The following is a 144,179-nucleotide window of genomic DNA, read 5'->3' on the forward strand; positions in this document are numbered from 1 at the left end:
GCTCGGGTCATAGAATCTGTCTGGAACTCCTGAAAAGAAATATGATTATCGTGAACACAACGCTTCGAAATAATTATGCATAGACGTGATAAACCGTACTATGTCCCAACGGAACTACGATTCTTAGTAAAAAAAGAGTCGCGCACCTTTCAAGAACAGAGCTTGCAAAGTGTGTTTCAAATAAACATCATTATCTCTGACTGCAAACAAGACGCGTGCTTTTTTGAGTAGACCAGATATCAGATCTCAGATACGCGTATAAAAATATTTGTGTTAACAAAGGATTGCATGAAAGGACGCTGGAAAATTCTGGCAGCCGGTGATATGACAACACGGGTACTCGCGAACCGCCAGATGCTTTAACGAAGATTGCGAAGGCGCTGCAAATTTGGTCACATGTCACTAGTACCATTTTCTTTCTAAATTAATCGGCATGGTAATTATCGAATCTTCAGCCACACTTTTCTTATACAGTCCGTGTCAATATACACAAGAAACATAAAATTTAGCATGACACATAATTGTGCACTGATAAAAACATTGTCACGTGGTAGTGACTGTTAAGGGCACAGTTGCAAGACTGTGTTTGTCGGAATTATTTCTTGGGCCAACCTGTGCCCTCAAAAACAGGCTATACTCAAAGAACAATGATAGGGGAGAACACATCCGGCGATCGTCAAAAAGCTGATTAGCGAGTCTGGCGCGTCGACTTTTATACATGAGTCCACGAATGTTCCAGAGTAATCGCTGGCAGCTGCGTGTCGTCCAGAAAGTGCTACAGAATTCACGTCGAGCATACAAGCACGACGTTTGGTGACAAGAGACAGCCAGGGGCGTAGCCAGCGGGGGAGCTTATGGGGCTTCAGCCGCCCCTCCCCCCCCAAAATTTTTTCGTGCTGTCCATGCACCGCCGACCAAAGCAACCACCGGCGCAGGAAATCATTCTGGATTTTCTCTAGAACGTCTTTTTATGCTCTAAAAGTCATTTCACCGCGAAAATTGCGAACTCGGGCTGGATTTCGAGGCAACGCCCATGCCCAGGGAGTCACATAACGCAAGCAGCCCCATCCGAGCACAAAGTCGCAAGGACGTTTTGATGGCGAACGGGCTCGCCGCGGCATCTCGCGGAGGCCGCGGAATCTACCCTCTATCATGGAATCTGCGGAGCGCGTGGATGTCAATTCCGAAACTTTATGGGTATAAAGCTCTCATAAACTTTTGATGTGAAACGTTCATTGGAATTTCCAAACGTGTGCTTCATATTTTCAATTGTGGAACTTTGTAAGCTTAATGTTCCCATAAATATTGGACGCCAAAGGTGCATTAACTTTTCCAAAGTCGTACATCGAACCATACAACGAGACAAGCCTAATCAGCAGACTATCAGGCAAGTTGACAAAGCCCGCAGCGAGGCCCGATGAGACGAAGAGTTGTGATGTTCATTCGTGCCGTCGTGTCAAATAAAAAAAATATCAACATTTTTTTTTCACCTGCGCCAAAGCATCCAGCGAAAACACTAAAGCGAGCCAAGGTAACTACGTTCTTATTTATTTTTTCTACTTTGACTTTTAATCGCGAGGAGACATTAAGCCTCTTCATTTTTTTTTGTTGTCGCTCCTCTACCGGGGTGCTGCCAGAGCCAGCCAGAGCGCACGCGGTTCTCTTGTGTTGCCCCGACCACCGCGCGGCGCAACTTCGATGCGCGCTCGGTTTTCTCTGGCCGAGTGCATTTTCGCCTGGCAGAATTTTGGACGCTTTCTGGCTAGCAGAAGAGAAAAAGAAACGATGGTCGCTCGCCGCCATCACTGTGGGGACTCGACGGATTCCACCGCGTTCGCTTGAGCGCAACATCTCCAGAAAGTCTTGTCTCGCCGGTGTAGGATATCGAGCAATATGCGCAGTGTTCTTGGTGGACCAAGCGTCTCGTGTTTTCTTCGATATTCCTTTGTTAGCCACATTAGTTGCCCAAAGTAGGCATTCGATTGTGACCAACATACTTTCCTTTGCGTTTTTTTTTTCATTACGGTGCCCCCGCCCCACAAAAGGAAAAAAAAAACGTTGCGGCGCAGCGAATTGTCGCATGGTGAAAGTTCCATCTTGTTACTTCTTTTGGGGAAAGTAATGGGCCATGGGACGCTTCAGCTGCCGGATACTCTTATTATATTATTGGGATAGCAATTATATACGGAGACTCTAGGCGCATTCCTGCCGTCACGCTCCTGTTCCGCATAAAGTCCAAGGGTGATACGATCGTGACCGCGCGCCGCATGCTGTATGTGCGAGTGAAAGCGTATTGGGGGTGGCGGGGAATGGGTGAGCCAACGATGGTGGCTCAGTCTTGTGTGCGCAAAGGAGAAAAGCGGGGAGCAAGCGCGCCGCCTTCCGTCGCGTGCGATGCTTCGGGGGGAGCGGGTGCAATGGGAGCCGGGATCTAGGATTCTGTGAATCTGTGATTGCGCAACAAGTTTATTTGCCTTGTTTGACCCATTATATACCGTGACTTTTTCTTAGATACGTAGACTTTTTGGAGACATACGCATGTTTAGATATCTTGTTGCGAGGTTTTGTGGATACGTGCGGTGAACTTTGTTTCCAGTGGCAATTTTTTGCCCTTTATCAAGCTGTATCTTCGCATTTGTACATTCCATTGTATCTTCGCATTTCTAATGTACGAGGAGGAGTCAAATGAAAGTGAGCCTACCCACGCCGCGCACTTATGGTTCTGCTCATTATCTGCAAGGCCAGCGCGTAGCACACAGGGATCTTTCATTTACAAAAGTGGCATGCAGGTGTGGAGTTATGTGTTCTTTAATGTTCTCATACGCTGGGTTTAACATGGTTGCGCTACATAATGGACGTTCCAAAGTTGAATAGTGTGGTGTCGTGATGTTTTTGACAGCTGGAGGTGTTTCCTAAATCGAAATAAGTCGCCGTATGGCTGCCGTTTACGTTGAACATTGCACTTCATTGGCCACTGTGAAGCATTGGAGGAGACTTTTCAAAAAAGGACGTGAAAGTTTCAAAGACGATCCAATACTGCGCCAAAGCCACCGTGAAATCACCCCCAACGCAATTGCAAGGGTTGATGAGCTGATTAGACAAGAACGGAGGATGAGCATCGATGAACTGGCAGAGCGTGTGAACATCAGGCACGGTTCGGTTCACACCATAATTCACTAACATCTCGGTTATCGGTTCTTGTGTGCGCAAAGATGCCCAAGATATTGAACCACCGCCAGAAAACGCAGAAGCTCGGCTCTGCCTTGACTCATCTGATCCGGTATCACAAAAAGGTTGACGATTTCTTGTCTGCAATTGTGATCGGGGTCGAACCACGGTGCCACTGCTACGAGCCTGAAACACGACAGCAAAGCTTACAATGGACACATTCGAATTCACCCTCACCCCCCTCCCCCAAAAGAAAGCAAAGGCCAGCATTTCCGCCGGGAAGATGTTGTTGACTTTTATTTTTCGTTCGTCAGGGGCCATTATTGATAGAATTTGCTAAATCTTGAGAGGTTATCAATTGTTTCCGATATTGTGAAAAGCCGGATCAGCTGCGCGTCGCAATCAAGAACAAACTACGTGAAAAATTGAGGAATGATGTCATCTTGTTCCACGACAATGCCCGTTTCCACGTCGCTGATGCGGTTAATATAAAACTGGCGAAGTTCAAGTGGGAAACGCTGCAATATCCGCCATACAGCTCAGATCTGTTGCCTTGCGACTTCCACATTTTGGGGCAGCCGTAAAAACAGCTCAAGGGAACCAGATTCATCTCGGACGATATGAATGACGTGACAATCAGTTGCAGACGTTTTGAAGCAGCAACCCAAGGAGCTTTATGAGACGGGAATTACGCAACTCGTTAGTCAATGGGACAAATGTCCTAAGTGCTCATGGAGGCTACCTTTAAATAATGTACCCCGTTTGTCATATATTCGCATTGGCGCACTTTCATTTGACTCGCCCTCGTAAATTCTCCACAACTCCTGCTTTTTATACGTGCTCTCTGCTGCGACTATAATTTCGGTGCAACTACTCCCGACAAACGACCGGTGACAGCTGCTCCTGCGTAATACATTGGAACAAAGGACAGCGTCATTGAGGTTTTTCACTGGCCGTTGCATATGTATACAAGAATGTAAACAAGGATTTTGAATGACAAAGTCTCATTAACATATTTGTCTTGAACTTGTTCATTTCATGGCCTTTACATTTTTCACATCAGCGGCATGCCCTGCTTTGCTGGTTTCGAACTGATGCAGTTCCAAAGTTCTTGTGCTATTTTCTTTATTTATTAAATAGACAAAAACATTGACATCATTGACATCAGTAATGTTGGGCACAATTTTGGCATATACGAGTATAATATTTTATGTCAAATTACATATTTTACTTCTATTCACTGTGCGTAGCGTTCAAGAATTCGTTTGCAGCATCTTTGGCAATGGCAATGCAGTTATTATTCATGTATTTGATCCATAGGCAAATTGTTTAAGAGGAAGCTTTAGCTCGGGCCCATCTCCAACGCGGCCTATTCAGATGCATGTAAAACGCAGAAACGCTTTTCTGAGATAACTCCTGAATCGCCTTTAATAAAATTTGTTGCATTTGAGAGAGTAAGTTAAATTCTAGTGTCTGTTGGAAGCGGAATATCGATTTAGGGGCGGAACTTTGTTTAAAATATTTTGAAAAATCGGAAACTTTGAAAAAAAAAATAGAAGGACGAAGTTAACAAATAAATAGCTTTGCATCAAGAACAGATATCGCGGTTCTGTAAACGGCATCCATTACACCATTCAAAGCGGACAAATTCGATATGTCTATTTGCGCCGTACGTGAATTTGTTATGTTATGTACAAGGGTTCTGCAAGAGCCGTATTTACATAATACTTACTTTTTTGAGACTCATGTGTAAGATATCAATTTTGTCCCCTGTAGATTTACTACTATGTGCAATTCACAGTATTGTGATATCCATTTTCATTGCTGATTTACAGAGTTGTAAACTTCATTGTTTCGTTTTCTGAAAATTTTCGATTATTGCCACTTTTTAATAAAATATTGACGGCCTCAATCGAAAATTCGAAACAAACAGTCCCTATAATTCAGAGTTTCCTTTAAATGCAACAAACCTCATCAAATTTGGTGCAGTGGTTGCCGAGAAAACGAATTCTCCTTCTACATGTATTTAGGTAGGAGCATCCGACCTAATGTTTTCTCTTAGGTGGAGGCCGAGCTCAGAATAAATGTTTTTTTATTCTCTCTCTATCGCGTGTAATGAGAGAGCTAGATTTTTGTAAAGTGTATTTATCAAGCTTCATTTCAAACAGCAATATTACGTGCAAAACTGCGGCTATGTATCTTGCGCATCGCTCTAGAACGCGTTTCCTTCGACGCGCGCGCCAGTTCTGCCGAGCAAAGAAAAAAAAAAAGTCCGCCTATGAGGTTTGGTCGAGATGCGCAAAGAGCAGGGCCATATGGTGGAAAAACAAAAAAAACTAAAATGCCACGTGACTTACCTGAACTCTGATTGGCGGACACGCCGCGTGCGGCGTCTTTTTTTTTTCTACTCCGAGCAGCAGCACGCGGCGGCGCGAATTCGTGATGGACTATGCTGAGCAAGCATCAGGGTGACGCGCGCGTCCCACCGTCCGTACGACAATCACGCCTGAAATCGCGCCATGTGGTTCCCACTAAAGACGGTGAAAAGCGACCAGCCGAGAAAGACAAAGAAGAACAAGTGCCCATACGTCCCCCTCAAAAAAGCATGGTCCCGATGCTACAAATACGAAAGTGAAAACAAAACAATGCATAATACAGAATATGCAACAACAAAGCAACAAAAAAGTCGCTAAGTATGTCAGCGGATGTAGAAATTTGTTGCAACGATTGTTTGATTTGGGCGAGTTGGTTCATCTTGACAGTTTAAAAAAAAACCCTCAAGAGGAAGAAGGAACACATATAGCGGCAGTCCTGTCGTATCTGCTTGTTCGTGTTCGTCTTTAGCACTTTTTTAAGAAAGCTTAAAGAAACTGTAGAAAGGCTTAAGACGTACCACGTGCGCCCCTTCAGGTCGTGCGCGGCGTCGCTGTGTTTGCGAAATGCCGTCTAACACGAACTCATAGTCCAGTGCGCCAACGCGTGGCTGATCTTATAGGGTCCCAAATAGCGGCCTAAAAGCTCCTCGCTAAGTCCTCGTAGGCCGATTGGGTCCCAACACAAACATGGTCGACAGGCTTGTATTCCAGGTAGCGTCGTCTAAGAATGTAGCGCGGCTTGTCGGTCTTCTGCTTGTTCTTGATACGATAATGAATACCTTCTTCCGCAAGCGGGATAGCCGAAAGCGGACGTGGAGGAGCCCGAACGGCGAGACTAGCAATGAAATAGACTTCATACTCCGCGCTAACCCTGGCATCATACAAGATGTGGACGTGCTCATCAAGGTGCACTGCAGCGACCATAGGATGGTAAGAACTCCAATTAGCATAGACCTGAGGAGGGAACGGAAGAAACTGGTACATAAGAAGACGATCAATGAGTTAACAGTAAGAGGGAAAATAAAGGAATTCCAGATCAAGCTACAGAACAGGTATTCGGCTTTTACTCAGGAAGAGGACCTTAGTGTTGAAGCAATGAACGACAATCTTGCGGGCATCATTAAGGAGTGTGCAATAGAAGTCGGTGGTAACTCCGTTAGGAAGATACCAGTAAGCTATCGCAGGACACGAAAGATCTGATCAAGAAACGCCAATGTGTGAAAGCCTCCAACCCTACAGCTAGAATAGAACTGGCAGAACTTTCTAAGGTAATCAACAAGCGTATGACAGCTAACATAAGGAAGTTATAATATGGATAGAATTGAACGTGCTCTCAGGAACGGAGGAAGCGTAAAAGCAGTAAAGAAGAAACTAGGAATTTGCAAGAATCAGATGTATGCGTTATGCGTTAAGAGACAAAGCCGGCAATATCATTACTAATATGGATGAGATAGTTCGACTGGCTGAGGAGTTCTATAGAGATTAATACAGTACCAGTGGCACCCACGACGATAATGGAAGAGAGAACAGTCTAGAGGAATTCGAAATACCACAGGTAACGCCGGAAGAAGTAAAGAAAGCCTTGGGAGCTATGCAAAGGGGGAAGGCAGTTCGGGAGGATCTGGTAACAGCAGATTTGTTGAATGATGGTGGGCAGATTGTGCTAGAGAAACTGGCCACCCTGTATACGCAAGGCCTCATGACCTCGAGCGTACCGGAATCTTGGCAGAACGATAATATAATCCCAATCCATAAGAAAGGGGAAGCCAAAGACTTGAAAAATTATAGACCGATCAGCTTACTGTCACTTGCCTACAAACTATTTGCTAAGGTAATCGCAAATAGAATCAGGAACACCTTAGACTTCTGTCAAGCAAAGGACCAGGCAGCATTCCGTAAAGGCTACTTTACGATAGACCATATTCAGACTATCAATCTGGTGATAGAGAAATGTGCGGAATATAACCAACCCTTACATATATCTTTCATTGATTGCGAGAAAGCGTTTGATTCTTTCTAAACCTCAGCAGTCATGGAGGTATTACGGAATCAGGGTGTAGACGAGCCGTATGTAAGAATACTAAGAGATATCTATAGCGGCTCCACAGCCACCGTAGTCCTCCATAAAGAAAGCAACAAAATCCCTATAAAGAAAGGCGTAAGACAGGGAGATACGATCTCTCCAATGATATTCGCAGCGTGTTTACAAGAAGTATTCAGAGATCTGGATTGGGAAGAATTGGGGATTAAAGTTAATGGGGAATACCTCAGTAACTTGCGATAAGCTGATGATATTTCCTTGCTTAGCAACTCAGGGGACCAATTGCAATGCATGCTCACTGACCTGGAGAGGCAGAGCAGAAGAGTGGGTCTAAAAATTAATCTGCAGAGAACTAATGTTTAACAGTCTCGGAAGAGAACTGCAATTTACAATCGTCAGCGAGGCACTGGAAGTCGTAAGGGAATACACCTACTTAGGGCAGGTAGTGACGGCGGATCCGGATCATGAGACGGAAATAATCAGAAGAATAAGAATGGGCTGGGGTGCGTTTGGCAAGCATTCTCAGATCATGAACAGCAGGTTGCCATTATCCCTCAAGAGAAAAGTATATAATAGCTGTGTCTCACCAGTACTCACCTACGGGGCAGAAACCTGGAGGCTTACGAAAAAGTTCTACTCAAATTGAGGACGACGCAACGAGCTATGGAAAGAAGAATGACAGGTGTAACGTTAAGGGATAAGAAAAGAGCAGATTGGGTGAGGGAAGAAACGCGAGTTAATGACATCTTAGTTGAAATCAAGAAAAAGAAATGGGCATGGGCAGGACTTGTAATGAGGAGGGAAGATAACCGATGGTCATTGAGGGTTACGGACTGGATCCCAAGGGAAGGGAAGCGTAGCAGGGGGCGGCAGAAAGTTAGGTGGGCTAATGAGATTAAGAAGTTTGCTGGGACGACATGGACACAATTAGTACATGACCGAGGTTGTTGGAGAAGTATGGGAGAGGCCTTTGCCCTGCAGAGGGCGTAACCAGGCTGATGGTGATGATGATGCGCAGGCGGGAGAGCTTGTCGGGCTTTTTCTGCGCGCTTCAGAGAGATGGCGACTTCAAGATGCTCTTCCTCGGTGAAGTGCGTCAGCATAGCGTCGAGAGTCGTCGTCGGGGTTTCTTCATAAACCTGCTTGGAACGGCGCGATCTGCGTTGTTTTTTTGCGCCACCATGTTATAACGAAGGTTATGCACGGAAGGACGGCATCCCAGGTCTTGTGTTTGACGTCGACGTACATTGCCAGCATGTTGGCGAGGGTCTAGATCAGCGGCTTCGTAAAACTATTCGTCTACTGGTGGCGGGCAGTGGTCCTCCTGTGGCTTGTCCGGCTGTATTGCAAGATCGCTTGGGTGAGCTCTGCAGTGAAGGCCGTTCCTCTGTCGGTAATGATTTCTGGGGCACCCTGTCGAATCAGGATGTTCTCCATGAAGAATTTAGCAAGTTAGCGCACACTGCCTTTTGGCAGAACTTTCGTTTCGGCGTATCGGGAAAGGTAGTCGGTAGCCATGAGAATTCGTTTATTTTCGGTTGTTGACGTCTGCAGGGGTCCCAACAAATCTACTGGAAATCCATATTGAATCTAGTCCAATAGTTACCTTGATAATAATGCGGAGAAAAGGGGAGTAAACATTTCAGTTCTGCATATGTCGTTGTATTGCGATTTTCATGCGTTTCAAGGTCAGTACAACAGCCCACACATGGGAGACTGGTCCTTGACATGCACGCATTAACCAGGCAGATTTTGTATGATGTGCCTTGCAGGAAAGTTGGCTAATTTATTTTGAAGGTGGAGAAATAATTGTGATGCGAAATTATGGCAAGATTTTCATCCACATCTGGGGCGCTATAACGTAAACTATTCCAAACTTTTCTATTCCAATTCTGCCATCAGCCCTCCACCGTTGGTCAAAATTTTTTTGACCCCCCCCCCCCTTCGATTATCTGTCATGCGACGTCACGAAAACCATGATAGGTCCCCCATCTGATATGACCCATACGCACTGATTATGCCTGATTGGACTGAACAAAAGAAAAATAACCATTTCTGATTCGATGCCTTTCCGCCATTAGCCTTCGGCTATCGGCCAATAGTTTTCGGGCTCCAACCATTTCACTTGCCTGTCACGCGACGTCAGAAAACCGCAAAAACTCACCGCGTCAAAGTAACGTGTACGCGTTTAAGATGCATTAATATGCCGAACAAAACTGAATTTTTGTTCTGAATAGCCGCAAACTGCCCCGTTCCGAAAGGAATAAAAGAAAGCTTCGCCGATTACTCTGGCACTGGCTACTCGCACCTCCCGGAGAGCATGGGTTTATTTGCTTACAATAAAGCTTTTTGCGTGGCTGTGTAACAGTATTGCGCAATTTCGGTACGTTTACGACCTCGCTCTGCTAACTCTTTCTTGCTGAGAATCCGTTTCAGCGGCAGTCTTAACCTTTCGTTGCATGCTGCCGCGATTTCGGACCAGCCACCGCAAGCTAAGTAAGGGAAACCGGACCAATCGCAGACGCCGCTACCAACCTCTTGATGCGGTTATCGATTTTCAGTAGCATGGCTCGGCCCCATTGATTCCCTCTCCACTTGAGAGTGCTCCTCGCCCTTTGTCAGCCAAGTAGATAAGACCAGCTGCTCAGTGTAGACAATGATATTCATTTTCAAAGTAAGCAAAAGTGACCTATAAACGAAGAGGGGGCTTGATTGGTCTGTTGAGACAACCCTGCGGGTCACCGCCCTTTGCAGTTACGCAAATTCGACGTCAGGAGATTGCAATAAAAACATATTCGAATAGTTTTACGTTATAGGGCCCCTGCTTAAATGCACTCTAAAACAAAGAGAGTTCCGGGCACTCTCTTTCAGGGAGTATCTGCTTGTCCCATATTTCACTTTCTTTTTGAGAGTAGATCGACCCTCTTTGAAAGAGAGTAGGACAAGTCCTCGTGACAAGGTTTTCGTACTCCACCGAAAGTCAGTGCAAGCACTCTTCCGCAGAATGCTAATACTCTCCCCATAGGTGTAATAGTACTCCCCCAGGCCGACTACTTCTACTCCTCCAAACCGAGTAATTCTACTCGGTTTGTGCGAGTGTTCCTACCTCCCCAAACAGAGTGCTAGTACTCTTCCCAATAGATCCACGGTCACGTTAGAAAGGAATCGCAATACTTACTTGTGAAGAATATTTGATTCCTGCATAAGCAGCTCCTGCACTTATGCTTGGTGAATGGGATGTAATCTGTAGTCACCGAGTTGCTCAAACGAAACGTTTTCTCTTTTAGACGGTCAAAATCTTTATTGATCAGTCACAAGACAAATTGAATCATAATTTGAGAAACAAAGTGACAAAGAAATAAAAGCAGCTTAATATGATGCCTGTGAACTTTAGAACACAACATTTCATAAAATATAAGTATTTGATGTAATGTTGCATAAGTATTACACTGTATAAATATCTTTTTTTTTCATTTGGCTCCTTCTTTTAAATATAAATTATATAATGGAAAGGTAAACATAGAGCAAACGTGAGCAAACTCACAAAGTATTGACACTATGATCGAAGAGAAATATGCACCACATTACTGGCCAGAAAACGCATTTCTGGCACAAAACGTGTGCACTTATATGGCAGAGGTTGCCAGATGGGCTGCTCAGCATGGGACTGGTAATGTAGATAAATTGTGGAAGACACTTTTGTGATCCATATCCTAAGACATCAGATTATTCGATAATGTCCTGTACAGCGTATGGGTGTTCCTGACCGAGAGTACAGTGCAATTACAAATGTGTTGTATATTCTCATGTGAGGCCACAGGTCTAGCTAGCTTTGCTTAAATTTCACACAAAGTTATTCATGTATGGGCTCCGCCCCATTGTTTCTAAGTGTGGCTTCTTGTGGTTCTGCAGCAATATGCTGCCCGGTCTCAAACCGGTACAGAGGCGAATCATATTTCCTATTCGGCTGGTCCGCTCACGAAAGTAGTTTCCTGGTGCTGTTGGGGTTGATCCGTTACACTTCCTCACAAATGAATAAAATGAAATTTACAATATTATATAGTGTGTAGCACATCAGTATAAAACTGCAAGGAGCATTGGCATTAAAACCTTGCGCATCAAATTTCTTGTCATATATGGAATCTTTTCGTTCCCATTACGGTAAGAGTGATATACTTCTGAGGAGCAGCACGCATAATTACGTGATCAAAAATGGTTACTTGTTGAATATGCAATCTAACTAAAGTATAGCATGGCTTCAGATGTGAACCGAAAATCAGATGTGATGAATATGATGCATCAAAGGTGATATAAGCATATGCACAGGCAGGGAAGTGCCCGAAAAAGACAAACAAAAAGCAAAGCCTAAACTGAGAATGGCACCACGGTGTTTCTCAGCATCGTGCTCCACGTAGATTTTCGAGGCGGCTATGCATATACTTGCACAATGAAACATCTACTTGAAACCAGAGCTTTTTTCCTACGGAAATAGTTAAGATCCGCTAAAGAAAAATTATCGCACTTCACAGAATCATCGTCTCAAAACAACTACATATGTGCCTGAGAATATTAATACAACGCCTAGCTCTGCACTCCAGAAACTTACCATGTATAAAAATGTTTTAATTTTATTTTGTCTTATAAAAATTATGTCTACAGAAGCCGTGAAACTAAGGGGCTTTTGCTTAACCCTATATGTCCACATCTGCCAATTGATGAACAAGCGTTCTTCTAAGATATGCTCTCAGTTCTTTGAATTAAACGCATTTCTACCTTCACTAGCATACTTAGTTGGCAAGGAGATTCAGTCCCCCTAATCAAAATATCAAATATCTGCCTGAAGCAATTTGGCAGCAGGGATAGCAGCAGGAGCCGATACTTACGTTTCATCTATTCTGCAGATTTCTGCAGACGCTCAACAACCTTCAAGAAGACGGTGGGCGGTTGCATCGTAACCTTGAGTGCAACTGCACCCAGCGGCTGCATCGCTGCCTGCCTGGACTGCCTGGATCGCCTACAACTGATTGTGGGAGCCACGTGCATCTACGTCACATCGGTTGCTCTGCAAGCCCTTTATAAGGAGCATTGCTAGCCCTTCGCCGTCATTTGGCAGCAGGGACAGCAGCAGGAGCCGACACTTACGTTTCATCTATTCTCCAGGTTGGAAATCATTTTTTTGTATTGCTTATAGTCTGCTTTTCTGCTCTGCTGCCCTGCTGCCAACTTTTGTCTGAGGTGCGCGCACTTTTTGCTTGTTTGCCGTGTGTTTCTGCTCTTGCCCAAAATGGGAAATGACGAACTTAAACGGGAAATTGCGGATCTCAAACGTGAGTTTCGTAAGGAACTTCGAGAGCTCAGGCAAAGTGTAGAATTTACTAGTGGACAGTATGAGTCTCTGAACCTAGAATATGAAGCACTTAGAAAGGAAAATGTCAACCTAAAAGCAGCACAAGAGCCTCTTCTGCAAGAAGTTGAGAAGCTGAGAAAGCAAGTGTGTCAGAACTCACTAAAGATAGTAACACAGGATCAATATTCGAGAAATAGGAACATTGAGGTGAAAGGTGTTCCTTGCTTGCAGAATGAGAACCTTGGGAACGTTCTGCAGAAGGTCGGGGAAGTGCTTGGCGTGCCGATATCTGAGCAAGATATTGATGTTTGCCATCGCGTTCCTGTGCTAAATTTTGATACTGATAAGAACATAGTAGTGTCTTTCAATCGTCATTCGAAACGTGATGCTGTGATCAAAAAAGCGCGAAAAGCAAGGATCAGCGCAGAAGACATAGGTTTTTCTTCCAAGCAGTCTGTCTTCGTGAACGAGCATTTGTGCCCTCAACTAAAGCAACTGCTTGGCATGACTGTGGCAAAGAAAAAGGAAATGAAATGGCGCTTTGTATGGGTGAGGGACGGAAAAGTATTCGCGCGAAAAAACGGAAGAGTCTACTGTTGTTGAAGTTACATGCGAGGCAGACCTAGCTAAAATCTGCTAGTGGCGATTGGCAACGAACACTTTTTGTACCTTATTTTGCTATGATCGTGCCACGCAAGCTTTTTCGTCCTGGTTACGCCGACTCTCTTACCTTTTTGCATATTAATGTTCAGTCTGCCCGTAATAAACACGATCAGATAGAAGTATTTCTTAACGAATTCACGTTCAGGTTTGACATAATAATAAGTGAGACATGGCACAACTCGGAAGATGATGTCATTTCCTTGCCCGCGGATACCAAAGCTTCTTTCTGAATAGACCAAACCGCCGAGGCGGAGGTGTGATGCAGATGGTGTCAGAAAGGCTTTCATGCGACTTCATTGCAGGTCTCTCAAGAACCACACCAGACTACGAAGCGCTTACGGTACAATGTGGATCCTATATCTTCGCTGTTTTGTATCGACCACCTGATGGTAATAGTGAAAGATTTCTTGTCTTTTTAGAACGATTACTGTGTTATGCTCACTAGAATAGACTGTGCATAAACATAGGCGGTGACTGTAACAAACTTACTGCAATCGAATACAGTTTCCTGCAATCTGATCTTACTCCTTCATTCTTTTGCTTGTGCGAACGTGATAAAAACACCCACTCGAGTCACGTGCCTGTCTGAATCCCTTATCGACTTATTTATAACGAACAGCCCAATGCTAGATATCAATGCTGGTAGCATTGCCGCCGATTTAGGTGTTCACTTGCCGATATACATGTTTTCTAAACGAAATAGCACACTTAAAGCGAGCCAAAACCAATGTAAATCTTTCGTCATGCAGGAAATGAATCCAGGAACAATGACTGACTTTCGAAACTAACTTCGAAGTGCAAACTGGGCATCAGTATTCGAGTGTAACGATGCTGATACGGCCTATGATACGCTCATGCATATCATTAAAAATGCGTACACTAGTTGTTTTAAATTAAAAAAGATAAAAACATCTAGGAAGATACGGAAACCTTGGTTAACAAATGAGTGTTTAAAGCCAATTCGTAAAAAAAACCAATTGTACTCTTACTTTGTACAGTCTAGAAGCCCTGATGATCTTTTTGCATTTAAGAAATACAGAAACTACGTAACTAAGTTTCTTCGAGATACAAAAAGAGAGTATCTGGAAAAGCTATTTAGTTATGCTGATACCAAAGGCGACCTAGTTTGGCGTGCGCTTAATACGCTCCTAAATCGCGACAGAAGTCGCTATGAAGAGCTCGAGATTGCAGAGAATGGGAAGCAGCTAAAGGGTATAGAATTAGCAAATCGCCTCAATGAACACTTTACAAATTTAGTTATTAGCGCTTACAATACAGATGCTCTCAATTACTTGGGTGCGCCTAGTGTAAATACAGCGTTTTTTGAGCCTACGACACCGGACGAGGTTTACTCTGCTTTTATATCCTTAAAGAACAGCAAGGCACGTGACATCGATGGTCTCCAGATTAAACCAATTAAATTTGCAATAGACTTGTTAGTGCCCGCTTTCACCCACGTATTCAATGTTTGCTTGTCTACTGGTGTTTTCCCTAGAAAAATGCAACAGGCAAAGGTTACTGCTTTGTTCAAATCAGGGGACAGAAATTAGATGTCAAATTATCGGCCGGTGTCAGTGCTCCCTGTTATATCAAAAGGCTTAGAGAAGGTTATCTGTAAAAGGGTTTTGTCGTTTTGTGAAAAATATCAGTTATTATCTCCGCATCAATATGGGTTTCGTAAGGGCGGATCGACTGAATTAGCTCTGTTAACACCGAAGGATTTAATCTTGAACGTCTATGAAGAAAAAAAATTAACATTAGGCGTATTTATCGATTTTTCCAAAGCCTTTGACAGGATCAATCATATTACTCTAATAAAAAAACTCGAACAAAACGGATTCCGTAGATTACCCCTGGACATTCTAAAGTCATACTTAACCCATAGGAAACAATGCGTTTACATCTCAGAAGAATACTCAGACCCCTTGAATTTAGAAGCTGGTGTTCCCCAAGGGAGCATATTAGGACCTATATTGTTTAACATATATGTAAATGATTTAACAAACATCAGTAGCCTACCACACTATATAATATACGCAGATGACACCAGTCTTTTCTTCCAATCATGCAATGCTGATAACTTATCACAACTAGCAAACACCGTCCTTGATAAACTATATTGGTGGAGCAAGGCAAATTCTTTACAGATTAACTCTAAAGAAACCAAAGCTGTTCTTTTTGCACCCGCTCAGAAAAATGTAAATCGTAATCTAAACATATTTTATCGATCAGAACGAATTGACGTCACCGCGGACGTGAAAACACTGGGAGTGATTTTTGATCAGCATTTAAGTTGGGACAAACACGTAGAACGCGTGGCAACAAGTATGGCAAAAGCGTGCGGTGCGCTTTGTAGGCTTCGAGATGTTCTTCCGTTAAAACTACGGCTATTGCTGTATAACACCATATTTATTTCTCATGCAAACTATTGTATTCTTGTATGGGGGACAACGTCACAAAAAATATTCAGACATAATCTCTTTTACAAAAAAAGCATTACGCCACGTTGCTTGTATTTATTACGGCAGTCATTCAAGTACATTCTTTTCTAAGTTTCATGTTCTTCCATTTCATTACAATTATCAGTTTAATCTTGCTATGAAATATAAAGAAAGCGTAAAACGAGGCCACACGGGATTTACTGGTCTTTGCAATCTAAGCAAACCTCATCCCCTCAACTACGACATTCGGGAGCGAGAAACTTGGGCCGTGCCTTTTTCACGAACTAATCATGGTAAGGCCAGACTACCGTACCGCATATCAGTATTACTGAACAGTCTTGAAAAAGAAAACATGGATCTTGGGACTGTTTCACGTCGAATTTTGAAGGAATATTTCATTAGCCGTGCGACTGCATGTGATTAGAGTATGTTGTACTTGCATTTCCTCTTCTTGGTTGTAACTTAAGTATAGAATTGTTGCAGTTATCTTGATAAGTCATGTTACGTTGACGTCAACGACCAAACGTCTTCTTTTTACATGGGACCTAGCGGCGTTCCTCAAGGATCGGTATTAGGACCACTCCTTTTTACCTCCTCCTTCCTCCCTCCTGATGAATCCACTTCCTGGGGGCGGAAACTTTTTATGATTATTTTAATAAACATTTTAACAACCTTTTTGTAATCTTTATCAACCACGTCCTTTCCGCTACTCGGAATTCTTCGTTCCTAATATATACCGATGACATCAAGATTTTTGAGGAAATTCATACTGCTGATGATTGTCGCATCCTGCAGTCTTACCTGTTTCTTATCTGTTTCTTGTTTCTGATTGGTGCAAAGATAATACCTAATAATAATACCTAATATAATGCTGATAATACCAAAGTCATACATTTCACAAGCAGAACAGCATGCACTTCTGTTTGTTATTCTGTTTATTCTGCACCATTGTGCAAGGCCTGCGAGTTCAGTGATCTCGGTCTAATGAGTTTGATAAAATATTGCACTTTTGTGCTCATACTAAACGCGTTGCTATGCGGGGCACGCGTTCTCTTGGCTCTGCTTGCGGACTATCGAGGGAAAGTCACACCCGCGGCGGTTACTCAGTGGCTATAGTGTTAGGCTGCTGAGCACGAGGTCGTGGGATCGAATCCCGGCCACGGCGGCGGCATTTCGATGCGGGCGAAATGCGAAAACACCCGTGTACTTAGATTTAGGTGCACGTTAAAGAACCCCAGGTGGTCTAAATTTCCGGAGTCCTCCACTACGGCGTGCCTCATAATCAGAAAATGGTTTCGGCACATAAAACCCCATAATTTTAGTTAAAGTCACTTACACCGTTCCGCAAATTGTACACAACTATTTGTCCTCCTCAATTCGGATATGCGTCGGTCGTCTGGAATATCCTTTCTAGATCCCATAGTGTTATTATAGATCGGGCCCAGAAAATGTTTTTCGGCATATATCGTCGCCGCTTTGCTAACACGGACACTGGACCTTCTTCTAGCATTCTTATATTATTAAGGCAAAAGCCTTAAGTGGCTCGTTGCAGTTTCTCATACCTAAAAAATGCGTTGTCTAGTCGTGTGGTGAAACAATATGATCATCCGCAATGGCTCATTCCCCCGCAATCAAACAAAAAATTCAATGGCTCATGCACCCTTAAGGCAGAAGCTACAAGCGCTAGCAAACTGAACAGTGGATACATTCATTGATATCATCCATACGACATACAGAACAGCATACGTTTCTATAAAGAACAAGCTCAAAACAAGCATCCGAACCACCAATAAGGCATTACATACCCGCCTCGGAAGCAGGTTACGGCCTCAGATGCTCGCCAAGCGAGAAACGAGGTGCGACGTGTGAAGCGGCGAGAGCAAGGCACTCGACCGCGAGTGCTTGTTTTCATGTGCTGAGACGATGCAACGCAAATCCAAAAAGAAACGTTGTTTCAACGAGTCTGACCGCGATATATGAGCCGAAGCTCGCAGACAATGGCTTAAGACACGTTTACTTCACACTGTGGCTCGTTATGTCTTGCAAGAAGTCTGACCCATCCGATCGTATAACTTAATGCGTTACCATGTGTGCAGCAGGATTTCGCCTGCACCTGTTACCGGAGTGTAACATGCCGCCGAACTTTTGCCATTGCCCTTGGCTGCCGACGTAATCGCGCTGACCTGTTTCTGTGCGCAGTATCCGCACCTGCTTCTAACTCCTCAATTGTATTCTGTTTCGTACGCCACGCAAGATCACCAGAGAGAATAGACCTTTCCTCGTTCCTGCCTGTCATCACTAACACTCCACCGCCGACAGAATACCGAGTCTTTATAAAGCTGATTTTCATTATCTGCATATTTTTCAAACTCGCTGTCATTCTTTCTTTCGAAGTCTTGCGTTCTCGTGTCAGAGTTTCACACATTGTTCAACTACGCTTCTTTTTCTTTTTCATTCACCTGGCGCCTTGCTTTATGTACAGTCTAATTTTCAAGGTTGTTCTTTCTATTCACTGTTTTACACTTTTATTTCGCTGCTGCTTCAACACGAAAGTGTTTTAAGCCGGAGTCCATCAACTTTTTCTAACGCAAGCATGAACGGATGTGACGTCAGCGCGAACGTGCAAATTAAGCTCTCTCCTGACAGGAGTGGTAACGCCATCTACAAGCGCTAAAGCAAACTACTACACCATGACACTAAGTAGCGCCGACAGGGAGCGCTTCGGTAGCGTCAACCCGGCGGACGCTGCAACGCTGTGTAGCCTGATGTAGGTGTTTTCCGGAGATGGATGGCAGATGGTTTGCCCATAGAGAAAGAAACACAAGAGACGAGAGCGGACACTCCCATAGAGCCCAGCAGCATGACTGCAGCGCACCAAGCCGTCGGCGTAATTACCTGAACCACACTTCCGATTTCGCTTTTGTGCGCGCGCCTTTGGAATACTAGCTGCCATGCATCACGCCGGTTCCGCTTTTCTGTTTTTTTCTTCTATAGCTCAACCGCAAGCGGTTGTCGCGCGAAATCGTTTTAATTATAAGGAAAATTCATTGCAAACGATCTTCACAAGCCTCCATCGAATACGTGCCACGTACAATTTCATAAAGACGCAAGACGCATTGTGAAACGAGGAAATGTTTATTTTGTTCTTTATAAATGCTCGTTGCGGGCTTTTTGTGCATTCATCCAACATTTTGCCACCAGGTTAGCAGCAGTTTCCGTAGGAAGCTCCACCAGACGACGTCAATTGAAAAAATTAAATTACAATTAACATGTAAGAATAATGCGTGTAGAGGCGAAGTAGCGAAAGGGGTGAATGGGCGGCATTACAAACAAAAGCAGTGCGTATTTACACACACGGCGAAGAATATACTCCACTCATCCGAAACAATACCGTGCATACCACAAAAACATTCCAATTCCAAACATTCCCCTCTTCTCGGGCCTTATTTCCTGCACTTTAGAATGTACGTACGGGCTACGGCGCGTTTCGCGAACTTGGCTACAACAGACGCGATAGTACGCTACGAATATACAGAAGTGGCCACAACACACGCTCTCAACCAGACCATGCTGGGCGCTCGCACAGTTCCTACAACTCGCACTCAAGACAAATGCGTGGGTGCCGTTCAGAAGACCGAATTTTCGAGTCACTATTTCCTGGCGTTTGAGTTCCATGGCGTTATCTCTTGAGCGTTCGGCCGGCGCAAGCAACACACTCCCCCGTTATCACTCTTGACGATTGCTCATCGCGTTTTCGAAAAGCGGGAGTACCGAAAGAAGGCTTAAATTGTTGCGGGGAACATAAAAATTGCCACAATCTTGTCGCAGTAAGGTTCAGTACGCGCTAAACTAACTTTGTGACCATGGCCGAGTTGCTTTTCGCTGCGTCACGACAGGCGCGGTGAGCGTGCCTCATAAGTAACAAAAAAAAAGTACTGAAAATAATTTTTAACAATGTTGGGCGTCAGAGAAAGCGCCATGAACATGTCAGTGCATTAATGCGCGAAACTGCGCACCATGGCCGAGCTGCTTTTCGTTAACCACGTCACAGCGCTAGGTGTGCTCACTACGTTTGAAAAGTGCCCCAAAAACTAACGAAATTAGTTACAATAATGTTGGGGGCCATAGAAAGCGCCAGAACTTGTTGCAAAATGATTCAGTACACGCGAGACTGCGTCACAGCACCCTGTGCGACTAGCCTGCCCAAAAACTACCGAGAGAGAGAGAGAAAATGATAAATGAAAGGTAGGGAGGTTAACCAGGACTGAGCCCGGTTGGCTACCCTACACTGGGGAAAGGGAAAGGAGAACGGAAAGATTAAAAGAAGAGAAAGTCCACTGGAGATATCAGTTTGTCACTCAGTCCGGATCACAGACGCTGACTCAATGCGGTCGCTTTCAAATATCGCAGCAGCGCTTTTGTGGCCTTTTGTAGCTGCGATATGCGAGGCCATGGTCCCAAGATCTTCTTCAAGTTGAACGGCTTTCCATGTAGCTTATTTACAGCTGTGCAGAGGTCTTGCCTTTCATTTTCAAAAGATGGGCAGTAGCACAGTGGGTGTTCTATGGTTTCCTCGACACTGCAGGCACTGCACTCGGCGCTATCAGCCATTCTAATCAGAAATGCATAAGCATTGTTGAATGCGACGCCCAAACGTAAGCGGCACAGCACTGTTTCCTCAATTCGCGGAAGATCTGGTAACAGCCGCAGTTGCATTGAGGGATCGAGGGAATGCACGCGATGTTGAGTGAATTCAGGTGTGTGCCACTTCTCCAATGTCAAAGAGTGCGCTAGCTTGCCTAAGTGTTGGGCTGCATCGGTCCAAGATAAAGGTATTGAAACAAGGGTTGCTCCTTCATGTGCTTTTCTAGCAGCTTCGTCAGCGAGGTCATTGCCGGAGATACCGCACTGACCAGGCAGCCACTGAAACACGACGTCGTGTCCTTTCGCGATCATGTGATGGTGCATCTCTCGTATCTCCGACACGAGTTGTTCACATTAACCGCGACGAAGAGATGACAGAACACATTGTAAGGCCGCCTTCGAATCACAGAATTTAGCCCACCCATTAGCCGGCTGGTTGTTAATATAATCAACGGCACCTCGAAGGGCAACAAGCTCCGAACCGGTCGATGTGGTCAAGTGAGAAGTCTTGTATTGGATGTTTAGTGATCGTGATGGTATAACCACTACGCTGGTGGAGCTGGTCTGAGTGGAGGAGCCATCCGTATATATGTGGACTCGATCAAAGTAGGAAGTGTGCAAACAATCCAGAGCTGCTTGCTTCAAGGCCAAGGTAGGTAGGTCGGTATTCTTTCTTATCCCTGGAACCGTGATACGCACTTGAGGTTGTTCTAAACACCACAAAGCTGAGGTTGAACGTGCTGAGGGTGTGAAGCCCGATGGTAAACAGGCAAGATGGATGGTGACCTCGTTGGAGAAGGACCCCTGTGGTCGTCGTTCTGGCAGGCGGGCAAGAGAGCTTGATTGCATGCGCGAAACATGACGAACATGGGCCCTAAGCGTGTCGGTGCTAATGTAAGTCGTGATCGGATGGTCTCGAGCCATTATAATGGTTCCTGCTGTTGAGGTGCTCCGCGGGAGTCCTAGGCAAACACGTAGTGCCTGTGCTTGAACGCTCTGAAGTTCTCGAAGATTTGACTTGAATGTTTTAGCAAGCACGGGAGAGCTATAGCGTAGGAATCTGATGAACAGTGCTCGATATAACTGTAGCATGGAGCCCACTGATGATCCCCATGTTTTGCCGGCGATGAACTTGAAGACGTGAATAATAGATGCGAGCTTCTTCTTTAAGCGGGCAACATAAGGCTCCAAGTGAGGTCCCGGTCTACAATGACGCCCGAAAACAGGCGATTTCTCTTGTAGGAGATAGGCTGTCCATTGATGCATACTGGATAAGGAATCATCGCTTTTCGCGTAAAAGCGACTTATGCACATTTTTCTCTTGAGATGGTAAGGCCTTGTGAGTGAAGGTAGTAAGATGCCTGTGTTGCTGCTTTCTGTAGCCGTGCGCGAACCTGCAGGCAAGTGACCGCTGATGTCCAGATGCAGATGTCGTCGGCGTAGATTGAAACACTCACGGTTTCCGGTAGGGATTCGGCCAGCCCAAGAAGCCCGAGGTTTAAAAGAATAGGGCTTAAAACACCACCTTGGGGAACGCCTCGGCATGTGTAGTGGTCGGTAGTCGGACCATCTTCCGTACGTACGAACAAGGACCTTTGTGTCAAGTAGTTACTGACCCATCGATATACTCGCCCTCCTAGTTCGACTGTCGAAAGTGCGTCTAGAATGGCTTGATGGGAAACGTTGTCGTAAGCGCCTTTCACGTCAAGAAAGAGTGCTACTGAAAATCGCTTCCGAGATTTTTGTTGTTCCACAGATGATACTAGATCGATGACACTGTCAACCGATGAACGACCACGTCGAAATCCCGCCATAGAGTCAGGGTAAATGTTGTGGTGTTCAAGGTACCATTCGAGACGCATGAGGATCATACGTTCCATGAGCTTCCCGACGCAGCTGGCAAGAGCTATAGGCCGATGCGATGCCAGTTCGAGCGGTGACTTTCCTGCTTTTAGAAGCGGTACCAGGCGGCTGCGTTTCCATTCTTGTGGGACGACACCATCTTGCCATGAACTATTAAAAAGGCTGAGGAGTTCTCTTCGTGCTTCTCTGCCTAGGTGGCGCAAAGCAGTATATGTTATGCCATCGGGCCCTGGTGAAGACGAAGACCTGCATAGCGCCATAGCAGCTTCTAACTCTTCCATAGAGAATGGAGTGTCCATACTTGCATCTCGTGGGCCAGGGATGTTGCCTAAAGCCATGTCAGGGACTAAAACTGTGCCACCGGCGACTTTCGCACAAAATTCCTCTGCGACGTCTATCTCACGGCGGTTTTGATAGAGAGCAAGGGCGTTGAATGGGTGTCGTTGCTGGGGACTTGAGCAAAGACCCCGTAGGGTACGCCACACACGGGACAATGGCTTGCGAGGGTCTAATGATTCGCAAAAACATTTCCATCTTTGATCCGCTAGCTTATCAATTCGGCGCTTGATCTTCTTTTGCATGCGCCAAGCTTCTCTGAGGTCAAGGATTGACTTTGTACGCCTGTACCTCCTTTCAGCTCGGCGACGTAGTGCACGAAGCCTTTCCAATTCAATGTCATTCTATGTAGGCTTTGATGGATGTGTGGAGCAGCGTGTACAATCTTGCATAGCGTCTGTAATTATGTCTTCTAATCTGCGTGCAATATGTGTCTTCTACACAATCGGGCTTCAGTCATTTAGAAGACACAGGTTGTGGCCTGATGCGAAGGACATTAGTGACCTGCCCCTCGAATTTATGCTGGAGCTTCCCCATATATTGTGGTGAGCGTTGAAGTCCCCTGTTATAATCCAAGGGCCGGGAGTAGCAGCCATGATATCTTCCAGTCTTTTTCTATCAAGCTGACTTGTTGGGGAAAGGTAGACGCCAATAAGAGTAAAAGACAGCTTCTTCTTTTCCACAGTGACACAGACTTATTGGTTACCGTCGTGTGGCGCTACGTTTTGGGAAAAATACGTAAGGTCCTTGCGAATGTAAACCAGAACCTTACTACTACGGACACACGTGTTTGAAACAAAAGATTCATATCCTGATAGTCTTATGGAGGCTGACAAGTTCGGTTCACATATGACCAGTATAGGAAAATGGTTTTCAAATACGAACTGTCGAAAATTCGAAATACGGGACCTCAGGCCTCTCGCATTCCATTGGAATATGGAGGCACTTCTCACATCATCCCGGAACGATCGCTGTTGTTGTCGATGAGCCATGGTTCTGCTGTAGAAGTTCTCAAGCACTGGACTTCTGAAGGCTCGCCAGAACCGGACTGATGGCATCCAGCACTTGCAATGCACTTCGAGCTGTTGGTGTCTGTAGCTTGTCCAGAAGAACACGAATAGCACTCACCAGAGAACTGATCATAACAACAATTTGTTGATCTTGGTCTACCAATTTATCAGGAACAGACGAAGTGTCCCCTGCTGTAGAAGTATCATTTCGCTCAGTAGGAGCATCTACTTCGGGAGTGCAGGCCACGCGTCAGCAGCCGTGCTGTTTGATGCACCTTCGTCCTTTGAGCTGACTGCGTTTGGCCTGGGCGGAAGAGTGGGTGGTAATATACGTGTAGGGCGTTCTGCAAAGGCTTTGGAGGCTCTTGATCGACGTCGGCGACGTGATCGTTGCGCTTAATAGATGTTGCTGCTTCTCGGTCAGACGAGTGGTCTCTAACCATTTTCTTCACTATTTGTATTTCCTTTCGAATCAAAGGACATTCCTTCGAAGATGCATCGTGAGGGCCGCTGCAGTTTGTGCACTTCAGCAGCACTGGCCTCGCACGTGTTTGTGGTGTGGGGTCCAGTGCAGCAAGAACAGACGGTAGTGTTATTGCACACACTACTCACATGGCCAAGCTTCATGCACTTCCAGCACTGCAGTGGTTTTGGTATAAAGGGGCGAACTGCGTGTCGGAAGTGGCCCATTTTTACATGCGACGGAAGGGATTCGCCCTTAAATATGATCTTCACACACCGTGACGTGCGAGACGAAACGTGTTTGTGATGATGGTGTTTTCCGTAGCTGGCTTGATTAAGATTGACAGATCGGAGTCGACAATGGCCTCGTAAACATCGTAAATTACGCCAGTATGGACTTGTTTGCCCAGCGGAATATAAGGACGGACTTTCATCCCGCCAAGTTCCGTGACCTTGCGCAAAGAATCCAACGCAGCCGCGTGTTCTACGTCAATCGCTAACACGTTCTTACGGGTGTTCACTCTGATGTCTTTGATTTCGTTTGGAACCAGCGCCTCTACAAGTGGAGACACGGCTTGCCTGTTGAGGCGTCTCAGGTTGTCAGTGGCGAGAACTAGCGAGAACAGGATGGTGAGCTCCTCGGTATCCCGCGAAGATATCACTCGAATTCGATGATGCGCTGAGAAATCTTCGCTTTGCTTTACGACTCTGCACCAGCTCGAAGGTGTCGTCACAAGAATCTTCACTGCTGACATAGTACTGCATGGTGTCGTCGCTGTCAGTGTCGCTCTCGGTGCCCTTGCGCTTCCTAGAGTTAGCCGCCGCGGGCACTGCCGAGTCCGGCGGATGTGCGTGAAACTCCATCGCAGTTAAGGAGGAAATAGCAGTTCACTGGCAAAGTTTAAGAAATTCACAAAATGAGTAGAGCTCGAAGACCCGGCGTTCTGCCTGAGAGACACTTCAAAACTACGGAAATAAGTTAAAGTAGTATTGGGGCTCATAGAAAGCGTCGCAAACATCTCCGAATACGCTTCATAAATTCAAGTTAACTGCGCCACGTCGGCTGCGCTGCTTTTCGTTAACTGCGTCACAAGTTTTGTTTATAGGTGTCGTGCCGTAATTTAAGCTTAATTGCTTAAAATGCGTCGCAGACGGTCGCACAGGGTTTCTCACCTTGCCATAGTCCAATAGTGCAGCGGTGCCATGTGGAAGTTCAGAAGGAACGCAAGAATTCGCTGGAAGCCCACCAAACCAGGTTAAAAAAATAAAAAAACAGGCAGACGGGTGAACCAACAGGCCAACGCTCAGATGCGCGGCCGGTCTCCCTCGCTTCGGCGCTGTGTCTGACGAATGACGTAAGCATATGGATCGTCCCTGGTAGCAAAGCTTCCATAGGAGCCCATTCGCAACTTTCACCGCCTATAGGTGGCGCTACTCGAAATTCAATATGGCTGTCGTTAAGGGGATCGTGTAGACGCCACCGGCTAGTGTACACGCGGCATCGGATCGCATAGTGTTTCCGGGCGCAGCGTGGTATCGTCATGTCGTCTTTTCAAGGACCATTGACTCTTGGCTGCATTATGACCCACATCGGCGGTTCAGAGACGCGTATTCGGTGTCTGGTTCAAGGTGAAGAAGTGTTGAATGCAGGACACATCGTTTGCTGCGGCTTGAAAGAATGCTCAGCCTCATCATACACTGTTCAAGGATTGTGCCTGCAAACGTCTCAAGTGCGGCAGAAGCCACACGAGCTGTGGTTCGAATTTAGGAACGAAGGTGGGTACAGGTGCTATTTACTGGCTTTTTTTTTCTTTGGCTTCAGTGGCCGCACTACGAGAAATTAAAACAGCTCTTTGTGTTTACCGCAGAGACGTGAGCGGGCCCCAACGCTTCGTGGGAATGATGCTGTAATTAGTTCTGCGTTGGACGGCAGTATTATTAGCAAATGTCATGAAAAGTAGAATGGTGTGCCAGTTTTGCTGCTGGTGCGTGTGGCATGGTGTGCGTGTACTACATATTCGGTCGTCCACTCTTAGTTTGAGCACGCGAGCACATGGCTGCGCTCTTCAGCCTGCAAGTGCGTCCGACACATGTGCGTTTCCAGGCAAACTGGTTTATGCGTAAAGGGACCACGAGTTGCTGCTTTACGTCGTCTGCATTTTTGCTACGATGCGCGGCTTTGAGCACGGCTACGCGCTAAGAGGGGACCGGTGTACTGCCGCGGCTTCGGTGTCCGAACCCTTGCCTCGCGTTGCCTGGCAAACTATGCTGCCTTTATGCGCTAGTAGTAAACAAGGGGTATTCGCTCGCATTCATTTGCTAAAGCAATATTCTATGCAGTCGTACAGCACATGGCAAGCGTTTAATGATGACACAAAGCTGATTTCATCGCCGTAGGAGCATTACATTGATTTGGTCATTCTCCGATGAACCGTAGAACTCGATTCGCATGCTTACCTCAAAAGTGCTTCTTCCAGTACTTCTTTGGCATTTTTTTTGTGTGTGGAGCCAAGACGCGAAAAGCCGCTTAGAAATTACTGCATGAAGGCAGCGCGAAAGGAAAAAAAGATACGCAATGAAACGGGAGAAAGAGCAATACATCACGTTTATTCACATAACATGTCCTGCATTGAAGTAACAATTTTTTTTTTCTTACAGGGCCACTGCTCTTGCAAAGCAGGCAACTCGAAATGCTGCAAGCACATGGTTGCGATGTTGCTTTTTACACACAGGTAAGCATGTACAAAGACAATTCGTAAGCTAACAGTGATCTCTTTTGCATATGTGTACCTAAGTTGCAGTCAAGTTTCAACGTACAGTGAAACACAAATTGATGAACAGTTAGTTGTATCTGTATGAATGTGCTGGCCTTTTGTCACAGGATTCTTGGGTTGTACTTGCAAATCATTTATTTACCTGTAATACATTGTGTTCACTGCTGCAGAACTGGTGTCCAGAACCTGGACCTGCTGACTTGCACCGATGTAAAACAAGCATGGGGCAAGTTGAAAGCAAAGAACATCTACAAGCCCAGAAAAATTAAGGACTTGTGCCACGTGCAGCATACTTCAAGGACCCGGTTGGATCAACAGAAACTCAATGCAATCCGACAGCGGCTTATTGCTGCTGCTCCACAAAGCGCCCTAGCAAGACATGTGATGGGCCGCTGCCTTCAAAGCGAAGATGTTGAAGTTAGTGCCATGAATGTGCACTGTGAAAACACAGGCTGTGAGCCGGACCAGATTGTGCAGCACATGCTCACCAGCCAGCATGCACAAAAGTTTGAGCAACTTCTGTTCCATGAAATTGCGTTCAGAGACTGGGATAAGCTTAGAATTTACAGAGCTGATATAAAGAATTTGAGTGCTCGGGTAGCAAAATTTTATAAGGACATGGTTGCTGTGAGCTCACCACAAGCAGTTAGAATTTGTGCTGAGACTGCTGGGCAAAACAGTACACAGTGGCAAAGAGAGCGAATGCTCAGAATAACAGGAAGCAAGTGCCATACATTGTACAGATTTGTGCCATCGCCAACAAACAGCTGGCAAAACTAAATTGAAAAACTGTTGACGCAGAACTTTCAAGGAAACGACGCCACGAGATATGGCAAGGCGTGCGAGAAGCCAGCTCTCGAAGAGTATGCACTTAACACTGGCAATGCAGTGTCGACAGTGGGCCTTGTTGTGAACCCTATAGTCCCGGCTTTAGCCCAGATGGGATTGTTTTCAGGCACGGAAAGCCGGCCATGTTGCTGGAAATTAAGAGTCCAACACGTGGCAAAACGGAAAGCATTGCAGAACTTTTGAAGCAAAAGAAACTGCCATACATTGTGTCCCAAGGCGAAAATTATACCTTGAGGTCTACACATTCCTACTACACACAAGTGCAATTGGGGATGTTTCTTTTGCATTTGACGCAAGTAGACCTCATTGTGTACAGTGAAGTGGAATCTTTAGTTATCCATGTGAAAAAATGCGTATCATTTATTGACAGCTTGATTCAGCGGCTGCAGTATGTGTATTTTACGCACTATTTGCCAGCACTTTTTAAGTATGTGCAGTAAGAAACCATCAAAAATAAACATGGAAGAATGCGTGCATTTTCGTGGTCAATCACATAAGACTCAGAACAAACAATCCAGCTGTATTGTTAAGCAAGAGAAGCATGCAAGTGGGAAGCTGCACTGACATAAGTTTATTTTCAATCAAAAAAGATGGAGCCGGCTGCAGCTAAAAGCTGCCTTAGCAAATGGCAGCTTGACAGGGGCCCGCAGCCCCCTCTACAAGACGGCAGTGAAAAAAGGTTGCAGGAACAAAACCAATTTCGAAAGAATACATAGGCACCAAAATGGTGCCAAAACAGTAAAAAAGAAGATGGCAAAATAAAGCTAAAACGACTATTACATTTCGAGGTAGGATAATGAAGATTGGTTCATGCGCTCAATCTTCAGCTCACTTCAAACATATTACAATAAATGCTCCGTTTGTAATTATCCTCTCTCTGAAAGGCTATGCTACTCACAGTTTTCATGTAACATATGTTTATAGTTCCCTAGCATGCTAACATATCTTTTTTAGGGCACTTCTGTTAAGACAAATGTTTTGGTCCTTTCAGGTTTGTTTTAAAGGGAGTCTACTGTAATAGGCACAGTACTTGTGCTCACTTACACTTATATTTGTAGAAAATTCCACATATTTATGGTTCTGAGGTGAGCAACTGGCTGGAATCGTTGAGCCATAGCCTCACATACACATGACTGCCTGTACGCTCACGTGAATCTTTTGTCTGCAAGCACAGGTGCAGACAGATTAACGATTCCAGCTATTATTATCATTATGTCATCAACGACAGCCAGTGTCTCCCAGGGCAATGGGCCCTTCAGTATTCTAAAGAGCTTCAACCGCTGAATTGCTCTTTCAACATGGACACGTGCTCGTGCAACCTGCAGTGTTTTGGCAGCATCCTCAGGGGAAAACTGTGTTTGCTTACGCAGAAATGGAGGCTGCACAACACCGATCCCCATAGCAGCACATCTACTGTCAATATTAAAGCCCTTGTCTACCATGATGTCATCCTTAAAAGGCTCTAGTCTGCCCAAGATATCTGAATTATCCACACACGCTTTATCAGAGGCACGACCTCCAAAACAATCACTCAAAAATGTGATGAGTGCACCTGGAGATACGCCAATCAAAACTAACTGTGTGTACCCCTTTGTAGTGGGAATAAGTCAGAATGCGGCAAGATGCACAGTGAGATTTTTCAACCTCTACTTCTGTGCAGTCAAGCACAATTCTGACATCCCTGTACGCTACAAAGCACTGAGGCTGATTCTGTTGCACTTCTGCCTTGCTCGGCCATCGGATAGCTGCTTCCAGGACAGCTGCCAAGGGGCGTATTGTGCCATAAAAATACCGGTGTACTGTAGCCTCAGATACTGAAAATAATGTCCCTAAGCACCTAAAAGACAGAAATGTCTTAAGGCGAACAAGCACCATTGTTACTCGCTCTAATACACTTCTTTCTGCATTCAATTCATCAAATTCGGCCACAGCATCAGCAATAGTCCTGAGAAGATTCATATCTTCTACACCTGTGAAGGCTTTAACACAAGCGTCACTGTGAAACAGATCAATTAGAGTTCTGCTAGCAGGGGGTGCTGTATCTGTATTAACCTGCACCGCCTTGTGAGAAGCAGCAGTCTGGCTCTCGTTGAACTGCAGGAGGGTCTCGACAGCAGCGCTTTCCAGGTTTTCAAACTCTCTTGCGTGGGCAGTAAGGAGGACAAGAGCCTCAGCGGCATCATCTTTCCTTGTATGTTCAGTGACGTTTCCGCTGCTTTCATGTTCCGATGGTTCCTGATAATACAGACAGATAGTGGAATGACAAGTTGCACGGAAAAAGGCAATAGAAACAACTTTTCTTTTTGGCTGCACGCAACAAATAATACATATCTCGAATAGAAAATTACACACTACAAATGTTTCTGAATCTTGTATTACAGCATATTGAAAAAGTTTGCACGGAGACACGAGGACAAGCCGAGAAAAAAGGTTGAGCGCTAACTCACAACTAAAGTTTATTCAAAGGCATGCATGAGTAAATAGGAAAATCAAAACAAAACAAGGCTGTCATCATAAACATCACGTGTTAGCCCGTGTGAGTTGGCCAAGAACCGAAACTCTATCACAGAAGCAGACAGAAGCCTTTCATAAAAGTATCGGCAGAGATGTGTGCGTCAGTCAGACTTCGGTCCGCTTCTCTAACAGGGAATTTCGCTTCTTGGCCAACTCACACAGGGTAACACGTGATGTTCACAATGGCTGCCTTGTTTTGTTTTGGTTTTCCTATTTATTTATGCATGTGTTTGAATAAACATCGGTTGCGAGTTACCGCTCGTCCTTGTTTTCCTTGGCTTGCTCTCGTGTCTCTGCACAATCTTTTTCAATATGCATTTCAACCAACTAGCCAAACTCTCTGCTCCCTGTAAACAGCTCATGCTAAAGTGAGTTATGCATTTCAGAATGCAATAGTGTTTTAGCTACTCTTGACTTCGTTTGGGTATCGAAATGGTTTGCCTTATGTGCTCAGTTGTGAAGCACGCCATATGAAGCTTTGCAAACTTTGCTACATGAAGTTGAGCTCAAACTTACACAGGCTGGGCTTCCACTTTCTGAATTACCCTGCGGTGATGAGCAAGGAATCCTTGGTGCGACATTATGCGGGTTGAGAGTAGGGAGTCCTGAAAAAGAGCATGAAAATGTCACACTCATTAGGTGTAGGTTCTTTGCCTGCAAATAAAAAGAATGGCTATAGCTTGTTTAATTCACATCACGAGTGAAATTAGTGGCAAACAACTGATTCACCAATAAGAAAAGAGTGTTGCCCACTTTGCAGAAAATGAGAATGTACAAAACCAAGAACCTCCAGGAAACAAAATTTAGAAGGATGTTTTCATGAACTTAGTGTATAAGAAGCATCATATTCCATGGGTGCTAAGAATAAAATTTGAGTAAAAACCACTCTAACATAGCAGGCCAGGCAAGAAAGTGCGTTGCACACAAAAATTTGGGAACACTACCGTTATTTTCACACACCATAATAGATTCAAGCGCAAGTTAAAGGGAGCCTTTAAATAGCATAACAAGTGACACGTGCACTAGCACTCCCTCAGTAAACCTAACATGCGATGAAATTGATTTTCTTGATGCCACTTGATTTTGCCTTGTCTTTTGTTTGGTGCTAATGTGCAAAGCTTTGCTTTAGGCTGTTGTACGTGTGTGTGTTCACATGCCCGATTAGGATGTCTGATGAAGCTGCATCATTTCCTTTTTGGCTGTTTTCTTTGTATTTTGAGCTCTTTTCATGTATAATTGCAGTTTTTCAAATAAACGTACAGTTGCGAGTGAGCGCTTGTGTTGTGCTGTTACCTTCTTCTATGTCTTCGTCTTTAAGCGCTCGTCTATATGAACATGTACCAACAGCCCAATTCCTCACGTTAAAACAAGTTACCATTTCACTTCATAACCATTTCAAGACAATTTGTCAATTGATATTTTATAAAATGTGGCCTACTTGCTGCTCTTGCTGATGCCCGGAAGGCTCTCTCAGCCGATGCCTGGCTCCTGGCTGGATCATTGCTTTCAAGGCTCCGCACAGGTAGACACCGTGACGGTGCTGCTGTTTTCTTCAATTGTCGCCGGGCTGGTCGCCACATTTCTGGTGCTTTGAAATATGAGATCACAGTCTAAGTAACATATTTCCCACGGTGTCATTTGGAGGCACACATTCTGTATGCAACTAAGATGGGCAGATAACTACAACCACTACTGAAATCAAGGGCAGAAAATAGTAAAAGCTTATAAAAGGGAAAGTAAGAAAATGAATAAAAAGATTTTTTCAATTTCAAATGTACCATAAATCTGTACTCAGTTCGAATGAGTGTATGGGTAGACTTTTAATACCTTTTAAGGACTACTACTGAAAAGTTACAATTGTATCATAGAAAGTTCCCATGAAAGCACACAAAACGACACTTTTTGATCTTCACAGCTCTATTTCAAAAATGATAGCAATGGCCAAATGAATCCTGCCATCACTAAGTGCATATTGGGCTCAGCAAAGACTGGATAACAGTCACAGTTGTGCAACTAGGTAGCCAATACTTATCTGCTTATTTTCATCCTCCCTAATTATTTTCAATGGTTTTAACCTTTATGAAATATATTATCCTCTATTATTTTTAACTTTGATAACAGTGTGCGAGTATAATAATCCATCTTACAGAACCTGTTTAGGTCTCAAAACATTCACATGCACCCAGTTCTGGTGCATGCTGAACAACGCAGCAGAAAGAGTGACAAAATATCAGGGAATTGATTGAAAAATATTCAAGAAGCATTGCACATAGAAAAGTTTTGCAGACTGGATTAGTTTCGAATCAATAGTTTTCAAGATTGTGATTGCAATGTGCGGCATAAGTGAATAATTATAACAATAATTAACAAAATAACTCGCACTATGAATTCTGCACAAAGCTGTAAGAATGACAAATCATACAGGGAAATGTGTATGTATTAATACCAGCACATCAACCGAACTAAATATTTTCACCACTACACGCATTTCAACTGCAATATATTGATACATATATATAGATATTTTTTTCAATTTCACTTGAAAGCATCAGCTCAGCCTGCGAGCGCCTCCACAACCATCGAGTAGCGGCCTCTAGAAATTCTGATTTGATCTAATAACTCTACAAGGGAGTGCTGCAATAAAAGCATTTCCTCCCGGCTCCATAGCTTAGATGATCAAACGCAAAGCACAAGTTAGCTCACAGCTGCTGCACTTCGATACAACGGAATGGCAGAAAACGCTGGCGCCTAGCATAAATGGTTTAGTGCGTGTTAAAAAAAATGAAGTAATCAAAATTTATCTACCAAGGCATGTTTGGAGGCATTATGTTTTTCTGGCAGGTAAAAGCCCAGTAATCCAAGCAATTTCAACGCGTGCATACTAACGGCGACTGTGAGGCGGTCTGGCGGTTCGTCACAGCTGACAGCTAGCAGTGATGTTGATCAGACATTAAAGAGCGCTATCGAACACGACATAATGTGCCCCACGAAAGAAAACGTTCTCCAGCTAAAACACCGCTCAACACAAAAGTGGTCATGGTGTGCGCCCCTCGTTAAGACACAACATAATACAAGTAGAAAATGTTCACTCACCAGTTGTACCCCAGAAGAAATCTTCGGGAACAAAGTGAGCGCTGCACACCTTCATAGTTTTCGTTACAGGCTTGCCAATTCGCAGTTTGGCTGTCCACTCCTTTTTCATTCGTTCGTCGCAAGGAAACGAGTGAAGGCTTACCTCGCCTTTGACTGCACGGTGTGTGCACTGAGGCACACAGCACATTTTGTTGCTCTTGTACGTCTTGCCCATTTCAGGAAAAACGTTACCCGTGAAAACAGCGTCACTGCGAAAGGGAACCTGTGCCTCAGCTGTCTAGATAACTGCAGACCTTGAAATACCGCTGTAAAAAGCGACCGAACGCAAATACAAAACAAAGGCTCCAGCGCAGCACGCTAACTGAACACGGGCGACGCGGGTGCGAAACGCGGGTATCCCCTCGTTGAGGGTTACGACGGCTGCCGCATGGCGTCGCCACCATCTGTGAAAGTTGCGAATACGTTCAAAACATGACGGTCCGTCGGCGGTTCATGGGGCTTAGCGCCATCTGTATGTGGTGGGAACACTTCCGGCGGAAGAAAAAATAATGTGACGCCATGTCCGTTAAAAGAAGAAGTGACGTCATTTTGTTTTCGAAGGAGCGAAATTTGGTTTGTTGTCCTTCCTTTCGAGCTATATATTCAAATGCCCCGCCATTGTACTTGATGGACGTTTCGAGCTTTCAGCGTGGAAAGCGATGCATGAAAAGGCCAGCCGTACGGTTGTCGAAATCGCATCCCTGCTCAGAACATACTTTCTTTGGAGGCCAACGATAGAGTGCTGATCCTATTGTCGGATGCCAAGCCCGTCGGCCAGCGCAGTCTCACGAAAACAACTACACAATTATCTGGCAGTCGTAACCCACTCCTTTTAACTGAACAGATTAAGAAGTGATGAAGCTACCCGCGTCACCAAATTCAGACAAACTTCGACAAACAAGAAAGCACAAACTTTGAGGGGGGCGTATTTCAACAGGTGAACTTTACGAGTGCGCCTTTCTGCCCATTTCAAGACGTGCATTGCATTGCGAGTGATGGTGGCGTCAACGCCCCCTGTAGCGATGGCCGCTGAAAAAAAATGCATTTATGAATAATAATCAAATTAAACTTGTATTTTCTTAACTCGTCACGAATATATGAAATTGCCTAGGAATTTTATTTTCGTTGAATGAATCTAACTGTGTCTCGTTTGAATTAAAAAACGCGTTTTTCTTTCCCAATATTTGTTCCCTCCGAACATAGTCGCGCTTCAATCGCTGCTCCCATAACCCCCCATGCTGATGTCAGTGACAATCTGTACTGAACCGCTTTTCACCCGAAGCTTCGCGACCTATTTGAATCGACCTTGGATCGTCATTCACCGATTCGCCTGTCGCTAGGCAACGGAAGTAAGCCGAAAAGTTTAATTTAATTTATACGCAGATATTTTCACTTTTCCGGGAAAGAATAAAAAATAAAATAAAACAATTTCTGTTATTCTCATTTCACATTATTTCCCTGTCGATGCTCGCGGCAGCAAATGGTGGGCGTTAATCCTATATCGTGACGTATTTCCTGTTTCCACGTTTTGCCGACGGTCCGGTCTTCCTTTCTCTATGGGCGTCTTGCGCTGGAGTTTGAGGTACAGTAGCGGCGCCTGGTGGCGGCGCGCGAAACGTTGACCTGGGTAGTACCGGCGTGGATAGTATTGAGCCCTAGCTGTGGCGAAGCGCATTTCTCGCCCGAGTTTTGCATCGACTCGCACTTTTTTCTGCCCCGTTACGAGCACGGAAAGGCTCGTCACTTCTCACAGATAACGCCGACCATGCTGAGAGCTAGCCGCAGCCTATAGTCTAACGAAAACGGACTTTCCGTGAGACGTAATGCTGGAAGCAGAACGAATCGGCGACGCCGATCCGGAGAGACCTAGCTCAGCCTCGAGAAAGCGTCACCGTCGTTACTTCTGCGTCGCGGGCTGCCATGGACAAGAAGGCCTGAATCCCAACATCAGATTCTACCGTTTTTCTTCAAGGCCTCACGAAACAGAGCGTCGGGTGCGCTGGATAGCTGCAGTTCGTCGCGCTGGGTAAGCGAAACTTCGCGCCATGTTGACTGCTTCGCCTGTCTTGAAGCTTGCTTAATTATCTGCGTTATAAAATTTGGTCTTTGTGAAGTGAAGTGAAGTTTATTTCCAACACCGAGTCGGAGGTTCTTGGGCGAAAAGATGTCGCAGACATCTTGAGAGTGCCCAAGGACCTATTAAACAGCAGCAGACAGATTGCAAAAATAATTATCTGAAGTGCTGTACAGAAATATAGGCATGAAATATAATAGACGCAACGCAACACTTTTAGTGCACAACATAATTGCATATAATACAGATGTCACAAAATCCCTATAAGCACATGTGCAAAGGCAAAAAATAATTTTATACATCAAAATGAAGTATATATCAAAATAGCAAAATAAAGATGTTGTTCGAATGGTCCTTACATGTTTAAAAGCATATTTCGCACATGTTTCTTGAATTCATATTCTGGTAGTTCGAGTTTGGTACAAGTTAAGAATTTGTTCAGTATTGCTGGTATCTGGTATTGAAGAAGACATTCTCCTTAGCTTGTACGGGAAAAAGGAACTGGTAAGGGTTGATTACGGAGAGAGTATCGGGGGGAGCTATCAAATGAGTGCTCATAAAGCTTCTTCTTTTTTTGTATAAAGTAGTAGTTTATATGCATAAAGATCACTTGCTCTAGTGATATCGTGCTTTATGAACAGCTGATGAGTACGCCTACAGTCCACCTACAGTCCCGACGGCAGACCGACATAGCAGCAGGCATGGCTGGTGATTCACGATTCGTTAATAATTCTACTGGTGCGAAGTTGTGAAGTGACCAGGTGTGTGCAAATGACCACGCGTTGTTATTAAAAAGCTACATCAAGCGAGCAGCGCACGAGCTCGCGCGGCAGCGCGATTCGCACCTACGTTACTGCGAGCTCATATGCAATGCATCAGTTATTTATCAGTTGCTAAAGGGACAGATGGCCGCTTCTGCAGTCCAGGCATAACTACTTGTCGAGCGGCATGCAATCAACGAAGATTGCAGGAGGCGCGCGGTTTCGCGGCATGTCGAAAGACCGCTGCCGTCGCGGCGCGTACCGTCGTGCCCTCGAGCTGTTCTGTACACCTGATGTCTGCTTATCGCTGCTGCGAATTCATTTATAGCAAGCATTTCCTCGCGTTTGTGCGCCTGAATCTAGCAGCGTGCAACGCTTACGTTTAAGTTCAGCTTCGTACACAACTCGTTTCGCTTGCGATTGACACCGCGCTAAATCTTCGCCGCTTATGTCTTAAACGGCGTACACGCGCCATGCCCTGAAAAAAATCTTTGGTGCCCGATAGTCGCTGCAAGCCATAGTACAACAAAACCGAAAGTGGCGGGTCCATATTGTAAACGTGCTTTCCAAAGCAGACGACCGAGCTTGGTACTACCCAGTTCAGGACAGAGGGCGCTTTTTAGCACCATTTTCGCAGCGCCCCCTGGGCAATGCAAGAGCCCCATGGTTTGTCTTTCACGCCGGATTAGCCCGTGACGCACTCGTTGCCTACGCAGTGCAGCTTAAACTTGTATCAACAGTGCTTACTCGCCGCCTACTGCTTCGCTTGCGATGGCACCAACTACGAAAACTGCTGTGCTAAGCGGCGCAGAAAGGCAACAACGTCGACGGGCGACTCTCGCTTTGGCCCGGCGACAGATGGCCAGCGTGAAGCAGAACGCCTTCACGCGTTCGCCGCGCACGCTGCGAACTCTACCACGGCGGGCAGCCACCTTACTAAGGCAGCGCAGTGATCCGGATGCTTATTTCACAGACGTGAGTTCGTATAACAGGAATACAGGCACCAGGCACGTACCAGGGGAGGGGGGGGGGTGCCCCCTCCCCTCGAAATTAAGCGGCATAACCCACCCCCCCATCCGCCCACGCCACCACTCTCACACATATTCCTAAAGTGCCGACAAATCAATCGACTCGGCGCTCAACATTTTGCTGCCTTATACAGCGAAAGCAGTGTGTGACTAACTTCCGTAGTTTTTTTTTTCGGCGTCCGTTAACAGAAAAAAATCATAATGTGGGCCGATCCTGGTGATAGTGCAAGAAGGGTCCAAGATCAATGGTACATACCCCTGTGGACTCGGAAACCTATAAGGCGCCCTTCGAAATCTTCGGGATGGGCCCACGTATGGGGAGCGCGCTTAACGCCTGCTTCACCTCCGCCGCAGGGGGGCCCGGTAATGCAATATTTTCGGCATCGGCCTACGTATGGGGTGTTGTTAATACCTGCTTCACCTCCACCGCAGGTCGGCCTGGCATTGCACTACCTTCGGGATGGACCCACGTATGGCGAGCGCTTAACACCTGCTTCACCCCCGGCGCGGATGGACCCTGTATTGCAATATCTTCGTGATCGGCCTACGTATGCAGCGCGGGTGGGCCGGGTATTGCAATATTTTCGTGATCGGCCTACGTTCGGGGAGTTCTCAATGCCTGCTTCACTTTTGCCAGGGGTCCGGCCCGGTGTTTCACTATCTTAGGGAGCGACCCACGTTTGGGGAGGGCTTAACGCCTGCTTCACCTTTGCCACGGGTCGGCCCGATATTGCACTATCTTCACGCCGACCCGCAGTGGATGTGAAACACTTTGCTTTTCGTTTGAGAGCTGTGTTTGTCAGCCTTCGCTGCCATTCCATCTTCACAGAGTAGAATAGTTGCCCATCCAATCCAATCCAATCCAATGTCAATTTTGAAGCGAAAAGCTTCCCTACGCTAGTCAGCAGCCGGCGTATGTCTGAATTGGCTCCGTAAACGTGTTCGGAGTCGGCGCAGGTGGCCGCGCGCTATGCGTCATCGTTTGACGTTCGTCGCAAGCGCGTGTTTATCGCGGAGGCCGACTATCTAACCGCTTTCCAGAGAATAGGCGTGCGCGTTCAACATGGAAGGAGAAGAGAGTGATGCTACCGATACAGAGAGCTGTGTTTATGGCTCTACAGAAATCGCAAGACAATGTGCCCAACAATGATGAATAAAGAAGTTTAATAATCCTGCATAACTGATGGTATATATCATTGATAAGCAATTTGCATAACTACACAAGGTACACGCATAGCATAACCATAAGCTAACCAAAGCATATCCATAAGTGAAACCATAAGCATAACCATAGGCTAAATCATAAAGCATAACCATAAGCTAAACCGTAAGCATATCCATAGGATAAATCATAAAGCATAACTATAAGCTAAACCATAAGCATCACTGAAACTTTTCGCTTCGAGATATCCAGGCTTAATCTTAGCTAAGCCCCAGCCAATATTTTTTCACTCCTCCTGGATAGCGGTAGTTATCGCCATCTTCTGGGGTGTGGAGGCCAGTTTCCTCATCGATTCGGTGCCCGCGCGATTAACTCAAGATCGATTCAGTTGTCACCATCTATTGCAGCAGGAAGGGCGTAGTTTATTGTTTTAATTATAGTATTTTACTTATAATGCCCAACACAATTTTTATTTCACCATCGATTCAACGATCACGCACAACGCTGTTGCTTCGTTAGGTCAACCTTCTTTGTTTAGACTAATCCAGGGGCCAGGAAAGGGACTCGGTTCATAGCCAGCTGGTCTGTATGCTTGTGGAACGAGTTGTGGCCGGAGAAAACGGAAATTGCGTTTAACTTTTCCTTTTGCTTCTTTATTTCCTCAAGTCACGGCTCGCCGCGACGCTGACAGATCCTCGGAACCATACATCCGCGATATGCGTTAGATAAGGTGGAAAATAAAATATCGCGAAACAGCGTCCAACTTCAGACATTGCAATAACCATTCAAACCATAAGCAATCTGACTGTCACCTGTTACCTCGTCTGGTTTTTCCCTAACTGTACAGCACTTTTCGAGCAAAACTGGAAACTGGGAACAAGAGTCGCAAGGAGATGAGAAATTAAGCTATCTACTAAGGGAGGAAGCCAAGGTGACAGCCAAAAAGGGAGGAAAAGCGAAAACTGTTTGTAAAAATATTCATTAATCAACAGCTTTTTATTTAAAAAGGAAGTAGAAAAAACGACGCCGAATATGGAGAATAATTCCGTGTGTTTTGAATGACGCTTCCACAGTTACCAATCGAGCCGCCTGGCGTTACCACTTCCCTGTTGTGCTAATGTGGTGTTTTTCTAACCTTCCGTGGTGGGCGCAGTACGTCTAGAACCGCAGCGTCCTGCTTTCTACGCGGTTTTACGGGACTCGTGACCACGCATCGTTACGTAACTTCCCAAATAACAACACGAGTCGCTTTTGGCACTTGGTAGAGCAGTAAATGAGGGATCCAAAGAACTGTGATTGTTGCAAAAATATGAATTTCTCTGTAATTCTTCCAGAGCTAATTCAAAAAACGCTACTAGAAATCTTTATTTTCCACTTTCGCTTGGTAACTTGTTTTTGGCAAGGTTCTTCCTGCCCATCTTTCATGCGCTGTAGTATTTGGAGACGATGCCACCGCTGTCAACCAGATGTTGGATCTGGAGGACGATCCCAATTGCTGTTTCCCACATCTTTGGACCTTGCCGTTGAGTGCATGAGTTGGCCGAAGTTGAGGAGGACGTCTTGATGAGAACTGGAGGTTTATTTACATTATTTACAGTGAGAGGACCAAGACATTAACAGTCATAGAGTCATCATGGGGCGGCAGCAACTCGGACGCAGCGGCCCGTGCCAAGAAGCTCGAAAGAGATGAATGAAGGACTGCTCTGTTGCTGCTCCCGGTCTCTGGCTTTTAAGCCCTTCGGTGTCGCGAAGTCACGTCACGCTCAGCCAATCGGCGAGCCCGCTTAGGTGACGCCATTTTCGGCCAATCGGCGAGCCCGCTCAGGTGTCGTCATTTTCAGCCAATGGTAGGCGCCAGTGCGACTGTGTCACACCCGGTGTAGAGAGTCGCTCCTTGGGCCCCAATTGTCCGAGGGCTTACTTCGCTCTGCGGTATTGCCTTCGCGGCTTGCAACTGCCCTCACAAAGGCGGATGGGGGGATAGCTGCCAGGCCTTCATGGTGCATTACAGCCGTCTTGCTTCGGGACCCACGATACTTGGAACAGTGCCAGGCTCTCGCTACACTTTCGGGAAGAGTCAAGCAGTGAATAGCTCCAGATGCGGCACACGAGGTGGGGGACGCCAACTTGTTTGCACGTGCCACGCATCGGGAACGTGGTATACGTGCTTCTGCGCTCCTTAATTAGGCATGACGCGATTCGATGTGGTCTGGTGAACTCGAAGGAGGCTCAGGAAAAGCTCCCGTATCTAACAGCGCGAGTCCATTTGATGTGGTTCGCTGCTTGCCAAGTAAAAAGAGGTGTATCTCACCGGCGTACCTGTGAGATACACGTTATTTCAGTTCTCTTTTGCGGGCTTATTGGTATTTATGGCGAATGGTTTGCGGGTTAATGGTATGTATGGCGAATTATTCATATTTGTATTGGTAAAAGTACCCTCCCCCTCATTTGCATTGAAAAGTTACCGTGAGTTGCCCCCCCCCCCCCCCGAAAAAATCCTGCGTATTGAGGGTGCCTGACAGGCACCCTCAATACATTTGCAGCAGTCGTGACTAGCCAAGGACGAACAACCGCAGCAGCATCTATACACACGAAATCGGCAGCAACGGACGAAGCTGGGGCCATAGCCCTGGCCATACGCGCCGGGAAAGCTAAGGGCCACTCGGCCTACGTGCTGACAGACTCGCAGGACGCCTGCCGCCTCTTCTTGGGGGGGGGGGGGGGGAGGTAGTTACCCGGCTGCGTCTTCCGCATCCTAGGAACGGAAATCATCGTGGATCATTGCGTGACCTGGTGTCCGGCGCATACGGGGATAGCGGGGAACAAACGGGCGGACCACTTGGCTCGAGGCATGACAGGCCGAGCCGTGCGTCACACCGCCCGAGAGAACACCTCGACGCCTGGTGCGCCAAGAGAAATCCTCGAATTAGAAAGGCTAAGCAGGCGAACCAAAGCCCTTCCTCACCCATACCTAGACAGGAGGCAAGCACGGGACTGGCGCCGCCTGCAAAGAAACACTTTCCCCCATTTATACAGGCTACACAAAATGTACCACAGCAACACAGTAAATGTAAATACAGCAACAAATGCCCGCCGTGAGAAGGAACACCGACATTAGAACACATAACATTACAGTGCGCGTTACGTCCGGCGGCTGCCACCTCGCCGCTGCTAGACAACATTCTCCCTAATTGGTTGTGGGAGGCGCGACTCGCGGAAGTGGAATTGGGAAGCCAACTGGTGACCCTTGACCAGGCCCAGCGAGCCGCTGTAGCCAGCGGGGCCCTGGAGGAGGGGCTCCACGCACCATAACCACACAACCTATACAACAATAAACGTTTACTCTCGCGTTCCTGAGGCTGAGTGCGTCGTCACTTGAAGGGACCCTGAAATGATTTTGACGATTTTCGACAAACGTAGTGAGTCGTTAAGTAGGTCCTTTTGACCATTAATTGACGCATCTAAGAGCCCCGCGCAAAGCGTGTTACTTATTATAAGGATTTAAAAATGTACATTGCTGCCGATCACAGCACACTGCACACTGCGGAATTTTCAGCCGCGCCTACACATATGACGTAAATCATACAATTGACGTCAGTAGGACGAACTATGCGATTGGCGGCCCAGGGCGCGTCATCGATAATCTTTCCACCTTTATGGTGAACAAATGATGTTCCTAATAGTTGGAATGTTATCAGAAGCGCAAATGTGAATGGTCTGCACGGTGCAGCCACCTAGTGACACAGAGCTCAACCGCACACAGTAGCAGTGACGAAATGTATTCTTCTTTGCTGTTGGTGTAAATTTTTCGCAGGAGCGTAATCCTTAACATGCTGTTTTCGCAAATGATTAAAATGTTTTACTCTTGGTTAGAGCAATATTAGCGCTTTGTTTGGTTGGTCAAGATCTGCGCCAACAAGTGGCTGGACCGTGCAGACCGATCAGGCCGTTCACGTTCGTCTATGCTAAAGTTCCTTCATCAGCTTGAGTTGATGCCTCCAGCCATCCGCGGAAACGCCCAGCTCAGCTGTGATTACCGGAATACCGACAGCTTCGGCGAAGCGACAGAATGCTGGCAACGCACGCTGCCTCGGTAGCTCTCGCTTGGGGTCGACTGCCAAGCAGCTGGCGATGAGTCTTGAGAGGCTTCGTGCTCGCTCCTAGAGAACCGGAAGTCGACGACACGACGTGTCATTATGACGCAGAGCCAGTGAAGGCGGAGCTTAGCCCCGATCACTCGGCGAACGAGTTGAGAAAATGTATGACTATGGAGTACGGTAACTTGTGATTGTCCGTAGCTTTCGCACTATGAGACGTTTTACACAAATTGTGGTGCGAATGTGTAAGTTTAGCTGTACCCTAAGCGTCTACAAAATTTGTCCAAACTGTTTCAGGAGCCCTTTAACTGGCTGCAAAAGGCAGTACGGAGCCGGACCGAAATTCTCGTACCACTGCCGAAGCGACTCGGTGGCAGGACGCCGCTCGCCAACAGAACGCAGCGCGAAGCATAGCTCCAACACGGTCGCCAACCCACCTGCCATGGTTGCTTAGTGGTTTTGTGTTGCGCTTCTAAACAAGAGGTCGCGGGATGTAATCCCGGCCACTGCCACCGCGTTTTGATGCGGACGAAATGCAAGAACACACCATGTACCTGTGTCTAGGTGCACGTTAAGAACCCCAGATGGTCAAAATTAACCCGGAGTCCCCCACTGCGTCGTTTCTCATAATAAGGTCGTGAGGCGCTATTACGTAAAGCTATTCCAAACTTTTCTATTCAAAGGGCGCTATAATGTAAATATATTCCAAACTTACCTATTCCAATTCTGCAATCAGCCCTCCGCGATTGGTCAAAAACATTTTCTGGACTACACCCACTTTACTTGTCTGACACGCGACGTCACGAAGACTGTGATAGCTCCCCATCTGATATGACGTGCTCAAGCTGATTGTGCATGGTTCGACAGAAGAAAAGAAAAATAGTTATTTCTGATTTGATGCCTTTTTGGCGATTAGCCCTAGGCTATTGGTCAAAAGTTTTTCAGGCTACACCTACTTCGCCTGCCTGTCACGGACATCACAAAACCGCGAAATCTCACCACGCCAAAGTGACGTGAACGCGTAAAGATGCATTCATATGCTGAACAGAACTTTATTTTTTTCTGAATAGCCGCAGGCTGCCCGGTTCCGAAAGGAATAAAAGATGGCTGCCGCCGATCGCTCAGGCATTGGCTACTCGCACGTGCCGGAGAGCATGGGTTTATTTGCGTACAATAAAACTTTTTACGTGGGCGTGTGATGTTTTCGAGCACTTTCAGCACGTTTACGACCTAGTTCTGCCAACTCTTCCTTGCTGAGCATAACTTTTAGCGGCAATCTTAACCTTCCCTTGCATACCGCCGCGATTTTCGACCAGCCACCGCAAGCTCAGTAACGGAAAGCGGACCAATCACAGACGCGTGCACCAGCCACAGACGCCGGCACCAGCCTCTTCATCCGGTTATTGATATTGTTACGTAAGAAGACGCAAATGAAAAGCTATATACAAGTATATTTACAACGTAATACGCCGCACTTGGCCAAGAGGCAACAGCCCGCGCTAGCCTCCAATCGTTGTCGTCGTCTTCGTACTGCTCGCCTCTTCGTCATCGGTAATACTATTCCGTAGCACTACCCCCGGCGGCAAAAGCGCCGTCCCGGAGCGACTAAAGGCCGGACTTGGAAACAGTGTAGTAGGCCTTGAGCCTACTGACGTGCACAACATCACTAGGTGCCACAGTAGATGACGAGGTTGAGCTCACAGGGGCAATTTCGTACGTCACAGGCGTCACCTGGCGCAGCACGTGGTAGGGCCCTGTGTATCGCGAAAGGAGCTTCTCTGAAAGTCCGACGTGACGGGAGGGCGACCAGAGGAGCACGAGCGCACCAGGCGAAAACTGTACGTCACGGTGGCGGGCGTTGTACTGACGCTGCTGAGTGATTTGCGAGTCCGTCAGTCGAGCACGGGCAAGCTGGCGTGCATGGTCGGCGAGAGCGATGGCGTCGCGCGCATACTCGCTTGTTGAGATCGAAGCAGGAGGAAGTGCCGTGTCAAGGGGCAAGGTCGGTTCGCGACCGTAGAGCAGATAAAAGGGAGAAAATCCGGCGGTGTCGTGCCGGGAAGAATTATAAGCGAATGTGACGTAAGGAAGGGCAATGTCCCAGTCGCGGTGGTCCTTGGAAACGTACTTTGACAGCATATCGGTAAGAGTACGGTTTAACCGCTCTGTCAGGCCATTGGTTTGAGAATGGTATGAGGTAGTCAGCTTGTGTTGAGTGGAGCAGGAACGTACAATGTCGGCGATAACTTTCGAGAGGAAGTTACGACCACGGTCAGTGAGCAGCTGTCGCGGGGCGCCATGAAGTAAGATAATGTCACGCAAGAGAAAGTCCGCGACGTCAGTGGCGCAACTGGTAGGGAGAGCCCGCGTGATAGCGTATTGGGTGGCGTAATCAGTTGCGACTGCTACCCATTTGTTCCCAGATGATGACGTGGGAAAGGGACCGAGGAGGTCTAATCCAACACGAAAGAACGGTTCCACAGGGACAGTGATCGGCTGGAGATGACCGGCAGGTAGCACCTGAGGTGTTTTCCGACGCTGGCAGGTATCGCAGGCAGCAACATACTGTCGGACGGAGCGAGCGAGGCCAGGCCAATAGAAGCGGCGGCGGACGCGGTCGTACGTGCGGGTTACGCCAAGATGTCCTGCAGTAGGTGCGTCATGCATCTCAAAGAGCACAGTCTGTCGTAGATGTTTTGGCACGACAAGAAGAAGATCAGATCCGTCAGGAAGGAAGTTCCTTCGGTACAGAATGCCGCCCTGGAGGACATATTGGCGAACGGATGCGTCGGTAGGTGTAGAGCGCAGACGCTCGATGAGTACTCGCAGCGATAGGTCTCGGTACTGCTCATCGGCGATGTTAGCGAAGGCAGACACAGAGAAAATGCCGTCGGCGGTACTAGTGTCGGCGTCGTCAGGCTCGTCTACCGGGTAGCGAGACAGACAGTCAGCGTCCTTGTGTAGTCGGCCAGATTTGTAGGTGACAGAGAACCAATATTCTTGGAGGCGTAAGGCCCAGCGACCAAGTCTTCCTGAAGGGTCTTTCAATGAGCATAACCAACAAAGCGCGTGATGGTCTGTGATAACGGAAAAGGGTCGGCCATATAAGTATGGGCGGAACTTCGCAACCGCCCAAACTAGGGCCAGACACTCACGCTCTGTGATGGAATAGTTGCGCTCCGCGGGTGAGAGGAGCCTGCTGGCGTAAGCGATAACACGGTCTTTGCCGCGCTGGCGTTGTGCCAGTACTGCGCCAATTCCGTGACCGCTGGCATCAGTACGAACTTCGGTAGGCGCAGAAGGATCGAAATGGGCCAGAACGGGAGGCGTTGTGAGAACGTCGATTAGATGCGAGAATGCAGAGGCCTCGTTATCGACCCTCTGGAAAGGAGCGTCTTTTTTCAAAAGCTCGGTTAGTGGTCGTGCGATGGCCGCGAAATTTTTCATGAAACGGCGGAAGTAGGAACAAAGGCCGATGAAGCTGCGCACATCCTTGACACACTTCGGAACAGGAAAGTGCGTAACAGCATGGATCTTGCCTGGGTCCGGTTGCACTCCGTTCGCGTCAACGAGATGCCCAAGGACGGTAATCTGGCGACGGCCGAATTGGCACTTCGATGCGTTCAGTTGCAGACCGGCGCGACGAAAAACGTCCAGGACTGCCGAGAGGCGCTCGAGGTGCGTAGCGAACGTTGGGGAGAATACTATGACGTCGTCCAAGTAGCACAGGCATGTGGACCATTTGAAACCGTGAAGAAGGGAGTCCATCATGCGTTCAAAAGTGGCAGGAGCGTTACATAGACCAAACGGCATCACTTTGAATTGATAAAGACCGTCCGGAGTTACAAAAGCAGTCTTCTCGCGGTCGAGATCGTCCACAGCAATCTGCCAGTAGCCGGAGCGGAGGTCAATAGAAGAGAAGTAGCGAGCACCATGGAGGCAGTCAAGGGCGTCATCGATCCGAGGTAGGGGATACACGTCCTTTTTGGTAACCCTGTTAAGGTGCCGATAATCCACGCAAAAGCGCCATGAGCCATCCTTCTTTTTTACCAGTACAACCGGTGACGCCCATGGACTACATGACGGTTCTATGATGTTATTGGCAAGCATTTTGCGAACTTCAGCGTGAATAACTTGACGCTCAACCGGTGACACTCGATACGGGCGGCGATGAATAGGAGGGGCATCGCCGGTATTAATGCGATGTTTAACAGTTGTAGTTTGGGCCAAAGGACGATCGTGAAAGTCAAAAATATCGTTGTAGGAAAACAGAACGCGGTAGAGCTCACGAGCGTGCTCGGACGGCATGTCGGGCGCAATCATTTTCTGTAAGTCGGCGATGGTGCAAGTTGTCGACTGAGATGGTAGAGGAGGATCGGCTGAATGGCTGTCTACCTCAATAGATGCTATTGAGTGATCTTCGAATGAGCAAAGCTGGGCCAGAGACATCCCGCGTGGCAGCACTTGTGTCGTCAAGCCAAAATTGACCACGGGCAGGCAGACGCAATTAGCCGTAATAGATAAAACGGTATGAGGCACCGTGATCCCGTGTGTAAGGAGGACGTCTTGTATAGGAGCCGCGATATAGTGACCGTCGGGCACTGGTGGGGATGACACTAGGTCAACGTAAGTCAGTGCCGTAGGTGGCAAGCGAACAAAGTCGACGGAACTGAGGCGACTGGGGTGTGGTTCAGCGGGATCCAGAACAGGCAGGTCAAGGCGGAGAGTACTGGCGGAACAATCAATTAGAGCAGAATGTGCGGAGAGGAAGTCTAAGCCGAGGATGATGTCATGGGGACAGTGGGCGATGACCGTGAATAGCACGACTGTTGAGCGATCGGCGAAGGAGACGCGGGCGGCACACATACCAATTACGGGGGCTGTTCCGCCATCGGCGACACGGACAACAAGCGTCGTGGCGGGCGTGATTATTTTTTTCAGGCGGGTACGAAAGTCCGCGCTCATTACCGACAAATGCGCCCCAGTGTCTATAAGAGCAGATACAGGAACACCGTCGACTTGCACGTCAAGAAGGTTCAGATGAGTGGGCAACGTCAGTGGAGGATTTGGCGGCGTAGGGAGCAATGCAGCGTCACCTCGAGGCGCTGCATCATTCAGTTTTCCGGCTGGGAGCGGCGTCCGAAGGGAGTCGGCGAAAAGGAGCGACGGGGCTGGGGAGAGCGAGATTGTCGTCCTTGGGGCGAAGGTGAACGAGAATAGGGGCGGTTCGGCGCAGGAGAGTCAGTGGCGGCATTATCGGAGCGTGCGGCATAAGGACGAGAAGGGCCACCCGAGGGGCGAGAATAGGCAGTATAAGCAGACCGGGTCGGGGAAGTCCAGCGACTTCGACAGTGCCGACAAATGTGCCCGATGCGACGGCAGTGAAAACAAATGGGCTTGTCGTCAGCAGTGCGCCATTCAGCTGGGTTGCGGAAACGTGGTGGGTAAGACGATGCGGGACGGGGCGGAATCGAAGAAGCCGGATGGGTATCAGGGTGATGGGCCGAGCAGATGGTGTGAAGGCCCATGTTTTCGAACTCCTGGCGGACAACTGCCTGGATCAGGGAAACCGTGACTGCCGGTGCGTTGGTGGGGCTGGAGTCGAAGGCAGCCGGATAGGCGGCCTCAATCTCACGCCGAACGATCTTGGTAATATCGCCGGTGTTGTTGGGACGAGGAGCGTCGGCACAGGAAGAAGTCGCTGGGGTGTTGGGCAAACGGGCACACTGCTGATCGATACGTCTGCTTTTAGCGAGTTCCAGGCGGCGGCACTCTTTGATAACAGCATCCACTGTCGCGACGTTGTTGAACACGAGCAAGTTGAAGGCGTCATCGGCAATGCCTTTGAGGCTGTGGGATACCTTGTCTGACTCAGGCATGCGTGCATCAACTTTGCGGCACAGAGCCAGGACGTCCTGAATGTACGTGACATAGGGCTCTGTTGACGTCTGCACACGGCCGGAAAGCGCCTTCGGCGCGGCAAGTTTGTGACCGTAGGGGTTGCCGAACAAGTCTCGGAGCTTTTGCTTGAACGAATCCCAACTGGTGAGCTCCTCTTCGTGCGTCCGAAACCAAGCTCGAGGTGTGCCACCGAGGTAAAAGACTACGTTGGCGAGCATGATAGTAGGGTCCCACCGGTTATTGCGGCTGACGTGTTCGTACAGGCTGATCCAGTCGTCGACGTCGTCCCCATCTTTGCCAGCGAATACGCCAGGATCACGAGGAGCAGGGAGAGAGATGTAGGTCGTCGAAGTGGCAGGAGGGGTCGGAGGCGGCTGGGTCGAATTGTCATCGCCGGGAGCCATGAAGCTAGGCTCGACGTACCGTCCACTGCGAAGCTCTGTGACGAGGTACAGGGAACGTCCACCTCCACCAGATATTTTACGTAAGAAGACGCAAATGAAAAGCTATATACAAGTATATTTACAACGTAATACGCCGCACTTGGCCAAGAGGCAACAGCCCGCGCTAGCCTCCAATCGTTGTCGTCGTCTTCGTACTGCTCGCCTCTTCGTCATCGGTAATACTATTCCGTAGCAATATTGTCGCGGCCTAGTAGAAGACGGGAAAGCCAGCGTAGAGGACGTATGGAAGCACTTTATCAGAGCAGTCAACGCGACGTCGTTGTCGTCTCCGTTTTTCCCACTCGCGCGCTACTTCAGCGTCGTTCTCATCGCCTGGCACATACCCGCAGTGACCATATATAGGATGTGGTATTTGCCCCACTTTGAAAAAAAAGGGCATCGTCCCGATGCACCAACGTCCGGAGGCTGTGCACAGACGGTGCAAAGTCGAGGTCATGAGGAAATGTATGGCTTCATACGAAGCAGCTGCACAACCTCGGGCAGATGCCGCCGGCGTTTGGAGCAGTTATGGCTGTCGAGGACAACTTCATAATTAACAACGCTGATGCGGCGCAGAACTGTGTACGGGCCGAGGTATCTTCGCAGGAGCTTTTCAGACAGCCCCCGCCGACGAATCGGAGTCCAGACCCACACCTGGTCACCTACGTTGTACGTGACGGGTCTGTGTCGAAGATTGTAGTGTCGGGCATCGTATTCCTGTTGTGCTTTGATTCGCAAACGCGCAAGCTGCCTGGCTTCCTCTGCGCGTTGCGTAAACTCCTCGGCACCAGTCTCGTCGTCACCGCACTCGTGCGGCAGCATTGCGTCCAACATGGTTGTCACTTCGCGTCCGTAAACGAGGTTGAAAGGCGTCACGCGTGTTGTCTCTTGGCGAGCCGTGTTATATGCAAATGTAACATATGGTAAAATCTCGTCCCAGTTCTTGTGGTCGACGTCGATGTACATACTCATCATGTCTGCCAGAGTCTTATTCAGACGTTCTGTCAGCCCACTAGTTTGGGGATGGTAAGCCGTGGTCTTTCGGTGAGTGGTACCACTTAGTCGCAACACGGTATCCAGAAGCGCAGCCGTGAACGCAGATCCTCTGTCTGTGATGACCACTGCGGGAGCGCCATGCCTTAGGACGACGGCTTCGACAAAAAAATGGCGCTGCTTCGGCTGCTGTTCCACGTTGGATAGCACCTGTTTCGGCGTATCGCGTAAGATAATCCGTGACGACTATTATCCATCTATTTCCGGCAATAGACAGTGGAAACGGACCTAAAAGGTCCATGCCAATTTGTTCGAACGGCGCTTGCGGTATCTGAACAGGATGCAGCAGTCCAGCTGGCTTGCCGGGTAGGGCTTTGCGGCGCTGGCAATCCAGGCATGTCTGTGTGTAACGTTTCACGATCGACGCAAGTCTCGGCCAATAGTACTTTAGCCTAATTCTTGCTAATGTCCGAGTGTAGCCCAAGTGACCAGCGGTCGGCTCGTTGTGACAGGTGTGTAGGACTTCGTCGCGAAGAGATGCGGGAATGACGAGTAGGTAGCTGCTGCCACTAGGTGAAAAGTTCTGTTTATACAGAACGTTGTGGCGCAAGCAGAATGAACGCAGCCCTCTGGCGAATAACCTCGGCACGCTGCCTGTTCTTCCCTCAAAGTAATCAAAAAGAGGAACCAGTTCTACGTCCTCGCGTTCGTGGCGTGAAACGGCGACAGTATCTAGCGCGCCTAAAAAGGCCGTGTCATCATCGTCGTGCACTGCAGTCTGAACAGGAGACCGAGAAAGGCAGTCGGCATCGGTGTGTCGTTTCCCTGATTTGTAGACAACCGTGAAGTCGAACTCCTGGAGACGAAGACTCCAGCGCGCTAGCCGACCAGCTGGATCTTTTAAATTAGTCAGCCAGCAAAGTGCATGATGATCACTAACAACGGTGAAACACCGACCATACAAATATGGCCGAAATTTCACGACGGCCCACACCAGTGCGAGACATTCTTTTTCTGTCGTGGAGTAGTTTGCCTCCGCTCTTGATAGCGTCCTGCTGGCGTAAGCAATCACTCTTTCGGCGCCGTCCTGCCGCTGTACAAGCACTGCGCCGAGGCCGACATTACTAGCGTCGGTATGAAGAATCGTAGGAGCGTCGTCATCAAAATGTGCGAGCACGGGAGGCGTCTGCAGGCGTTGCCGTAGGTCGTGAAATGCCCGTTGCTGGTCTTCACCCCATACGAAGGGGACATCTTCTCTGGTTAGATGCGTTAATGGCCATGAGATGCGCGAAAAGTCCGCGAGAAAGCGTCAGTAGTAGGCGCAAAGGCCTAGGAAACGTCGCACGGCCTTTTTATCTGATGGCGTTGGGAAATTAGCAACGGCAGAGGTTTTATCAGGGTCAGGTCGGACAGCTTCACGACTGACAACGTGACCGAGAAATTGAAGTTCTTCAAAGCCAAAATGGCACTTTTCAGGTTTCAAAGTTAGACCAGCTGAGCGTATTGCTGCAAAGACCGTCTTTAGTCTCCGTAAGTGTTCCTCGAACGTGGCGGAGAAAACAATCACGTCGTCGAGGTACCGCAAACAGGTTTGCCATTTGAGACCTGAGAGTACCGTGTCCATTAGTCGCTGAAACGTTGCTGGCGCAGAACACAAACCGAAGGGGAGCACCTGAAATTCATAAAGTCCGTCGGGCGTCACAAAAGCGGTCTTCTCACGGTCTCTCTCATCAACTTCTATTTGCCAGTAGCCGCTTTTCAAGTCCATCGACGAAAAGTAACGTGCGTTTCGTAGCCTGTCCAGTGAATCGTCGATACGCGGCAGCGGATAAACGTCTTTCTTTGCGATCTGGTTGAGTTTTCCATAGTCGACGCAGAAGCGCAGGCTACCGTCCTTTTTCACCAACACGACCGGCGATGCCCAAGGGATGCCCAAGGATGCCCGGGGTAGGATTGCCTCATGCTCGGCACCCCTTCGCGGAGCCATACCTCGAAAACGGAATCACCTTCGTTCGTCGAAACTTCTGTTCACCGGTACAGTCGCCGCCTGCTAGGCCTGACGCCCGAGTTCAACCCTTTGCAGGACCCTGCTGGAACGCGTCTACCTAATTCCGCCATGGCTACTGCAACTCCATCGCAAGTGACGCTGCACAATCCTAAGATACCAGAAAGCTTCCATGGCGACGCTTTTGAAGATGTCCAAGATTGGCTTGACCAATTTGAGCGTGTCGCCACTGGGGCTCCCAGCAAAAGCTGTCTAATGTCTACTTCGCGCTTCAAGACAGCGCGCGGACGTGGTTTGTGAACCGGGAGCGAAGTTTGACCACATGAGATGCCTTCCGCACCCAGCTGCTAGACACGTTCACTAGTACCGACAGAAGAGACACTGCGCAGTGCCTACTCGAATCCCGTATTCAAAAACTGAATGAGAGCGTTGCCATGTTGGCAGAAGATATGGCCCGCCTTTTCCGCAGAGCAGACCCTGAGATGGCCGAAGAAAAGAAGTTACGCTATCTCTTGCGCGGAGTGAAGGAGGAACTGTTTGCCGGACTCGTGAGGAACCCACCGACGACAGTGATCGAATTCACCAAGGAGGCTACCGCTATAGAACGGGCACTAAAGCTACGGTACCGCCAATATGATCGCGCGAACTCACCGGTGAATGCTTCAGTTCTACCTGAGAGCTACGGCACGTCTCTGCGTGAAGTCATCAGGGAGATTGTGCGAGAGGAGATCCGGCAGCTCGGGATTTCTCCTATGGCACCAGCGGTGGCTTCTGTCGCTGATATCGTTCGGGAGGAAGTTCGAGAGGCCTTTTCGTCCTCCGACCGGCAGGCGGTGCCGCCACAGCTAACCTACGCGGAAGCTGTCTGTCGTCCACCTCCCGTGACTTCGATGCTGCTGACACCGTTGACCACTACGACGCAGCCAGCACCGCCACCCCCGACGCCATATTTTCGCCAGTCACAGCCGCCACCAGCTATGCCGTATCGCCGCCAGCCGATCGCTGCGCCTCGGTCTTACGGCGAATCCCCTGTGAGCTACCCGCTTCGAAAGACCGATTTGTGGCGCACCGCTGACCGCCGGCCGCTGTGCTTTCATTGCGGCGAAGCTGGACGTGTTTATCGCGCGTGCCACTACCGCGCAGCCGGGTATCCAAGGTTTCCCAACTGCAATTACCCTGTGGTTGATGCTGCACGTACCTGCGACGATAATTCTACAAACTTTCGGCCAGAAGGTTCAGCGACGCCTCGATCACGTTCCCCTTCTCCGGCTCGTTATACCCCGCACCTCCACCAGTGTCGCAGCCTAGTAGAAGACAGGAAAGCCGGCGTAGAGGACGTATGGGAGCACTTTATCAGAGCAGTCAACGCGACGTCGTTGTCGTCTCCGTTTTTCCCACTCGCGCGCTACTTCAGCGTCGTTCTCATCGCCTGGCACATACCCGCAGTGACCATATAGGATGTGGCAATATTCAGTGCACTGGATCGGCCCCCTCAAATCCCTGTACACTTGAGCGTGCTCCTGGCCTCTTCTCAGCCAAAAAGATAAGACAAGCCGCTCAATGTACATTCTAAAATCAAAGAGAGTTCCGGGCACACTCTTTGAGGGAGCACCAACTTGTATCATATTCCGCACTCTTTTCGAAAGTAGATCGACCCTCCTTGAGAGACAGCAGGTCAACTCTTCCTGACAGAGTTTTGTTACTCCACCGCAAGGGAGGGCTAGCACTGTTCCGCAGAGTGCTAATACTCTCCCCACAGGGGTAAGAGTACTGCCCCAGACCGAGTACTTCTACTCCTCCAAGCCGGGTATTTCTACTCCCCCAGAGTGCTTGTGCTCCTTGAGAACAGAGTGCTAGTACTATTCTCAATAGTGTGAAAGCATGATGTAGATCCACGGTCACGTTAGAAGAGATTCACAATACTTACACGTGGGGAATATTTGATTCCTTCATAGCAGCTCCTGCACTTATGCTTGGTGAATGGGATGTAATCTGCAGTCGCTGAGTTACTGAAATGAAACATTTTCTCTCTTGAAAGGTCAAATTTTTATTGATCAGTCACAAGCCAAAGTGAATAATAATTTGAGAAGCATACTGACAAACACATAAAATCAGCCTACAATGATGCCCATGAACTTTCGAGCACATCTTGTTAAAAGAAATAGGTAAATTCTCTGAAGTTTCATCAGTATTACAGCGTAGAAATATCCTTGAATTTCAATTGGCTTCTTCTTTCAAAAATGAAGTATACATTGGAACGTTAAACATAGAACAAACGTGTGCAAACTCACAGAGTATTGACACTATGATCTAAGAGAAATATGCGTTACAGTACTGGCCAGCAAATGCATGCTGGCCAGCAAATGCCAGCAACTCCTGCCCTTATGCTTGGTGAATGAGATGTAATCTGTAGTCGCCGAGTTGCTCAAACGAAACATTTTCCCTTTCAAAAGGTCAAAATCTTTATTGATCAGTCACAAGACAAATTGAATAATAATTTGAGAAACAATGTGACAAACAAATAAAAACAGATTAAAATGATGCCTGTGAACTTTAGAACATAACTTTTCATAAAATATAGGTACTTTATGTAAAATTGCACCAGTATTACGCTGTATAAATATCTTTTAATTTCAATTGGCTCCTTCTTTTAAATATAAATTATACAATGGAAAGTTAAACATAGAGCAAACGTGTGCAATCTCACAAAGTATTGACACTATGATCGAAGAGAAATATGCACCACATTACTGGCCAGAAAACGCATTTCTGGCACGAAACGCGTGCACTTATATGGCAGAGGTTACCACATGAGCTGGTAAGCATGGGGCTGGCATTGTAGATAACCTGTGCAAGAAACTTTTGTGTGTGTCATATTTTAAGGCAGCAGCTTATTTGACAATGTCTTGTGCAGCGTATGGATGTTCCTGACTGACAGTACTGTGCATTTAGAAATGTGTTGTATACTCTGATGAGGCCGCAGGTCTAGCTGGTAAGCTTATATTTCACATAAGGTTATTCATGTATAGGCTGGACCTCATTGTTTCTAAGTGTCTTGTCATGGTTCTGCGGCAATATCCTGCCCGGTCTCAAGCCGGTACAGAGGCGTGTTATATTTTCTATTCGGTAGGCCTCCTCACGAAAGTAGTTTCCTGGTGCTGTTGGGATTCATTCGTTACACTTTCTCAGAAACAAATAAAATTAAATTTGCATAATTATCTAGTGTTTAGCATATGATTATAAAACTGTAAGGAGCATTGGCATTAAAATCTTGCCCACCAAATTTCTTGTCATATATGACAACCTTTAATTTCCATTACAGTAAGAATGCTGTACTTCTGGGGAGCAGCTTGCACAATTACATTATCAATTATTGTGACTCGTTGAATATGCAATCTAACTAAAGTATAGCATGGTTCCAGATCTGAACCAAACATCAGATGTGATGAATATGATGCATCAAAGGCGACATACGCTTAAGTACAGGCAGGCAAGTGCAAGAAAAAGACAAGCAAAGAAGCAAAACATAAATTGATGATGGCACCATCCTGTTTCACATATCTCTTCCAAGCGCGTGGATTTTGCATGCGACTATGCATATACTTGCACAATGAACCAAGTACCTGAAACCAAAGCTTTTTTCCTACTCAAGCGGTGAAGATGCGCGAAAGTAAGAATAATTATCGCACTTCACAGAATCTTCGTCTCAAAACAAGTACATTTGTTTCCAGAAATTTACCATGTGCAAAAATGCTTCAATTTTATTTTGCCTTATAAAAATTATGTTGGCAGAAGCCATAAAACTGAGGGGCTTTTGCTTAACACTATATGTTCACATCCGCCAATTGATGAACAAGTGTTCTTCTGCTCAGATGCTCTCAGTTCCTTGCATTGAGTGCATCTCCAGCTCTACTAGCATACTTGGATGGGAAGTAGATTGAGCCACCCTAATAAAAATATCAAATACCTGCCAGAAGCTATCATATGACTATTTCACAGAAGGAGAAACCACAATTTAACATTATAAAAATAACGTTCAATTCCAAGTCACTCTCCGGCTTCTAAGACGTAAGGTGTGCACCCCGGTGGTACACAGTTAACGGCCTTTATTGCTCTTTGCTTTCGCTTCGGGAGGCACGAGCGGTTCCAATGAACTGGTTTCATGAGCATGCACGTAAACGATAATGACTTCTTAAACATGGGATTATCTTCCCCCAATGCTTCCTCTTTCCGGAACGCAGAAGGAAGCCATAATTCTAAAATTAGGCGTAAAAATAGATAAAAGGAAAGAGATGAAAATAGGGCCTGCTTCATGTCAGCATTTAAAATACAGAATCACAGTGGTTTGTATTTGCACCCTTGCATTCATGCGCTGTTAAATCTAAGCTATTAAAGCTATTAAATGTTAAATGTATGTAAGCACCTAACCAAGCATGAGATGTTGCTTTTTACAGTGAGCACGGGCACTATGTTCATTGCAAGTATGTATCATGTCACTAAGCAAATATACGATTCCATTGTACCACTATTATTTTATAACATGGATATATCTCTTTAGAGGCAAGACAAAAAGCAGTCACTTCTCACAATCAGCTTTTTTAAAAAAATACATTTCTAACTTTTCAATCACACTTGCTCCTATGCGTTTGCCTCCGGAGAGCATACTTGATTTCACTTTCCCATCAGAGACATTACACAAGTATGCCATGTTAAGATGACTGCCTAGAGCACATGAGAATTTTCATCTTGGTGCGACGTATTGTATTTTGATTTTGTTCACATTTAGGCGAATTGTACACCCAATATACCCAAAATTCCAGTTTTCTTGTCCACATTGCATGACAATGTATTTTGATTCTTTGGCGGGCGCTCCTCTGCACTACGTGAAGTCGCACTGGGCTGGCTCTTTAACATCCTTGTGTCCTGGCAGCTGCCCTCTTACGTTAAAAATATCGTGTGCAAAAGTCAACGCGAGGACAAGGTGTAAAACTACATCAAGACAGTCAAGGTCATGACAGTAAAAGAAAGTCTTAGGTCTCTGTCTTCCTAATGAAATACATGCGAAACATCTAAATGACTGCAACAGTCAACTGCTAAACTAACCTCAATTTTTAGATTTAAACAAAAAATAAATAAGCCGCAGTTCATCTTCGTTCAGCACCAATGGTAAAATACTCCTGCTAGTAAATAGAATATTGATCATTGTCAGATGTCATAGGTCTGTCATTAGTCTGGTGTGCCGCAATTAAACACCTCTTGGGATACATCCTAAGCCCGTGCCCAGTGTGCCCCCCGCACAATCTCTTATTGTGCCACTGCTCAAGCCATAATTTGAGAGGATCATATATGCAAACGTGATGCTCAGTAGGCATGAAAACATGGTCCTCCAGTACAATGGGTATGACTGGATGTGCCTAGAAGAAAGTGCAACACGGCTTGTTATGGCAAGCTTACCCACATTTGAACACGTTTACTAAAAGCCATGAAGTTATTTACATTTATGAGGTGCGCAATGAAGTTTTTCTTTCTTTATTGATTTATTTAAGACAATATTCAGGTTGTCATAGGGTATACGGTTAAACGCATGCGTTTGCCTGACTTGGCCGTGCCACCCATACAGTGGCAGCAATACGACTGCCACTACAAAGTTGTGGGTGAGTATAGAACGATAAAAAATCCAACAAACGGTGGTCACGTGGCTTTGTATGCATACGGTGCGTGGGCCATACGAGGCAGCACTAGCTTTTGGTGTACTTTCGCACTTTAAAACAAAACAAATATTTCTGGGGTTCCACTCGCAAGAAACAATCAGATTAAAAGGCACGCCGGAGTGGGAGAGCCCGAATTTATTTTTGTAACCTGGGATTCTTTTAATTGCACATAACGTGAGTAAACGAGCGTTTGTGCATTTTGCCGGGATCGAAACGGAGTCGCCTAGACTCCGTTTTGATGGCGGCCAAGATCCAACCTACGATTTCGAGCTGAGCTGTGCCAAGCGATAGCCACTACGTTACAGCTTGGCAGCTTCCTCTTCCTGGCGTTTACAGCTGCTACTGTGATGGCGTGCATAGTTTTTCTTCTAATTTCGCCGTGAGCAAGCCGGGAAACGGAGAAGGCCATCAGTAGTGAATGGCCTTATTCGAAAAGGAAGTAGAATATCTTTCTCCTGCGTGCCTCTGACAGGAAGAACAGTTAGATACGCCGTGGCGATTAATTCTGTTATTTTTTTCTAGGCTTCTTGCTTTTTTTCGCATCGCTAATGATATTGCTGCACGCGTTAAATAAAATTCCACTGTCGGTCAGCATTGCCGTTTTCTTTCTTTCGTCCCAGTGTAAGGTTCCGTTGGCTCAACGAATGAATGGCAGTTACGCGATAGGGTTCCACTTCCTTACCATGAAAGCGTTTCGCGCAAGCCACTTTCATGTCCTTATGATTTCGATGTATGCAGTCGAACGGCTTTATAATTAAGTGCTCGGGACGTTAGAAACCATTCGCTACCCTTTGTTGCAAATGTCACGCACCGTACTGCTCACACTAAAAAAGGCTATGTACGTTCAACAAACGAAGACCTTTATTTACCATAAATTCAACAGAGACTTAGGAAAAGGAACCTCTGATTAGCTTGTGGACACTTTGTATGACAGATTGTGGGATCGCAGCCAACTTGATTGCACCGAGGTTCTCAGCACGCATTAATTCAGCGTCAGTAATTTAGTGTCTCCAGAGCCTCGCACCTCCGGAATCAACAACTCAACTTGAACGGCGAGTCAAAAAGTAAAGGAACCGCTGACGCATACTTAGGGCGCTGGACTTTCTGGGTTTCAGTTTTTAAATAAAAAAAAGGCACTCTGTGCTATAAGTGTTTAAGTTCGTCACTGGGGAAAAAAGCGCGGAGCTTGGCACGATATTGTCTAAGAAAAAAAGCAAACGTGCAAGAAAGATCGAACGGAGCCTCATTATATCATGCTGTAACGCGCCGACTGGGAGAAGAAGATAGAATTTTATTGCTGTTCAAATGGAGAGAAACGCAATGAGAAGGCAATGAGGCGAGACGAGAGGTTTAGGTAAACGGGAAAAGATAAAGCCTCAATAAATTATCACTTTACGGATCCGTAGCAGGCCCTTTACTTGTCCTCTTGTGTACACTTACTTCGTGTCGTACCGTGTATATAACCTTAGTGTATGACACTAATGTCGCACCAACGCCCGGCGCATGATTTATGAGCGTCACGTGGTCTTCACTTTCATATCGCATGTACTTAGTAGATTGCATTGAACCTGAACGACATCAGAACCCTTCAGATAGGGCGGTCGATGTGTCTAGCCATGGATATATCTCAGTGACTTTGAAAAGTATCGAAATATTCACAACGCCAGACACATTTGCGCCCACTGGGATTTCTTTTATCTCGATATCACGATTCGGCAGTGCGTGCAACAATTCTTTATGGCAATAAAACCAACTTGAACCTGCGTATTAAGTCTGTACATACAACAAGTACACTTGTACTAAATCACAACGAAGCGCTTCTAAGCTGTTGTGGGTGTATGGGGTTGTTGTGCGTATAAGGTGGCTTCACCTTTTTCGTTCAGGCAGGAATTCGTGGGCGTAGCTTGGAAGGATCCCTAAGTTTCGGGCACCTTAATAAATGAATCTTTAACTAATAATTTAAATGTCATTCTCTTTATGTGTCATTCAGAACAACTTCCATTTGCATCCAATAGCTCTTGCTTAATAGCTAACTGGCTAGCTAGCCACACATTGCATTTTGAGTAAAAAGAATTTTGGTTTCTTCAGATGCATCAACTTCCAAATACTACTTTGAGAGTGTTAGTTCTATCAGTAAGTACATTTTATTTGCATAGTAGAAGTCGTTTTTCAAATGCTTGGATAGCTACTTGGTAGATAAGTAGAAGTTGATGGTACCTGCTGCAATTTAGTAGCCAATTTTTTATTTGAACCTTTTATGAATTGGTTTACGTGAGCCTGGAGCCCGTTTTTGCGAGCTTTACGTTACAGCATTAAAGTTTCCGCAAGGTAAATGTGGGCGATCCATGAAAAGAAACCTAGGAATGCTTGTATAATGTGGCACATTAGGCATAAAATGTTCAACTTTCATTTCTTTTTTCTGAAGGAGAGTGAGTGGCTCCTTAATGTTTCCTCTCACTTTACCAAGCTAAATGAGCTTCTTGCTCAAGTGCTACAGCCATTAAGATGAAACAGCCACTTCTTGGTAATAGGTCTCTTCACCACACAGACGAATCCTGCGGATCTCAAAGCAGTTAAAAGTGACGAAGCTGTCTAGGACGTGACTTTGTTTAGGCAGTAAGGAACAGCGGAATGGCACGAAACATGACTTCGTCAATAGAATTCTTGGATGTTCTTCAACAAGACACTTCACTTGTGACGCTGCTGTCGCGTGTCTGCGAAGGGTCCACAGTGATCACCTAAGTAATCGCAGTACTTCCACCAGCCACCCTAAATGCCCTACTTGTGACAAAACTAAGCTTTGTGTTTCATGCGTTGTACAATGGATACAAAAGCAACACGCCACCAGTAATGCCGTAAGTCTGAAGCCCGACATAGCTGATGCACCTAGGCATACGCCCAACGGCGTCTACCTTAACTAAGATGCCGGTTGTGAAATTCGCTTTAACTTTTATTTTATGAATTAATTTGTTTATTTATTTGTTTATTTATTTTACTCACAAGGCATGCAATGAATTACAGAGCGGAGGAGCTATGATCACATATATAAGGAAAAAAAATAAAACAGAACACAATGAGCACATATGTACTAAGCATGTCATAAAATAAGCTCGTACAAAGGATATGGTGATTTTTGACCTACGAAGGAAGAAAAAGAAACAATATAATGCGCAAACTGAACAGATATGAGCAGAAAAATATTTAGGTTATACTGGCGAGTGATATGCGAAAGAATTGGTGTCTGTAATGCTAATGAAGCAGGACGGTGGTTCCAGTCTTCATGTTTTAGCGACGAAGGACTGGGAATAAGCGACAGCGTTATGACTCGGGATGCTAACTTTGTGCATGTGATCTATGCGGGTAAGTGAAGCTTGCTGGCCTGATCCAATGTGCGTTGAATACGTGGTTGTTGTAATACATTTTATGAAAAGGACCGAGGTGCGTCAGTTTTCGTCGAGTAGCGACCAAAAAGAAAGTTTAGACTGGATTTAGGGCTGGTTACAGAATTTATCGAAACACCGTTAAGGGACATTAAAAAAGCAATGCATTCCTGCGTAGTTTTATCCCACCCCTAGGAATGTGCTCAGTCACCTACTCGCTTAGCTTGCTGTGTTAAAATTCACCTTAATGTGTTAGCAGCGTCTAAACACAAGCCAAAGTGACATTTTACCCGAAGTCAGGCGTTTTTTTCGAGCTTGTGCGTGGCGTATGGGTTAAAATAAAATTTTAGTAGATAGTACGTTTTACGGAAAGTTCTATGAAAAATCAATTCCAGGTGTTTGTGAAACATATCCTCAAAACTCTTCAATTTGTGCGAATTTACTTCGGTGTTAAGGGCTAAAAGACCTAAAAGCATTTTGTGATACTGTTTTATAATGAAAGCTCAATGTTTGGGCAACGGGAAAACATAGAGTTAAATATATTGCGCGAAAATGCTGATTTTTTTTTTGCAAATTTTTTGAATATGTCTCACGTAATCCTTTTTGCCGGGTTGCAAAAAAAACCCCCGAAATATGGAAAAAGCCACGTGACGGAGCGCTTGCGCAGTGCTATTGTGCTGCTCCCAAGCGTGCGTTCGGTGAACAAGGTCGGTTCTCGTCGGATGACGGAGAAAATGCGTGCTGCTGGGCGAGCGCTTCTGATGAGATAAAGAACGCCCTGCCGCTTCCTCGTCGCCCGTCAGGATGCAGCCGACCTTGTTCACCGACAAGATACAACAAACAACAACGATGGGGCCAAGGGCCGGCAAGGTATGCCGCATGTCTTTAGCGTAATGACTATTTAGAAAGGAAGCCTGGTGTCATCTCGCGGAACGAAAAGCATGCGATGACCATGCTCAAAGATGTGCGCAGCTGCGACCTTGCCTGTTTGCCACAATTGGGGACGCAAGAATTGCTATCAATGGAACCATCGCAAAAAAAAAAAAAATGTCGCAATAGTACTAACCTAACGAAGCATCTCATGTGGACACGTGGCCTCTTTTATATTTTCCGTAGAAATTCAGTACGCTCGGTTTGTCCACTCGGCCCCACCACAGCATTCCTAGCCCTTTAAAAGAGCACTGGTGCAAAATTTTTACGTTCAGTAAACTACAGCTTGTAAATTGTGAACGCATACTTCATAGTTGCCGTGAAATGTTGACACTATAGCACCAATAGCATACCCTTGTTCAAGATATTGTAATTATCAGCATCGTCAAACAGCTCAAAATGGCAAACCTCAGATTATTAAAAAAAAAAACCCCGCAAACTTATGAAATGGCAAGGACACGTGGTGGCGCTGGCATGTCACATTCGAAGCGATCATTGAATCTATGTATATTGCTTCGTGCAGAAAATATTTTGTTTAAAAATCAATAACCGAAGGAAGTCTAAGAAAGCAATCATCCTCTGTCGCCATCTCTTGAGGCACTCGGTTGCCATAGCACCTAAATCCCGGCGGTGCATTAAATTCTCCCCGTAGAAATTTCTGAGATGTTAGTCTATCATTCACAAAACCAATGACGAAGCCGATGCCAGAATCAACCGTGTCATTGGCATACGAGCCGCCGAATGACCGCTGCCCTCATAGGCTGACAACGAATACAGTGCGAACGATAATCATGAGTCATGGCAATGCAACAGCCTTTCGCGCCGACGATGTTAATATGCGAAGTCGTTAAGCTGGATATTCAAAAACTAGCCGCAGAAGGAGCGCTTTGCTCAGACCAACAGCATCTTTAGGAATCCTTGCGCTTCTATTGTTTTTTCTTGCAACTGGACCAAAACCGGATTCCGGAGATAGGACTGCTGCGCTTGCGAGATGTCCATACCAAGCTTCACACGATGTCCGTGTGATGCCAGTCTCATTTCACCGGAGTACCAGGCATAACGGAACAGTCGAATTCGCCAACACGCTACCGCTGCATGCTCTGCTCGTTGGAATAATACCGAAGGAAAACAAAAGACGTTTCGAGATCTTAGTGGCTGGCCTCCCCGGCAATATTTGGTGCCCCTATTGACAGAGTTTGCCTTTTAGTGCGCTGTCCTGAGCTATGTTTTTATCGGGCCTACAAAACACTGCGATGGGAATAGTGCGCATTGAACTTGTTAACAGTGTTCCAGAGTGAAGGGAAAGCCCGTTGTGGGTAGAACAATAAAAAAATCAGAGAAACTCTAGTCACATGGAGTAACGTGCATACAATGTGTAGGTTATGCAAAACAGCACTAGCTTTTGCTCTAGTTCCGCAGTTTCAAAAAAAAAATTCTGAGGTTTTACTAGCAACAAGACCATCGGATTAAAATGCACGCCACAGTGGGAGAGTCTGTACGCATTTTGCACACCTGGATGTCTTTAACGGGCATGGGAGTATAAGTACACGAGCATTATCGCATTTAGCCACCGTCAAAATAGACCTCCCGCGGCCGCTATCCAACGTAGGATCTCGAGGTCAGCAGCGCCACGCCATAACCAATGAGCTACAGTTTGGCAGCTTCCTCTTCCAGGCGTCTGCAGCTGCTACTGTGATGGCGGGCATGCTTTTTCGTTTAACTTCGCCGTGAGCAAGCCGGGAAATGAGGAAGGCCATCAGCAGTGAATGGTATTATTCGAAAACGAAGTAGAATATAGTTCTCCAGCGTGCCTCGGATACGAAGATCATTTAGATACGTTGTCGCGATTCATTCTTTTCTATTTTCAAGACCTCTTCTTTTCTTCTTGCATCGCTAGTAATATTGCCGCGTCTGTGAGATAAAATTCCGTTGTTGGGCAGCGGTGTTGTTTTCTTTTCCTTCTTTTTTTTTGTGCCAGCGTAACGTTCTGTTGCCTCAACCAATGAATGGCAGTTACGTGCTAGGACGCGTCCTGGCCCGCTTTCTTACCATGAAAGCGTTTCACGTATGCCATTTTTTATGCCATCGTGCTTTTGACGTATGCAATCAGATGCCTTTATAATCAAGCGCTGGGAACGTTTAAAATCCTTCATTGTGCAGGTCCCTTGGTCGCAAAGGTCCCGCACCGTACCGCTCATATCAAAGAGGCTGTTCAACAAAAGAAAACATTTATGTAATGAATTCACAAATGACCCCAAGAAATATGACGCTCATGTATAAACTTTTTGGGACAGATTACGGGATCGCAACCACCTTTATTGCACCGAGGCTCACAGCATGCTCTACGGCGAAACGCAAACGTTGCGCAAAGCAAAGCTGGGTATCGTTGAATTGCCGCTATCTGCCGGGCCCCCTTCCGTCAAAATTATGGTTTCCTTTGCAGGAACTGAACAACTGTTTCCTTCGTTGATACTCCCGTTCTTTCTACTTTATAACGGCTTTGAAGACGCGGTTGGTCGTCATTTACATTTACAGAGCGTCGTCATCAACTGCGACATATTCGGCAGCCGCCGCACCCGCTATTGCGTTGCGGCAAGCTGCGTATGGGTGGAACGATTCCTGGAGCACTGCGGCAGAACTACTTCCGAGATCGGCACCTTCCTCAATTACGTCGCTGCATGTAACCGAGGTGCGCTCTGTTCACCTTGGTGACGCAGGAGTCATGAATAGAGTGATCATGGCTATGACCAGAAAATTTTGGCGACATCGAACAATGTTTATATAGGTGCGCTATGGTATAGAAAATATCTTGGGATCAAGTTCAGCGTGAGTAAGTTAACTTAGTGTCTCCAGAGTCTTGCAGCTCCACAAACAATTATGTTTTTGCAGCGAAGCTGCTAGTCTCTCGTTATTCGGCATTTTTCGTGTACTCATCCGCGGGTAAAACGTAGGCCGATTTCGGGCGTAGTGCAATACCGGACCGACCCGCGACAGAGGTGAGTCAGGCTTCAGCTTCAACCACTCAGCAAAGTCAGGCGAAAAGTTCATACATCATGTGGAATAACGCATACGACATACATAACAGCATTTGTTTCAATAAAGAACAAGCATGAAACAAGCATGAGAGCGACATATTTAATGAATAGCCCGCGAGAAATCCATATGGGCGTTCCATGCCGTTTCTCGATGCCTGTAGCGTAATGGTTTCAATATGGGGCTCACGTACGAGAGGTCTTATGCTCGAATCCTGACGTTGGAGAGCTTTGATATTGTTTTTTTTATATACGCAGTACATTGTTTAATATGAAGAGCTTGCAAACTCGCGAAGCCACTCGAAGCCGGAAACACTAAGTTTGGGCAAATCCATGCACTTCCCTTAATATACATGCTGCCTGAACCACCCCGCTTCCAGCTCGGGTAGACGACCCCGTTGCAGCAGTGCTATGAGAAGATCACGCAGATTTAGGGCTCCCGAGGAACGGCGTGAATAGGAGGAATGTCGAAGGCAACAGAAACGTCAATATCAAAAACGGCGTCGCGCACGCGCCACAGAAGAAGATCGTGCCGAAAAGCCGAGCGCCAGCCACCAGCCCGCCAAGGCGACGATGAGCTCCGGCAACCTGAGAATGCTGTGAAACGATAGAGGTACCAGGTAGCTAGACTATCACCTTCATTACTCTTCCTATGCCCATCAGTATTCATAAGCCCATCAGCAGGTGCAGCGGCTTTTCAACAACCTCGCTGGACATCCACCTTCACAGGGCGGGGATGGCAAGGGAAGTATTTTTTTTAAGTTGAGGGTCAAAATGAAAAAAAGAGAAACAGCTTAAGCACCCTGTAGTATAAGGTTTCATGTTCTTCAGTGGAAAATAAGCCCAGAAATCGACACGGGCTAGTCTAAAGAAAGAACTAAACGCGCAAGAAGGATCGAATGGTGCCTCATTATTTCGCGCCGTAGTTCACCGCCGAGTGGGAGAAGATAAACCTTTATTGTTTCTAGGCCTGAGAGAAATAAGGCTGAGAAGGCAACGAGGCGTGGCAAGATGATTAGATAGGCTCGAAAGGATGGAGTCTCGTTGAATCATCACTTAAATGATCCATTGAAGACTCTTTACTTGACATCTCGTGTACATTTCTCCGTGTCGTCCCATGCGTATAACATTAGTGCATGACCCTAATGTTGTTCTAGCACCCGGCACATAATTTGTGAGCCACACTTGGCCTGAACTTTCATATCACATGTACTTTGTAGATTGCGAGTGAAGGTGAGCGACATCAGAACCCCTCAGAAAGGCTGATCAAAATGTCTAGCCGTGGCATTCGAAAGTATCAGAATATCCACAACTCGAAACAAATTTGTGCCCATCTGGACTTTTATCTCAGTGTCATGGTCGGGAAGTTCGCGGAAAATTCTTTACCGTAGATAAAAACAACTTACACACGCTTTTTAACCCAGTTGATATCGCCAAGTACAAGTATACTAAATGAGAAAATAGATTTAGGCTGTCGTAGGTGTACGGGTTGTAGCGCATATAAGTAAGGTGGCCTGACCGTCCTCGTTCAGGCAGGAGTCGGTTGGCGTGGCTTGACGAAGAAGGCGTAATTTACCGGGGATAATAGTTTAAAAATGATTTTCTGTACATGTCATTCATAGCCATTTCCATTTGGAGCCCTTAGCTCTTGCTTAAAAACTGACTGATTAGCTAAGTACTGAATACATTCTGAGTGAGAATAATTTTTTCTTCAGATGTATGAACTCGAAAATACTACTTTGAGGTTTGTAGGCCAATCGGTAAGTACATTTTGATTATGCGGAGTTGAAGTTGTTCTTCAGATACTGAAATAGCTCCTTAGTAGCAATGTAGAAGTTCAAGGCAGCTTCTGCAAACTATTAGCCTTTCACAAAATCCGTGCATTTTTGTTATTGATGCTCTATTTGACAATACGTTCCCCCTTTTGTATTTGAACTGTTTGTGAATTGGTTTGTGTGAATTTTGAGCCCGTGTATATGAACCTTACGTTACAGCTATAAAGTGTTCTGTAGGGTAACTGTAGGCCACCCGGAAAAAAGAAAATAGCAAATGGGCGTCTAGTTAATGTTTCATCGCACTTCACTAAGCTAAACGTACTTCTTGCACGAGTGCTACAGCCAACAAAACGAAACATCGCCACTTCTTGGTAATAGGTCTGTTCACCACACAGACGAATCCTGCGGATCTCAAACTAGTTAAACGTGACGAAGATGTCTAGGATGTGACTTTGTTTAGGTTGAAAGAGACAGCGGGATGGCACGAAACATGACTTTGTCAACGGAATTCTTGGATGTTATTCAACAAGACTCTTCACTTGTGACGCTGCTGTCGCGTGTCTGCGAAGGGTCCACAGTGATCACCTAAGTAATCGCAGTACTTCCACCAGCCACCCTAAATGCCCTACCGGTGACGAAACTAGGCTTTGTGTTTCATGCGTTATCCAATGAATAGAAAAGGAACACGCCACCAGCAATGCCGTGAGTCTGAAGCCCGACATAGCTGATGCACCCAGGCATACCCAAAACGGTGTCTACCTTAACTAAGATGCCGGTTGTGACATTCGCTTTCGAGTCTAATAAATAAATAAGTAAATAAATAAATAAATAAATAAGTAAAGAAATAGATGAATAAATAAATAAATATTTTTTCTTTATTGTAGCCCCAGGGAATGCAATGCAATCGAGAGGGGAGGGGCTATCATCATATATATAAGAAAAAAACTAAATGAAACAGAACACATTGAGCATGTGGACTAATCATGTCATAAAATAAGTTCGCGCAAAGGATGTGGTGATTTTAGACCTACAAAAGAACCAATAGAATGCGTAAGCGAAACAGATATGAGCAGAAAAATATTTAGGTCATAGTGGTGAGTGATCTGCGGAAAAGATTGGTGTCTGTAGTGCTAAGAAAGCAGGAAGGTGTTGCAGTCATGACGTGTTTTTGGAATGACGAACTGGGAATTAGTGACAGTGTTATGAGTCCAGCTGCTAAGTTTGAGCATCTGGTCTAGACGCGGTGAAGGAAGGTAGTCTGATCCAATGTGTGCTGAATATGTGAGCATTGTGCTGCATTTTATGAAAGGGACAGAGGCGCGACAGCTTTGGTCGGTTGGTGGCTAAAAGAAGGTTTAGACTAGATTTTATGCTCGGAACGTTGGCACTGCGGTGATAGACAGAATCAAGCGAGTTGACCGATTATGCACTGCTTCAAGCCTATGGATTTGTGCAGCGCGACCGGGGTCCCATACTGACGAGGAGGATTCCAGGTTAGGGTGAGCATAAGTGAACTGAAACTGTTTAAGTGAAACTGTCTTTTGAGCGCCTGTAGCACAAAGTGAAAAATTTCGTTTTAAGAAACCAAGTATGTGATTTACATTATATAGCATAGAGTCGGCATGCAGTTTCGAGGAAATATTGGTAGCGATGTGAACACCGAGGTATTATACAGTAGTTACAGAATTTAGTGAAATACCGAAAAAGGGATAAATAAAAGCACGAAATTCCTGCGTAATTGCAGCATGTCCAACAATCTTTGGGATCATTAAGCTTTGCAATCTAGAAGCGATTCTTGTAAGCAATGGTTATGGGGTAGATTCAGCTCAATGTTTGCCATGTTTTTTCCGAGGTACAGGGCTCAGTTCGGTAACGCAAGAAACTCTGAATTCAAAAATTTCAGCCAGTTTCTTTTGACATCATCTCCAAAAAGAAGCTTCCAATCGGGAGACAATTGCCACTATTGCCTGGTAAAAAACACAGAGGACGCGTAAGCTTCCCCTTTAAGAGTTGAAGGAGATGGCAATCAAAGATCCCTGACTGCTTCTCGCGCTGGCCGGCAACTGAAACTTCTGTAACCGGAATGTCTTCCTGGAAATGTTGGCAGCGAACGACGCTATGTACAAAGTCGAGCTTTCTGGGCGCGCCGCTTCTACTAAAAGAGACCTAAAAGAGCAGCTGGAAAGGGTTTGTATTTGACTTTCCGCGTGTCGGGAGCTTGTGCGCAAGTCGTACTTCACGAATTTTGTGACGCATTTTACGGATGGCTTGCGTGGATCGGGACGCGCGGAGCGGGATGATTTTTTTCATACGGACAACGCCACCGTCGCCGGCACCAACGCCGCGCTTTCTGCAACACGGGGCACGTAGCGTTGCCGCGCTAATATGTGACTATAGGCGTATATTTAGGAATACAATCATTACTACATTGCAATCGGCAAGCCAGCAGCCGTGACTTGGCGAGTGAATGCTGGTGACCCAATTGCCTAGTGCAGCCAGATGGATGGCCTGTTATTCTTCTTTGTGCGTCACATAAAAAGAATTCCCTCACTGACAGAAGACTCTCAGGTAGTTACAGTGCCGTCATGTTTTTTTCATTTCGTATGTGTACGTGTATACGGATTTTAATAGAGCTAAAGTAAATTGACAAGATCCATATTTCTCCCCAGTCTGTAGCTGGATAATTATAAAAATCATTTGCTGTATTTTTTCTGAATATAAAATAGAGAAAACCTCGTTGCGATACCTAGTTCATTTGTGCATGTCTATGCATATTTGGATTAATTTCATATGGTGACAGCATTTTAATTCAGTTATACGCCATGTCATTTCAAAGTACAATTCAAAAGCACAGTTGCTTCTCAACTACACAGCTTTGCGGATGTGTTGGCCAATTAATTGCAGTATTAAGAGGCTCTATTGGTTTAATCTTTTTCTTTAAGATGAAGCCGCTACTGGGTGTTACCGTGGTGAATGGCGAAGTCGTCTTTGATGGCTTGGCTTGGTACATCGTTCAGACTCTGCAGGAGTTCCTGCGGTTCAAGTAAGTTATTATAAATATTGAAATATTCAATTTCAAGAGTATGAATCTGTAAAATACAAATACTGCCTGTTCGAAACATGATTACGTAGGAAGAACATAAATAAAATTACGAAAAGAATTATGAGTGAAGTCGCCGTTTCATGTGCGATTGGAGTGCAAGACATGTGGTTCGTCTGATAGCGTTTGTTCAGTGCACTCAGTCCATGGGTGTAGGAGAGCAATCCTCGCACACTGCGCGAGCTACAGATGGCACGTTGCACAGATATCTCCGGCAACCCTGTACCGAGTGTATGTCTATGGAACGTTATGTACAAGCATGCCTCCAAGCCTTTGGTGCACATATTGAGCAACTCCCGTAGAGGTGGCAGCAAAGCCGCAAGTGAAACTTACAATTTTTAGACCACCATTTTCACTGCGCGCTTACTTTTCGGACAGCCAGTACTCGGAGTAATCAGAAGTTCCGCAGTAAGAACTATCAGGGTCACCCCTTAACGAATTAAGATTCCATAGTAAGATATCCGCAAACCAGTTGATGCTTTCGAGATAATAATGAATTTATAGACAGCATGCCACACTTTGAGAAAATAACTGTCAAAAAATACAAAAGAAAAATTTCAGCGGTAGATAAGTATATTTCTAGAGATATGTATAGCAGTCAGCAGATAATGACAGTTTGCGGAATAATATGTGCATGCGCATGTGCTCCGGCATGGGCCCAAGAAAAACCAATAGCTGTTGCTTGAGTATTTAGGCGAAGGCCAAATTGTGGAGTTCGATCGAAGAATGAGTTAGGCTTACATACCCTGCGATCCGGTCTGGTTCGACCCGTCTTCGCAGGCAGGTTGTGTGAGCATGCAGGCGCATAAATTGGCAATTTTATATAGGCTGCAATGCCTATTTTCTCTCATCCACACTTAGTACTGGAAGAACTCACGCGCTTTGTAAGCGACTGTGCAGTGGAGAAAAAATTAAAACCTTGGGGCAGGATTCTAGCCACCAGCGTGCTTCTGCCCGCAAATTATTAGGACTTTATGCACAATGTTATATGCAATCTGATGCGATTCAATAGCAAGGTGGGATGTTAGGCTATTCAAATTCGTGCATGCGTATTGAGCAGATAAAATAAAGCCTGAAATTTTATCATGGCTTCATCAGTCGTCAGGTGTATTTCACAACGCGGTGATAAGTTTTGGACGCAGTACGAATGAGTGACAGGAACATGGGTGAATTGATTGCTTCGCTCCACTGACGACACTGCAGCATGGAGCTCCACACTACGGACGAGCAGATCTGGTCCGGTCGACGTCCTACCGGAGAATGGGGTGGTCCACTGGGTATGCTTGAGCGAAATGTGAGTCCTCATAGTGTGCTTTTTCAAGCATGCGCAAAGCTCTCGCGGCAACATCGACGCTAGGCGCCCTCTAAACTCATATTTACATGCTATCTTGAATGCTGTTTTGACATTAAGCAACGCTAATCCATGCTTGACAGTCTTTGATAAAGAAGAGTTAAGTGCAAGTTACATATATCGAAACCACGTACCCCAACTGCAAAATAAAAGATGTTTTAGAAGAGCGGATTTTGTAAGCGTAGAAATTTGCATGTAAAGTAGCCTGAAAGCACTGGATGCCTTGAACAGAATAATAAATTCTTAGACAGCATGCTACTAAGTATCAAAAACTGCCAGGGAAAAATTTCAACGGGAGACAAAAAAGATAGAAGTGTATTCTGTATAAAATATGTTTCAATTGAAAGCATGAAATTGGCCGTTTTAGGCTTTCAGTTAGAGCAAATGCCAGCAAACGCTTGTCATAACTTCACAATTTGCTTCAGATTCGAGAAACATTCTCTCTTAGTCTCTGTGCGTACTGTCGACCTAGATTTATGGAAAAGCAACACAGCAGGGACAGGTTCTGGCAGTGCTGCTAAAATTATCATGTGGCACGCCGAACACAAGTAGACCCCAACAATCATCATCATCATCAGCCTGGTTACGCCCACTGCAGGGCAAAGGTCTCTTCCATACTTCTCCAACTACCCCGGTCATGTACTAATTGTGGCCATGTTGTTCCTGCAAACTTCTTAATCTTCTCCACCTACCTAACTTTCTGTCTCCCCCTGCTACGCTTCCTTTCCCTTGGATTCCAGTCCGTAACCCTTCATGACCATCGGTTATCTTCCCTTCTCATTACATGTCCTGGCCATGCCCATTTTTTTTCTTGATTTCAACTAAGATGTCATTACCTCGCGTTTGTTCCCTCACCTAATCAGCTCTTTTCTTGTCCCTTAACGTTACACCTATCATTCTTCTTTCCATAGCTCGTTACGTCGTCCTCAATTTAAGTAAAACCCTTTTCGTAAGCGTCCAGGTTTCTGGCCCGTAGGTGAGTACTGGTAAGACACAGCTGTTGTACACTTTTCTCTTGAGGGATAATGGCAACATGCTGCTCATGATCTGAGAATGCCTGCCAAACGCACCCCAGCCGATTCTTATTCTTCTGATTATTTAAACGTCTCATGATTCGGATCCGCCTTGACTACCTGCCCTAAGTAGATGCATTCCCTTACCACTTCCAGTGCCTCGCTACCTATTGTAAATTGCTGTTCTCTTCCGAGACTGTTAAACATTACTTTAGTTTTCTGCAGATCAATTTTTAGACTCACTATTCTGCTTTGTCTCTCCAGGTGAGTGAGCATGAATTGCAATCGGTCCCCTGAGTTACTAAGCAAGGTAATATCATCAGCGAATCACAAGTTACTAAGGTATTCTGCATTAACTTTTATCCCCAATTCTTCACAATCCAGGTCTCTGATTACCTCCTGTACAAACGCTGTGAACAGCATTGGAGAGATCGCATCTCCCTGCCTGACGCCTTTCTTTATTGGGATTTTGTTGCTTTCTTTATGGAGGACTACGGTGGCTGTGGAGCCGCTAGATATCTTCAGTATTTTTACATACGGCTCGTCTACTCCCCGATTCTGTAATGTCTCATGACTGCTGAGGTTTCGACAGAATCAAACGCTTTCTCGTAATCAATGAAAGCTATATATAAGGGTTGGCTATATTCCCCACATTTCTCTATCACCTGATTGTTAGTGTGAATATGGTCTATTGTTGAGTAGCCTTTACGGAATCCTGCCTGATCCTTTGGTTGACAGAAGTCTAAGGGGTTTCTTATTTCATTTTACGATTACCTCAGTAGATACTTTGTAGGCAGTGGACAGTCCACTGATCGGTCCATAATTTTTCAAGTTAGTCCATAGTTTTCAAGTGAGGCTGCGCGCATACTGCGCAAGGCCGAAAACATCGGACGCAAAAGCGCTGTGGTGATCAAGTGGTTTCCGGCCCATATGGGCAGTGACGTGTCGGAACGCGGGAACGTGAACCACAACGAGACGGCCAACTCGGCTGCGCGAGGACTAACCAATCGCGCAGCTGCAAGCACGGCCGACTCGGAGTGTTGGTCGCGGTGCAGTGCCAAGGACAAGATGACCACCTTCAACGAAATAGTGAAGTGGTACAGACTTCACAGAGAGACGATGCTGCCAACTCACCCGGGGCTTACCCGGAAGGAGGCAGTGTTATACAGGCAATTACAGACGGGGTTTCTGGTCACCCTGGTGCTAGCTAAGCACGTGTGTCCGAGCGTGTACGTGAGTGACGTGTGTAGACTGTGCGCTAAGGAGAGAGCCACCGCTGCTCACATCCTTTGGGACTGTAGTATAAGTCCCCGAGAAGCCAGCGAGAAGACGGCGATCCCGCCGCAGCTAGAGGCTGCAACGAGAAGCTATGACGAAGATACACAACTCACGGCCGTCCAGCAGGTCTCGGCAGCTCTAGAGAGGCAGCGACCTCGCGGAACCGAGGAGAAGGAGGGCAGCACCCCCAGGAAGGGGGCGGCGGCCCTCTCGGATCCGTAGTAGTAGCGAGGAACCAAGACCTCGAGGAGCACAATGCACGAGACTGACGTAGTGGCCGCGTCGCGGTTAAAGCTTGTCCTCCCTGCGTGGAGGGAGCCTAACCAACTCTGCAGGCATTTTCACTAAAGTTGTTCTCTCTCTCTCTTGGCGTCTCCTTTCTTATGGATTAGGATTATGTTATCGTTCTTTCAAGGTTCCGGTACGCTCGAGGTCATTAGGCATTGTGTATATAGGGTGGCCAGTTTTTCTGCTGTGCCTACCATCCTTCATCAAATCTGCTGTTATCTGATCCTCCCCAGCTGCCGTCCCCCTTTGCATAGCTCCCAAGGCGTTCTTTACTTCTTCCGGCGTTTCTTGTGGGATTTCTAATTCCTCTAGACTATTCTCTCCCGCAGTATTGTCGTGGGTGCCACTGGTACTGTATAAATCTCTATAGAATTCCTCAGCCACTTGAAATATCTCATCCATATTAGTAATGATATTGCCGGCTTTGTCTCTTAAAGCATACATCTGACTCTTGCGTATTACTAGTTTCTTCTTCACTGCTTTTAGGCTTTTCCCGTTTCGGAGAGCATGTTCAATTCTATCCATATTATATTTCCTTATGTCAGCTGTCTTACGCTTGTTGATTAACTTAGAAAGTTCTGCGAGTTCTATTCAAGCTGTAGGGTTAGAGGCTTTCATACATTGGCGTTTCTTGATCAGACCTTTCGTCTCCTGCGATAGCTTACCGGTATCGTGTCTAACAGAGTTACCACCGACTTCTATTGCACAATCCTTAATGATGCCCATAACATTGTCGTTCATTGCTTGAACACTAAGGTCCTCTTCCTGAGTAAAAGCCGAATACCTGTTCTGTGGCTTCATCCGGAATTCCTCTAGTTTCCCGCTTACCGCTAACTAATTGATTGGCTTCTTATGTACCAGTTTCTTCCTTTACCTCCTCAAGTCTAGGCTAATTCGAGTTCTTACCATCCTATGGTCACTGCCGCGCACCTTGTCGAGCATGTCCACATCTTGTACGATGCCAGGGTTGCGCAGAGTATGAAGTCTATTTCATTGCTAGTCTCGCCATTCGGGCTCCTCCACGTCCACTTTCGGCTATCCCGCTTGTGGAAGAAGGTATTCATTATCCGCATATTATTCTGTTCTGCAAACTCTACTAATAACTCTCCCCTGCTATTCCTAGAGCCTATGCGATATTCCCCCACTGACTTGTCTCCAGCCTGCTTCTTGCCTACCCTGGCATTGAAGCCGCCCATCAGACTAGTGTATCTTGTTTTGACTTTACCCATCGCCTATCGCACGTCTTCATAGAAGCTTTGGACTTCCTGGTCATCATCACTGGATGTAGGGGGGCAGACCTGTACGACCTTCAATTTCTACCTCCTATTAAGTTTCGCAACAAGACCTGCCAACCTCTCGTTAATGCTATAGAATTCCTGTATGTTACCAGCTGTATCCTTATTAATCAGGAATCCGACTCCTTGTTTTCCTCTTTCCGCTAAATTCCGGTAGCACAGGACGTGCCCGCTTTTTCGCACTGTATATGCTTCTTTTGTCATCCTAACCTCACTGAGCCCTATTATGTCCCATTTACTACCCTATAATTCCTCCAATACCACTGCTAGACTCGCCTCACTAGATAACGTTCTTACGTTAAATGTTGCCAGGTTCAGATTCGAATGACGGCCTGTCCGGAACCAGGGATTCTTAGCACCCTCTGCTGCGTCACAGGTCTGACCGCCGCCGTGGTGAGTTGCTTCGCGGCTAATGGGGATTGACTGCCGGGGTTTGACTGTTGTATTCATATAGGAGGCTGTGGCCAAGTACTGCACCAGGATGGCCAATCCTGCTCTGGTGAGATAGTGCGTTACCGGTTCTGGTCAACGGGATCAGGCCACACTCCAGGCCTGTTTAAGCAATTTTACCAACACGCGGATTTTTTTGATTCGGTGAAAAATTGCGCGGCACCAGGATTCAAACCACGGTCCTTTTGCACGCGAGGCGGATACTCTACCTCTTGGCCACCGCAGGAGTTCCACAATAATTTCTCGACTTGAATTGTTAACGCGAGAAGCGAACTTACAACTCAATTCTCTAAATGACGTCACAGCATTTGCACGCAATTACGGATCATTTCACTATAAGTATTCTTGGGAGGATCAATTTGATGTATTTATTGTAGTATGGAAGAATGCTGAAGTTGGCCGCTTTTTGACAACATAAAACTGATGTGCGAATAAAAGAATGATGCGAGATGAAATCCTCACAGGATTTCTGCAGTTTGCCACAATATGCAATATTCATTTGCATGTTATGTACAAACGCATTAAAAAACGAAATGTTCTTCACGGGCATTCCCTTGAAATGTATTTGCAGGATGACACCAGTTTCGAGATAATACGAGGTCTGTTAGAAAAGTATCCGACCTTTGTCCGAAGAAAAAAAGAAAATTGGCATAACTGGAGCGTTGGAAACTTAATCACCCTCAAAGTAGTTACCTTCGGACTCCACACTTCTCAGCGGTACTGCCATTGTTGGAAGCATTCCGAGAAGGCCTCTTTCGGAGTGGAGTTTAGCTCAGCTATCGTTGCAGACATAATGTCCTCTTTTGTCTGATATCGCGCTCCTTTAAATGGCGTCTTGATTTTAGGAAACAGCCTGAAGTCACAGGGGGCCATATCAGGAGAGTAAGGAGCCTGTTGAACTACAGGAGTCTGGTTTTCCGCCAAAAAGATCTGAATCAAGTGCGAGGAATGTGCAGGAGCATTGTCGTGATGGATGCACCAATTTCCTGTTGACCACAACTCTGGTCTCTTGCGCCGCACAGCATCACGTAGGTAACAGAGGACATCCCTGGTAGCACTCTTTGGTGATTGTTTGACCCTGTGGTGCGTACTCGTGGTCTACCACACCACGGGAGTCCAAGAAAGCAGTCAGCATCACTTTGACGTTGCTGCGCATTTGGCGGGTCTTCTTTGGTCTTGGCGACGTGGAATGCTTCCACTGTGTCGACTGGCATTTGGTTTCCGGGTCGTATCCGTACACTCTAGGCTCGTCACCTGGGATTATAATGTTCATGAAGTTGGGGTCACTGTGTGTGGAATCCAGCATCTCCTGTGAGACTTCAACGAATTTGGCCGCAACTTTCTTCATGGCCAAATCTTCGGTCATAATGGAATGTGATGAAAAATGCTGGTGCCCACCTCTCCCGCAATTTCTCGGATAGTCACGCGACGGTCCCGCATCACCACAGCGTTCACTTCGGCAATGACCTGATCATTTCGGCATGTTGATGGCCGACCGGAGCGTTGCTCGTTTTCCACCGATGTGCGGCCGTCTTCAAACCGGTTGTACCACTCCTTAATCTCTGTGCTGCTCATAGCATCGTCAGCGAAAGCCATCCAAATTTTCCGAATGGTTTCCACTAGGCAGTCGCCCAGTTTCTCCCAAAATTTGATGCAGCAGCACTGCTCCAGTCGCTCCGACATTTTCCTTGCAATAAAAAACTGGCGACAGCAGTGCGCACTAACTCATTCAAACGCTGCATCCCAGCGACTGACGCTATCAACAGGCTGGAAAAAATTCGGACAAGCGCACGAAGGTTCAAGGTCGGCTGATGCAAGCGCACTTGTTTCATATCCATGAGGTGTTCGAAAAAAAATAAGGTCGGATACTTTTCGAACAAACCTCGTATTTCCCAAAGAGTGGGGCGAAAAAAGACGTGCGTTCCACGCAATTTTGTGCTTCAACGCATAAAAGAGCGTTTTTTTAAAGGTAAGCCAAACAGTGCATTTTTATGGCGACTTTGATTGCTCATATCTCCAAACTAGCGTCATTCTTTAAATTCATTTGAAGTGAATGGGCCTTGCAAACTCACCGGCTACAGTTCGTAAATTGCAATATGTGCCGCCCGCATGAGCGTCTTGTCTGGAAGCGTTTGGTGAGTTGCGACACCATGTACCCTAGCACAAGGAGGTTGGATCCCGACCCGCGGTTAACCATGCACGGCTGAGCTGCCTCTGGGGAAAAGGTAATTCAGGGTGTAGAGTCGATGCCGAGTATTGATACCTGTATGGCCCCTCGGCGGAGGGAGACACATCTCTTTGCCTCGGCTGCAAGTAGACGACACCCCCGGAATGACCCAAAAGGCAGAAATCGGTAATTGATTTGCATGCACTCTTCTACAATTATTGTCTTTCTTTCTCATTTCAGTCTTTCATAGCATCTCTGTATTTTCTTTTACTTCCGGTTTTCCGGACCACAAGGGTTAATCTTGTGTAGCTGCCAACCTTGGCCATGCCATATTAGGTCATAGTAGCGGCGTACGCTCTCAGGACGTGCCTTTTCCAGGGCCTGCAGAGTCCCCGTGTTGGGCTCTATGGTTGGCGGCTGGCGTTGCTGCGGAAAAATTTGCCTATACTTGTGGCAAGGTATTGCCCCCCCCCCCCCCTCCACACACACACTCCTTGGTCGCTCTCAGAAACGAAGGCGCACCGAAGAAATCGTCAAAAGTTTCCACAGTTTTATGTGACACAATCTTCGAAAATAAAGAAGGCCGCGAGAATGATCACCTTTCCTGGTTGCGAACTCACTAACTGACGCTTTTGGCCCAAGATATAAAGTCTCCAAGTTGGCAAACGGGGATCTCTTTCTGGAACACCACGATAAAAAGGAACATGGCAAGCTACCTAACCTTGTGTCTATTGAGTACTTTCTAGTGAGTGTGACCCAGCACCGTACCACAAACACAAATCGTGCTGTCATTTCCGATTGTGGTCGGATGGAGCTAACTGATTGCTGGAGTGACCAGAACGTCATCGATCTGAAACGATTAAGAGGAGGCTGGACGGAAAAGAGATTCATACTAAATATCTAACTCTATCAAGTGTACTACCAGATATTGTTGAGACATGCTACGTAAAGATCCAGGTCAGCCCATGTATCCTTAATTCCCTCCGATGTTTTAAATGTCAGAGATTTGTTGGAGCAGTTGTGAAGCGTTACCTTGGCACACCACTGCTGTTTGTCTGCGTAGTATGTAGAATACACATAGAGAGGCCTTCGCCTGAAATGTCCTTGTGCGCCATATTTAATAACCTCTGAGAGGGTTGAGCATTGTCATTGCCTCACATGTAACATGGCATCGTGGCATAAGTATATAACTATGGAGCTGTACGGCCCAAAACGACAAGCGGATAATGAGGCACACCGATGTGACGAACTCCGGAATAATGTTTACACCGTTGTTTGCTTTAACATGCCCCTAAATCTGAGTACATGAACGTTCGTGTTCCTTCCCGGTCGAAATGCGGCTGCCTCCAGTAATGCTATAGCCGCAAAGCCACGGGGAGCACATAAGTGAGTTGACATGCGACTGCTTCCGTACTGTCACCTAGACCTTGCGGTGCGCTTTAATTAATGTGGTTCTGCTTCTGCATGCCCTGCGAAAATTGTCCACGTTACACATTTGCATGGTGTTTATTTTTCAAAAATAAACGTACCGCATTCTGTCTTGAACTTCAGTTTATCCAGGTTCCCCGCAACCTCTGTCCTGTCTATAGTAGCAAGGTTTCCTTGCTTTCTCGCGTCCCTTTTTTTTCTAAACCCCCCGTATTGTAACTGCGAGAGGGGCAATGCTGTTATTCATTCGTTTCGAGATTGCGTCGCTTCTATCCCCTTTCCCATTCTATCTAGTTTCCCTCTGGACTTCCATGTTAGTAGAAAGGAAAACGCTGCCGTTGCTGCGGCGGTTTTGCTGGGGATCAGCCATAATTACAGCTGTCAACAGACTAATGTGGCGACGCCTAGGAAGCTCCAGACGGCATTGTGCTCATGTGACGTGATGGAAAGGGGTCCAAACGAGTTTCTCACGTCTTCTTTCCTCTCTGCCGCACTCCATCCGTGTGCACACACGCTCTGAACTACCCCCGACGCAGCTAGAAAAGCAGCCACAGCAGCAGCAGTGGTGGCAGAGTAGAAGGAAGAGGCAAATAAAGTTCTTTAATATATCGTACAAGGAAGTACGAAAGCGGATACCATACCTGTCTAAGAACAGCTTTCCCAAAGTTGCGCGTAAAGGGGCAGCACTACGGCAGCCCTCGGCGGCTACAGCTGGCGCTGCTTCACTGTAACGGTAGAAGGCGCCATTGACCTCCGAATTGCTGGCCTCGAGGGACTCGTCTCCCGAAACGAAGCCTTTACGTCAAACACACCACTCACAGACACACTGCTAGCTAGATGGCGTGTGCAGCGCCTCGCAACAGGCGTCGGACACGCGCTCTTGGAGCGGCACGATTCTATCGAGCGCTCACAAAAAAAAAGAGTCCCGCATTCGCCCGAAAGGCGAAGCACCGATTGCCGATAGCAGTTTAGTAGATATCTACACTAAGTAAGGATTGTGGTTTTATCGGCCATATCAAGCTGTAAACATTCGCTTACTAACCAAGTTAACAATGATGTGCAAGTGCGATTGAAGAACGACGTAGAAACAAACAAACAGAAGGAGTGAGAGAGAGACAGAAGCAACTTTATTTGCCACTGCAGGGTTGAAAGTTAGGGCAGGTAGGCCTAGTGAGACGGTGTTTTCCCCCCTCTTCGTTCGGTGGTGCTTGCACATTGTATAATGGATTCAAACCAGCAAGCCCGTCAACGTGTTTTAAAAAAAAGTCAGCAAGCACAATGTTACGCGGGCACAGGCAAACATGAACACATTTCGCTCGGTTAGCGCGGAAATTTGTTGTTAAAATGCTGGAGTGAGGACTCGTGGCAGCTTCAGCGATCGAGTTCACCCTCGTGCGTCTCTCACTTCAATGCGAATGAAACGTCGAACGCACATTGCGCACCAAGCTACCGGCACTACGCACATTCTGCAAACATCGCAGATCCCTTTCAAGATGAGGCATGCGCGGGCGCGCTCTTTGGCAACGTTGCAGATCGCTTTCAATATACGGCACCCGCGCGGCTGCGCCGTAAGCAGCAGCCATCGGAGAACGCTACTACTCCTTCGCCTCACCCTCGTGCCTCGTGTGCGACAGTAGAGGGTGCGCTTCTGGCCCGCCTTGCTTGCTCCAAGACGCGAGACTGAGTCGCGTTCGCCCGCTCATCCTCGCACGCTTTCGCTCACGCATACAGCATATGGCACGCAGCGACGATTTTATCAACCTTGGACTTTACACAGAACGTCGCGGCGACACCGACGGCAGAAATGTGCCTGGACTGTCGACATAGTCGTTATCGCAATAAAAGAAAGAAGCTCGAGCCATGGTATCCGGTAAGGGCCCCGTGACCTAACTTCTTTTTCTTAACCACAGAGCTCCAACATCATTGTTAATTTCGTTACACAAATTTTACAATGCAATTTCAGAGGATTTCTCCTCAACTTCGACGATATATCAGACAACTTCCACATAAATTTAACCCAAAGATGGTTCGTGTTGAAAAAAAAAAGAGATTTAAAACCTACATGCCATTTTTTGCATACATCGTGATGATCGCCATACAGTAGCATAGCAGTAGCCGTCAAGTACGTAGCTTGTAAGCATTTAATCTTTCTGACGGCCCTCGAAGCAGTATCGGTCCGAGTAATTCTATTCAATAAATTGGTGACTGTGTGCTCGATATACATTCCACCGGATTACCACCTCAGCAAGACAGAATTCTATAGCCTATAGGAAGGAGGAAGACGAAGTGATTCTTTGATAGAACGCTTGTGCTTTTGTCTCCGCTTTTTCGCTTTGTTTCCCTGCATTTCTGGGAGCTGCCGCTCCCTCCTTGCGGTAATGGATGAAGAAATCTCCGCGGACTTTCCTGGTGTGCAGCCGTCAGGTCGGCTAACGTCCAGGAAACGTGGAAGTGCGTCAAGCGATACCGACAGCGAGGCCACTGAGATATGTTCGGACAGCTACGACTCGTCGGACGATGACTTCCAGGTCGTGATGAGTAGATCAGCGAACAGAAGACTACTGCAGGCATCTTCGTCGCCAAGTGCTTCTACCGTGAAGAGTGCACCGCTGCGCTGGCCGCACACTGTGCTCTTTATGCCCGTGGACCCGGCGACCAATTTGCGGCTCCTCAACAGGCAGGTCCTCTCTTCCTTACTCGAGAGAATCGCACCAAATGAGATTAAAGACGTGCGAATAAACCCGCGGGAAAATGTCCTGGCAGTTGATGTGCAACATCGTAGTGCCCTACAACACCTACGAAATATAACTGATATCGACAACGTAAAGGTGCGATCAATGATCCCTACAGGCGGCGATGGTACTGCGGGCGTCATTTATGACGTCGACGTTGCCATTCCTAATGACGACTTGCCAACGCTGATAAAGCCAACGACAGAAGGCAATTCCATTACAAGAATTTCCAGATTGGGAAACACACGCTGTGTGAAAATTATGTTTGAAGGAGACAGCCTTCCTTCCCACGTCAAAGTAGGACATGTCCGCCATCCAGTACGACCATTCGTACCGAAGCCCCTCCAGTGTTTCAAATGTTGCAAGATTGGCCACGTGAAGGGTGTCTGCGTGAACAGTGTAGTGTGCCCGCGGTGCTCTGAGTCCCATTCAGAAGACGCCTGCAGCACACATGTTCTAAAGTGCCCGAACTGCAGTGGTCCTCACAAGGCCTCATCAAAGGATTGCCCGCGGATGCGGAAGGAATTCTCAATTCTAAAACGCATGGTACGCGACAATTCGACGCATCGAGAGGCTGCTACCGCTGTTCGGCGACGTCGGCATCGACACCGAAAACGTTCAAGAAATTCCGCAACTGAAGATAGGTACACGCCAGCTACAGTCAGAAGGGCTGCCGCATCTCCGCACTGCGCCACCAAGACAGATACAAGGAAAGCGAACAAAGAAGAGAGCCTCGCCCGTCCTGAAGAATGGCCTGAGCTACCGAGGGCACACCTCCCTGCTAAGATACCTCAAAACGCACCGGCTTCAACGGCTTCTGCCACTGTTGAAGCGACGCTGGCTGATGATCTCCAGGTCATCAACATTCTGCGGTCGCTCATGAGTGCCATTCGCGGTATACTTACCAACATGAAGTCTTCGTCTGCGCAAAGCGCACTACAGGTGCTGGACACTTTGAGTCCAGTACTTGCAGCTCTTGGTTAAAATCATGGCTCTCCAGAAGCCGTCGTTTCGTGACGAAGTCCGAAACGCGTCGATATTTCAGTGGAACGCCAGAGGACTGAAGTCACGCATGTCGGACTTTCGACAGTTTGTGTTCACGAATAAGTTCCCAGTCATCGTCATCTGCGAGCCCCTATCAGATAACATCAGACTGTCCGGGTATGAATGTTTCATGTCCGCCACCCACGGAGAATGCAGCAAGATCATCATATTCATGCGACGTGATCTTACGTATGTCCATCACCCAGTGTCGCCTGACCAAGAAAACCAATACGTCTGTCTGACAGTGAAGAAAGGCAAGCTCACTTTCACATTAATTGGAGCCTACATATCGCCCTCAAGTCGGTTGGACTGCGAGAGATTACGGCGAATCACCACAGCGACTCCGCAGCCTTTGGTGATGACTGGAGATTTTAATGCCCACCACCATCTCTGGGGAAGTTCTAAGATAAACTCGAGAGGCAGAAGATTAGTGTCATTTGCCTCCGAACAAGAACTATGCTTGTTAAATGATGGAAGCCCCACCTTTCTACGTGGAACTGCCTACTGTAGCTGCCTGGACCTGACCTTTGTTTCACGCTCCTTCACTAGAAAGGTCAGGTGGTTTCCGGATATTGAAACGCGGGGAAGTGACCACCTACCCACTTACCTTAGGGTTGAAGGGTTGACGGACTCCAGGTTAGCCGCCATCACACAATGCATCGACTGGCCAATGTTCAAGTCAATTGTCGAAGACGGCTGTCATGATGACTTGGCCACTAGCCTAGAGGACATCATAAAAGGTGCCCTAGAGGCTGCGAAACATTCACTTCCGAGAACGTCCACACGCACCGAATACGACATTGAGCTAGAGAAGCTTCGTGCAATTCGTCGTCGTGCAGAGCGAAGATGCAGGCGCACGAAGTCTGTAAATGACTTCAGGTTGGCCAGAAGAACTCAAAAGAAAATTCAGCGTCGTATGGACAAACTTGCATCACAAAGATGGAAATCATTCTGCGAATCTTTGGATCCACGAAAACCATTGTCTCACATATGGAGAACTGTTCGTGGTCTCCGTGGAACCCCTCAGCAGCGCCACCCTTTCAAATCTTTGGCCCTTCACCAACAATGCAGCGAGATTGATGTAGCGGAAGCTTTCTGCAGGAGGATTGCTGGCGAAACTAGTTGCGCTGGAACATCGACGCTCCGCCACTCACCGATTTCACGCGACTCCCGCATGGATAGTCCTTTCTCCATGGACGAGCTCGAAGCTGCACTGGCCTTGTGCAAGCGTTCATCTTCACCAGGCCCCGACGGTATAACCTACCGTGCCCTGTGTAATCTGGGTGATGAGGCTCGAAAAGTGCTCCTGCTCCTATTCAACAGCTCCTGGCGGACAGGTACGGTTCCCCAAGAATGGAAGACCAGTCGCATAATTCCACTGCTCAAGCCTGGTAAGTCGCCTGTAGACATTGCATCATACCGACCAATTGCGCTTGCCAGTTGCATCGGAAAACTAATGGAGAGGATGGTTCTAGCACGGCTAGAATGGTACCTCGAACATTACCAGGTATACCCAGATGCAGTGGCCGGTTTCAGGCGGGGCCGTTCTTCCATAGACAACGTTATCGACTTGGTGACGTACGTCGAGCACCAGAAGTCCTGCAAAAGATTATCTGCTGCCCTGTTTCTGGATGTTAAAGGAGCGTACGATAACGTAACGCACGAAGCGATTTTGAACGCGTTAGAGGCAGTAGGACTTGGCGGCAAAGTATATATTTGGATACGTAGCTATCTACATACGAGATCCTTTTTCGTACTTACCGAGGATGGCCCGACCTCCCAGCATTACAGTAACCGTGGGGTGCCTCAGGGCGGAGTACTCAGCCCAACGCTCTTCAGTCTAACACTCATTGGACTCACCGACATCCTGCCAGGCATTGTTAGGCTCTCCATCTATGCCGACGACATTTGCATTTGGACGTCGGCTGTGACGCGACTGCAGCTTCGCGCGCGGCTTCAAAAGTCAGCTACTTTGACATCATCCTACCTTCGAGAACAAGGACTTCATATATCATACGAGAAGTGCGCAGCGGTGGCATTTACCAGGAAATCAATGTCGCCATACGTGATATCCGTCGACAGACACATGATCTCGTACAGCACGAGTCACAGATTTTTAGGGGTGGTCCTTGACAAAAATCTCTCCTGGACCCCTCATGTGAATTATGTGAAAAAACGCCTGACAGGAATTTGCCATATGTTTAAGTTCCTTGCAGGAAAGACCTGGGGAGTGCCAATACACTCTATGCTGCAACTGTACAGGGTCCTCTTTATTGGATTCCTGCGATACAGCCTACCTGTCATGTCCAACACCTGCAGAACTAACCTGAACATAATCCAAAGCATCCAAGCCCAAGCACTCAAGATATGTCTCGGTCTACCGCGGAGTGCGTCAACGACTGAAGTTATTGCAGTGGCTCAGGATTTCACTATTAGAACTCACATTAGCATTGAAACAATGCGTGTGCACCTAAGACACTTCGCCCGGAACCCTACCCACCATCTAGCAAGTCTCCCAGTGGATAGGCCCCACACGACATTCAGTGCGACTGTCTTCGCGCACCGTGACTCTTTCAGGTCAGGTTACACACCTGCGGCAAGGCCTTCTATTCCTCCATGGTGTATGCGCCGTACTCAAGTGAACCTTACAGTCCCAGGACTTCAGAAAAAGTCGGACTTGCCATCATCAGCGCTCAAGCAACTAACTTTATTTCTCTTGTACGAGAAATACAGTGACTGCACACACGTCTACACTGATGGATCAACTACATCAACCAGTTCCAGCGGCGCTGTAGTTATACCAGCAATGAGAATAACCAAGCGGTTCAAGACTTCCCATGTCACTACGTCTACAGCTGCAGAGCTCGCGGCTCTCCGCGACGCGCTTCAAGTGATAAATACTGAAAGTCCTAGAAAATGGGCAGTCTTCTGCGATTCCAGGCCGGCCTTGCAATGTGTGCATTCATTTCTCCGACATGGAACTCGCGATCAGCTCACGTGCGAAATCGCGGAACTTGTCCATCACTTAGGAGAAAAAGGCCATGATATCTCTTTTCAGTGGATACCAGGTCATTGCGGTATCATTGGTAATAAAGACGCCGATAAAGCAGCTCGGACGTCAAACCAAGAAGACCGCTGCGTCCCCATTCCGCTCTCAAGGACCGACGCCGCGAGACAACTTGGCATTCTGGCACGCACGATCTCCTTAGCAGAGTGGAATAATGTACATACAAGACGCACAAGACTGCACCGACTAAACCCATCACTTCAACTCAGACCTCCAGCCGGTGTGCACCGGCGTGAAGCGTCTCTTCTGTGTCGGTTATGGCTTGGAGTGGCCTTCACGAATGCCTACTCAGCACTAATTGGAATGGCTGATAGTCCTGCATGTGATGTTTGCGCATGCGAGGAGAACATTGACCACATATTGTGCCATTGTCCTCAATTTCAAGCCCAAAGACAGTATTTGTCCGACACATTGCGGAAACTAGACGATCGTCCTCTGAGTGAACAGACAATATTAGAGCACCGTCCCGACCGATCATCGGCTCAGAAGGCAGTGAAGGCACTTTTGTGCTTTCTCAGAACTTCTGGTTTGCTCGAGCGACTTTAACTGAAGTGCTGTCCGTACGCGTACCTACACCTTCTCTCTCCCTTCTTTCTCTTCCCCTTCTCCCTTCCCCCAGTGTAGGGTAGCCAACCAGACTATTGACTGGTTAACATCCCTGCCTTCCTGTATTCTTCTCTCTCTCTATAGCCTTGTTGATTACCGCCCTTAAACTTACGTTGGCGCTGGTGACTTCAACGCCTGTTACAGCCTGTGGTTAGACTCGGTGTGTCTCGAGGGATCGACGAATAGATAACTTTGTAGTGACTTCCATTGCTTGCCTGTTCAATCAGAAAGAACCACCCTATTACCACATTCATCGCAATTCCTATTATTCGGTAGATTTAACGATTGACTCAGCGGCTCTTTTTGTCCACTTGGAGTGGAGCGCCATAAAAAAATCCTGTTGTAAGTGACTTCTTCCATGTCTAGCTAAACTTATGTATTTAGATGAAAACTACTATCGGCTAATTGGGAGTGCTTCAAAAGATTAACATACTTGACACGAGATTTTACCAAGGATTTTAGCATAGAGTGCTCACTAGTGCATTTTACTTCTTTTGTTATAGACTCTGCAAAGAAATGCTTTCTTCAAGCAAAGGGTAACTCATCGAACAGACGGGTTCCCTGGTGGAATAATGACTGCTAGCAGGTGCGAAAGAGTAAAATAAAGCATGGAGCGTATTGTACAGATTTCCAACTGCTGAAAATATCCTTGAGGGTAAACATGTAAATTCACAGGCAGGTGGACGCGAATACAAGGAGGGCAAGCTGGAGTATGTTTCTTTCATACACAAGCTCTTACACATACGAGTCGAAAGTACGGAATTGTGTAAAAAGGCTTAATGAACACTCAGTCCAGTCATTACACATGATTGATGACCAAGGGAACACATTGAGAGACCAGGTTGACGTTGTTGACGAACTCTTCGAGGGCGTATATAGAGTTGACTTTTGTTTGTTTGGTTGGTTTTGTTTTAAGTAGCGAAGTGGTTGGCGATATAAAACACCGTGACGGGTTGGTTGACTGTGGAAAGGGTGTAGTGTATCGCATTCACCTGTCTTGCGGGAAATGGTGTATCGGTGAAACTGGATGGTGTTTCAATAATGTTTCAATAACCGATTAATGGACCACAGAGCTACTTTGAAAGGGTAGCCGTCGTCTAATCTATGCCTACATTGTAAAGCATGTAAGTGCAATGCATTGCTCAAAAACTAAGGAGCTGTGAAGACGCAAAGATAGGATAGTGAGGGAGATTGCTGAATCATTCTTTATTCTTAAGTCCGGTGACACGTGCATGGCGAGGCAGTCAGTGAGTCTGCGATAACTAAAAATTGATTATTTAATAACTAATCTTTAAGGTGGCCCGCGGGTTCGTTCGAGGGTTCATATTTGGCGTGTTTTTTAAGAATAAACCACTGTCGCTAGTCAGCGCTTGTACGTGATTTCCAACTTGTCCCTGTTAGTTCGCGCCATTCTTCTTCGAGTTAGTTTTAAGGTTTCTTCAAGATGTAGGGATATTGCGAGTTATCAGCTGCCTAGACTCGTGGCGTATCATCAATCCAGGCTGCTGCTGTGATAGTATTTTCAGAGAGCACGTGCCCAGCCCTAGCATTCAAGGACCCTGTTGAGGCACCAGTAGTACTTTCAACTACACATTTTATTATATCTTCCCTTCCTAGCAACGCATTTATAGTCATACTCACATCTCTAGTTATTGTGATTAGGTTAATATTGATATGTTTTACGGAAGTTACAGTGACTGATTTTAGGTCTATTTACAGCCATGCCAAATAAATACTTTTCGTCACATTCTGAGGCTTTTGCTCTACGATCACGCCGACAAGGCAGCTAGCCTTAACGGATACAGCCAGCTCTCCGCGAGGCGGTGCAGGCAGCGAAGCGGTGCAGGCAGGCCTGCCTGTACAGGCAGTCCCACGCTTGCGTTTTCCCGTCTCTGCGCGGGACTGCAGCGACGACACGTGCGTTCATCGAAAGCGAAGCCATACCCCAAGTCGCAACTGTGGAAGGTATGGACTTAACCCAGGAATATCTCAACGGTGCTGGCTGGATCACCGCCCTCAGCAACCGTAAAAAGCCGGAGACGAAGAGGCCACCATTACGAGATGGCAAACGTGGCACTTTTAACAAGCCGGCTGGCTACCGCACTGCCAAGGGACCGGCTAAAAGTCTGTTGTCGCAAGTAACGGCAGCTTCGCGACTTCCAAAGCTCCCCAAGGAACAGATCAAGATTATCGTGCGCCCCAAGGGAGGCCTCGACGTATCAAAAGCCGACGTAGTATTGCGCGCTCAAGCCCTGGCCATGGCGGCGGCCCTGCCTGAGCATCAAGCGAAGGAAGATAACGTGTGCCCAAACAAGGTACAGAATATTCTAATCATGTCTACTCCGCACGCCTCTAATGCGGGGGCCTATGCGAGACTAAATAAAATCCATACTAAGTACGGCACCTACGAAGCATCGGCGTACGTCGCCGCCCCCGAAGATACGTGCAAAGGCGTAAAAAAGGCACATCGACCCCGGTTACGACGAAGGCACGCTTAGAAACATGATTGTGAACGAAAGAAATACCATGGCACTAGAAGCCAGACGAATCAAGAAGTCGCACGTAGTCGTGATTTTATTCAGAGGCATGCGTGTGCCCAACCACTTGATCTGCGGCATGGCCTTGCTTTCATGTTCTCTATACCGACGCCAAGTCGACGTTTGCCATGCTTGCGGCCACGTAGCCCGCCAGCCGACGTTTGCATCAGCAGCAACGAAAAGAAAAGTAAATGTCATGGTTGCGGAAAAGCAAAAGCGGACGACGAGGATCATCAATGCGCCCCAATGTGCGAGGCGTGCGGCGGGCCCCACGTCCCCGGGGACCGAACGTGCAAAATACGCTATGAAATCCCACGCATCGTACGACGCCGACGCCGAAGACGCCGACAAAGAGCAAGGAAGGCACAACTGGACGAAGAGTCTGACGTCACCGACGCAATTGGCGACATCTCGTTGGCTGCACCAGCTGCGCGGAGCGGCTCCATCCTCAGTACCCGATCTCAATCCGGAGGGCGCTCAAGCTCGAGAAGGAGAGAATCCAAACCGAGGCAAGGAGAACGCTCCTCCAGATCGAGATCCCAGTCTCGCTCCCAGTCCGTCAAGCGGGCCATGTAAGCCGACGTCAAGGGAGCGACGCAGCCGTCTGCGAAGATGAACGCATAAAGCAAAAAACCGACAGGTGAGGCCCAGCCAGAGCATAGGGTCGATCCCCGTATCCAAGCGCTCGCGGAAAATAGGGAATTTAGACGCGAGCTCGCAGTGCTTAAGGAATCCTTTAAGAGCATGAAAAGAAAACTCATCAACCGGCACGAGGTTAGCAACAGTAACCCAGGTCCGTTAGCCAGACAGTCGAAACGCAAGACACTCAACCGGGAACCTGTTAGCGACACGGAGCAGGAAGAAGAGGGTGATGTAACCGAGGTCAACGAGACCCCGTCCGCCGCTTCGGCTTCCCCAGTCAAAAACGAGGGTAAATTGGAAAAGACCCTGAGTAGGAATATAGACATGCTCTCCGCAATAGAGTTGAGAGTAACGCTACTAGAAAGACCTAGGGCTCAGCCCAAAAGTAGACAAACAGCACATACTGAACCGCTCCCGACCGGATCAAATCATGACGCGGGCGCCAGAGGTTTCCAGAATTTCAGAGTAAACAAGATGGCGATCAGAAATAATAATACCGTTAAAATTTGGCAGTGGAACTGCGCTAGCTTCCAGAGGCGCAAGGCTCCGTTAGGTCAGCTCGTCAGATCGGTGACAGACAAGGCACAAGTCATTTTATTGCAGGAGACGCTCGCGGAGAAGGAAGACGCTCTGTTGGGGTATCGCGCAGTAGCGTACAAAGGCGAGACGGGGAGAGGCATCGCCGCCTTAGTTAAGAGTGTCTGCTTTGTGGAGCACACCATTCCAAAATATCGTAGTGGACTAGAAGCACAACTGATCGAGCTCGTGCCCAGTAGATCGAGTAACGCGAATGTCTTTATTCTTAATGTCTACAGTTCGCCTGCAGATAGGAACAGAGACTTTAATGCACCATTCCTTTCCGCATACAGGGCAGCCAGAAACGCGCCCCTCTTAATTGCGGGGGAGTTCAACGCTCCGAACACGGAATGGGGATACGGCTTCAACCGCAAGAAGGGCACAAACTGAGCCGGATGTGCAGCCGATTTTAACCTCACGCTTGTTACAGATATTCACATACTATAACTAGGACGCAAAACCACTGAAAGCAGCAAATACGCTGCCACACCAACCCTACCGAGCCCACGACAAAGCATTTCCTATTAAGGCCTATGAACAACAGTGTGAACGCAGATAATGTTGAAGCCATCTATGTCTACTGAGTCGATCATAGAACAATCGTGAATGCTGTGCAATAAATTAAAGTCGGTAACATGAAGCAATTGCAATGAAAAATTAAGGAAGCGTCACAAGCCTGTAAAACGTTAAGGCAAAAGCGTGATCGCACACTTGGCACATTTTTGTCATGGTTAAGATACGTTTCTGAAGAACTGTGGCAACTGTCCATCCTCATCAAGATCACTGAAGCTCACCGAAATCGCTGCACCTACTGGTAGTCGGCCAGCGCCGTCAGCGCCTTCCCAGGGTGAGGGGCTGTGTAGAAACGCTGGCATGATAAGCGGCGTCAGAGCCAGCAGTGGAACACGACGACGGCGACGAAAGCGCAAGTTGAGGCACAGGCGCCTCTCTGTGGCAAAGGGACGTGTGCAATCAGGCACCTCCAAGACACCTAAGGCTTTGCCTTAGAATGCTCGTAGGGAGAGCGATATTTCGCTACCGCGAAAGCAGTAATTGTCCGGCCGCATCAAGGACGTTTGTTTGTGTACTATTTATGCTTTCGATAACACAAAGTTTGCATTTGTGTAAACGAAAAGAATCAGAAGTGCTTTTACAAAAAGTTCAATAAAACATTACAACTGTTTTTTTTTTTGCTAAGGTAAGTAAACTTGAGTTTTGCACAGAATGCCTTACTGCCACCGAGCGTGAGCCACGCATGATAACGGGCTCCGTCGGAGCAGCTACAGCGGCCATGCTTGGTCGCGTAAACAGGGCTATTGGATCGGACAACGAGTACCGGGTCGTAATGCCTACTTTGCCTACAGGTTGTTTGGATTTAAAGACCATTTTCCTGCACGGGGACATCAGCGCCCGCCCATACCAGGTGGAAAATTTTCGTGACGCGCTGGCTCCGCTTTCGCTTATGCCGGAAGTGATCGCCTCAGGGGCGTACCGCATGAATCATGTGTGGGCGGTTACATTCAAGGATGCCGGCGCCGTGAAGAAGATTGTTAACATCGGTGAGCTGAAAGGGGAAAATGCGAGATGTCTCGTGATCTACCCTGCAGACCCGGATGTCCGAATGAAACTGCACTGGCTCCTTCATAGCATACCGGACGAGGACGTGCGTCTTGCCTTATCCTCATTTTGGAAGGGGACGGACGTCTCAAGAGAGCTGCGGCCCGCAGGGCGTGTCTGATAAGGGGTCAGTTACGAGGCTGGTGACCCTGAAGTTGAACGCTGTCGTGAAGCTCGACGACCTGCCGCACCAAGTGAACGTAGCTGGAGAGCTGGCGCTTGTGGTCGTGTTGGGCAGGCCACCCCCGTGCCTTCGCTGCCGTGGCGCAGGTCATATTCGGTGCGACTGTCTAAATTCCACGGCGTGGTTCGTGCCGTCGCCACAACCCTACCTGTTCCCGCGGCACCAACCAGCGAATATGCACTTGACGCCATTGCCCACTGTGCCTACGCAAGGAAAATTGCCCGTGACCGCCTTCTGAAATCCCAAGAGAGTCAAAGGCGTTTGTACGACCAGCGACACAGAGATGTGCACTTCCCGCCTGGTTTTTCGGTGCTTCTATGGTCTCCGTCGCGTCAGGTCGGCCTGTCAGAAAAACTCCTGTCTCGTTAGACAGGCCCATACCGAGGGCTTCGTGCCGTGACTCCCGTTATCTACGATATCGCCCCTGACGCCCCATCTGCTTCCCAGTCCAGTGATATCGTGCACGTTACACGACTGAAGCAGTATCACCCTCCAAGTGACGACATTTAGACGCTCCGGCGCGTCGCTTCTGCCACCGAAGGATTATGCTACACGCGTGTGGTATTTGATTGTTCGAACGAAGCGTGTGGGCGCCATCACTCGAGAAAAGAGGAGGAAGAATGAACTGGACTCGCGCTGTGAATCTAACCGGTGAGCGCTTCAAGCGCTGTTGTAAATATAACCTGTAAATAGTTGCTCGTCTTAATGACTCGCCCTTCGCGTAAAAATATTAATAAGGAAGTGAGTAGGGGGGGGGAGGGTATTCACCGACGCCATCGACGTCGCTGTATTGTCGTACAGAGAGCACGGTAAAAAGCTGCGCGTTATGTAGATTCGCTTTTTTCGAGCAGCTCAGTGAAAGCTGGTAATAGGACTACAATATGGCACACGTGACCTCATGTGAAAACTGCCGATAGTTGCAGCGACTTAGCTACGCTGTAGTGAGGAGGCCCCCCACTATAGTCACGACACTATTGTGACGGGGAAGCAGCAGCCTGCCGGAACCTTTGCAATTTCGAATAGTGGCGGCGCTATAAAGCGTTGCTCTCGTAACTGCGAGTTCATCTGTTCGAGTAGAGTGTTGGATAGACTTTTAACGCGAAGTTTTCTTCGCCTTTTCCTTCCACTTTTCCATTGCTGCTGCTGCTGCTGCTGCTGCTGCGGCTGCTGTGGCCGGGGGTGAAACGAAAAACGCTCATGCACTTTGATATAGGGACACGTTAAAGAACACCACGGTGCCAAAATTAATGTGGAGGGCGCCACTACGGCCTGCCTCATAATCTGATTGTGGTTTTCGCACGTACAGCCCCACAATGCGATTCAAGTATAATGCTGCTGACACGATGCGATGTGCCATGTGAGGCAGTGACAATCCTCAACCCTCTTAGAAGTTATGAAATATGTCGCAGAACAATGCCTCAAGCAAACATCTCACCTTTTGTGTTTTGTGCGCTACGCAGACAAACAGCCGTGGTGCACGCAAGCTAACGTTTAACAACCACTCACGACTCTTGTGCCGGACAAAACGTTGAAGAAATTATATATTCGCCGTCAACATCAGCGCTAATTATCGTCAATAAAAGCAACCAGCATAGAAAGCTTCGCTTACACCGACTGCCACAGTGCCTAGGATCTGCATTTCTTTTTTGGAATATTGTTGCAATCTGAAAATTTCGCCTATCTTTGCAACTTTCAGATTGAATGCACCGCCATTCAGTTTTCGAATGAATGCGTAAATGACGCTGAACCTGAAACTGGTATTAGTGACGCTGGCCAAACGTTGAGAGCGCCGACATCCGACCGCGAAGCGTATATATATTAAGGTACTGTGCGCTGCAGTGACAGCGGCGCACATTAGTACAACTAGGGCAACTCTGAGCACATAACATCTGGTGGAATGAAAAGGGCGCTATCACTTTACACTCTAAGAAAAAAAGGACTAAAAGGGGTAGGGCGGTTAGTCCTTTTGAGGACCAACTGATTTGCCACAACCATTAGTCCTTTTGGGGACGAACTGACATGGGATGAACTGTTACTCGCCATGCGCTTACTCCGGGTACTAACAGTTCCCCCTGCCCGATGGTCCTCAAGGGAGTAACTGTAATTCGTTCCGATGCTCCGCAAAGGTGGAATTAATTAAATTAGGCATTTATACCCTAATAAAAGAATTAATGAGCTAAAAAAACGCACCCGAGAGCAGAATTCGAACTCACGTCCTCTCGATTACAAGTCAGGTACTCTAACCACTTCACCACGCCGCTTTTGGTTTTATTACCGGCTTGGCAAAAAAAAAAAATACAATGTGACTATTACATGGCCATAAAAACCACCTAGTCAATGCCGGATCAGTGTGGTGTGATAAGAACGATGTAGGCTAGTCACTTTGTCCAAAGCACTTAGCCAATCAGGAGGATCCCTCTGTGCACAGAAAAATTCGCGTATATATAACACACTTTCAATGAAGTATTCATGTGCTGGGGCCTGAACAATGCGCTCATGTCCAATATCCATACGCGTTCGCCACACACTGTGCATGCACAGAAGCATTAGCATATTGACAGGCACTCCCTCTGGTTCTGCGCATGGCAGGAAGCGTATCGCTTGATCAAGACGGGATATTTAGAAAAGGTTAAGCATGGGAACGCAAGTGCGGCAATATGCAACCTCTGCAGTGAGATTCTAACGTTGAGTGTACTTGCAACCATACGCGACTGCGAAAAGAAATCAGCCCGAGTATTTTTAGGGTGATTTAAACTGAGGCACTACGCCATGTATACGTGTAGCGAGCTCAAACGGGGCACCGAAGACGACAGAGAAGGGCAATTTCTCTGTCGCTTAGCGTGTGCCGTTTGACCTACACATCGCTTCAGTTCGCAACCTCCTTGGAACGGAAAGCACTTAGGTACTATTGACCAAGAAAATCTAGCCGTCTATCAATGACTTGGACGTTTAATGTGTATCGCTCGCTCACTTATGGGGTACGCACGAAGGTTCATGCCTCTTCACATTCCAGTTTTAAGTGTCACGTAATTTTCTCACGAAGAGGCAAGGTGCTGCTTTGCATGTAGCTCAATAGAGAATGCACGAACTTCGAACCATTCACGATTTATAGACAATACCGTTTTCGCCGCATCGCTCCATGACACGGACGAAAACAGCGAAGTGCCTGGGGAGTAACTGTTATCGTTCGTCCTCCCATTGCTCTCTTTTCGAGCAGGGACTAAGCACTTACTCTCCGAAATTTGCACACGGCACGCACATTCATGCAGTTAGTCCTTTGAGGGACGAAAGCACCATTTTTAGGACTAACGGCGCCGTTACTCCCGTTTTCCCCGGGATTTTTCTTAGAGATTATTCATAGCGTACATTGCTATAGCAATGTACGCTATTATGAAGGGGACCCTCCCCAAAGTGAGTGCCTACTTATGAACTTTTATTTGTTAACCTTTCTTTTTTCAGTGCGTCCTCCTTGCGAGGCACCACAAGGCGACCAGCCGAGACATGACGCCACGAGTAGAGAGCCTAACGGAACCATCGCACGCGCGCCTGCGTGATTGATCGTGTGTGGTTACGATGGTCGCCGACGTGAACCGCAATGTTGCGATGGATCCATCCATCCGCCTGTAGCCTGACAAACAGGCGCAAGGCGTAATACGTATAGTGAAAAAGGGCGCGGTTGGGCATTGATTGTCTAGCTTTGTTTCTTGGCTTCTTACGATTCTGTACGCTTGCTACCTAGCGGCCGCCTTATGTATATTGAATGCCTATGAAGGCTCTGAATTACCGTGTTGCTTTTCTCCAAATTACAGGATAACGAACGTTGTGCCAAAGTATGCTATTTCCGTCTCGTACATTAGAACAATCGCTATATAGCACAGTAGCACCTCCAGAAAACCGTGGTCGCGCATCAATAATTGAGACAATAACATTTTGGGCCACGTCATTATGCCTTTTCGCGTATCTGGAGAATTGAGCGCCTTCGCATAAGCCTCCGAATAGTACACAAGAGGATTGGTTGTATTCTGCAGACGTCTCATTACGCGACTTTAGGACCTAAATGTGCTACATTCTTGAATATCCCTTTGTAAAGTTAATGTATTTTCTAAGTCTGTTGAAGTCTAGTGTTCCCCGTGCTTCTATTCGAAATCACCCCATTTTAGAATTCCCCAATTAAGCTTAGGGAGTATAGTTCATCAATCCCGTTGTCCCTTTGTTATGAATTATAATTATGTCAACATTATTTCAACTCTAAGGTGCGTTTTAGAGAAAAGAAGCATTGCCAACTGTTTATGAGGCATACTTTTACCTTCAGTTTTTCCTCTCTCAAGTGTTTACGGCGAGAACGGGAACGTGATGAACTTGCTTTCACGGTCTTCTGATGCTCTATACCATAAACGTGTTACGTTTGAAGTACGCCTCATGCCACGGCTCTAGGATGGTTGTTGCCCTTGCCTGTGCCATCTGTTGCAGGAGTCAGACATATCGGTGCACCCGGTGATACCGACAGCCGACCCCCTTACGGTAGGCACCCCACTACCAGCCTATGCTTTCTCCAATCCACGCTTCTTTGCCGGCACGCCAAATGCGTACTTGACCAGCGTGTTTGGATACTTGATGAGCTTTGAACTCGAGGTGAGAACACCAGTGGTTATGTAGGTTAGATGAACTCTCAGACTTCTCAGCTAAGCATACAACTATTTGTGTGTGCTCGGAAGCATTAATTTCTCATCTTAATAATGCGAATTTCTCACCAGATCTGCTTCTGTGCGTGTCATAGCTGACGAAGGTCCTGCACAGTTTTAAGCAATCGGTTTATATGCAGGTTTGGTTGGGCCTGCTGGTCTGTTGGCCCTTGGTCAGCTTCTTTATCTCCATCATCGAAGTGGTGCGGTGTCGAGCTCGCTTCAATGACATCATCGTCGATAACCTCTTCGACATCCTTGGGATTATGATGTTTGAAGGCGAGCTATATTTTATTAAGCACTGATCATTAACGCAGTGATCATTATTAAGCACTGACCAATAAGGCTGCAATGTTATATTTCACCCATGACGCATTCAAGCGGGAAACCAGCTCATTTCTTCTGATGGAAAAACTCCCAACAAACTGCAAGCCACTAGATATGAAAACGAAAACCACAACGCATTTGAAATTAACCTAAATTTCATGTTATCCTGTTATTATGTGGCTTTTTCTTGCGGCCCTACACGCGAACGCGCTTTCATCGTCGCTTACACAGAGCACATAAGTCCCGTTCTGTCTGCGCTGGCGCCTTATACGTGTTTCGGGCCAGTAAATCCCCAAGCACACGAGTGTTTTTACACTCGGCCCCCATGGCTATGCGGCTGACATCCCAGGACTTGAGTCCGCGATCTCGTGTTCAGCACCGCAATGGAATAGTCACTGATCTTCTGTGGCAAGTTTAGCTTTAACGTAAGGGGCGTTTGTAAATAAGGAATGAGTACTGCATAATGAAAATGTGCAGCGTGTTTCATGTAACTTGTGCCAAGGATTTAAAAAAAGTGGTTAGCTGCAACTGAATGAAACCAACAGCATATGGTGTGCCGTCATGAGGCACTCCGTAGAGCATTTTTTACGTTCCGTTTATTTAGTTAAGTACGATGAATTGTGCAAAATCTTTAATATTCACTGTGGGGCGAAGTGCATTTGGGTGCGTTGTGGAGGTGGTTTAGAAACGACCGATCCAATTTTTTGTGGCATCGTACATGCTGCGTGGATTTTTTTTTCACTGGTTAAAGAAAGCCCGCAATATATGAAATAAAAGTACGTGACTGCGCATTTGAATAATTTTGCATATTTCATTCAAATTAGCTAATTAGGCAGAATATAAAAGATACTCCAAGGAACGCTACATGACGGTAAACCATATGCCGTTGGTTTCATTCAGCTGCGGCTAACCCCTTGTTTTTAAATCCTTGTCACAGGTTACGTGAAACACCCCGTATATACAATAACTTTTGTTTTACGCACCTACACACACGAAACTCTGAAAGCTTCTATGAAGATGGGGAATCGGCGATGGGTAAAGTCAAAGCAAAATATGGTATGCTGATGGGCGACTTCAATGCCAAGGTAGGCAAGAAGCAGACTGGAGACAAGTCAGTGGAGGAATATGGCATAGGCTCTAGGAATAGCCGGGGAGAGTTATTAGTAGAGTAACACTGTTATGGGCATCATTAAGAAGTCTGCAATAGAAGTCGGTGGTAACTCCGTTAGACAGGATGCCGGTAAGCTATCCCAGGAGATGGAAGATCTGGTCAAGAAACGCCAATGTCTGAAAGCCTCTAACCCTACAGCTAGAATAGAACTGGCAGAACTTTCCAAGTTAATCAACAAGCGTAAGACAGCTGACATAAGGAAGTATAATATGCATAGAATTTAACATGCTCTCAGGAACAGAGGAAGCCTAAAAGCAGAGAAGAAGAAACTAGGAACAGGCAAGAATCAGATGTATGCGTACACAGCCGGCAATATCATTACTAATATGGATGAGATAGTTCAAGTGGCTGAGTAGTTCTATGGACATTTATACAGTATCAGTGGCACCCACGACGATAATGGAAGAGAGAATAGTCTAGAAGAACTTGAAATCCCACAAGTAATGCCGGATTAAGTAAAGAAAACCTTGGGAGCTATGCAAAGGGGGAAGGTAGCTGGGGAGGATGAGGTAACAGCAGATTTGTTGAAGGATGGTGGGCAGATTGTTCAAGAAAAGCTGGCCACCCTGTATACACAATGCCTCATGACCTCGAGTGTACCGGAATCTTGGAAGAACGCTAACATAATCGTAATTCATAAGAAATGGGACGCCAAAGACTTGAAAAGTTATAGACCGATCAGTTTATTGTCCGTTGCCTACAAAGTCGAATAGAATCATCGAAAATAGAATCAGGAACATCTTAGACTTCTGTCAAGCAAAGGACAAGGCAGGATGCGGTAAAGGCTACTCAACGATAGACCATATTCACACTATCAATCAGGTGATAGAGAAATGTGCGGAATATAACCAACCCTTAAATATAGCTTTCATTGATTACGAGACAGCGTTTGATTCTGTCGAAACCTCAGCAGTCATTGAGGCATTACGGAATCAGGGAGTAGACGAGCCATATGTAAAAATACTGAAAGATATCTATAGCGGCTCCACAGCCACCGTAGTCCTCCATAAAGAAAGCAACAAAATCCCAATGAGGGAAGGCGTCAGGTAGGGAGATGCGATCTCTTCAATGCTGTTCACAGCGTGTTTACAGGAGGTATTCAGAGACCTGGATTAGGAAGAATTGGGGATAAAAGGTAATGGAGAATACCTTAGTAACTTGCGATTCACTGATGATATTGCCTGCTTAGTAACTCAGGGGACCAACTGCAATGCATGCTCACTGACATGGAGAGGCAAAGCAGAAGAGTGGGTCTAAAAATTAATCTGCAGAAAACTAAAGTAATGTTTAACAGTTTCGGAAGAGAACAGCAATTTACAATAGGTAGCGGGTCACTGGAAGTGGTAAGGGAATGCATCTACTTAGGGCAAGTAGTGACGGCGGATCCGGATCATGAGACGGAAATAATCAGAAGAATAAGAATGGGCTGGGGTGCGTTTGGCAGGCATTCTCAGATTATGAACAGCAGGTTGCATTTAACCCTGAAGAGAAAAGTGTATAATAGCTGTGTCTTACCAGTACTCACCTACGGGCAGAAACCTGGAGGCTTATGAAAAGGGTTCTACTTAAATTGAGGACGACGCAACGAGCTATGGAAAGAATGATGGGTGTAACGTTAAGGGATAAGAAAAAAGCAGAGTGGGTGAGGGAACAAACGTGAGTTAATGACATCTTAGTTGAAATCAAGAAAAAGAAATGGGCATGGGCAGGACATGTAATGAGGAGGGAAGATACCCGATGGTCATTAAGGGTTACGGACTGGATTCCAAGTGAAGGGACGCGTAGCAGGGGACGGCAATAAGTTAGGCGGGCGGATGAGATTAACAAGTTTCCAGGGACGACATGGCCACAATTAGTACATGACCGGGGTTCTTGGAGAAGTATGGGAGAGGCCTTTGCCCTGCAGTGGGCGTAACCAGGCTGATGATGGTGATGATGATGATGACGATGATGATGAAGCTGAGCGAGTTGGCACGTATTGCAATATTACAATAGGACGAAAAAAGACCACATGACACAACAGCTGACTAACAACTGAGTGTTTATTTTGGAAGAGAACCTTAAATGAAGAATCACGCACTCATTGCGCACTCGTACATTGCGCAGAAGTTTTGCAGTGGCAGGGCATATGAGTATTACAAAAGCTTAAGATAATTATAGCTGTTTATCCAGGAACAAACTTTCAATAGATAACAATGGAGCGGCAGGTATTACTTGTTATCAACTAGAAAGCTCACATCTTTGTGATGTATTAATGCGCAAGGCTTGATCACACACGTCGTCCAATTTGTTTCTTGTGCTCGCGTCCTGTTTCTCTTAAATAAGTAAATTTAGCTATGTCTATAAGACTAAGCGTTCGTATTTTTTTCGGCGGCCGCCAAAAGAAAAAAATCACGCGGGCTGATCCTGGTGATGGCGCAGAAAGGGTCCAAACTCAAAGGGCACCTACCCCTGTGGGCTTAGGAACCTGTAACGCGCCCATCGGAATCTTCGGGATGGGCCCACCTAAGGGGAGTGCTTAATGTGTGCTTCAACTCCGCCGCGGGTCGGCCCGGTGTTGCACCACCCTCGCGATCGACCCACGTGTGGGGAGTGCTTATCACCAGCTTCACCTCCGCCGGGGGTCGGCCCGGTGGCGTATATACAACTGCTCGTAGGTCGAGCGGGGCGTGGAACATGCGGAGACGACGGACATTTGCGTGCATGCGCGAGAGAGAGCGGGTGCGAGAGAGGAAATGTGGGGAGTTTCACTCCTTGAAAATACGACTCTGCCTAGGTACTACGGAGGAGTTTCCTGGCGCGCGTTGCAAGCGCTTGTCCCTAGGCTAGCCGACAGAAGTCGCGGGGCACGGTAGTGCTGAACTTAGCACCGCAAATTGGCGGCTCGACGCAATTATACTTATTCGATCATATTTTGACTAATGGAAACAACGGGTCATTATTTCGCATTATTGGCGGCGCCTCCAGGACATCAAAGCGGCAATGGGGACATCAAAGCTAGAAGCCGGACTGGTCCGGCCTGGTCCTGGCACGCTTCGGGGTCTGCGGCGCCTACCCACGGGCCGCCCTGCTTCCAGCTTCCATCCCCCCGCTACCGCTAGGGTGCCCCGGAGATTCTGCGCCGCCTGCTTTAATATAACCTCAGGTGCTCTCTTGAGGCCTCCGTTTGCCGGTTACATGTGCCCTCCTGGTGCAGTGCTCGTAAAAAATCCGATCTATGTTCGTGACAAAAAAAGAAAACGACTCGCCACTTATACAGCACCAGTCGGAACATTGCCCCTTCAGACCCAGCGATCACCAACCGGCGTCCACGCCCACTGTCTCACCGCGCGGGCAGCCAGCGGTGGAGCGTATAAACTAACTCGACCGCACTCCGCAATGCCTGCATGTCTAGGGGACAAACGAATACAACGCGCTCAAAGAAACCTCCTCCGTAGGGCCTAGGCTGAGTCATATATTCGAGGAGCAAAAGCCCCCAGATTTTCTCTCTCGCGTCCGCTCTTACTCGCGCCTGCGCAGAAACGTCGAGCGGCATCAAAAGCGCCACGCCCAGTTGTGCCCACTAGCAATTGTAAAAAACGTGACCCGGTGTTGTACTATCTTCGAGCCGACCCGCAGTGGAGGTGAATCATGTTGTTTTTCGTTTGAGAGCTTTGACTGTCGTAGCTTTCGCTGCCATTCCATCTTCACAGAGTGGAATGGTTGTATATTTCTTGCGCTGTTTTTGAGCATGAAATTTCTTAGGCAAGTCTAAAAGCTGTGTCGATTTTGTGTAGCAGTACGAGCGCGCCAACATAGTGTTGCAGTGGCGGTGATTTCTTGTCCTCACGAGAACTTGATTTACCTGAGTGATAATTTTTAATGGATGCAAGCACTTTATACAGACTTTTCGGACACATAGAAAGTGTGACCGTGTGCGTCGCCAGCACGGAAAGGCCAGACTGAGCAGTACCAGACAGACAGTTTATTCCGCATTCGTCGTCGTCGTCGTCATCGTCATCATCATCATTATCATCATCATCATCATGATCATCATATTTTATGTCCACTGCAGGACGAAGGCCTCTCCCTGCGACCTCGAAATACCCCTTTCCTGCGCCGACCGATTCCCACTCAGCACTAAAAAAATTCCTAATTTCGTCGCACCACCTAGTCTTCTGCCTTCCTCTACTGCGCTTCCCTTCTTTTCGTATCTTGGTACCCATTCCTTCACCCTAATGGTCCAACGGTTATCTAATCTGTGCATTACATAACCTGCCCAGCGCCATTTTTTTCTCCTGAAGTCAATTACAATATCTTCTATACCCATTTGCTCTCTGATCGAAACCGCTCTCTTTCTGTCTCTTAAAGTTATGCCTAGCATTATTCCTTCCATCGCTCTTTGCGCGATCCGTAACTTGAGCTCAAGCTTCTTCGTCGGTCTCTTACAAAGAAGCTCTTACAAAGAAGACAAAATGCCAGGACTGGAGCAAAAATCTGCTTGCAAGCAGCATGGGAAACAGTCAATTATACGCTCATTAGGACTTGCCGTATTGCTCAAATGTCAGAAATGCCAAATTAGCTGCCACGGGGCTCGTAGAGCGCCCCCCCATACTGGGGACTACATTAGCATGATAACTATATATTTAAGCCGCTCCGAACATCTAATTATATGTTTGCATGCGTGATTTTCGGTGAAACAATGACAGACACTTAAATATATATCTATATTGATGGGCACTGCACAAAACATTGCAGGCACCGAAGAGACCAGAAAATAATAAGGCGAGAAATCTTTAGAAAGCAACTATGACAAAAAAAACGTGCAAAATAAATTGTAATATAAGTGCGCTGTCCTGGCGAAAAATCTCGTTGTTTAGGAACTGTTTGTAGGAAAGTCAGGCTTAATTTCAAGCCTCTGTTTGTTATGACTGATTCACCTGGACATTCTGCCCCAGCTCCCAAACACCATCTTTCTTTTGTTTGCATCACTACCATACAATGTTTATGTCAGGCCGTACATCCTATCCACTGTTACCGCACGTATTTAACACCACAAACCAACAAGTGCAAGTTTCTCTTTTAGGAGTGACTTTTTTTGTTTCGTGTGCACTCGGGCTGTACTGGACCGTGGGCGAAAAATGCGGGGTGACTGCAAATCCACTGTCTCATGAGGCTACGATAGTTTTTGGTGTACTGCTTACAACTTACGCGAAATTGCTTTTTCTTGGTGAGCACGCTCAGTTTTGTGGTTGGTCGCACTTGACGATCGAACGTCGCTGCTTGAATCCTAGGTAATTAGCGGTCGTGGTTTGCGGTGTGGTTAAAAAGCGAGCAGGTTTCTTTTAGATATCTCTTATTCGTAGGTATGACAATTCGCGCCCTAATACAAAATGATTGTATGACCCACCCGTTTCTCTTCATTACAGTGCTGCCTTTTCATTGAACGCTTATATATCACAAATACCCAGCTTCTAGGTGTTCTTGACATCGTCTAGCTGGAAATGTCTGAATGAATATATGATTATATCAATACACATGGCCAGTAATGTCATGTTGCAGGTAATTCAGCGCATGATTTATGCAACACATACCAAAACGATACGCTTCCGCGCCTTCCATTTGTGCATATGTATGAAAACACCAGTGGAGCAACTCTTCAGCGTTCAGTATTTTCGGCGCTTTCGTTTGGTAATGACTGCGCCAATGAGAGTCCATCTCCTGTGTGCGTCCGCAGATGACTCGGTAAATCCCGTGATGTCGCCTGTCGACTTGCGCTCGCAAACCTGAAAATCAAAAGATCGCAGGATTGTATGGGTGATCGAAATGAGCAAACTGATCAAAAACGACAAGGAAATAGCACAAATAGTACATAAGCAGTGGCTTTATTCGAAGCTCTTGAGAAAATATTATGTACATTAGTGGCCTCGTTAGATGGGCTAGCTACAAAACATATTCTTGCAGAGGCCATCTCAGTATTGCTGTCGACGTTAACACCTTGCTGACGGATTGGGCCTACAGGCAGCATACCAGAAAATATTTTTTTTCTGAGTGAGCTTCGGTACCTAGTATGAAGTTCCTAGCTAATTGTCTTCGGCCAACACTGAATGACAAGCGGAAAGTGCGATTTGTTGGTTTATAGCAGCAACACAGTACGAAGACGTTTGGCAAGGGACATGGCCTTCCGGTCTCGACGGGGGAGCTGCCCGCTTAGTGGTTAATTAGCACTACTTGCAGGACCAAATAAAGTTTTCCATCCATCCATTCATCCATCCCTTTCTTTTAAATGCCCGCTCAAAGGAGATGGACCTATGCAACATATCTGGCTGCAGTGGCTTCACGCCCGCGATGTAAACCAGAATAAATGTGCACCACGCATATAAAGAGAGTGGTCCATAAAAATTGCGAACGCAGCCTAAAGTGGGTTTTGGTGAAGTCCACCGCCAGTTTCTCGACTGAGGTCCCCCCCCCCCTCACTCCTACTGCTGAAAAAGCAACCGAAAGCTTTTATTTAGTTATATATAATGCAAGCCGCAGTCGGGCCCAAGCAGGAGTGAAGAACAAGAAAAGACGTAATACATGAGTGACATGTTAAGCGTGTCAAAAGTACGATGTCACAGGGAAAAAATTAAACTGCCAAATGTATACATGACCAGAAACACGATGTGTAGCTACATTGCTCGTTTGCTGATTGTATTACCATCGATCAGTTCAGTTCAGTTCAGTTTTATTCCTTAAAGGCCCCCATTTCAGGGGGTGTTACATAAGGGGTGGGATTACATTTGTAGTGAGAAAAACAAACAGCGATGGTGATTTAACATTGAAGGTGATCTGTTACGCGTTCTTGAAAAGCAGGTGTTGAAGCGATGGCGACGATGTCATGGGGTAGGCCGTTCCAGTCCGTGGCTGCTCGAAGAAATAATGAAGCTGAAAACGTAGTAGTACGTGATAGTGGGCGGGCAACTTGAAGGGGATGACTGGTGCGGTGAGATATGCGTGATGCGGCGGCGATATACGGTTCTTGATTGAGAGGAGAATAAAAGAATTTGTGATAAAGGGTGAGGCTAGCAATGCGACGACGAAAAGAGAGGGGTGGCAGTCCGGATGTAGCTTTCAAGGATGAAACACTGACCTCATATGAGTATGAGGAATGAATGAATCGGGCAGCACGATTCTGCACAGCTTTCAATGCGGTGATTAGATATGCTTGATGTGGGCTCCAGATGGGGGATGCATATTCTAATGTGGGTCTTATAAGTGATTTATACGCGAGCAATTTAACATGTGGTGGGGCAAGACGAAGGTGGCGTTTTAGAAAACCGAGTGTTTTGTTTGATGCTGAAATGATGTTACCGACGTGAACCTGCCATGATAGATTAGAAGAGAGGGTGACTCCTAGATATTTATATGATTGTACTTGCTCAATCTGTGTGTTAGAAATTAAATATTGAAAGAGATATGGATTGGGACGACGAGTGAAGGACATGAGTTTACATTTACTCGGATTGAGGGACATTAGCCAGTTATTACACCAATTTAGTACGCTGTTAAGCTCTGTCTGAAGAGTGTATTGATCGTGACAGTTATTAATGGTGCGGTAAATAACACAATCATCTGCGAAAATTCGAATACTACAGGAAACATGCAGGGGCATGTCGTTAATATATATTAGGAATAGGAGGGGACCGAGGACAGAACCTTGTGGGACGCCTGAAGTAACCGGGAGAGATGTAGAGAGATGGCCGTTAAGATAGACAGACTGAGAACGGTTAGTTAGGAATTCTTCAATCCATTTGAGAATATTAGGGGGTAGGTTCAGCTTTGAGAGTTTTAGTAATAGCCGGCGGTGGGGAACCTTGTCAAAAGCTTTAGCGAAATCAAGAAATATGGTGTCGGTCTGCATATTACGGTCTAGATTAGTGTGCAAGTCGTGAAGGAAAAGCGCTAGTTGGGTTTCGCAAGAGAGGCCCTTACGAAACCCATGTTGTGAAGGGTGAAAAAAATGGTTTCGGTCCAAGAAGTTTATGATTTGTGAGTAAATGACATGTTCCATGATTTTACAGGGCACACTAGTCAACGAAATGGGGCGGTAATTCAACGGCGAGTCTCTGTTACCTGATTTGTAGACTGGAACGACCTTCCCCGTTTTCCAATCAAGAGGCAAAATTCCTGAGGAGAGTGACTGTGAGAAAATGAGACATAAATATGATGCGCAAATTGATTCCACATTTTTCAATAGTTTTGAATTAATCAGGTCCATACCAGCTGATGAGGAAAGTTTCATATTATGAATTATGGATGAAATGCCTTCTTCGACGAACGTGACTGCCGGCATGGGGGTATCTATGTTAAAGGGTGGTAATTGTGAAGGTGCGTCGAGTTCGGTAGTGAACACAGATGCGAATGCATGGTTAAATATTTCTGCGCAGTCGTGGTCAGTCACCGCTTCATGTGAATAATTCGTTAGTTTAATATCGGGAGGATGTGTTGGGGTTAAAACTTGCCAGAATTGCTTGGGGTTTGTTATAAGTAAGTTAGGTAAGTCATTATGATAAAATGAGTACTTGGCGTTACGAACAGAAAGTAGGTATGATTTTTCGGCCTCGAAGTATTTTCCCCATGCGGCAGGCGTGTCGTTTCGTTTGGCGGTACGAAACAATCGTTTCTTTTTGTTTTCGAGTCGTTTTAAGTGCTGGGTAAACCATGGTTTATTGCGATTAGTATGAAAGGTAATCCTTGGTACGAACATATTAGTGAGATGATTTAATTTGTTCTTGAATATCAGCCAGTTTTCATGAATTGAGCGAGTTTGAAATGCGGATACGTATTCAGGAAAAAAGGTGTTAAGTTCTTCAGTTATTGCATTATAGTTACCCTTATCGTAGAGTTGTATCGTTTTATCGGATGTCTGTTTTTGAGTCGAGGTAAATGAGAATAAAGCATGCATGACTTTATGATCGCTGATTTCAGGAAGGTAACTGATGGATGATACATTCTCGGGGCTGCTTGTTAGTATCAGGTCAAGCGTGTTTGCTGATTCTCGTGAGACACGGGTTGGTTGGGAAATTAATTGAGTGAGGTTAAAATTTAAACAGACATCGATGAAGTTCTTCTCCTCTGCATGACACGTTATTGTGGAACTGGCTATGTTCTGCCAATCAATATCCGGGTAATTAAAATCACCAAAAAGAAGAATACGGGCATTTGGATATGTGCGGACAAGTTTATGAAGGATGTTGTTCAGATGACGTGGGAAGTCTGGATTAGTCTGGGGGGGCCTGTAGCAAACGCCAAGCAGAACTGTTACGGGGGGAGCGCAGCAGATGAGCCATATGGCTTCAATGTCGGATGCGACGTCAACAACAGAGCATGATATGCCTCGATGAATGGCAATGAGAACACCGCCCCCCCCCCCCCCGTTTGCCTTTTCGATCGTTTCGATACACGTCGAAATTGGGTAAATCGGCCAAAATTTCCGTATCCGTTACGTCACTATTTAGCCAAGTTTCTGTTAGTATTAGTATGTTGCTCCCGGATGAAGACATGATGTTTGATATGAGTTCGCGCTTTGGAAGAAGACTACGGATGTTAGTGAACATTATCGAAAACGAGAGAACATTGTGCGGTGGAGCGGGTCGACGATTTGTCAAAGTTTTGTGACGGGGCAATTGCTATGCTATTTCCTTAACGGTTTGGGATGATGCGTCAAATACATAGCGTTTTGGGCCGATGTGCAGGGTTTTGAAGCGCAAGGAGTACTTGTAAGAATTGGCTTTGGCAAACACTAACAACTGTTTACGCGCATGGCGAACGGTGCGGGAGAAGTCCTCTCCAATACTGTAGCTTGTGTTTTTCAATTTGCGGCCATTTGATAGCAGTGCGTCTTTCGCTTTATGAGATAGGAATTTTACGATTACGATCGATACTCATAGCGAGGTGAGTTCTGCCGCAATTTTTTCGTTCGTAGAATTTGCTTACCCATGATGTGATTTGCTCGTTTAGATAAGGAACAAACACGTTTTCTGGTTACTGTACATGCCGTCATTGTAGGTTAATGCGATTAGTGCTGAAACAACTTAGGGACACAGCGTACTGCCCCTCCCCCCCCCCCCCCGAAACTCTTATGAATGCAGCGAGTATGGGTAGTACGGCTCTTCTCTCGCGCTGCCCTCTGGGCACGCTGTGCCATCTACCAGCGCCGCCTTGAAGCACGTGTGTGGCGCGTGTCTTGATATATAAGACGTGGCTTCAGTTCCACCTAGTCCAGAAGAAATCTTAAAGATTTTTTTTTGTCATAAAAGAGCGGCACATACCTTGTGGCACATATTCACTAACCAAAACTGCCGTCGAAGAGGTTTATGACGAGTTCCACAAATACAGCGTCACATGCCCATACCTACGATTCCCTTGATATGTCCGGGAGACTTAGGAATTCTGGACAATCCTCCTGATTGTACGCACATGGCCATAAATCACCGTAGAACTGCACGATCGCGAAACCAAATTCCCTCATGTCACACACTCGCATCGTAATTGCCATTGTGCCCTAGTAATCTACCGGAAGTCAGATTTAAATGCAAGCAATTTCTGTTTAGGTAGTGTAGAGCTAACTCAGTTCGCTTTCGATCGCGACATGCCTTGAGGAGTGCGCGTGTGGTAGCGTTCAAAATTGCGTTGCAAAATGGCCGCTTAATTTGCAGTCAGCTTAGCCGCAATACTAATTTGTTACGCGGTGAAGCATAATGGGATTGTAAAGGCGCCTTGGACACGGGACATGGTACTTGTTCCTCAGTTATAAACGCTTGTATAAGCCATATCCGCTCACAGTGCGAGCCCCGAGGCGTATATTTAACCCTACTGGCAGCCATTGAGAACTGTTCCTGATGGTGCTGTAATTCAAGAAGAAAACGGGAATTTTTTTTTAATTGTTGCATGATATTTTTCTTGTTTTCCGCGTTTTCGTTCCATTGCTTCGATCGGTATGTTGTTGCGAAGGTTGTTTCGGTATGCACTTGTTCCACGCGCGCTTGTGCAGGCACAATACGTCCTGTGCGTGACGCTATTGGCCGTGTGGTCTTCGCCGTGTGGTGGCTGGCTGTACTCGTACTGATGAACTCTTTCCAAGGAACCATGAAGGCCAGCATGAGCGTCAAGACGCCCACCGAGCGACTGGAGACTTTCCGCGATATCGCAGAGAGACCTCACCTCAAGCCAATCCTCATACGAGGAACGACGTTCGAACATCAGTTCAAGGTGACCCTAGCCTTCGCCACAAATTTTTTTCCGCAGTGTAGAAATATTTATATTAAAGTGTAATCTGTTCTTCAAAATAAAAAAAAAGCTGTCCCTCGATTACAATACTCTCTTATGCAAAATTTGAGCGCCGCTCGATACGTGTTTTCATTTCGCAATATATTCATGCAAAGTATTTCATACTGAAATGACCGCCCCGACTGGCAGTGGGCCAGTGCCGTCAGCGCCTTCGCTTAGGGAGGGGCAGCCTGGGAACGCTGACATGGTGAGCGCCATTAGAGGCAGCTGTGGTAGAAGACCACTACAAATACACGTTTCTGGCACGAGGGCCTTGCTCGTTTACGCCGAGGGACGCCGACGATCAACCAAGGAACAGGCGACTAAGAGCTGCGCTCTGAAATATTGTAGTGCTTTAAGACGTGTGACTCGATGGGAATCTCTGTATTTTTCTAGGGTGCTGAACTTATGACAGGAGAGCCTAATCTTCGACTGCTCTGTGGCTCAGACTGAAAATGTGGGATCCTCTCACTTCTAGTTGTACAAATCATGATGCAGCTTCAAACATACCGAGACACGAGATGAGATGAACCAGCTAATTGCCAAAAGTGTCGCAGATTTTAACATCATATGGTTGCCGGAGTGTGGGCAAGGAGCGGCGTACCAGGATTCCTAGGGAACTTTGGTCCTTGTGCTTCTCCCATAATTCAACTGAGCAATAATCTGCATAGGGAAAGGCACGACTAACATGCATTAAAGTAAAACTTAAAATTATGGGGTTTTACGTGCCAAAACCACTTTCTGATTATGAGGCACGCCGTAGTGGAGGCTTCCGGAAATTTCGACCACCTGGGGTTCTTTAACGTGCACCTAAATCTAAGTACACAGGTGTTTTCGCATTTCGCCCGCATCGAAATGCGGCCGCCGTGGCCGGGATTCGATCTCGCGGCCTCATGCTCAGCAGCCTAATTAAAGTAAAACTTAAGTGAAATGAACACTCGGTTAGAGGTGGCCTTAAACGTGGGCATGGTTAAGCCTTGGTATCGCATTATTACAGATTAAATGTTGGAGTATTCTCTTCTGATTTGAGCTTACGTAAAGGCTGAGGCCCAACCTGCAGTATGGCTTGAAGTCTCAACAGTATTTGCGTTTAGAAATACATATCTTTATATATATTTTGGTGTTCTCGACGTATAGTTCTTACAGGGAGTTGTTTTAGGCCCCCGATAACCTGTTTTGACCCTGCTTTCCTTGCGTCAACATAGCCGTATTTGTAGCTATATAAGGGGTAGTCAGGGATCGCTAGGAGAGGCTTGCGTGCTGCAATGGACGGAAAGATAGGTTGATCACGAAGTATGCAACATTTGAAAAAAAGAAATGTGTATTCCGTGTGCTTTACGGTTTGCGCAGGTGTCTCCTGAACCAGAGTTACAGAAGATACTTTCCATGGCACGGCGACGACAATCAATCTTGCCAGCTTCAATCGTCTTCACGCGTCAGATTTTCGACGAGATGATTGCTGAGCGCTCCATCATTTTCATGGAGGACAACGTCATGCAGAACTACATCGCCGCTCTGTATCCGCAGAAGCCAGGGGAGGGCCTGATCTACCCTTCGAAGCAGCACACCATATCTGCCCAGTTCTGCATGCTGATGCGCAACACTCTTCAGCCCAGAGTCAAGAAACTATTTCACACAAGGTGAAGCTTACTAGCCATTCATCTTGAGAGGCCCGCCGCAACGCCGAATAGCGCCAGCATACACGTTCGGACAGTTGAGAAACATTAGCTCTAGTGTGTTTCTTACTGCGCGAGTGTTGTGTGTGTTTAGGCTTTGGAGAGCAGCTGCATTTATTTGTGTTAAGCCTGTGACCATATGACACAATCACAACAAAATTATCATGGCCATGAAATCGCATGCAAAGCACATTTTTTTGACGACCTCCAGTTAGCGTGCCGTGCGCCACCAAGGAGAAGTGAAGAGCCTTGGCCTGAAAGCTCAGGATGCACCAAAAACATGAATGTACAAGGACAACTTTAGATAAGCCGCATGGCAAGCCGAAGTGAGAAAACTAGTTAAAGCTCGGACCCTAAGCGCGCATAGGTGGCCCCGGAAGTCAATTATCTGTGGACAACTGCCATCTGCAAAGCTGAGATTATGCCTGAAAGGAGAGAATCATCGTGGTAACTTTGAGGGGCAGGAGTTCTTTGTAACATGGGAGCCCTTTTTTGGATTATACTTCCATGTTTCTTCTGTCCTGTACTAAAAAGAATTCATAATACCGCACAAGTAATCTCGGACGTCCATAGCTTTGTCTTCCAAGTAAATGCCGTCACAATAGTTGCGTCGAATCTCCATGTGGGGCCACAGTGGTCAACTCCTACCCAGTAAATCTTGCCTGGCTCACAACGCAAGAAATTGCCTCTTCTACCATCAAAGGACCTACCCCGCTGCAAACAAAGTTTCCGAATTGAATCGAATACGAATATTCGATAGAAACTACCTTCACACATCGAAAAGAATATTGAAGTTTTCTTATTTCTGAACGAAGGAAATTATAAAGGATATTTTGAGTTCTTTTCAGCAAGAAGAGGCCAGTTACGTCATATAATACATGTAACGACGTTGCGAACCGAACATATTACAATGTAGTACATTGCCTAGAATTTATCGCGACTGTAAATTGGCTGACGGTGGAGTGAGACTCCAAAGCTGTAGTCATCTAGCGCGTTCATCGGATTCACTCGGCGCATATAGCACATGCCCTGTTTTCGCTGATGAGGGTCCCATTTCCGTACTTATTGCTGGCGTTGCAGCGGCGGCGGGAAATCGTCTACGTTGGCCTGGTGGTACGGAAACTCACATTTTAATGCGAAAACATTAAATGCCCCATTACGGGAAAACGCGGCGTTGTGGGCTTCGCCAAGGAGCGATAGCAGCAAAAATCGCCGACAGTGCGAAGAGTAATAACACGTCAAGAAGACCTGGATTGACGTCAAATTTTTCAGGGATGATCCTGTAAACCAAAGAAACCCGGGCCTCCGGCGTGCGACAAGAGCACGCTTTCTCGACGCGGGGGAGGCTGCACGGATCTGGTTGAGTGAAGGTGTGCTTGGTGGGTGCGTCATTGGGCACCTGATGGCACAGCCAAAGAAGAGAGGTGGCGCCACGCCATGTGTGCACAAAATCAAAAGCATTCATGTCCACTTAAACGCCACTGGGCAGTCGCTCGCGGGTAAGCGAGTGCGCGAAAGAAGAAAAACATTTCACCAAAGGGACTATAACGCTTTTGCATTCCCACACTTGAGCAGCCTCAAGCGAATCTGCCGAATACCTTTTCTTCCTGGTGATACGCCCTATCGTCACAACCTGAGACAGATCTACAAAAAAACAAGAGAGAACGTAAAGAGCAATAAACCATTGCCACCACACGTATGCTAAGCTTATGTTCGGGAATGACAGCTCTTTTTGTGACACTGCTGTACTGATGCAGCGCTCACACATTTCTCTTGCTTGTTTCTGATAGCTATAGGCTATAACAATTTCTGGCGGTTGCCAGGTGTAGTTCTTGACGCAGCACACGCATGGCAGTGAAGGCTGGAGTGCAAAGGCAACGGCGACACTAATCTGCCAATTGTCCCTCCCCCTCCCGCCCGCTCACCCGCTACTTGCGCCTCAATTACTGCGCGGTGCTCCCGCAGCCTGTAATAGAGACACAGCCAGGTTTGACCAATGTAGTAGTTGCCGCAAGAAAGCGGTATCTCGCATGCAACATTTTTTCTGCAAGGCACAATGCACGCACCGTGCTTCGTTCTGGTTCACTTCCCCTCTCCTTCTCCCACAGAAAAAAAGAGAAGACAAACCATGATGCGGATTTTTAAAGGTTTCTTCGTAAATGACTGCAACTGCTTTTGCTGCTCTCGCAGACTTTCTTCTGCAATAACTATAACCTTCAACGTAATAAATGCAAAGCAATAATAGCAGCAGTGTACATGAAACAGACCTGCTCTTTCGCTCACAGATGTCGCTGGATGCACGAGTCTGGACTAACGGAGCGTAAGCGGCTGCAGCTGCAGTCTCGTTCCTGGTACCTCATGCGCCCACCGTCATCGCAAGTGCACTCGCTCTCCTCCGAAGATACCGCAGCTCTTTTCTACATGGTGATGCTGGGCCAAGCCGTAACGCTTTTTGTTTTCGTCGGGGAATTGCTGTTTCACCACTTCATTTTCCGGACGCGGTAATCCCGTACACAATAATTTAGGACATAGAGCGTAGCCATGCAATCGCCGATTCGTTCGGTTTCCTTTTCACATGCCTGAATCTGCAACATTCATACACCTTCGCCTCATTGACAGCGCGCGTTCAAGGAGTGCGAAGCCTAGACATGTGTATTCGTTCACTGTTTATGCATGCTAATGTTAAATGCTTCCGGTTGTCTCCAATTGCACTGGAACTCGTTGATTGGCTAACACTTGGAAGCACGTATGAAGAGCTTCAGATATAATGACTGTGTTCCGCGATTCTAATGTTGACGGATCTCTATTTGCTACCCGGTAAGAGCATTCGCCCGTTAAAGGTACTTCGTAAACAAGAGTGTCTCAGCTTTGCGTGTAGTGCTTTTTATTATTTACTTGACGTCCAATAAAGGTACTTCGTAAACAAGAGTGTCTCAGCTTTGCGCGTAGTGCTTTTTATTATTTACTTGACGTCCTCCTCAGCTCATGGCGACTGACTCTTCACTTTTCATCCCGCGAATAAAAAAAAATGCAGCTCTAAGTGGAAGCCTTAAGCGTGCGCCACGATATATTAATGCCTTGTTCATCTGTTTCTTGTGAACAGTTTATTTTTAAGAAAGCTGATGCTGCTTTGTCGGATGCCAATATATCAACATGCACTGTCTGCTTGGCCTGTCTGTCGTTTCTCTACGTGCTTTCTTTCACCGGCTAATAGCATGGGTGTGAGCTGTCATCCAGGACAGATAATCAATACAATGATCTACGATGTGGTCACCTTACCCATGTTTATAGTGAGACAGAACTGTTTTTACCTGAACGAACTTTAAAGATGGTAATTTTTCCATGTAGAAAGTGATTTTGTAAGGCGCGTGTGTCGAAATCGACCCTTCAGCTACCATTGCCTCTTAGTAACAGAAACATATATCGATGGCTATGCCGGCTGCACACGCTAGAGCCGATAACGGAACCAGAAAGACGTCATAGCACGCCATATTACAGGCATCAGACGTAAGTTTTTTGGGTTAATGCGATACAGCTTGCCGAGTAGAGTTCTCCATGAAAACGGATCTAATGCCGCTACACGCTTCTCAGGTCTGAGGAGGTTATGCAGACTTCGCGAAGCTCGCGTTAGTGAGCCATATTTGTGCTGAGAGTTTTTATGCTCAAGTGCTTGAACTGAGCGATGTGCTCTTCCGACATTCGATATTCCCTGAAGTGAGGAGCCTTTTATTTGGGTATCTGATTACTCATTATTGGCGTTTCTTAACAAATGGCAGTTCAAGTAGGCGTCAGCGTGTGCTCTGTTCCATATTTTTTATTTTCGTAGGCAAAAAAAAGTACATCACAATCGAATCGTCTAGCTATGAACTCTGTTGGTGACAATTTCTATTGCGCATAGCTCTGTCGAATGCTTTATTGCTCCGTTTTCAAGCCCTGCGCTAGTCACAGCTCTAATGGCGATGCGTGTAAGGAAGGCAAGAGCGCCTAGGGGGGTACTGGTGCGATGCTGTTGCACCTCGTAACGCTCCAGGAATTTTCGGGCTTCTGCATCCGCCCAGTAGTTATGACAAAAATTATTTAAACAACTTTGAACTTAGAGAATGCGAGGAAGCCGGTATTTTTCACGGACACCTTCTACGAGTGGCATGCGAGGGGAGTGCACGTTGGTTGTCGAAGCATGAATGCCGCGCTACTGACCATGACTGTGCAATTCGTTCGGGATTATAACGTCAACAGCTGCCCGAAACACTGATACGCAATCGTAAGGAAAAGTAAACACCACTCGTATGCTGCTCCGACGATTGGGGTTAATTATGGACATTTTTCATATTAGGACGTGACTGAAGTTGTCAGTAACTCCAACGCCAAACTCGCCTTGTGCGCTGACTGTGCGCTTTGCGCTACCATTACTTATGTTGACTACCAAGGTAGGCATAATATTTCTCTTGCTCTGTTTTGCTAGGGGATTCCAACATGACCAATCTGAATTACTTTAAGAAAGCAGCGTACAAGGGTTTCACCAGCAGAGAAGAGCTTTTCAGTTTACTTCCCATCACAGGAAAAAATGAAATGAAAACCGTCAATGAATTCATGTATCGTGAATTATACTCCTGGGCTCTATGACAGCATCCGTTGTTGTTCAATTTATTTCTCCATGGGGACGTTCGACCGGTCTATCGCTTCAGCGCAAGAGCGGCTAGAAGACAGCGCACACAAAGCTATGACCGTGTGCGGACCCTGTTCGTATACAGCGCGCGCGACCACGCGCAGCCTTGCAATGTACACACTTGTTACTGCCCTCTGAGTAACGGGAATTAACCAGTCTCGATGGAAATCGTTTCGCGACCTTCATACGACGGAAGCAATAAGTGTGGCGAACCAATATGTGGCGCACGCGATTGAGAGACGATCGTCAGTTCCCCTTGCCGCCGGTCGAGAAATGCGCTGTCGCTGCCAGAGCGCGACGCCGCCCCCTTCCCTCCTCATCCCGCCCCACGGCCTTTCGCGCGATGGAACACAGCGCGTTTGCTCTCCGCTTTACTCCTTCGCGCGCTCAATTGAGCCGCGATCGCCGGCTTTCATCGCGCTCTTTCACTCGCACGTGCAGCATACGACGCGCGGTCGCGGTGTTATCGGCCTTGGACTTTATAGGGAACGTCACGGCGACGGCAAAAATATGCCTTGACTGTCCACATGATTGCTATCGCAACAATTGCTCTGGGCCTACTCTGGGGGGATATTACACTTAAAACAGAGCACTTGACCGAAAGAAATAAGATAGCGGATATATTAGGCGATGCACAGAAAGATCCAACTGACCATTTTTCACAGCCTTCTTGGCTGATTTCTAGCGTAATCGACTCTTGTACAGCTTTATTGCCCCTGCGCCGAACACATCGAACACCGCTGTCACCTATTTAGTGCGAAAGCACTGCTTGGTTAATTGGTCGTTTTGTCAGTGTCTGGCGGTGGTGGTAAATTTATTGGTAGAAACGCTAAAATGTTAGTACAGTATGTTGGAGATCGATGCAGACTATAGCGAAAGGTCCTAGTACATGAAAAGTGGATATGTAGACGTCTCCAGGTATGATTGTCACCATTGAGTTATTATGACATTGAACTGTTTCTGCTCGTGTAGCTGCTGCTTGCGAGTCTAAAGATGGCTTATGGTCAACCAAATTGCAACTGCAAGGCAGCTGCATTTTACAGCGCTGAGCAGCTAAGAGCTCGGTATGCTGGTATATCTGTAACATAAGACATCCTTGTAAGATCATGGCTGCTTGTAACATGACGTTCTAATCTCGGTATCGCAAATGAAATAGCAAAAATGCTCGCTAACTTACGCGGGTTTGAACCACGAACACCGCGGCTATGAAGCGAGCTGCACCACTACTCTTCTGCAACAGCGCTTTTTTGTGGATCCATGGGAAACGAAACTAATTAGCGTACTACAGAGGTAACCTCCCTATACACTCGTTCAAGACTGACGTGAACACATACATGTGTACAAGTGCATCCACTCCGGTGAAAATTTTTACTTGGTATACACACTTCTTACTTAAGCTGAAGTTTCTCAAAAAAAAGGATCTAATGTATGGGGGCCTTTCCAAATGTCGATCACTCATTTTAGAGTCAGGTAGAACTTTAGAAGATAGTGGCATTTGTTCCTCGCAGGCGGATGCACACGAAGCTCCACCAATGGGCGCGCACTCCAGACTCACTTTATCAGCCAGGTGAGTCACGGTGACCCTGCCGATGTAGTAGATGGCCGCCCGCGCTTCGAACTCGGCCGAGTCGCGTCAGCTGTGGGCATCAGCCCCTCGTTACAGTGAATTCCCAAACTTATTGTGAGGTTCTATCATACCGGAAACACTGCGAGCTTACGATGCACCATTCCTGCCACGTGTGCTTGTTTCACTTTCAGTTTATTATTCTTTCGAGATACATAGTTGGTTGTTAATAGTATACAGGCGAGGGTCCCAAATTCAAACGACTGCAGTGGGGCTCTCGGTGAACAAGATTGGTACAAAATGATTAATTAATACAGCAGTGTAAAATTATGCAATATATAAGTAAATAATTAGTGAACGAAGTAGGGAAAAGGAATACATTCAATTTTTATGCAAGGAGCCATACATGAAAAAAGAAAGTTGGTATAACCATTTATTAAATGAAGTACACACTTTATATACAAAGTAAGTTAATCAGGGCAACTAGTTATACAAAATTACATCTTTAGGTTCACATTTGAATGCATGGAAGGATGATGATGATTTAAGAGCATGGGGTAAGTCATTCCACAGTTGAATCGCTTATCCGCCCTGATCCAGCGAAGAAAGATTGCAGCGAGCATCGCTTACGCTGCTCTAAGCTTTGTCTGAAAACAGGACTCCGCGGTGACAAAACACTGCAAACGAACATTCTGTGCGTTTACTCCATGGTGTGCAACGAAGAAGAGTAGCCTGCGCTTCAGCATCATCGCCACCGGCATGAACTCCTGGCTGCTGTACTTGGCAGAACGCTTATAACTGCTGCCCCTTCTCCTGCGTCTGTTGCTAATAAATCTCTTAGCAAGTGATGGAGGTGCCGGTTTCGACTACCCTGGAACTTCAAAGTCGCACTCTATCCCACATCATGCCCGACGACGCGTGCAATTCTCCAAGTCCTCCAAAGGCACCACCCACCCTGGTTTGTGCCCGTGCCTTGCGTCAGCACGATCCCCCTATCTTCTCCGGCACAGCTGACAAAGACGTTGAAGATTGGATCTCCTCTTAAAAGCGAGTCAGTGCCCATAACCACTGGGACGATGTTACCAAGTTGAGAAACGTCGCATTATATCTCTCGGACGTTGTGAAACTATGGTTTCTAAACCATGAAGCCGACCTGACTTCGTGGCTGGTCTTCAAGACCAGCTTTACCCAAGTTTCCGGTCGGCCAGCAGTACGAAAGCTTCATGCAGAACAACGTTTGCGTACACGATCCTAAGAGATTGAAGAGAATTTCACGAGCTGCATTGAGGACATCGTTCACCTTTGCAAATGGGTTAACGCATCGATGTCAGAGGAGGTGAAGGTCAAAGATAAAATCAAAGGTATTGAGGACGACGCGTTCCAAACGTTATCATCGAAGAGTGCTCACACTGTAGTCGAAGTGATAGAATTGTGTCAGAGTTACGACGAGTTGCGCAGGCAACGGCTTCACAGCCGATGTCTCACTGTGCCTGCCGACTCTCTGTCAAGCCTTGGAGCCGGCGACAACCATGCTTCCCTGTTCCTAAAAATTCAGGAGTTCGTTCGCGCAGAGGTCGCTCGCGAGCTATCTTTGATGTCTTGTGTCGCGGAACCACCACCCGCTTTGCCACCTACAATCCGCGACTTTATTTAAGAGCAAGTTTATCAAGCCGTTCCTCCAGCCCATGAACTCACACCACTCACTGCACATCTCACGTACGCTGAAGCAGTTTCCCGATCTCGTCGACAAATGCTTTTGCGGCCCCCTATGCATCAACCGCCGACATTTTTGCCGCCATCTATGCAACTTCCAGACTGATAGCATTTTCCTCCTATGCCGCTACCAGGCTGAAAATACTTTCCGACCTCTCAACCGCGACTCGGACCTTGCCCCTACCAGTGGCGCGCATTCGATGACCGTCTAGTATGTTTTGCTTGTGGTGGTGGTGGTCAGGGGGTGCGCCATTGTCGTCATCGCATGCTTCCTTTTCCAAACATTCGGTAAGCGCCACCTTTCTCCGCTCAGCTTCCCTTTTCGTCTTCCAGCCTTTCTACCTCTTCCTTTTCCCCTGACCGCCCAACCGCGTCTACCCACCGCTCGCTATCTCCACGTCGTCACTCGCTTTCTCCGATGCGGCGCCGTACCGTGTCTACCGAGCAGGAAAACTGATGGCCGCAGTTCCCGGGGCACGAATTGCGTCCACGTCGCAATGCCCAAGTTCGCGTTCCTCTCCAGCCAACGTGAATGAAGCGTCTGTCGAAGGAATCGCCGTCTGGGCATTTGTAGATACAGGAGACGCCATATCCGTAATTTCGGCCGGACTCTGTCACCTACTCCGAAAGGTTTTGACGCCTCTCTCCGAGCTCTCCCTTCGAACCGCGAACACCCACAATATTACGCCTCACGCTGCCTGTACTGCTGTAGTCTTCGTTCTAGGACTACTGTATACCGTTGAATTCGTCGTGTTGCCCTTGTGTTCCCATGACAGGCTGGAACGTTTTTGCAAATAATAACGTCGCTATTGACTGTTGTCACACCGAACTCGAATTATGTGCCCTTCCCGGCCTTGAGACTATCGAAATCCGCCCTTCTAGTGATAAACTGTTTGTGTTCGAAGACAATGCCATCCCTGCGTGCTTTTGCCTGTTTGTGCCTGTGTCATGCGCCGCTATTTCCGATCACACTGTTTTCTTTACGCCCTCTGAAGTGTTCATTCGCCGCAAATGTTCTCCGCTGCCCTTTGCTCTCCTTACTCTTTGCAGTGGCATCACGAAGATGCTCGTCGACAACACCACGGCGTGTCTTTTACCTTTATTTCATGGTGAATGCCTAGGCGTCGTTCAACCGGTCGACACCTTGTGCGCATTTGACGCTACTGCCGCTTCTACTTCTATGCACCATAGCGCACTTACTCGTCACACTCCCCGCAGTCACTCTCCGACGCTTTCCACCACTACATCGACAATGAAACGTGATCTTCAGAACGAAGCCAGCTTATCGCTCTCCTGCAGAAGTTCTGCGTTTCTTTGGAAAGCCACGCTTCCGCTTTGGGCCGAACATAGACCGTTTTTCACCAGATCGATACCAGCAGTCATGCACCTCTACGGCAACGCCCTTACCGAGTATACGTCTTGGAGCATCGTGTCATTAACGACCAGGTTGCTGACATGCTCAAGCGTAACGTAGTGCAGCTTTCGAACGGTCCCTGGGCGTCACAGGTCGTTGTCGTTAAGAAAAAGGTTGACTCTATTCGGTCCTGCGTTGATTACCGACGTCTGAACAAGATACCGCTCAAGGACGTTCACCCATTACCGCGCATCGACGACCCCCTCGACCGTTTGCAGGGAGGGGAGTTCTTTTCTTCGCTGGATTTTGAAAGAGCAGCTTGCTATGTTGTCGCAGTTTACAGCGAAGATGTTAGCCTCTCAGTGGCCAGCGTTTGTCATGCCCATCTGTGAACAAAAATTATCAGCATCAGCACTGGTTAATGCCCTCCTAAGCAAGCAAAACTACAATGGCTCATCCCCCTCGTAAAGCAGAGGCTACAAGAACTCAGGAAAGTGAAGCCAACCACGCATACATTCATTAGAATCAGGCACACAACGTACAGAACAGCACATTTCTGAGTAAAAACAAACTGAAAACAAGCATCTGTTATCATCAACAATGGCTCATACCCTCGTAAGCGAGGAAAAATGCAATGGTCCATACCACCTTAATAAAGAGGCAACAACCACGCAGAAAAGTGATGGGAACAGTGCATAAATTTATTGAAGTCATCCATACAAGACGCAGAAGAGCATAAGTTTCAATAAAGAACGGGTTCAAAAGAAGCATGCGAACCATCAATAAAACAGTGAATACCCTCCTCAGAAGTTCCATTGATGGTTTCGCAACAGCTTCACAGGACATCCACGTTCACAGGGTCAGGATGGCGAGTGAGTTTTTTCACGTTTCCAGTCTTAGTAAACAAACGGTTTCGCTGCCCGTTGCATATGGTGCTGTTGATTTTTGGCACGGATAACATGGTGTAGTGGCGTTTCATGTCCTGTATGACGCTTTCATTATTACAAATGTATTTTTCGGTAAACGAAGCCCACCACAGCAGCGCACTGATAGCTTTTGAAACTTTCATTGTGTGAATCTGGCTGTCGCTTTGCCTTGTGGAATGAACAAAGTGCCTAAAAAAATACGTTCAGTTTTACTCAGTTTTCTGCAATACAAGAAAAGAGAAAAAATGATAGCAGAGTAAATCAGAGTTAATATTTGTTCTTGCATTCGCGTTACCTGCCTATATACATAACTAAATTAAACAATGGCTGGTACAGGACAGCGCTTTGACGTGCAGACTACTAAAGGTGCCTTTCAAGCGTTTCCCGACTTGCCTGAGCCAGATAGCCACAATAAACTAGACATCCACATGAATCTGCTTTTGCGTGCGAACTTCTAAGAGTGTCTGCCACTTTCGCGTTGACTACTGCTGCTGCTGTACCATAGGTCCTGCCAAACTCGGCGGTGGCTGCCCGAATGAGAATTTGGACCCCACAAGGTTATTCAGGATTAACATTGTGTTTGCATTCTGATTTGCCAACATTTACGCATGTGTCCATGCGAGTACTTAAATTTAGCACGGTGTGTGGAGGACGTTGCTTTTTCATAATTGAGCTTTCAATAAAAGGAATATGCAAAAAAAATGAACTGCCTATTTATCAGAGAGGCCGCACGGTGGATGTTCGGTCAGAGCTTCCCACCGGCAAAATTTAGGTAGCCCTAATAAGTGCTGTTCTTTCATTGATAAGGAGCCCTTATGCTTCGTTGATTGGCGTTGAATGCCGGACAGGTAGCAGTCGGAGTCGCATTCTACCGTGTTATAATCACCAAGTTGGATCACGATGAGTTTGATGTGGTCACACCGAGATGTGTCAAGTATGAACTCCAGGTCCATCACGTGCTGAATGTTCTTTCTCCAGTCTCCCGCCGCTACGTTCTTGATTTTCTCCCTCAAGACGTCTTCGATCATGGACAGCTTCAAGTATCTATCGTCCACAGCGTTGCTATTTTTGACCTTTGCCCACACAAGCTCAATAGGATTAAATTCTGAGTGGTGAGGGAGGAGCCTGAATACAATACAACCGGCCCTTTAATCTGCGTTGTCTATAATGTAACACAGAAAGTGTGACTTTACGGATACCACCTGCTCAAACAGCTGTTTCTTCACCATCCTTTCACTGTAGGTGATGGTGTTGCTTTTGGGTCACCCCGGTCATTTTCTTTCTTCCAGGCCGTCGTCATCAATTTCTCTTCTCGCCGGGTGAGGTGAGGTGCATTATCCATAAGAACGATGCTACCAGCCGGCAACTTATGCAGAACGACATTCAACCATTCCTCGAAGCAATTGCTGTCCATCACTTCCTGGTATTCGCCTATTTTCAAGTGCAGCTCTTAGGCACACGTTCGTCGGAGTCTTTGTAAGCGAGGCAGCGAGCACAGCAAAAGGATAAAAGAACGAACGTGGAGCGTGTATGAAAGGCGGCGATAGCGAAGAGCGCACCAGGAAGAAAGCGGAGGAAGGCGTGGAAAAAGCGTAACAAAAGCGTGGTGCTACGCACGACAGGTTTTGCGGCGGCGATGACTACGAGATGGCGCAAGAGCAGCGTGCGTCATCTCTATCGAAGCAGCTGCATGAACGGAGGCCTCTGTGCGGCGGCTGCATGTGTATTGCGCCCACGTGTCACCATTAGCAAGGCAAACGTGCCACACTTCGCTCCATTCGCAACGTGCCGCACGTGACAGATTGTCCGCGCCAGCCAATGTATCGCAAATTGAAAACACGTATGCAGCTGCACTCAAACTTCGCAATAGGGCGTATCGTAATTGTCGGTGATACTTTTTTTGGACTCGGAATACATCCAAGCAGCCGCCACCGAAGCCAGCTCGCTGCGGATATCCGTCACGATCAGGAGCTCGCCTTTCGCAGAAGGTTGTTTCAGACTAGTCGACAGGCCATTTGCTCTAGCGAACAGGCGGGTACGCTTCTCTATGGCGTCTGTCCACACGATCGACCAAGGTGTCGCGCCGTCACCCATGTCTCGCCCAGTAAGATCTTTTGGCCTTCCGCCCTGTAGCACTTCCCGTCACGAAGGAAGCGATTTCGCCGTTCGGCGATGTCATCCCTGTCGACAAGCAGCGTGTTGCGACTCCTCATGCTTGAAGGCGATCTCGGCAAGGAGGCGACGAACAGTACACCGCTTCAGTGATGGCAGATTCATACGCTTAGAGATCATGTTAACTTCATGACCACACATGACGTCAGCGCGCACAAGTCGAACTTGTCATAATTCGTACTGCGCATTCTGTTCTCCACATTTTGTAGGCATTTTCCCGAGGGCGTTGACAGTTTGCCACCCGAAAAATGCAAAGTTTTGACCTCCCATCACACTGAGCATTGTGCTTTCGCTGACATGGAGCAGCTCGGCAACAAACTTGCTCGTGTCCTTCACGCTGCGTTAAGGCTGCGTGTTACGCCAAAGCGTGGAGCAGTGGAACATCATGTGGCGCTAATCGCTGTTCAGGATGTGGTCACTCTTGTTCTTTTTGCTGAGGCTTCTTGGTGGTGTGGACACCGAACCGACAAGGGATCGGAAACAAGGGATCGCGTTCCGATGTTACTTTGCTGGGCTGCATGGCGGGAAACTGGCACGGAAAGCTGTGCGCAAACTCACGAGATTGCACGCTTGCTAAAAAAAAAAACGCCAAGGGAAATGAAAATAAAAGATCTGCCACATTCTTTAAAATAAGCTTGTGAAAACCTAAAGGCAAAGAAATATGTCTTATGCTATTTAAAACGAATAGACTGTTTCGTGCCATTAACGCAAAGAATACGATCGAGCCAAGAGTCAGTCAACAGAGAACGCCGTTGCTTTAATTGCTCAACTATTTATACGTTGTGGGTAAGAGAGGGAGCACGTTTAAGATAGCTTTCGAGGGCATGTCCGTTGATTCGATCGTTAGTGGGCATGCGCCGTAATGCCGAGTTGAACATGATGCGCATGTCTTTATAAAACAAGATACATAAATTTTCTGTACAAAAACGAAAGTGAAAATATTATCGAACGGTATTGCGAGGGGTTACGAACATTGCTTAAAATTGCTGCCGTATTGGAGGCGCTGTGGTGGTCTTCTTTGCCGTGTTGATCTCCTCAAAAGCGGACATGTCTCATTTGATATCGCCGCTGTACCTCCGTTTGGCGACGTATGTTCGGTGGATGTCTCATTTTCCCTTTGTTCGTTTACAATGCCGTCGTTGTCATTTTCGTCGTCCGTGGAATCTCCGGTGGACGACTCCATGCTGAAAGGTTCGGCTGTCGCAAGAAGGTGCTGCCGGTTCCGACGCAGCATTTTGCCGTCTTCTGTCTACTAGGTAGGACCTTGGTTGCTCCGCTCGCATCACTCTGGCTTTGGTATCCCATCGGTCTCCGCGCACTCGCACGACTTGTCCTTTCCCTAAAGAAGCCAGAGAGCGTCTCGGCTTTTCCGTCTGTCGATGCTTCCGCACAGACGTGCTGGGTACTTCCGCAAAATCGGCAATGGCGTTCGAAGCCGTCGACCAAAGAGCAGTTTAACCGGCGATCTGCCGTCTTCCGGAGGACATGACCTGTAACTGAGCAATCCGAGCCAGAAGTCCTCTCTTCCTTCGGTTGTCTTTTAAGGATTCTTTTAACCACCTGAACCCCTTTCTCGGCCAATCCATTTGAGCGTGGAAACCACGGGCTTGAAGTGACATGCTGGAAATCGTATCTATCTGAAAAGAGCAGAAACTCGCGGCTCGAGAATTGCGGTCCGTTGTCAGTGCACACTTCTTTTGGTATGCCGTGTCTAGCAAATATTGCGCCTAGTTTATCAATCACACCGGCTGCTGACGTGTCCTGTAGCTGCTCAACCTCGGGGAAATTGGACAACGCATCACACGCACAAAGATACGATTTACCAGCGTATTGGAAGATGTCAACACTAATTCTACACCAGGCATGCGCAGGCACTGGGCGGATAAGAAGGGGCTCGCTGTGTTGCTTCTAAGCGTGATTCTGGCATACTGAGCATTTTTAAATCAGATTTTCGGCATCAGTGTTCATACCGGGCCAGAAAACCAAACGACGCGCACGTTCTTTGCACCTATTTAGTCCCATGTGGCCTTCATGGATTCTTCTTACTATTTCTTGGCGCATGCTGGTTGGCAAAACAACCTTGCACCCTTTTAGTAGCACGCCGCTTACGGCTGACAGTTCACTTTCGAAATGCTTAAGCCGTCCCTGCACAGGTTGGTTCTTCTGAAAGCACGTGATGACACTATGCAAGTAGCTGTCATTTCGAGTTTCTTTTGATAGGCGCTCTAACGTGGCATCGCTTACGAGTGACGATAGAACACCTACGGCGTGAATCTCGATGTCTTCTGCTTCATCCTTTTGCGGTTTCCCTACAGAGGCACGTGACAGCAGGTCTGGCAACACGAACTGCTTTCCTGGAACAAAGTGCAGAGTGAAATTGTATTTTAGTAAACGTGGAAAGAAGCGCTGCAGTCTCAATGGCATGTCAGCAATTGCCTTTTGCGAAATATTGACCAGGGGGCGGTTGTCTGTTTCGAGGATGGCCGTGCGTCCGTACACAAAATGGTGAAATTTCTCGCACCCGTATACCACAGCCAACGCCTCCTTCTTAATCTGTGAATATCGCTTTTTGGTGTCCGTGAGTACTCGCGAAGCATCCGCAACAGGTTTCCAAGCGTCCACGTAACGCTGTAGCAATGCTGAGACGATGCCATTTTGCGATGCATTTGAAGCTATTTTAGTGTCACGCTTCGGGTCGAAGATAGCCAGAACTGGCTGGCTAATTAAAGTTGCACAGATATGGTTCCATTCTGTGGCATGGTTATCCGTCCAATCGAAAACACTGTCTTTTCTTATCAGACCTCGGAGTAAATTAGTTTTTTCTGCGAGGGCCGCTACAAACTTAGCGAAATAGTTGACGACACCTAGCATTCTATGAACTCCTTTCTTGTCCCTCGGTGGTGGTAGATGTAGAACTGATTCGACGGAATCAGGGCTTGGCCATGCGCAGTTTTCGGAAATAACATCACCAAGAAAAGAAATTTCTGGCACGCTAAGTTCACATTTTGAAGCATTGAATGTTAATCCCACCTTACGCGCGGACTTAAGGACAGCTCGTAGCCTTTCGTCGTGCTCTTTTCTTGAAGAGCCCCATACTAGGATGTCGTCGACCTACACACATACACCAGGAATTCCGTCAAAGATCTCGTTCATGTACCTTTGATATACTTCGGATGCTGACGCTATGCCGAAAGGAAGCCTGAGGAAACGATAACGCCCAAACAGGGTCGAAAACGTGCAGATTCTGGATGTTTCTTCATAAAACGGTATTGGATGAAATCCAGATTTGGCGTCTAGTCGCGAAAAATATCGTGCTCCCGCAAGCTCGGCTTTTATGTCATCGCGACGAGGCATCTGTAAGTGCTCCCGCTTCAGACCTTCATTAATTTTCCTAGGACCCATGCATATACGTAGCTGACCGCCCTTCTTGATGATAACTAACGGACTTACCCAGTCTGTTGGCTCTTCCACCTTGGCAATGATGCCTGCCTTGAGCATCCGGTCGAGTTCAGCCCGCAGTGGTTTCAGCAGAGCCAGGGGTACTCGCCTAGCCATCTGGACCGTCGGTACGGCGTCTTGCCGCAACACCATTGTGTGCAGCCGCTGAAGGCATCCGGTGCCGCTGAAGACGACGTTGCATTCCTGCATGAACTCTGTAGTTCGCTTTGCCGTCATTGCATCAACTGAGCTGACGAAGAGCCCCAGGCGCTCGCTTGCTTCGAGACCTATAATCGCGTGCCCTTCATGCTTGTAAAGAATTACAAGGATGAAGTCGGCTTCAGTCGCCGTCTTGCCGACTGTGACCTTCAATCTGGCTACCCCGAAGTGCTTGATGATTCCTCCCCCATAGGAGCGTAGCACTGCATTACTTTCTCTTATTTGTGCCGCCGGCTGTAATGCGCGGTACATACCATACGGCAGAAGGTTCTTTTGTGCACCGGCGTCCACTTTCAAGTTGATGTGCTTGCTGCCGACTAGTGCTTCTGCTACCCAGTCATGTTGGCTTTCGACAGTATCTACCGATACGTCGAAAATCGTGAAGTCTTCGTCAGCATTGACTTCTGCCGCTTGCCTGTTGCTCTTGCATTGCACAGCAAAATGGTTCTTGCCTCCGCATCGTCTACTGGTCCGTCCAAGCGCCGGACAATTCCTCGAGCCGTGCTCCCGACCACACTTACTGCATTCAAATACTGGGGCTGCAACAGTTTCCTTTGGCCTTGCTTGGATATGGTCAACTTGGCGCTGTTCGCGTGCCCAAAGTTGATTTTGTGCATCTGACAACTCGGCGGATTTGCACACCTGCTCAGCTTTCGCCAGTGTCAATTCCTTGTCCCTTAGCAGCTTCTGGCGCACTTTGTCGTCGCTCGTTCCAAATACAATTTGGTCACGGATCATTGAATTTTCCTTTACGCCGAAGTTGCATGATTTTGCCAGGTGCCTCAGGCCCCTTGCGGATGGTTCAGAGGGCTCACCTTCTGCTTGGACTCGTCGTCGAAATTGGCACCGCTCATGTATTTCATTCACCTGCGCCTCGCAGTACTCCTCGAATTTCTTGATGGTGGTCGTATAGTCCATTCTTTCGGCGTCTTCAGTGAAAGTGAAGTTGTTGTAGATTTCCAGCACATCTTCACCTCCCAACCTGAGCAGTTGGGCAGTCTTCGTGCTATCATCCCGAGGCTTGTCTCTTGGCACCGAGACTGCTAGGAAAAGTTCGAATTTTTGCTTAGAAAGCTTCCATTGGTTCACAATGTCGCCACTCAGGCGCAATGGTTCAGGAGGCTGTAAGAATTCCATCATGGGTGGCGGCACACTTCCGACACCATGTTTCGTGCCGCTCACGCAAAGAATACGATCGAGCCAAGTGTCAGTCAACACAGAACGCCGTTGCTTTATTTGCTCTACTATTTATACATTGTGGGTAGGAGAGGGAACACGTTAAGGATAGCTTTCGAGGGCATGTTCGTTGATTCGATCGTTAGTGGGCATGTGCAGTAATGCCGAGTGGAACATAATGCGCATATCTTTATAAAACACGATACATAGACGAGCACTGATTTTTGTACCTTTCTTGCCTTGATCGTCTTCTTACTCCAGGTTTATAACGCATTCATAAAGTCATTGCTTTTTAAGTACTTGTGAAATAGCAAATCATTCATGTTAAGCTCGGAAAACGAGTAGTAAATATTCCGTGTACATGTAAACCAGTGCTAAAGCCATCCAGCGCTGCTCTTTCTACTTTTGTCCCGAAGATAAAGCAGATGACGAAATTAAAAAGCAGACGACGCACAGTTTTGTCGAAGGCACCGGGTTATTTTTCTCTGGTGACTCGGCATTTTCTGAAGCATTCCCCTCACGAGAACTCTACTAAACCAGTCATGAAGATGCAAAAGCCTTATTTATACCCAGAATAATGCTTTCTATGAGCACTATTTTTTTGTGCGGGACTATTTCTTTAGTCGCGGAGGCAGTCGGCTGGCACGCTTTGGTAATCTGGGCAGGGCCTCTCCAGTCTTCTAAATTTCTAGCCGACTGTAGATTCCCACAGACATTATAGGCCCCGCAACATGGTCAATCGCCAGTATTTCTACACAATAGAAAGGTAATTTTGTATGGCGTGGTGTCAGCACCCTTCTTAAGCGTCAGTTGGAAAATTTCCCCAAAAATATAGCTCCGCTAGTGTCTACAAAGAAAGAATAAACCTGTGGTTTCGGTGTGCACAAAATTGGAAGGAGTGTTGCCGAGTGCTATTTAAAGGCTTTCTTACAGGAGGGGAACACTCGCTACAGACTCGCCTAAGTACATACTGTATAACGATCCTGTAAAACAACCTATATAAGGCGCCCAATACAAGGTATCTAGGAAATGTGCCTGCAGCAGTGCAGTAAAAATCACTTTGCGACTCGGGGTCAAAAAATATTCGAAGTAAATCTGATCTTCAAGAAAAAAATACGGTTTAACGACCCCCTTTAAGAGCCAGAGCAGCCTGTGGGATATATAAACAGCAGATGACATTCACAGATTAGAAAGGCAATGAATTATTCGGAGCTGCCACAATTCGCGCGAAAAACTGGTGGCGAATGCCTGAACAGGTGAGAAGTTACCTGACGAATAGATGGACTAATCCTATATAGGCTACCCCATTGAAAGAGGAGAAAGTGATGATCGGGCTGCACTGATTCACATTGCGAGCTAAAATTTAATGACACAAATATGCGATAAAGTTCTTGCAGACGAAGTCGCGAGCAGTGCACTATTTGCGGTAATTACGTAAGACGGGCAACTAAGAACGTGTTCGTGACTTCAGCAAGACTGAATATGGACAGATTGCGCACCGCCACGAATTTGCTTTAAGATCTATTTGTACAACATCTCCCCATCCAAAGAGGATTGCTATTTCGATATTATGAAAGTGGTACTCGCAAAGAACGCAGGTCGTCTATGTGCTGAATGTTTGCGAAGAGGAATCAAAGCAAAGCTTTCTTTAACTCTGCGCCCCGCTTTGTTGGTGCTAGCTGCTCACTACTGTTTTACCAGGGAGACATAGGTCTAGCACCGACTATCCCCTTCTCATTATGTACAACAAATTACTGTATCGTAGCCAAGGACTCGACCACGGACGAGGAGTGGGAAGGAGGACGGAAGCAATCACGTGCCCAGTGTGCCACCTCCTTGTTACACCAATGGCCATTTATCACCTTTCCCATTGCCCGCTACACACTACTCATTAGGCAATCACCGCAACCTCGTGATTCATTGTGACGCAAGGGCCGCATCAGGCACGTATCCTGGACTTTTTCCGAGGGGGGGGGGAGGGGTCCAACCCAGGGCAACTTTCCTATGCAAATGTAGGCGAGTACCTTTACTAGTACAAATGTGAATAGTGCCCTCCCTTCGCCATAAAGATGCGTAAACCGCAAAAGAGAAATGAAATACGGTGTATCTGACAGGTACGCCTGTGAGATACACCTCTCCGTTACTTGACAAACAGGGAACCACATCAAATAGACTCGCGCAGGAAAGAAGCGCAGGAACAACACTGCTAAAAAGAAGTGAACAAGCGAAAGTGTAAAATAAAGGTTTGTAGTAGTGTTTTTTGAGTGACCTCTAGAAGAATTATAGAGAAATATATATTTGCAGAACAATCAGAGGTTCTTTTCGATCCCTAGATTACTACCAAGTGCAAGAACCGACTCGTATGGTTATTGAGAAAGTTTTGCAACGATGCGTGGCCGCCAGTGCCGTACAACCGCGTAGAGCACAGGACGCTGCGGTTCTAGGCGTACTGTGCCCACCGCAAAAGACAGAAAAACACCCCCGTAAGCACAGCAGAGAAGTGGCTACGTCAGCCGGCTCGACTGATAACTGTAGAAGCGTGATTCAAATCACACGGAATTATTGTCCATTTGCGGCGGCGTTTTCTTTACTTTCTTTTTAAATAAAAGAAGAAATGGTTAAATTTGTTAATTTTCGCTTTTCATTCATGTTTGGCTGTTGCTTCGGCACTCTTCCTTAGTAGATTGCTTAATTTCTCCACCGCCTTGAGACTCTTGTCCTCAGTTGCCAATTTTGCACGAAAAGTGCTATACAATTAGGGGAAAGCGAGACGAGGCAACAGATGAAATTCGTATTGTCTAGCCGTTTAACGATTATTGCAGGGCTTCATGATGGACGCTGTTTTGCATGATTTTATTTTCTACCTTATCTAACCCATATCACGGGTATATGGTTCCGATGATCTGCCAGCGTCGCAGAGAGTTGTCACTCGAGGAGCAAAAGGAAAAGGAAAAGGAAAAGTTAAACGCAACTGGCGTTTTCTCCGGCCACAACTCGTTCCACGAGCATACAAACCAGCTCACTATGAACCGAATCCTCCCTGGTCACTGGATAAGTCTGAACAAATAAGATTGATCTAACGAAGCAACAGCGACGCGCATGATCGTTGAATACATGGTGACAACTGAACGCATCTCGAGTTAACCACGCGGGCACCGAATCGATGACGAAATTGGCCTTTACACTGCAGGAGATGCCGGTAACTACTGCCAACCAAAAGGAGAGAAAAAGGCAGCGAAATGTTAACTACCGAATAGCTGTCAAGTCTCAAGTTTGATTTGGCGACGCTCTAGGAACGTGTTTGAAGAGTGGTGGCATGGGAGGTGGAGGTATGCCACCTAATTTCCAAGGAGGCAAGGACCCCGAGCCCCCCCCCCCCCCCTTGTTGCGGGCCTGGGCCCCATAGATGCCGCCACAAAGCCGTCGTGGCTTTCAGTTTCGTGCGTTAGGGTGCAAGGACCGAAAGAAACGAAGTCTCCAATAGAGACGTGAAGAACTCGCCAACGGAAGCAGCTGACTGTACGTAAATGGCAAAACCTCAATACACGTTAATGACTAACAGGACGAAAAACCACATTGAACGCGAAAGAGGTGTACGCCAGAAGGACCGCTTATACTGTTTTGTGCAAAAAGCTTCAGACAGGCATCAAGCGAATGCAAGGCAAACAATTTTACCCGACTGAATCACATTCACATGACACACAATGGCTAACTGCCAACAAAGGCTTGCATGTGTGTTCCGTTTTGTTTGCTCTTCCCTCAACTTTCTCGTACTAGTAGAGAGCTACTAAAATGATGTGCCAACAAGGCCAAAAGCGCACCCCTCCAATGATTAAGTGTCAAGATTAAGAGCGCCTTCGTCACAAAGCGAAGCACAGTGCAGAAAGAAATTATAAAAAAATCTAGGCTTTTACGGGCCACAACCACGATCTACATATGAAGGGGATCGCAGTGGGGGACACCGCAATAATTTTGACCATTTGGGGCTCTTTAACTTTTACCCAGTGTGCCATGCACGGCCGCTTTGGCATCTCGCCTCTATTGAGATACGGCTGCCGCAGCCGCGGTCTTTGCGTCCTTGTGCTTAGCAGCACATCTCCAAAGCCACAACCTCACCACGGTGGGTGAAAAAAAGCACACGTATGTCTCAATAAAGTTATACCATACCATACAATACCATACCATACCATACCATACCCTACCATACAATGCCATACCATACCACACCATACCATATGTTGCTTCCTAAACGTGAAGGTCAACAGTGATGCTTGCATGCGAAGCAAAATGAATATTTGGCTATTTTGAACAGAGAATTCTTGAATGCAATACGAATACATGACCAGGAAGAAGCGTGAGAGCATTACATACGGAAATGAAACAAAAGTGCGCGGCCGCCATTAGCAGTCAGCAGCGGGGTGAAAATAGCACCCGCATTCGGAAAGCTAATCCCATTTCATCATTCGCGTTGCTATGGTCGCGCACCTATGCTTGTATGAGCTGTCTGGTGGCGCCGCCTGTGTCGGGGCCGGCTTTACGACGCGACAATAAAGGCGCTTGACGCTGCGACGCTCGAAGGGGTAGACCTATCTCTTTGCACGCGGCGTTCGAGCCACCTGAACATTTGACATGGTGTCAGAAGTAACCTAATTAAGGCCTTCGTTCACTTTCATCTACACAGAAGAATCCATGGCCAGGAAGCATGAGTCTTTCGATTCCAAGTGGCTCGGTATTCTCTTTGGTAACACAACGCGTTCGACTTCACCAATGCTGCGTCTTGGCCAACGGAGAAAACGCTATAAGTGCTACGCAGCTGTGTCCAGTTTGCCACACTTTCGCGGATGTGCAAGTATGCTCACTTTTACACTGTATGGGCCCCGAAAATCGTCTTTTCCCGGATAGTTTTTCACTTTCTGCGGATGAACCGCCATCCTGCGAAACCATCCTCTAGCATCTCACGGAGCTCTGTGCTCACTCGGGTAACGAGCTCGATGAATGTTCTCGCTTCCACTAGCGTACTCAAGAATCAGGTGAAAGCTTTGGCGCTTACTGCACAGAACTGTGCAGGCTTGTCAAGCGTGGAAACTTCCCTTGGCCCAAGTCGAAAAACATCTCGCGAGGCCAAATTTTGTAGACGGCTTAAGAGGCACCCGTCCCTTGAAACAGCTATGCCGTAACTCCAAGCTTACGTTTAGGGATGCTTGGACACAAGCGCGTCAGTGGGAGGATGCCGACGAAGAAAAAGCGGCAAACGGAACTGCATAAGATTCAGCGTGCGTTCAACTAGGCGCAGCCAAGTTTTGCAAAGCCCTTCGACGCTTGGATGCCAGGTAGCGAGACGCGCCGCCCAGGATGGAACGCTCCGGCGACACCACTAGTTGTTTCGCCGCTCACTGCAACCACAATGAGAATACCCAACAAGTGCGTCCCTGTGCAATCACTGTCAAACGAAAGGTTATTTCGCTAAGGTATGTCGCTCCCGCAGATTAACGCCGACCAAGCTCTCTACTATATGCCTGTATACTATCGTGGTGCCTGATAACGCAAAGTATGTGGATGCCACGGTAGGCTATTATACTGCCTCTATCAAGGTTGAATTTGGTGTGCAAGTCTCGGCAGTACCAGAAAGTTTCCCTACTGTGCATCCGCAGCTTGCCAAAGTGAACAACCTGTTCACAGGTCCAGGAGGTCAACCGCTTCGAGTACTTGGATCGTACGTCGCCCAGCTCAATGGGCGAGGGAGAACAACTATCCAGCGAATGTTGTATGTGGTACAGTCTCTTTCTACTCCACTACAAAGTTTGCCAGCGCTCCAAGCATTCAAGGTTGTCAGATTCAAGGTTGGAAGACGACGAAGTCGAAGATTGCGGACGTGCTTCGCATGGGCTCCCGCTTTGAAACCGTTTTTCGGTGGAACTCCCTGTGCTGTGGACTTGCTTTTGGTGGGATTGTCCACAGGAAGTTGCCCTCTCCCTGCGGACACCTAATTTCGGCAAGTTTGCCCCCTTTTTAGGGTTTTTTCCACGCTTTTCGTGCTCAACCACCGCGCGGCAAAGTTAGGCCTCATCATTAGGCCGAGCCGCCGCCGACGGCACCGGGCTCCGGGGCGGTGACTTGTGGTTGTGGGCCTCTGTGAGGCTGAAGACCATGGAGTACTCCGTTGCGGGAGAGACTATACCGCCCGAAGAGTTCGAGGCGGGAGAATGGACCTGGGTTTTGCGGGCTCAAGATAGATTCAAGAAATCTGTATACGGGAACCATCCCGAGAGTAAGCCTAGCGACAAGTAGGTAGGCAGCGACGGGCGCCAGACGCACGGAGCAGAACAAGTCAAGCGCGGGAAAGCGCCGGTGTGGGAGAAACGGGGACCGTTTCTGAAGATGCCAGCGAAGGACTTCAAGGTTGTGTGCCGACCCAAGAATTGGGACTTGAGTATGGTAACGTCGAGGGAACTCGGATATGCCTTGAGAGCGGCAGCGGAGCTGACGAATGCGACTGCGGTGGAGGAAAACCTGGTGCGGGTCAACGAGACGAATAACACGATGACGGTGAGCACGCCGTGTATGCATCGCTGTGGGGCATATGCGAATGTGAAGACGCTCAAGCTGGGTGGTCATGACCTTGACATTTCGGCGTACGTGGCGGTGCCGGAGAACTCTCTGCGCGGAGTCATTTACAACGCGTACAACGGATGCCCACTGGCAGAAGTTCGGGCGGGATTCCTGAAGAGGAATGACGGCATAGAAATTTTGGATGCCAGACCTTTGGGGAAGTCGAAGGCGATTCAGATAACGTTCGGGGGGAAGCATGTTCCCTGGCAGGTTATTTACTGGAACTGTTTGTACGCGGTGATTCCGTACAGAGAGTTAGTCGAAACCTGCTATAACTGCAGACGAGTGGGACATCGGGCGGACGTTTGTTATCGTCCGAAGACTAATCTGTGTCGCCGTTGCGGAAAGGATCATCCTGCCCCACCGGAAGGAGAGCCGCTGACCTGCACTCCAGACTGCATCGTGTGCCATGGGGCGCACAACACGGGGAGCCGGAACTGCAAGTTTCGTCTAGCCCGTAAGCAGCCGACGGGCCTGCAGCAGGGCATTGAGGACAACGGCCTAACTGACAAGGAGGAGCGGCGCTCGAGGCCAAGGAAGCGGTCATCCAGCGGTGCGAGAGACGATAACAAGAGCAGGGACCGGTCCACTTCCTTCCCACCACTGCCCGGACCCGAGCGTGGCAAAGGAGAACAGGGTTCCAGTCATGGAAGAAGTCCCAGTGCTACGAGAAAAAAGGTGAGCTGGCCCTACGTGGCCTCCCAGAGTGAGACTGCTCGAGAGAAGGAGCTACAAAGGCAGGTGCAGCAGCAAGCTGAGACGATTAAAAAGATGGAAGTCAGGATGGCAGAGATGGAACGCGCGCTTAAAAGCGACAAAGGACAAAGGGTACAGACGCCGGTGATCCAGGCCCCACTGAAAGCGGCACAGGCGACTGCTTCTCGCGAGAGCGAGAGCACAGCTATGGAGGTGGAGAATCGGGGGAAGCTTAAGAGGCCGCCATCGGCGGATGAGGGCGCTAATGCAAAAAGAGTGGCAGAAACTTCAACGGCGGACACGCCGCAGCCAGTCGTTAAAGTCACTAGTTTTAGGGGGGAAATGTCTGCCCTTGCGGACAGAATAGGAAAACTGGAGGAAAGACAGGATAGGTTGGAAGCTCGGGTCGACAGGATCGAAGCCAGACTAGACAAGATTGAGGAGCGTCTTGACGCCTTCACCAATGACATGCGGGCTTTCCAAACACAGGTTATGGGCATGTTTCAACAGCTCAATGCTACGCTACAGGCTAGATTGCCTCCCGTAGTCGGCCAAGCGCCGATGTTAGTAAACCTAGTGCCTAATCATGGCCCCTCGCCAGCAAATTGAGGTTTGGCAGTGGAACTGCAGGGGCTTCCGTCGCAAGCGGGGGAACCTGCAATTGCACATACAAAATCTGGACAGTAAGCCTGACATTATAGCTTTGCAAGAGGCTAGTGGCTGGGTGAAATTACCGGGATTTAAGGCATTTACACCGCCAGAGATTGATCGGGGGGGTGTATCGAGCGTCTTCACGGCCGTTCTAGTCCATCGCAACGCCACGGCGATTCAGCATACCATAGATAGCAGCAGAGAGGACTACGTCCTGCTAGAGCTTCTTCCCAAAAGTAAGGACGATAAGAGTCTCTTTGTACTTAATGTATATTCTTCTCCTAAAGATAAAGGGCTAGGCTTGCCAGACCTCTTGATAAAGACGCAACGGCTAGCGGCTAGGGCTCAACTCATCGTGGTTGGAGATTTCAACGCGCCTCATCCGGAGTGGGGCAACATCCGAGCCACTCCAAAGGGAAATAGGCTTTGGCGGGTAGCTCAGGACCTACAATGGACAACCTTGAACAACCCGCTAGATCATACGAGGATAGGCAACAGCGTTAGCACAGACACCTCTCCAGACCTCACATTTGTTAAAGGTATTAGGGATGCAAAGTGGGTAAACACGGGACAGCCACTGGGCAGTGATCACTATATCCTTTCCACGGTATTTAGTGCTGCTAAGCACAAAGACAGGGTAAAAGGAATTAGAGTGACGGATTGGGACAGATTTCGGAAAGTCAGGAAAGACACAGTGAGCGGGGAAATCGAGGACTTGGGAGCCTGGGTTGAGGCGCTCAAGCAGGACGTGAAGGGTACCACAGCAGAGGTTCCTACGGTGGAGGAAGGTTTTACGGCGGACTCTAGACTGTTACACATGTGGGAAGCGCATGCGAGCCTCCTTCGGAGATGGAAGAAACAAAAGCATAATGGGGTCCTCCGTAGGAAGGTGGCCAAGCTAGAACGAGAAATCGAAACCTACACGTTGGACTTGCAGTGCAAACAATGGGGTCAGATTTGTGACAGGATGAATGGGCAATTCGGATGCAAAAAAACATGGCAGTTGTTGAGGCACCTTTTAGATCCGGCGGCAACCAAATCGGCGCAAAAGGGTCAAATGGCTAGGTTAGTTCATCAGTATCAAGGCACGACTGGGGAGTTCATTCAAGAACTCCGAAGTCGTTACATAAACGGCGAGGCGGGCGGTTTCTTGCCGGATTACTCGGGAGAGGAAAACCTCGAATTAGATGCGGACTTTACGGTGGCGGAGGTGGAGTTTGCAATGGGGCAGCTTCGTACTACGTCGGCAGCGGGTCCAGATGGGGTTACTAATAAAATGCTGAGGAACCTGGATTTCAAGTCAGTGGGGGCGCTCACGGATTTGATGAACAAATATTGGGCGGCCGGAGAGATCCCGGCAGAGTGGAAGCATGCTAGGATTACATTTATTCCTAAACCAGGGAAGAAGATCTGTATTGAGAATCTTCGACCCATCTCGCTGACGTCCTGCTTGGCCAAATTGATGGAGCATGTGGTCCTCAGCAGGCTCCAGGGTTATGTGGAGGACAAGGAGTTGATACCTAGAACGATGATTGGCTTCAGGGCTAATTTATCAACGCAGGACGTCATGATACAGCTCAAAAAGGACGTGGTTGATCCTGGGTACGGCACGGGCACGAAGGCTATCTTGGGGCTCGACCTCACAAAGGCCTTTGACAATGTCACCCATGAGGCAATATTAAGGAACCTATCGGACATAGGACCGGGGGGTAGAACCTTCCGATACATCAGATCATTTCTGGAGGATAGGACTGCGGAGATTGTAGTCGGAGAATTTAAATCGGATCCTTTCCCATTGGGGGGCAGGGGGACACCACAAGGGTCGGTTTTATCGCCGTTCTTGTTTAACCTCGCCTTGATCAAGATACCGCCCAGGCTGGCAATGATATCGGGACTTAAACATACATTTTATGCGGATGACATTACTCTATGGGTAACAAAGGGAAGCGACGCACAAGTGGAGGAAACTTTACAACAGGCAGTGGATATTGTGGAGGAGCTAGCGGGGGAGGCAGGACTCTCGTGCTCTCAGCCCAAGTCCGAGCTTTTTGTGCTTAGGGATAAACCAAGAGGGATACATGCGAGGCACTATGTGCCGCCACCACCGCTGAAGGTGAAAGTGGGGGGTGCACCGGTCGCTGAGGTCCAAACGATCAGGATCCTGGGGCTGTATCTGCAGACTAACGGGAAGAATAGGGAGGCCTTGGAAAGGCTCAAAAATACTGTCAATGCTACCGTGAGACTTATCAGGAGAATCGCCAATCGTAAACAAGGCGTCAAGGAAAAGGACTTGTGTAAGCTGGTACAGGCGTTTGTGCTCAGTAGAATAGTGTATGCGACGCCTTATATGAAGATGGACGCGACAGAGAAAGGCAAGGTGGAGGCTATGATTAGACAGGCGTATAAGGCGGCCCTTGGGTTGCCTAACAATACTTCCACCGAAAGGCTGCTGGGATTAGGGGTGCACAACACCTTGGAAGAACTGCGGGAGGCACACTTGGCGATGCAACTCAGTAGACTTTCCAAAACGATAGTAGGGAGGGATATATTGGAAGGGATCGGCATTGGAGTTGATCCTCCAGCTGGGGACATGAAAATTCAGGTGAAGCGAGAAATGCACAAGGGCTTGTACATAAAACCTTTACCTAAAAATATGCATCCGATACATCACGAGAACCGTAGGAAGGCAAGAGCCAGAGCTTTACATGCTAAGTACGGGAAGTACAACGGGGCGGTCTACGTAGATGTCGCCGAGTATAAGAACAAGGACGCATTTGCAGTTGCGGTGGTGGATGGGCGGGGACGCTTAGTCACCTCTGGATCAGTCAAAACCCGCTCCTCAGAAACTGCAGAGGAGGCGGCGATAGCGCTAGCTATAGGTAATACTGAAGCTGACCTGATTTTCAGCGACTCTAAAACAGCCATCCGAAATTTGGCGAGGGGCAGAATTTCTGTCACAGTGGCAGGATTACTAAATCGGGCCACGGGGCGAGGGACTACGGAGGTGGAAATTGTCTGGGTACCGGCCCACTCTGGGAACCCTGGGAACGAGGCGGCTCACATGAATGCTCGAGGTTTCGTCAGCCGAGCAGGTGAGCCGGACGTTCCGGGGAGGTCCACGAGAGATGGGCTGGTGTCCTTTCACGACATTACTAACCATTACAAACTTGAGCGGAGAATTTACCCTCCACCGGACAAGCAATTGGTGAAGGCGCAGGAAAGCGTCTGGCGAAGATTGCAGACGAGATCATTCTATAATCCATACGTGTGAAACAAATTCTACCCGGACGTTCAGCCGGAATGCAAATGGTGCCAGGAACTGGCCACCTATGACCACATATTATGGAGCTGTAGCATAGCACCGCCACCGGCGGATATTATGCCTGATCCTTCTCTCGAGCAGTGGGAGGCCGTGTTGGCCAGCTCAGACCCGGTCGTCCAGACCAGGGCCGTGGAGTGGGCCACCCAGGTCGCCGTCAGCCATGAGCTGATGGCCATCTAGCACGGAATCGTCCGCACATGCGTTCTGACGAAAATAAAGTTTTTCCATCCATCCATTTCCATCCATGTCAGATTTCTTGGGGGCGTAGCGACTGCTCAGCCACAGCATCAGGTGGAAGTGTTCAAATGCTTCGGCATACTGAAGAATGAGTACCAGATCAGACATAAGCCTGCCACCATATTGACACGTGTATTTATATTTACCGGGCGACCAGGTTTCGCCGCCTAACAAATGTAATCGCGCAGCGCGGGACGCGCCTGCATGTATCCGAAGTTTCTGGAAAGTTATCGATGCTTCTACCCGGCTGTCTGTTGTCGCCGAACGTTGTTATCTCATTTCATCGCGTGATGCGAATGATGTAGAACTTTGTCGAAGGCACGTGGGTCCGAACGATTGATCTGGAACATTCGACGACTACTGTATAAAAGCCGACGCGCTGGACCCGCTGATCAGATTTTCGACGATCGCCGACTGTGTTCGCCGCTATCGTTGTGCTATAAGTGTAGCCTGTTTTGTGGGCACAGGTTCGCCCAATAAAATTTAGTTTTGTCGTTCACAGTGTTGCTACTGTGTCCTTCAATGTCACCACCACGTGACATCTGGTGGAGGTGCTTTTGGTCCATGTACCGCACGCCCCCGACAAGCCGTGATCCAAGCCCGGACCGTAAAGAGAGCACCAACGTAGTCACGGACCATCGAGTAAGCCGTCGTCTACAACAGCTGCCCCCGGAGCACGGACTTCTGCCTGAGAAGACTAAGAAGATTGTGGCCAAGACAACCACAATGGCTGCCCCAGTCTCACCCATCGTACTTCAACGACCCAGAGAGCTCACCCAAGCCATTCTGCAGTACAGCCAGACAAGCCACAGGAGGACAACTGCCTACCATCCGCAGACGAATGGTCTCACGGAGCGCCTGAACAAGACCCTCGCCGATATGCTAGCAATGTACGTCGACGTCGAACACAGGACGTGGGACGCGGTCCTGCCGTACGTAACATTCGCTTACAACACGGCGGTGCAAGAAACAACACAGATCACGCCGTTTAAGCTGGTTTACGGCAGGAATCCGACGACGACGCTCGACGCCATGCTGCCCCACGTCACTGACGAGGAAAATCTCGACGTCGCTAGCTATCTCCAGCGCGCCGAAGAAGCCCGACAGCTCGCCCGCCTGCGGATCAAGAACCAGCAGAGGACCGACAGCCGACACTACAACCTCCGACGACACTTTGTCGAGTACCAGCCCGGTGACCGTGTTTGGGTTTGGACCCCTATACGCCGACGAGGACTGAGCGAGAAGCTTTTGCGTCGCTATTTTGGACCGTACAAGATCATCCGACGTATTGGTGCACTGGACTACGAGGTCGTGCCAGACGGCATTTCGCTGTCACAGCGGCGCCGCTCACGACCTGAAATTGTCCACGTTGTGCGGCTCAAGCCGTACCACCAGCGTTGACGAACTTTGGGACTTCGCGTAACTGACCTTTGGACTTTATTTCTTTTCGTTGTTTTGTTACTTATGTTTATTAAGTGTCCCTTTGTGTTTCGCTCTCTTTGTAGCATCGGGACGATGCTTTTTAAGAGGGGGGTATTGACACGTGTATTTATATTTATCGGGCGACCAGGTTTCACCGCCTAAACAAATCTTATCGCACAGCGCGGGACGCGCTTGCATGTATCCGAAGTTTCTGGAAAGTTATCAGGTGCTTCTATCCGCAGTCTGTTGTTGCCGAACCTTGTGTTATCTGATTTATTCGCCTGACGCGAAAGATGTAGAACTTTATGGAAGGCACGCGGGTCCCAACGTTTAGTCTGGAACATTCGACAATTGTGTATAAAAGCCGACGCGCTGGACCCGCTGATCAGATTTTCGACGATCGCCGACTGTGTTCGCCGCTATCGTTGTGCTATAAGTGTAGCCTGTTTTGTGGGCACAGGTTCGCCCAATAAAATTTAGTTTTGTCGTTCACAGTGTTGCTACTGTGTCCTTCAACGTCACCACCACGTGACAATATTATTCTTATTTAGCGCTCCTAGACGAATCGCGATTCCATTGCACGGTATTGTCCGACAAGAACTGGACATGATGGAGGCCGATGGAGTCATTCGCTTGGTTGATAAACCAATGTTTTTGTGTGCAGAATTCATAGCACTTTCAAAGTATTCAGGTGGTTACCGACATTGCGTCGTCCTGACTCAATGAATGAAGCGGTGCTCCGGGAGCGCCCCACGTTGGCAACCATTGGGCTAGTTCTTGTTCTTCTGGCCACTCAAAGGTTTTCTCTAAGCTGGATGCTACAGTCGGCTTCCGCGAGATCAAGTTCTCTATACAGCCTCAGGAGCTAACAGCTGCCGTCACGCTTTTTGGCCGATATTTCTTTTGTCGCCTGCCATCTGGTATTGCATCAGCTCCAGAATATTCGCAAAAACAAATGGCATGGATCCTAGGTGGTCAACAAGGTGTAGAAAATATGATAGACGACATCCTTGGCTTCAGTCATAACAGAAAAGAGCCTAATGCCATGTTCGAGCAAGTCCTCCCGCCTTTCCAAAGCAGGTGTAGCAAAGAGAAGTGCCACTTTGGTATGTCCGAAGTGTATTTATTGTGTGCAGTCGTCTCAGCTGATGGCGTCAGAGCCTATCCAGCCAAACTGTAGGCTTTCAATGCTCTTAAAGCTCCTAAGGACATCGCTAAACGTTGCCGACTTCTCGGGTTGGTGAACCATTTAGCCAGGGTTTCTTGCCAGCATCTCCGAGATAACAACTCGCCCGGGCACTTCTGAGCAAGAAAACACCCTGGTCGTGGCTGCCTGATCAAGAGTCAGCCTTCAGCAGAATCAAACTCTTAGTATCAGAGAGGTATATGGGGAAGGGCCAGCTTTCCTGTGCCCGAACAATTTCGGCGGACGTCACTTTTTTTCTACTGGGAACTGTCTCACTTCTAACGCAGATCTCAGGAGAACGTCTACCTGTAGAATTTGCTTCTCGCTCCATGACAGACACCGAACAAAAGCAGAGTCGGACTGAGAAGAGTGCCCTGGCGGCGACATGGGCAATACGGAGGTTCGATGAGTTCGTACAAGATATTTATTTCGTTGTGGAAACGGACCATCTACCACAAGTCACATTGTTGTCAATATGTAACTCAATACGCTTCCTCCTCCTATCCAAAGACTGCACCTCAAACATATTCACTGTCAGTGCCCCATGCACTATGACCCAGAGAAACTACTAGCAAGATAGGAGGCTGTCTTGAGGATACCGCCCAAGGTTACCTGTTCTGGTCACGGCAAAATCATTTGCAATGGAAATTGTCATCAACGCATCCTCAACGTTGCCTTTAACTCCCGCAGTCATTATGAGGGCCCAAAGCATGGGTGGGGAGTATAAATCGCTAATATCATACAACCAACATGCTTCGCCTGAGTAGCAGGTGTTGCCATGGCACTTAACGAAGCATGCTATTTCATAGTCTGTGATGGTTTTCTACTCAAAGGCCGACGCATATTGGTTCCCACTCCCTTGAGACCTACAGTTCTGAATTTACTGACCGGTGGTCATCAAGGTGAAAATTAGTTCAAAGCTAATGCCAGAGATTCAGTGCGGTGGACAGGAATTTCAGGAGACATAGAATCTATGGTGGCCAGAATGGAGCAGCCTAGATACACTCGCACAAATCCAGCAGATGCACCTATTTCCACTCCTTTACCGGGTCGCTTATGGGACGTTGTTGGTATGGGCCTCTTACATTGGCAAAGGAAAACATTTTTGCTTGTTGTGGATTACTACTTTCCCTTCTCCGAAGTTGTTACTCTTCCATCGTCAACAGCTTCTACAGTGGTCGAGGAAGTTAAGAGCATATTTGATCGGCACGGTATCCGGGAAGTCGTAAGATCTGATAATGGTCCATCATTTTCCTCTCACCAACTCAAAAAGTTTGACAAAGCCTATGGTTTTACCCTCGTGACCAACAACCTACGCTTTTCTCAGTTGAACGGAGAGACTGAAAGGATGGTTCGCACAGTGAAGGAACTGCTTGGCGAATTGAGTGAGCCACAAC

General features: G+C 47.2%; 1 protein-coding gene and 1 long non-coding RNA gene across 3 annotated transcripts; one reads left to right on the forward strand and one right to left on the reverse strand.

Moving 5' to 3' along the window:
* The first annotated feature begins 12,715 nt into the window (after positions 1 to 12,715).
* LOC135896296 (probable glutamate receptor) lies at positions 12,716 to 114,431 on the forward strand. Of its 2 annotated transcripts, XM_070534833.1 has the most exons (9): positions 12,716 to 12,911; positions 13,897 to 13,983; positions 69,854 to 69,954; positions 71,215 to 71,305; positions 96,757 to 96,918; positions 97,109 to 97,247; positions 109,481 to 109,698; positions 111,106 to 111,395; positions 113,717 to 114,431. In XM_070534833.1, exons 1-9 carry the CDS (start codon positions 12,876 to 12,878, stop codon positions 113,934 to 113,936), a joined length of 1,344 nt encoding a protein of 447 aa, XP_070390934.1. In that variant the 5' UTR covers positions 12,716 to 12,875; the 3' UTR covers positions 113,937 to 114,431. The 2 variants fall into 2 exon arrangements, with proteins under 2 accessions (XP_070390934.1, XP_070390935.1); XM_070534834.1 differs by lacking the exons at positions 12,716 to 12,911; positions 13,897 to 13,983 and adding an exon at positions 61,985 to 62,044.
* On the reverse strand, positions 30,017 to 33,722 carry LOC139057031 (uncharacterized). The gene is made up of 4 exons (XR_011512529.1): positions 33,581 to 33,722; positions 31,926 to 32,075; positions 31,004 to 31,092; positions 30,017 to 30,208 (listed from the first exon to the last, which is right to left on the reverse strand). It is a non-coding gene; the product is annotated as an uncharacterized lncRNA (long non-coding RNA).
* Positions 114,432 to 144,179: the final 29,748 nt, after the last annotated feature.

Source organism: Dermacentor albipictus, chromosome 3, assembly GCF_038994185.2.
Source record: "Dermacentor albipictus isolate Rhodes 1998 colony chromosome 3, USDA_Dalb.pri_finalv2, whole genome shotgun sequence".
NCBI lineage: Eukaryota > Metazoa > Arthropoda > Arachnida > Ixodida > Ixodidae > Dermacentor > Dermacentor albipictus.

Coding starts and splice junctions, on each gene's coding strand:
- LOC135896296 (XM_070534833.1), top strand. CDS start 12,876: ATGACGAACTTAAACGGGAAATTGCGGATCTCAAAC. Junction 12,912..13,896: donor GGAAATTGCGGATCTCAAAC/GTGAGTTTCGTA, acceptor ACTTCATTGCAG/GTCTCTCAAGAACCACACCA. Junction 111,396..113,716: donor AAGAAACTATTTCACACAAG/GTGAAGCTTACT, acceptor TTTCGCTCACAG/ATGTCGCTGGATGCACGAGT.